The sequence below is a fragment of the Mus musculus genome, chromosome 10, assembly GCF_000001635.26.
Source record: "Mus musculus strain C57BL/6J chromosome 10, GRCm38.p6 C57BL/6J".
NCBI lineage: Eukaryota > Metazoa > Chordata > Mammalia > Rodentia > Muridae > Mus > Mus musculus.
This window is the reverse complement of record NC_000076.6, coordinates 44,573,143-44,717,321: the sequence shown is the minus strand read 5'-3', so window position 1 is coordinate 44,717,321 and position 144,179 is coordinate 44,573,143. Positions and strand designations below refer to the sequence as shown.

At 41.2% G+C, this 144,179-nt stretch overlaps 1 long non-coding RNA gene and 2 pseudogenes across 2 annotated transcripts; 1 reads left to right on the top strand and 2 right to left on the bottom strand.

Moving 5' to 3' along the window:
• Positions 1-28,207: 28,207 nt before the first annotated feature.
• On the bottom strand, positions 28,208-118,423 carry Gm35154. 2 transcript variants are annotated; one of them, XR_380292.3, is made up of 4 exons: positions 118,122-118,423; positions 117,297-117,356; positions 28,820-28,912; positions 28,208-28,699 (listed from the first exon to the last, which is right to left on the bottom strand). It is a non-coding gene; the product is annotated as a predicted gene, 35154 (long non-coding RNA). The 2 variants fall into 2 exon arrangements; XR_001779767.2 differs by lacking the exons at positions 28,208-28,699; positions 28,820-28,912 and adding an exon at positions 84,892-85,933.
• Positions 118,424-119,998: 1,575 nt separating this feature from the next.
• Positions 119,999-120,082, top strand: Gm22087 (annotated as a pseudogene).
• Positions 124,200-127,397, bottom strand: Gm5950 (predicted gene 5950; annotated as a pseudogene).

Genomic DNA, 144,179 nt, shown 5'->3' with positions numbered 1-144,179 from the left:
GACTGACTGAACATTTCACAGCAAAGCCTCACAATCACAGAACATACTTTCCTCAGATTTCCTGATGATTCAGACAGTGCTGCCCAGCTCCCGGTTTAGAAAGATGAACAACAGGTTTGTTGACATTAGGTTTCATAGAGTGTCAGTCACAGGGGTTCATGGAGGAGCAAGTTGTTTGGGTTTTCTTTTTTCTTTCTTTTTTCAATGACATATTTCCATGTTGTTAGGAAGGGGGTGTGCCCATTCAGATCTGAGTGTGGGTACCACCCTAGGAGGGCTGGCACTGGAGTGAAACCCATGGGGCAACGATTTTAAGCACAGGTGGTGGGCACGATGTCTATTATTAGATTCATGAGATATAGTCAGAAGTCCTGTTGCAAAATGGCAGGATGGAAGGCCAGTTTCCCTGACAAAGTGCAAAGGCATGCTATAAACACTTACATGAACAAACAGCCCTAGCAGCAGCCACAATCAGGAGGAAAAAAAAAAAAATCAGAGATTTTCCACAACAAAGGAAGTATTGTTCTCCTGCGGTCATCCTTAAATCCATCCTTTGTTGTACAAGACGCTTAGGCTCCACCATGGAACTGCGGTGTCCCACCCAGCATTCTCCCTGTGGGCCAAAGCAATGGAATAAATTGATTCACAGTGAATTGTTTCTTCTGACTGAAGAACCAACTTCTTCAGTTCTATAGCAACGATTCTCCAAAGAACATGAGGTGCCATAGACCACACTAGACCATAAGGTAGACAGGGGTGGATCTCATCCTTTCAAAGGCTGGCACTCTATCTTACCTAGCATGGGACAACCACCTTCAGGCTCCCATATTTTCATTTTAATGGTGGGGCTCCCTGTCCTGGGTCTTGTTGATGACTACCATATACAAACCTACAGCCCTTCCAAGAGACGGCTTGTTTGTTTACCTTCCATGTAAGGAAAGATAAAACCTGCTTGCTCAGAGAAATTAAAAGCTTGCCTGAAAATATATCTTGGTTGTGTAACAGACAAGGATGGTGCCAGACAACTGTCTGGTTTTGTGTAAAGTCAGAGGGGGAATTACATGAATAAGAGTAACAGGGAATTTGGGTAAGCCCTCCTGCAGGGGAGGGGAGGCTTCTACAAAAGCTCTCTCCACACCTACTTCCTCCCCCAGCTGACACATTACTCATCTCTGCCATGTCATCAAGGTGTGCCCAGACTGCTTTGTGCCTTCTTGGTATCAAAGTACATGTGATCTAAAAATATGTGTTAAGTCAGCAGAGATGACTTCCTTCAGCAGTGTAGTATGGACCACATCAACTTAAGGATGTAATAACTTAGCAAGCTCTAGCCAGTGCTAGACATGGAGGGTAGAAAGCCTGAATAGACATGGCTCCAGGCTTCAAGGGAATCAACACCTTGGTAGGAGCCTGCCAGAGAGATAGGCAACCCAAGTTCCACGGGACACTGGAAGAAAACAGAGTGAGGAGGAGGCACAAAATTTGCCTACAGCATTCCTCTTGCTTATTTTTGAGCAGAAATCCTCAAGAACAGCCTGTGGTTCCCTAGAGGGCAAGCCACACCCTACTCCTTACCTGCTCAGGTAAGAATGAAAAAAAAAAAAAAGTCGCAGGTGGGGTTCTGACGGATACGATTTAGTATTAAGTTCAGTTAAGCCCCTAAAGCCAGTTTCTGAAAGAACTTCCTGCAAAATAAGGTGTACGACTGTTTCAGCCCCTGGTGAATACCTGCGACAGTCAACAGACACACTGCGGAAGGAAAGTGGCTCACACAATGTCTTTTTGCTTTCCTGTTGTGGGGTGTGGTTAGGTGACTTTCCCTTGGTCAGGGCCTTTCTCGGGCTGACTAAATGATGCCGTAAAGTTTAAAGGAGCAAAGCAGGAATCATGTGCATTTTGATAAGGAAAAATATAACATTATGATGCTAACAGCAAAAACCATACTTTTTAAAACACGTGTGAAAACACCATCGGGTCAGAGGCTTGAATTTTAAGTGTTGTCATTTCTCAGCTTTCTTCAATCCTTTCTAATCAGCCGACCCTTTGTAAAACTAATCACACCCCACTTCGCGGCTCAGAATCCCATCTTTTACAGCACGCACGAAAAATGGTTTTCTTATTGTTCCTCTTTCTGTTTATAATATTTTCCTTGTATTTCAGGTTTTAATTATTTAGAAAATAAGTCTGGATACCCTGGGAACTGCAAAGGCCACTGCAGCCAGGGAAGCAGGTAGGCTAACTGCGGATCTTCACCCAGCCCTCCTCTGCTCCAAACCAATCCCCAGTCTCACTCCCAGCTGGGCAGCTGCCGCTGCCTCTCCTCACTCTCTGCCTTGAGTCCCATGGGAATCAGCAGATCCCTGTGGAACGCCCTGCTTCCCTCCTACCCTCAGATTCCTCCCATAGCCCATCCTCATTCCAAGTGTCAGCTCCCAATATCTCAAAACAAGTTTTACTGGGAACCCCCAGTGACCACACCTAGCAGGATACCCTAAGAATTCCTTCCCTACCAGGCAATACACAGTCACCACACCTAAGACTCAGAGAGGGCAACAGAAACCAAAGAACAAAATAAGCACCCAACAAAGACAACACCAGATATCAACACTTTGGATTATAATCTTCCCAAACCCAAATTCCTAAACACCAGTGTAAAAACATAATGACAGCCAGAACAGTATGGCTCCACTTGAGAGCAGCAACCCTACTACAGTATGGTCTGAGAACTGCAGCACTTAAAACACAGGACAACGCCTATAAAATAGCCATCATGAATAAAAGAGATGTCCTTTAAGAGTAAATTAAGGTTTCCATAAAGAAAGCTATGACATACAAACAGTAGAAGGAAATGAGTAAAACAGTTCAAGATCTGAAAATAGAAATAGAATTAAAATAAAGAAAACCCAAACTGACAGAAATGTGGAAGCAAAAAGCTTAGGAACTCGAACAGGAAGCTCAGAGGCAAGCCTCACCAACAGAACACAAGAGATGGAAGAGAGAATCTCAGGTATTGAAGACAAGACAGAAGAAATGGATGTCTCAGTCAAAGAAGATGTTAAATCTAAAAAGTCCCCAGCACAAAACATTCAGGAAATCTGGGAAAGGATAAAAAGACCAAAATCCAGGAATAATAGGAAAGGAAAAGAAACCTAAGTCAAAGGCACAGAAAATATTTTCAACAAAATCATAGAAGAAAATTTCCCTAACCTAATGAAGGAAATGCTTATCAAGTTACAAGAAATATACAGACTACCAAATACCATAGGCTAGAAAAGAAATTCTCCTCAAAACACTCAATAAACAGAACAAAGAAAAAATACTAAAAGCTACAAGGAATAAAAGACCAAGTAATAAAAAGGCAGATTAGACCCTGCTTCTCAATGGAGAGGCCAGAAGGGCCTAGGTAAGTGTTCTGAAGACTGTAGGAGACCACAAATGCCAGCCAAAATACTCTACCCAGCAAAGCTTCCAATCACAATAGATGGAGAAAATAAGATATTTCATGATAAAACCAAACTTAAGGAATATCCGTCTATAACTCTAGCCCTACAGAAGGTACTAAGAAGAAAATTCCAACCTAAAGATTCTTACCACACTCAAGAAAATACAGGGAATAAATAATCCTAGAACAGTAAATCAAAATGCACACACACTCACACACACACTCATACACACACACTCACACCACCACCACGACAACAAAATAACAAGAATCAACAAATAGTACTCATTGGTACTGATATATATCTCAACATCAGTGGTCTCAGTGAATAAAATAAACACAAAACCAGGATCCACCCTTCTTCTGCATCTAAGAAACACCTTAAATCAAGAACAGGTATTACCTCTGAGCAACAAGATGGAAATAGATATTTCAAGTAAATAACCTAAGAAGCAAGCTGGGTTGCTATTTTAATATCTGACAAACATCAAACCAAAACTAATCAGAAGAGATAGGGAAAGAGACTACCTACTCATCAAAGAAATTCACCAACTGCAAGTCTCAACATTTATGTTTCAAACAGAAGGGCACCCAAGTTTATAGTAGAAACACTACGGCTTAAATCACACATCGTTCCTCATACACTGATATTGGGAGACTTCGCCTCTCACCAATAGATAAATCATCCAGAGAAAACTAAACAGAAATGCTGGAGATAACTGCTGTTAGAAACCAAACAAACAAAAGAACATACCTTCTTCTCAGCACCTCATGGAACTTTCCCCAAAATTGACTACATACTGGGATACAAAGCAAATCTCAGCAGATATGAGAAATAGTACCTTGCATTCTTTCAGACCACCACAGACATAAGCTAGATATGTAGAACAACATAAATGACAGAAAGATTACAAATTCATTGAAACTGACAAATTTCTACTGAATGAACAATGAAACTAAGAAAGAAATTCAAGACTTTCGAGAACTGAATGAAAATAAAATACGGTATACGTAAACTTATGGGATACAATGAAGAGTGTTCCAAAAGCAAAACCATAGCACTAAATGCCTACATAAAAACAAACAAAGCAACAAAATGAACAGACCAACAAACAAAACCAGAAAGATCTTACACTAGCAGCTTAAATTCACACTGAAATCTCTAGAATAAAATGTATAATCATAGTCATTCAAAGACTCCTAACCCTCTCAGAGTCTAAACCACCAACCAAAGAACGTACGTGAGCTGGACCTAGGCCTCCTCGCATATATGTAGCAGATGTGCAGCTTTGGTCTTCACAATGGGTCCCAAACAACTGGAATGGGGACTATCACAAAAGCTGTTGCCTGTATGTGGAATATGTTCTTCTAGCTGGACTGCCTTGTCTGGTCTCAGTGGAAGAGGAAGCACCTAGCCTTGAAGTGCCAGATCAGGTGAAGTCCTGGGGGGCGGGGGGTGGGGGGGATCTGCTCAGAGAAGAAGGGGAGTGAAGAATGTCGGAAGGATGGTGGGAAGGGGTGAGTGGGAGGGGGGCAGTGAGCAGGACGTAAAGTGAATAAGTTAAAAAAAAAAGCCCAGGGCCCTATGTTTTAGTACACATTATGCCAGACTTCCAAAGAAGAGCTAATACCAATACTCCTTGAGTTATTCCACAAAAAATAAACAGAAGGAACACTGTCCAATTCATTTTATAAGGCCACAGTTACCCTGATACCCAAACTACATAAAGACAGCAAAAAAAAAAGGGGGGGGGGGAATTGCATGCTAATTTCCCTTCAAAACATAGATGTAAAAATAAGTACTTACATACTCAATCCAAGAACACATCAAAAAAGATCATTCACCACGATCAAGCATGCTTCATCCTCGAGATGCAGGGATGGTTTAACAAATCGATAAATGTAGTTCACCATATAAACAAACTGAAAGGAAAAAAAGGAAACCACACTATATCCTGGAGAGATCAGGGATACGAGAGACATACTGAAACATAATAAAGGTAGTCAAAATCAAGTTAAAATGGAGAGAAATTCAAAACAATTCTACTAAAACAAGACAGTTACGCACTGTTTCCATACATATTCAATATAGTACTTGACATCTTATATACAGCAATAAGGGAACTGAAGGGGATCAAGGACATACAAATTGGGGTGGGAGAGAGCCAAAGTGCCTTTATTTACAGATGATTTGATAGTATACATAAGGGACCTGAAATTTTCCATTGAGAATTTCCTACAGCTGGTAAGCACTTTCACCAAAGTAGATGGATACAAAAATCAGTCGAACCTCAGGAGCAGACACAGTTGCCAGCTCCTCCAAACAGGCAGAGCCTTCAGTCCTCAGGGAATAAATTCAGTGTTGCTCAGCGATAGTGGTGCATACCTTTAATCCCAGCACTTGGGAGGTAGAGGCAGATGGCTTTCTGTGAGTTTGAAGCAAGGCTGGTGGACAGCCAGGGCTACCCAGAGAGAAAAATATAAAAATAATAACTTCAGTACAAAACAGCAGTCTGTTTGGACATCCTTACTTATAGGTCTTACTACTTAATGCTGTAATTGGAATATCATCTAAATTTACAGCTTATTTACAAGTATCCTAAAACATACTCAGAAGACTTACATACAAAGAAAGAATGCCAGTTATACAAGTGATATCTTAACTACATGACATTTAAACATTTGTTCATTAGAAATACAGGCCTCAATTCACTTCCTGTTTTTATTAGGGTAACCATAGTTTATTGTATATAAGTTTAAAATAATGTTATTAGAATTATATGGTAATACATAAGGTTCTAGCACCAATTGTTAATTTCCTTATTTGGGATTAAATGAAATTCAAAGTTAGGCCAAAAGGAATTAGACTTTTTAAATATAGAAATCTCCTTGGAATTATAATAAGCTGTTTTCTCCTTTTAGGGGAAAAGACATTTTATTACCAAGAAAACCTCTAGCACAGGTAATATAAGTCACAACTACAAATGGTAATGCCATCTACTTTGTATTTATCTCATAACAAAACAAGGGGGGGAGTAGATTTTCTCATAATTACCAATTAGTGGAAACATAATGAAAATTGTGTCTGGAACAGATTTTACGATTATATTTTCTCAAAGTAAAACAAATAAGCAAGCAAGGATGACTATGCAGGAGCCATCCTATCCATAACCCAATGATAATTCCTGTGTAATACTTCCAATGTGACAGGAATGGTAGTCCTTCATACACACCATGTCAGCATTCATAAGAAACCTGTGAGACACAGTTACTATCACCATTTTCCAGATTAGGAAGCTGCCAGTGGAACTGGAGCCCAGGTCTGCTGAGGAAAGTCATGGCTCTTTGCATCAGAGCAGCCATATCATGGCCTGGTGTTAGACTTGTTCTAATTATAGGTATTAGGTTAGAAAAACCTTCTAGTGAGTTAATCTGTTACACCATTTTGATATGATAATTTCCTTTTTTCTCTTAGAAGAGTCTGTCCACATGGGGTTTCATATTCCTGTCCCTGGCCATGGGATAGAGAGAGAATTTTAGCTAAGAGTTTATCTCCTAATAAACTGACTACACTCCAGTGGAAGAGCACACACCCAGCAGTGTTAGGGTAACACAAATTAGTCTTCCCCTTTCCCTTCCTTACCCTCCTTCCTCCTCCTCCTCCTTCTTCTTCTTCTTCTTCTTCTTCTTCTTCTAGGACACAAAATTGGGTGGGTAGAAAAGGGGAGATAGCTTCAGGAAGGGAAGGCTAATATGATCAAAATACATTGTAAGAGCCTCCCAATTCTCAAAGACTTACCTTTTAAAAAACATCAATTATTCCCTAGATAACAAGAAATAAAATATTATTTAAATGACTAAAAAATAATTACAGAAAAATATTTACAAAGACATTTTTCTACATGTGATACATTACATAGCTTTTGCTTTGGGGGGTTTTATAAAATCCCTGTTTCTCTGTTGTATAAAGAAAAATATATAATAAGATAGCTACTTCCTAAACTGGATTTTATAACATTAATACTTAATATAGTGACTTTTCCCCCATTGGGTCTACAAGACTAAATTTCCTAAAGCTAGCAAGGGTTGAAAGAGGTGTTACCTAAGTTATGTGTCTTCACTGGAAAAATCAAATACAAGATCAGCCTTAGGCCATCTGGATCAAGGTACCTTCTCTGGCTGCCAAGAGTGCTGGAACTTTCTTTATGTTTGTAGGGAAGCACGTGGCGGGTGGGGTTGTTGTAAGAGGAGATTGCCAGAAAGAACCTTGGTGGGGATCAGTGGCCAGGCTGGCTACCTACAGATTCCAGTTCTTCCTGCATTCTTCCCTCCTTCTGCCTAAGGTTACCCTTTCTTCGCTTGGACATGTCTTCTCTTTCTCACACCAGGTTTCTCTAGATGAGGGTTTTATTTAGCTCCTATGCATTGAAACAGTGGGCTGTTCCTGAGAGTAAAGGGGCAGTATGGCTCTGCAATGAGTCTCAAGTTCCAAGCCTCCAGGGAAGGGCAGACATTCTGGTCACTGCAGTTCATCCTTCTATTTGAAATGAAGTAGAAAGAGAATAGTTGTCTCTGCACTTGGACATGTTACGGGAAGACCTTAGCAGCCACAGAGATGCTGGAAGCATTCAGGAAGTGAGTGCCTGCCCTGCAGTCAGCAGTGAAAAGGTGGTCTTCTGCCTGGCCCTGAAGCCACTACTGCTCAGGCTTTGCTGTGAGACTGTCTCTTTCTTTGTAGAAACTGGTCGAAAAACTGCTTGATAGCAATGTGTCTCTTTCTTGGGGTATATGAAAAACAAGAAAGGTCACCCACTAATTTCAAGAGTGAAACTTTTGCTCATGGAAGGGCAGACGTGCAGTGTGGTGGGGGGTGTACAGACAAGCAGGAAGCCACATGTTGTAGAATTACTTGCCGTCCACAAAGGCAAAGATAGATACACGGTCATTTGCCTTGATGATACAGTCTTCCCTCAACAAAAAATAATCATTGGCCATGTAAAGCAATGCCCAGGAGGGAAACTGTCTCTTGTATAGGACATATGTAGGCAGCTTAGTTTAGTTCACAGAGGAAGAAATAAGAGGCCAAAAGCAACCACTGATAGATAGCAAAATAAAGCATAGGCCCTCCAACATTGTGAGAACTACCTCATCCAATGGTCCCACACACATACATCAACCTGCATTTTGATGTTATGAATCAATATTGGGGTCAGAGTCTCAGGATTTTGTGAGTTAAACTCAGATGGTTGGAAAGGGCAGGAATGTTTAAGAGCCACTTGTGTGGTATGTTTGATCTCTTGAGCATCTTGTCAAAAGCTTCATGCCAAAGTATAGTGGTCTATCTCGATGAAAACAAGCTTGTTCTGAGTTCACACTCTCAAGACAGGAGATGATGTGGCTCACATCTATTGATGAAGCTTCTGCAGTTGTCAAGGAGCCTCATCCCTTACTGGGATGGACCACAGCAGAGTCACAAAGCATTGTCAGCCTGCTCAAGGGCTCAGGCCCTGGGCAAATTGCTTTCCTTCACTGGCCCCAACATCCTCACTTTAAGACAGCATTACCTTCACTGTACAGTCATAGAGCTCCATCAAGCTTTAAGTCTGTTTAAGTTTTGGGTATATTTATTCAGTACATCCGAATTCTTCAGTTAATACTGATCTGTAGTTTCCATTTATAAAGTAAAATAAAACACAATACCCAAAAGATCCCCTGTTTAAGTTTTTAGGGTGTAGATGCTAGAATATAATATAGGTCCATCTTGAATGTTGGAGCTGAAGCTTATCAAGTCTGGTTAGGGCATGCACTAGAGAAAGATGAAGGGAGGCCTGGCCCTATACAGACATGCCAAAGGATGATATATTCTAAAGAAGGGGCCATGGCCAAGGTACACTCGAAATCTCTGAAGACTTATTAACATGACCTCTGAAAAGCTCTGCTAAGTTCCTCCTGATGCAATTCCCTGATGAAAAACAGCTAAAGAATGTGCACTTCCAATGGTGCACTTCATAGCTGGGGTTTCCAGGTGTATCTGGTTCATATACAAATACAAACGCATCTGTCATCTGCCCGCAGACAGTGAAGGGACATGGTGAAGTGATGCTAAAAAGCCCCAGGGACTTAAAATTGGCAGAAACTACACTGGCAGGTCACCATCCTGTCTATGCATATCTATTTCCTTACTCTGATTAATTTCTTTTGTAGAAAGAGTAATTGATTTTACTACTAGCATTGTCTCTGTTATTATCTTTGGGCAAATAATTAATAGCTGACTCTATCCATTTATACTACTTATATACCTGAGTGTCTACTTCTTAAAATTTTCATGATAGATGATAGATAGATAGATAGATAGATAGATAGATAGATAGATAGATAGATGATAAGATAGGATGCATAGATGCATGCACACATGTATGTATGTATGTATGTATGTATGTATGTATGTATGTATGTATACTTATATAAAGTTTTAATGGGAGCCATTGTTGACATTAGCCAATTATTATATTGGGCTCCAATCACAATCTCTGGCCTCCATGAGCACATGCATTCTCTCTCTCTCTCTCTCTCTCTCTCTCTCTCTCTCTCTCTCTCTCTCACACACACACACACAGACACACACACATACACAACTTTAAAAAATGAAATCTTTTTTAAAGAGTTGGATGGCCTTATATAGCCAATTGTGATGGTCCTTAATGTGTAGTTCAAAGACCTCATGGTACCCTGAGGGTCTCTTGGATGTCTAAGCAAGAAGAATCTATGTCCATAAAGATGAGTTACAGAGTCCCAAATCTGAGTCATGCTGCCCAGAAAGTTCTTAGCCTTTCTTCACTCATTCCTGTGTGACCTATTTGGTCAGGACTAAAGGTCACCTCTTCCATTAGGCTGGCACTGATTTCGCTCCCCTTTTATCAAACCCATAGAAAGAGACTGTTTCAGGTACATGGTATGTGGCAAGTACTGCCCTAGAAGTTTATAAATATATGAATAATATATATTATAAATACATATACACATATATAATACTACCTCTTAATCATGGATCCACCAATTTTCCATTTCTTACAGAATATTTTTACTTTGAAATATTCCTCATAAATATAAGCCATGAATTCTATTAATATATAAATTCCTTGAAAAGTCTGAACTTGCCTTTTATGTCTCATAAGTTGATAAATGAGTGACTATGTGCTAAATGACAACACAGTTTAGACATAAACTATACAAGCCCTCAGAGGAAACATCAATACTAAAAGATAAATAAATGAAGAAGGTGAATATTTTATGTGTGCTTGTTTGTTTTGTTTTGTCTTTTTTTCTTTTTCTTTTTTTTTCTTTTTTTCTTTTTTTTTTTTCTTTTTTTTTTATTTTTATTTTTTTGAGATAGCTTCTCCTTATGCAGCCTAGGATGGCTGTGGAATTTATATCTTCCTCAGACCCTGGAGTGTTGGGATTGAAGGCTTCCACCACCATGCTCAGCTAAACAAACTAAGATTGGAGAAGATTCGCAGACATAAGAGTAAACAGAAGTAGACATAGCCTTAATTTAAATATAGGAATAACGTGACCAATGGCACACAACTTGGGATCCCCGAGGTTCAGTCACAAAACCAAAGAATAATCAGTGTTAAAGTGGGAATTAATAAGGCTTATAAGAGGAGGAAAAATGGAGAATAGAAATAGAAATGAAAGGAGATTGGCTATTGTGGGAGTTTTCTTTGTAGATCCAATGTTGAGAAATGAACATACTGGTGCTAGAGAAACGGTTCCGCATTTAAGAACAGAGGCTGCTCTTCCGGAGAACATGGGTTTGAGTCCCAGTCTCTACATGGTAACTCATAGCCATTTGTAACTCTAGTTTCAGAGGATCCAGTTCTAACTTCTGGCCTCCTTGAATACCAGGCAAGGGTGTAGTGCGCGCGCGCGCGCGCGCACACACACACACACACACACACACACACACACACACGAACACAGGCAAAGATCCACACATATAAAATAATAAAATTAGGAATTAACATATAAAGTTCAGGTTTCTTGACCACAAAGAAGACAAGAGTGATGACTTTCTGCAGCTCCTTTTCATCACAACATGACAGCCCTGACGGAAAAAACCACACCTCCCATGATGGCCAAGCCCACTCTGGCCTTGTGTTAAAAGAAACAATTTCCCGAAAACACCGTAACTTCACACATTGAGATGCTCGTGGCATTTGAAAAAATTGTTTCCACTTCATAATACTGAATTTTCGAAAGTCACTGGATCCCACAGCACCTAATTGCTTTAGAAAAAAAAAGATATGACCTCACAAAAAGTATTTGAGATAGATACTTTAGTGAGCTTAAAGGAATTTTTATGTCAAATGAGTATTTTTCCTTTATTAACAAGACTACTATTTTCTTAAGAAATAAGCCACAGTCTCCAATAACACAAAAAGTTCTTCAGAAGTATCCTCATATTTAACTGTATAACCAATTCTGTAAGACAGTCAATAGCATGTTTCTAAGTGCCCCCTCTCCCCCAGGGCCCAGCCAATCACACACACTGAAAAGTGCCAGAAAGTAAATAAGGCAGCCCCCAAACCCTGACTCCTGGAGTAGAGTCAGGAACGAAAGAGGAAAACCAGTGTCCGAGAAAGGGTTGAGGCAAGGGGTTCCCTTGGGAACCTACTTTGCATGCTTTCCTTTGACAAGGTAGCAAGGACAAGAACCCGAGAAGGAGAGGTGGGATAGTTTAGGTGACATGGGAGGGTTTGAGGGACGTATACATATTTTCTATCTGCAGCTGAATGATAATATCATGAGATTAGACGTTTTCTACGGCACATTTTAGATACAGAGGATGGTCACGGCACATGTAACAGCTAGGGAAAGCATCTCCTGCAGAGTGTCACCCATTACAGATGTCCTCTCTAGCTCATCACAGCTCTCTGTTGGGAGGCCATGACTCCATAAAGGAAGCCGTAAAAGAAACTCAGCTCATTTGTATTGTGACTCCCGTGATCTGAGTGTTAAAAAAAACCTGAAAATGGTCTTCATGGTGCTTTTCTGTTTTTCTTAAGAGCCATACACATTCTAAAAGACATTTGCCACTCTCCCTAGCAAGCACTTTAAAAGTATGTAGGTTAAAAAAGAAAAACCTTCACCTCTCTCGACTGGCAGCCATTGTTTTGGAATATGAACATCTACAGGAATCCACACACCATGACAGGGAAGCAGGGGACACAGACTGGAAAGTCTCTGTCTCCCTAACTATAAGATGTGAACAAAATCACTCCATTTTCCCTAGTCCCCATTTCCCTTTCTTATAAATTATTTTCAATAAGGACACCTCCACCTGCCTCAGAGAGTCACGGAGATAACTCAAGAAGAGCTTTAGGAAAATATTTTGTACAAAGATACAATTTTCATGACATATTTTAATACATGCCTTATGCTTGCAAGGACTGTTTCAGTAAGTGTCTTTGTTAGGCAAAAGTCGAGTTATGAAACTAAAAGTACAACTTTCCATATGATGTGGCATTTCCTGCCCTGTTTTACAAGGCCATGTCCCAGATGGGTGCTTATTTATTACCATATGACCAGCCCAAGTGTTGATTGCTGTTATTAGGGCATGAAAATATTAGCCAAGCCAAGATCCCTGTTGTGAAATGCTAAGGACCATGCAGATGCAAGAAACTAAGTCACTGTGCTTCATTCACGGTTCTAATACCTGAGGAATATAAGGACCATTTCCACAAAACGACTAGAGTTGTGAATATACGACTGATATTACTTTACTGACAAATATTTCTACTGGTATTAGGAGATCACGTAAGATGGCCTCAGGTCCTCCACCCTAGGGCACCACCCTTTCATCCTGCTGAGCTCAGTTCCAGGTGCCTACCTGCCCACTGCCCTGACTTTGAACCACCCTGAGCCTAAGGTGGGAGGTCCTTCCATAGTCTCTGCTTTATTCCCAAGGAGTCTGCCTCAGTGAAGTTGTTGTTTCTAGATGCCAATGTCCTTTGCCTGGTACAAGCGACACCACTCGGCTCATCAAAGTCACTGAAGAGCCCTGTTGAAGTGACCAAAGGAGCCAGGCCAACAAAGTAAACTGTAAAACAGGCCAGGCAGGTCTATCTTCCTGACTACCTAAACTATGACATGGGGGCAGTGACCTCTGAGGTTCTCCTGCTTGGACTTAGAGAAACATACATCCAAACATGGTTGGAAATGTTAGAAAGAATGAGAGAGAGAGAGAGAGAGAGAGAGAGAGAGAGAGAGAGAGAGAGAGAGAGAAAGAGAGAGAGAGAGAGAGAGAGGGAGGAAGGAAGGGAGGAAGGAAGGAAGGAAGGAAGGAAGGAAGGAAGGAAGGAAGGAAGGAAGGAAGGAAAGAGAGCTTGGAACTGGGATTTTTATTTGGAATCTTACCTTTATACGTATTAACAAGTAAATCAAAGTTATCTTCTAAGTTTTTTTAAAGTGGTTGTTTCTAATTCTTAGATGTCATTAGCAAACACAAGTAGGCCACACTCAGAGAAAAAGGCAGCACCTCTTCTCTGTTAGCCTACGAGCAAGGGCTATATGTCAGGACCAGTCTGTTCATCAGTCTATTGTTCTGCAGTACAAGAGAACACTCTATCTATGCCGAATATTTCAGAAGACACTGGCAGGTGACCCAAGGCACAGAGGAAGAAAAATGGCTGGGAAGCGGGTCCTTGTGGCTCCCTTTACCTGTTCCACTGACAGGCCTTGAGCATCCTTAAGAACAGAAGACAGTATGTATTATGCTCTATCCAGTGCTCTGTGGCTCCTCCTCTAGGCATTCTGACAGTTGAGTGTCTGGATGAGAAAAACGCACACCAGAGGGCAGGAAGGCAGCACACATCACTGTGCCCAGATCAGGAAGGCACAGGCAGAGCATGAGGTAGGTTTTATCATTTCCAGTTGAGTCAGAAGATTGAATCTAACTCAGAGTATCACATCCTAGAAGGGCCTTTGAGAGCATCTTGTTCTGCCTTTCCATCTCACAGGGGAAAAGGTCAATCAATATACAGAGGGTATCACTTGCATGGCCTACTGACCAGGGCAGATAAATGCCTTAAGAGAAAATATATACTCCTTCCTGATGCCCATCTCCTGCATGAGGGTTACAGACTTCACTTTGTGCTGGTCAAACAATTCTCAGAAATGGTGAGGGCCAAGAGATTTTATCAATGCTCGAGATAGTACTCTGTCACATGTGATATTACCAGCACCCAATGTCTGCCTCCATTTCAACCCGGAACTGGTCACATGTGTGTTTGTTTCTCAAATCATCTCTGGAAAGCTTTGCTCTACTGTTTGTAACTTAAAAACAAACTCAAAGCGTGACTCCGATGAATTTGACTTAACAACCTTAAAGAAACCACTTTGAAACCAGTGAGCCTGTAAATTGCAGATGGAAACTCTACAGTCTGGAAGGAGGCCATAGTAGGCTTTAACTTAAAGAGAGCCAGTCTGGCCTCAGCTGTGGAGAAAGCAAGGTCTAAAGTTCATAGGGCAGTCTGTGCAAGCTGTCTGGCAGCCTGGCCACAGCCAGGGAAGAAGCCAGTCCTCTTATGAAATAGGAAACGATCTTGCAACACTGGCAAGAGCGGTTCTCAGTGAAAGCGCCCGTGCTGTTCAGCCCTCTACAGGAACTGGTTTCACAGTGTCCTGTGGTATTAGCATCACATTTCACTAGGAGGGTTTTGTAGATACTTCACTGCCCCTCTGGGAGAAACAAAACGGCTATTGATTGGATTCCCCAACTCAACTGTGGAGTAATTAGACCAGGTACTCTTTAAGAGGGGCATCATATATTTGGAGACATCATATCTAGGGTGGTGCAGTCCAGACCCCACACTCCCCCAGCCATTGTGGCCCCTAACATGTATCAGAAGTAAAGGAAAGACTTGGGTAACATTTTGATAAGGGTATTTTTATTGTTACTGTTGTATGTTATAATCAGGGTGGCTTCTACCATTTCAAAAATGTAGGTTTTGACTTTAAATAGTTTCACTCTTAAGTTGTTGGTTTTACTGTTGTTCTGTAAGTGTTATAGGACTGCACAGTAAAGAGTCTCGAGAGTGACTCCAACTAGAAACTGTATTAGCCCCATTCAGGCAAATGCTTTTTCCCCCATAGTAAACAGGGTGCTTGTGGAGTGCCCTGTGTCTAATGCACACACCAGGGAGCCAGACTATGTCCTGTTATCACATACTCAAAAAAAAAGAGAGAGAGAGAGAGAGAGAAAGAGTGTCAACAAACAGCAAAGCTTCCCAGAGACCCAGAGATGCTTTAAGTAACTAGGACATATGCAACCAGTTCCTGGTTGAAATGGAGATAATCACGGCTGCTAATAGCATGTGTGCTAGAGTAATGTCTGGGGGAGGTGACAGTGTACCTTATCCCAAGATAATGTACATCTATAAAATAAAAATTTAACATTTTCATATACCCTATGTATAATAATAGGAATGATACTAAAATATTGATATTAATTAAAGGGAAATACTTGTTTAACACCAAGAAGCATTTTCCTGTGTCACCCTCAAAATCACCCTTGTGTTTAGATGAAGTGCAGAGAGGTAGTAGTAACCAAGTTATCCTTTCTAAACTATTCCTGCCAGAGCCTGAGTACACTCAGTATCCATTAATGCTCGAGACACAGTTTCCTTTCTTCCCAGCTCTGGTAAAAGGGAGCCAGAATATCTCTAATCGGCACTCTTCTCTAATCTGAGACAAATGTCTCTATCAAGATCATGCATTTATCTAAACTTCTGGTAAAATCATAACTCACCACTTTCTCCTCAAATCCACTATGATACCTGCGTTTTGTCACAATCTACATTTGGGGAAGAAGGAGAGGTGGGGGAGGAGAGGAAGGGAGGGAGAGAGGGAGGGAGGAACAGAAAGGGAAAGGGGAAGAAAAGAAAGAGGGAGGAAGGAAAGAAGAAAGAAAAGAATGAAGGAAGGAAAGAAGGAAGGAACAAAAGGAAGGAAGGAAGGAAGGAAGGAAGGAAGGAAGGAAGGAAGGAAGGAAGGAAGGAAGGAAAGAGAAGAAGGAGGAAGAGAGAGAAATGGTGGACAGTTGGGCCCTATACATTTACCTTCTCTCACTAATGAGTCAGCTCTAAGTGTGGACATACCCATGCTCTGTACCAAAGAGAAGTGCCCACCAGGGACCCTACCATGGAGAAAAGGACAGTGTAGCAAAAGAGAACAAAATGTCCCAGGCAGAGGAGCTGGTGTGGTGTGCAGTTACAGAGTGAGTTTACAAGCAGTAAGCCAAGGAAAGTCCTGTGGAGCAAAGGGGTTTGTGGACCCCAAATTACCCAGGTCCTGATTATGGGACAGGAGAGAGTGTGCGTGCCAGGAATTCAGGCTGACACAGAGATTTGATTCCTCCTGTGTTACGAGTTGTACGTGCCCTACGTGAAAACCTCAGAAGGTGACGCTGGCCACTCTGTGGGCATGTGTGATTCCATGAGTCATTGCTAGAATATCAAAGGGATTCTTAGTCAGGAAATGGTCTTCTTCGCCTTGGTGTTTATGATCAACAACTTAGGCAAACACAGTCTAAAGAGCAAATAACCCAGTAGAGAGCCGTAGGTCCTTTCGATTCAGAGGCCATGACCCATTTACTGTAAATGCCCTTGGCTGCCCCAGACCTTTCAGCCTTGCAGTGGAGCATGCGCAGTGTTGATAGACAGCCCCATTCTACTCTTTGCTCAGCATTTCAGTCAAAAAGGGACTGGCTAGCGTTCACCCAGAACACAAGCAGTATATACACAATGAAACACCTTAGAAATTGATCATTTGTAGCATGGATTTGCCGTTTCCATAAAAAACTGCTGCAAAAAAAAAATTTTTTTTTCAAACTAAAGTCACTGTGACTGGACAAACCACACAGCTTGAGATTTGCAATTGCATTCTTCATTGGACAAAAGGATGTTTTTATTGATTTAAATGGAAATGGCTTGTGAAGCTAAGGTTTCTCTCCTGATGGACACACCTGTAACCTGGACTGAATCACATTTTATTTTTAGCCTCAGCTTTGTTATGAATAGACAACACTTAAGCAGAGGGAGGGACCATCTCTCTGAGCTCCCTTTATACCTCTGAGAGTAATCAAACCTGAACTGTGTGTCCACAAGGCAGAAAACAACTTTAAGATGCTTGTGGTCTTGGGTCAGCTTGTAAGGACAATTCAGGTTCCTGGATATTTGAATGGTCAATGAAACAGCATCATTAAGCTCCTCAAAAAACTATTCACAACCTCTTCCAGAAGATTTGGAGATGGAGAGGGGCGGTTGTTTCAGTAATGTTTACTTTCCTGGCATGCTATCAAGTCCTTTAATTTTTTACATGTGTTTGTTTATTGGGGGCACTAGTACCACAGGACTTGTGTAAATCAAGGGACAATTTACAAGATTTAGTTGTGTTCTTCCACCTATGGGATCCACCTCAGCTCATCAGGCTTGGTGATAGGGCCCTTGACCTGTAAGCCATCTCACCAGCCATAAGTCATTTTGCCCTAAAACCATCATCAAGTAATTTTAGAGCCAAATATTCAAGGCATTGGTAAAGAGAAAGAAGCAGAGAAAGGGGAGGGGAAGAGGATCAAGTCAGGAAAAGGGACAGAGCTGGGCGAGAGAAGCAGACACTGAAGTAAGATGTGATGTTAAGCTTATGCCTTAGCAGTCTATGATGCTCCCCAGTTCTCACGTCACAGGAAGAGGAGAAGGCATGCTTTCAGCATCCAGCTCACAGGGAAGGGAAGATACCCCCCCCCATCAATGTCTAACTCACAGGCTTGCCTGATGGAGGCAGGAGCCATGGAAACGTACTTAGTAAAACCTAATGTTCACTACAATGAAATGAATCCCCCCCTTTTCTTTTAGTGTGAACCATTGTTCTTGAGACTAGAGTAAACTAGGTTTCTAAGCAGACCAACAGCCTAAACCTTTCATAAGCTTAAGTGGAAAGCTAATGCCTCTAGAAGAGGAAGCACTACTTTATTATTATCATGCTTACTGGGATGACAAAGAGGAGCTGATGTTAACATTCTGAGGGCAACTCATCCAAAGGGGTTCCACCCTATACAGGTCATTAAATCTTGTGACAGCTCGGTAACCAGGCAACTGAAGAGCCTCCCACTTTGAAGCAAGGCGGGTGATAGTGGCATAAGTCACCCTTTCCTTAGTATCGGGTGCAACTGCCACCAGAACAACGCCCATGCCCAGGTGACAACTGTGCCAACCTAGGTCAACATCTCACCTCAGGGGAAACAATCAGTCCTTAAGAGAGTCATGTTGAAATGTCTAGCGAAGTGTCTTAGTTGACCAAATAAGAATAGCAGATGGCCTGGACTCCAGTAGATGATGGTTCTTCTACTCAGAACGGAGCTTATGTGCCCCAAACGGGACGCCTAACTTACCTGTGTTGAGACAATCGTGACAAGAGTCTGGAGAGCCATCAGACAAAAACAGTGATTAGGCTGGGCTATTCTTAACTTTCTGCACAGATTGCAGGGCAGAGCTTTTCCTGAAAATCCTAACTTCAGATGTTTACAATTACAGGCAATGAGGCTCAAAGAGACAGCCTCATGGATCACTTGTGTTTTATTTTTGGTTTTGTTTTCATTAGATGCAACAGTGAGCTGAGCCGAGAGCCTTCCAGGGAGTTGCACAACTTCAGCTTTTAGAGATTGTGTTTCATGGTCACGGAAAAAAAAATATAATTGGATTTAATAGGTTTTCACAATCATATCTACTTAACCTTCCAAGATCATTACTCATTTAATTGCAAGCCCCAAGGAAAGATCATAGGGTAAGAGCTACACTAGGCAGCCATAACAATAAATGAAGGAGGTTCTTCACAAATGATGTAAAATCTGTAGGATTTCAAATGTTGTGAAAGAAGCTCCTAGATTTAACATAATTGTGTGCCTTTGGTAATTGCTTCTATCTGTGACGGAGAACCAAGGGGTAAAATGCAATTTATTGATATAGAAATCTCCTTACAAGCATATAATACAGGCAAAAAAGGATAAAGTGCAAGCCAGAAGCTGTGAGTGAGAGGCATTTGTTGTTATTCAGGCTTGGTTGCAAAGACTCTCATCCTTTATAGAAGAGTAACTACAACTAGAGATAGCTAGGTCAGTGGAACAGCATGTCCCTGTATGGGGGAGTTAGTACGCAGAATGCATCACATAGATGGGGCAAGGATCCTCTAGTCCTGTGGGTTTAAGGTCTTTGCTTAGCTTTTAGAGTTCCAGAGATGTAACTCAGGTTATAAGCTTTAATTAGCTCTTCTACAAATTACACCGTTCTTCAAGCTCCAAAGGATCTTTTCCATCTTGATGCCCTCGAAAGAAAAATCGTGAATGAAAGGCTGACTCTCAACCTGGTTTTTATTCTCTCATTTATTTCCATGGGATTAAAGCAAAACAAATGCACTTACCAAAGAAACAAACCTGTCCGCAGAGAAGTATAATTGGATTCCTTGTTCTGGCTCAAAGCCAAGACACTTAGATACATGTTGCTTCTGTCAGGTTTTTCTCTTCTTCAAGCTGCAATGTCCTTGTTTGTGTTCAGTCCCAGTGTTCCAGGTTACTCTGTCAGCCCAGGCTCGGATTGTCCCACATCCTCCCACAGAGGTCATATTTTACTATTGAGAAAGGCTCAGCAGGAGGATGAAGGTCTCTGCATCCACAAAGCAACCAAAACACAAAACACTGCCCCTGGGAAGATGAAGGCACGTGGGAAGATGACAACAGAGCTTCAGCTGAGCAGGAGGCTGGCTGACTGGATGTTGACAGACAGTCACAACAAAGTCTAACAAACAAGCAGGCCCTCTAGGCTCCCAACAGACCTATTAACCAGGGCTGAGAAGGACTTTCCCAATCAAGGCCTGGGCTGGAGCTTGAAAGTGAACAGAGTCACAGGCTAGGGTCCTCTACATCAACTTACTTGCTAAAGCAGGTCAATAAAGAAAAGAAAACACCCCCACTCCTTGGTAGATTCATCAGTTGGAAAAAAGGAAAAGAATTTGTTCCTGACCAGCCAGATATTTCAAGAGTAGCAAAGGAAGGAAACGGGACTATAATAAAATTAAAACAGGATATACTTTGTGAAACATTAAGAATCCATGTTATATTAGGTAACTCTTTAGCAAATGGCCAACACAAATAAGATTTGGTTAAATTGTTATTCTAATTTATCAAAAAATACGTTTTCAGTGAAAAGACTTTATGAACACAAATGAAGGTGGTTTGGTTATTCAGTGGGTAAAACCGAAAGAGCACACCAGAAAATTCTGTGCATTCCAAATCCGTGGTCACTTCAAAGACACAGGAAGTTAGACTTTGTTCCCGTATCATCCACTTCCTACCCCACCGTTCTTTCTCCTACTGTGGTCAATGGAAGTCCGCCTCATTTCCTTGTCTCTTGTCCAGCCACTCAACCTTCCAAAGTGGGACTCTCAGAGCATCAGTCTGAGTGTTGAAAGCTTTCTGTATAGTATCTGGGCATGAGCATCCCAGGAATAGAGCAACAATACAGAGCTGTAATCAGGACTACCTGCCTCATTGGTTATGCAAACTGCACTGGGCAGGCCAGTGTTCAGAATCCCAGAAGCTTCTAGAAGCACCCCACCCTCCAGAAACCCCTAGCATGAAGAACATACTCCATCTAGTGACTCCCTTTCTTCATCCAGATCCACATACACATGAAATGCTCAGCAACCATCTACTTTCCACTCCTCAAGAAAGCACCTAAATAAAATGGAAACTGACTTTATTGGTATTCACTGGAAAAGCAAAAGGCTATTGAGACCTCACCTGTACACCTCTGTGCTAGGTGCTAAGGGTATAAAGATCAGAGGCCTAGCAGACCACAGGTGGGCGTTAACAATAGTCATTAGGCCATCCTGCTTCCTTTGTTCTGACTCCATGATCATTATTAAACTCTTCATTTTATATAGGCTTTAAAACACATTGGCATCTTGATCTCATTTGATCATCTCACTAATCATGTCGGATAAGGACTGTTCATGTTAAAGATGAAGAAACGAAGATTGAGGGGTAATGAGTGACTTGATACCCAGTCATAGAGCAAGAGGTAGACTCGGGAATCAAATGAAAAGCTTTTGTGCACAAATCCACTGCTTGCTGAGTAGATGCACCAGCCTCTGGAGGATAAGATGCAGAGTATCTTTTTTCCAAGTAACATTCTCAGTGGTAACATAGTAACAAAGAAGTCTCCTCCGCCTACCATATGCAAAACCTGTCCTGGCCTCTGAGAAGATGTAGCAATACAAGTGTGGACACAATACTGTCCTCCTGACTCAAAAAAGGTTCACAACAGAAAAGAAGAGTCACCAGATGTAAGCAACCAATCAAGGAAAGTTAATAATGAAAGGAAAGGGAAAAAGGAAAGCACTGAGTGAGAGCTCAGGCTTAGAGTATCCAGACTGATCTTATAGATTATATGTGGGAAGTTCTATGTTTATATTCCACCAGTTACTCTTAGGATAAGAAGTAGAGGGGAGTGATCATGGAGATTTTTCTATGGCTCTTGAGTTGTTCCTTGGATAACACAAGTATTCTTACCCCTAAGATTTAATAAGTTAGAAGACTTCGTTTCAGCATCAAAAGCCTTTTGGAGTTTGGTAAGTGTGTATAATCCTCAAAAAACTGAAAAGTCTTTAGAGAATTTGTTTTCAAAGTTCACTATGGGAAAAGGGACAAACAGGTCAAATGAACATTGCCATCCCGGATGGCTGGGGATGTGCTGCACGCTGCCAATAGCTGTAAGTAGTAATAGAGGCTAGCGAGGAAGTCAAGTGCTCCTTAACACAGTAATATCAGGATCAGGATAGCTAGTGTGCAAGAAAAGATGTCAAAATGTATTCCCTGGATAGAGGGCTTCACTGCGCTACCTCTGCTGATACCCAGTAATTCCTTTGAGTACAGGTACTGTACTGAAAATGCTGATGTTCTGTTCTGCCACCTGTTTGAGAGACCACATGGGAACTGGAATGCTCCAAGAATCCCATTTACTTGCTCAGACTCTCTCCTGGCCTAGCTCCAGATGAAGAAGGGCCTTGTCAGCATGTGGCACTTTCTGACCAGGTGCCTAGAGACAGATGTTCCACTTCCTGAGGAAGAAGGCTAGAACACAGCTGCTGGGAAGCTTTCGACAATGAACAGTGGGAGGACAGCAAGTAAGTGACCAACAGGAGAAGATGTGTGACTCCCACTTTATGGAGATGTCTCACCTTTGTACAGTGGAAAAATCAGGAAATTCTTGACCCCATCATGCTATTGTTCTCTGAGAGACAGGCTAGATCTTCAAGTAAACTTCATTTACCTGTTTCTCTGTCCAAAGAACTGAGCTAGAGCCAAGCCCCCTTAGACATCAGGAGGATTATCACTCACTAATAGTGGGTTTTCTTTGTTTTATTATTATTATTATTATTAGGTATTTATTTCATTTACATTTCCAATGCTATCCCAAAAGTCCCACACACACTCCCCCCACCCACTCCCCCACCCTCCCACTCCCCCACCCTCCCACTCCCACTTCTTGTTCCTGTACTGAGGCATATAAAGTTTGTACGACCAATGGGCCTCTCTTTCCACTGATGGCCGACTACGCCATCTTCTGATATATATGCAGCTAGAAACACGAGCTCCGGGGGGTACTGGTTAGTTCATAGGGTTGTGGATCCCTTTAGCTCCTTGGTTACTTTCTCTAGCTCCTCCTTTCTTTGTTTTTAAGGTACCATAATTCATCCAACCCATTATTCGTTTCTTAACTTAACTATAAATATCATCTATTGTTTGCAACTAAAGAATTAATGCTATTCCTTCCTTCTCTTTTCAGTACTACAGATCTGGTATGTCTGATCAATAGCCACACTCATAAAACCCTCTGAATATGGTGAAAGATGCATCCCTTATATTGAAAGGCAATTCCACCTGTGAACTCTAGAATTATCCTTGTTTAGGGACCCTCCTTGTAGTATCTCCTTTTTCTATATCACTCGTGTCTCCCTGCCTTCTGAATCATTCATGTAAAGCTATGGACAGACTCTATAATCAACTACCTTGACTGCTGGCCCTTTGTACCCCTAATTATCATTCCTTTCCTGTTCATCTCCAGCTCCTCCACTGTAGAGTCATCTAGATTTTGGTGTTTCTATTTCCTCACATCCCAATTCTCTCTTCAATCCACTCTTGGCTGGGTTCTGTTCCCAACATATAACATACAACATACAATGTTTCTGGTGATTTTCAGGCTCCTAAGTCCCTTAGACATTCTCTTGTTCCTGCCTTAGCAACATTTTTGGTAATGTTGGACAAGCTGTTCACCTCTGAAGTAGAGGCCAGGCACCTTCCTTGGCTACTCTCTACTTTATTGAGGCAGGATCTTTTACTGAACCTAGATTTGTAAACATAATAGCAGTACTGCCAAGTATGTCTCAGTCTTGTTAGTACAAACACACACATATCACTAGACACTCATGGGAAAAAAATGGTTTTCTATAAGCAAGATGGCTGGGTCAAGGGTGAGGGTCTTCAACACAATAGCAGTAACAAGAGAGTTTTTAAAAGGCTTTTCTTACTTGTAGCTATAGTATATAGCAGGCTGTGGTGAGACTCAAGATGGATAGCCTTTTTCTAGATGGACAACATTTGACAAAGCTATCCAGCAAGTTAATGTAGCCAAAGACTCATCTGGATTTTATCAATGTGGTGTGGCTAGGAAAATAAAAGTGATTTTAAGAACAAAGTACAAAGTCACACACCAACTCCCTTCTTAAATAAAAATAGATTTTTTAAAAAACGTTTTTTTAAGCCTCTCTTTTCCTTCTTAAGTTAATTTGCTGAGTTATTTTATCTTCTTCCAACATCTTCTCCCCAACATCTGGTATAACTGACTTGAAATATTCTTCCTTGTGTCCTTTCTCTGAAGAAAGGGTGTATATAAGAGCCTGGCCAAGCATAGTCTAAAACAAGGCCTAGAAACTTCTCCGACACTGTCATTGCACATAAAAATTTACCTTGGAGTCACTTGAACTTGGACTTAGTGATTTTCTAGTTCACAGAAGTCACAAAGAGTCAGTAATAGTTTTTAAAAGTCCATCAAAAAGTGAACCAATAAGAATTCAGTAAAAACTCCCTGGAGTTCATCAATTATTCCAACACCATAAATTTACAGCTGAATCCCCCAGGGGCAGGGTTTCTACCGACATTGGCAAGCTGAGGAGGAAAGTTGCAACAGCAAACTTGCTTTATCTCTTTCCTCTGATCAATTACTGGTACCCTCATCCTAGGAAAGCTCTCTCACCGAGCCTTCAGCTGAGCAGCGTTCAGAATTACATAATCTAAGACTTGGGTTTTTTTTTTGGTCTTGCTGTTCTATACCTGGTCCATGTAGCACTGGTAAGTTTCTCATTTGTCCCCATTTATTGTGTTATTTAGACACTAATCTAGTTTTCTAACCTGAGTGGTAGAGGTTTCTCCTTTGATTTCTGCAACAATTGTATCTTTTGAAGATAGAATTTAGCATGGTATTCAGTATCTTTTGGGACCCAAAGAATAATTATTTGCTTTATAGTCTGCAATCGAGAAAGAACAATGAATAACGTAGGAGGACCAAGAGTTGGGTACAGGGAAGCAGTGTGAAACGTTGTTTCAGAGAACCGTGGAGTAATGTGTGAGATCAGGCTGACAGACGGGAAGTACAGTCAGAGAGGCTGGCTAGAAGGCATTGTAAATGATCAAGAAAGAAAGAACCTCGAGAAAGTAAGGGAAGTTTGGGGGAAACAAGTCAGTAGAACTGAATTTTCAGACATGATAGGGAATTTCAGGTGAGCAAAGGTAAGGATGAGAGAGACACGGTTGAGATGGATTCCTTGTTTTCAGCAGGAATGACCGTGAGACTGGACTGTGGGGCAGAAACGAGGAACTAGGAAAGGGAAGTGTTTTTGTGGGGGAGAGGGCAAGCTCAGCTAGCTAGCTGTTGTTGAATTTGAGACTCTGGGAAGAATTTCAAGTGAAAATGACCAATGGTCAGTCAGAGAGATGGGAATAAACCGTGAGCAAGGAACAGGACATGAGCTGTAAATCTGTGAGTCACCGTCCCCACATGCTTGCAGCCATGAGAACAGGGATAGTCTCTGCACACTGTAGTGGCCTGTGAGAAGTGGAAGACGTAGGTGGAAACCTCGGGTAGGAGGGCGTTGAAGACTGAAGCAAAGGCGTCTGGGAAACATCGGAACAGACAGGACGTTAGCAGGAAATAGAGGAGTACATGCCAGAGGTGTAAGAAGTGAGACGGTTTCCGGAGCAAGAAGAAAAATAATGATGAGAGACAGTGGGGATGGGTTGAAAGAAAGCACACTAGAGGCTGAAGTGGCAAGCAGTGATTTCTAGGAGCCAATTTGAATAAAGGGTTAAAGAGCTGGAATGGAGATTGGGTCCAAGGAGTTACAGAGATAGGATATGAACCATAGACTTAAAAACTTAGCAGTGAAAATGGAAGCAAAATGACTCTAGACATTTTGTAAACAAAAACCTACACTTAATATTTCTTAGGACTTTTTTTTTTTGGTAGTGGTGGTTGTTTTATGAGACAGATCTTCATAAGTAGTCCTACACAGTCTAGAAGCCACTAGGTACCCCAGGCTGGCCTTGCACCTGTAGTGACCATTCTGATGACCTCTTCAGTGCTCAGGTTATAAATGTATACTTCAATTATAGATGTGCACTACCATGCATGGATTTTATATGTGAGGGAGTCTTTATAAATATTTTGTCATATTGTTAAATGAGTTATTGAATTCATATACTCTTTGCTGACATAGCAAATGGAAATTCAGATGGACTTTTATTACCCTTGAAGTAGAGGTTAATATTCTTACCCTCTTCTATTCATGCACAGGAAAACATGTACACACACACACACACACACACACACACACACACACTTTTAAAAAGCTCGTAGACCTCTCCCCATGTTCCTAAGGTTATAGTCCTTAGAATTCTAGCTTTGAGATCAAATCAAATGGGTACTGTGTGACGCTGAGGATATCAGTGCTGGGTAGCACCAAATGCCTAGAGTTGCCTGCCCATCACAACAATGCTGTTGTTTGAGTATTTGAACTTTTTGATCCACTTTACAATGCCCCTCTTATATAAATAGGACTTCATGTCCAATGTGACTCTTTATCTATTAACTAATCTAGCCATATTAGGAGTTTTTAAGAAAATGACTAATTCCATCATTCTTGAACAGTCAGTCTTGTGGTGGCTTCCACATAGTCCTGCAGAAAACCATGAAGTCCAAAGAACAGACTTCTAAGTCTGCTCTGAAAAACATCAAGAACATTTGACCAAGGTCAGCATGTCTAACATGGTTTCCCATTGTTGCCTGTCATCCTGACCTTATCTTGCCCAAAAACTTAAATGTCCCATTCATTCCCAGTGTTAAGGAAAATGTGATGTGTGAACCTAAGATATGGGTAATAGTATAAATATTCAATATCACTTCAAGGCTGGTAATTACCAAGTCATTTGATGCTAAATTAAATTAAATTTAAATTTTGTTATAGAAAGTAAACTTCTATATATTTAGATTGGGAAAGAAAAGTATTTTCTCTAATTCTGAGAATAGTCAAAATCAAATGCTTTGGGACATAGAAATAAACTATATCCATAGTGATTTTCCCCCTTTGGACTTCATGGTTTTTTTGCAGGACTGTGTGGAAACCACCACAAGAACAACTGTTCAAGAACGGTGGAATTAGTCATTCCATAAGCAGGAAGACTGCTTGTGGGTTATTATCTGTAGATAGACAAGCACACAAATGCCAGTTTGGAGCTCAGAGAATTTTCACAAAAGATACCAGTGTGCCAGGGCCCAGCTCAGGCAATACAGAGCAAAAACTCTTCAAATGGACTTTGGAGGAAGCAAAGAGAAGGGGCTCCTCTAGACAGGGTAGTAGGAAACAGGTACTGTGAAAGCAGAAAAGGAAAAAACAAAATCTGAGGCAGTTTTACTGAGAGAGAGTAATACAGGGAGAGTGAAGCAGGAGGAACAAATCATGGTAAGGATGTTTGAAAAAGTCAGAGGGAAACACTACAACAAGCTTACTTAAAAATAGATATACATTGTGTGTGTGTATGTGTATGAGGGGGCAAGCCTAGCCTGCTGCTACTGAGTGTCTTCTAGACACAAAGTGGAAACTCTCCACTTATAAAATCTTAACTGTATAGTTACCGAAACAAGACCCACATAATGGTAACTTCAACTGATGTACCAGCATGGAGAGGGGACATTTTCTAAGGTCTCACCCCTAAACAAAGAGCTTCAGTGGCTGTCGAAAGAGGAAAGATTGGTTCCTCCCTACCACCACCAGGGATAAGCTCCCTGATTGGTTAACAATAGGTAACAGTAATTAAAGAAAAGGGGGTCATGAATTTAAGAGGGGGTGAGGAACTTGGAGGACAGATAATGGAGGAGTAGAAATGACACAAATAAAACATAAATAAAATTCTGCATGAAACTCTGAAAAGTATATATTAAAAAAAAACTTTAAAAGAAAAGCTCTTACATGGTCTTTTTAAGCACACTACATCCCTCCAAGGCGAACATTACTATAGCAGCTAATACCACATGATAATTTTGCCCAGCAGAAGATTTTCAGAAACAAAACTACATGATAATTTTGCCCAGCAGAAGATTTTCAGAAATAAAACTTTAATTTATGTGTGTGTGTGTGTGTGTGTGTGTGTCCAGGTTCAGTATTTGGCTTGTGAGATTCAGATTCTTCTATAGTGTAGTTTGTCACAATTTACTCATTATGACCTACACTGCAATCTTTATCCAGTCTTCCAATAATAGACATTTGAGCAGTCTCTAGTTGGGAACCATTACAGATAGTGCTGCTTGGAGCACTCTTGCATGCATCAGGAACACACATGTGTTCATTTCCCTTGGGTTTGAGGTAGGAGAGAAACTGTTGGGTGATGGGGTATTCATTTGTTTAGGTTCAGCAGAAAGTACCAAACAGTCCTCCAGGGTGCTGCACCTGCTTAGCCTTCCATTAGTAGATACTTGAGCCCTGGCTGGTCCACGTCATCACCAGAACTGTCAGGTGGTGGGGTTTTTGTTGTTTGCCTCTTCCTCTTCCAATGGCTTTGGTGTGCCCGGTATTTTAAAGTCTTCAGATACTCTGGCGTGGGAAACAACAGCATGATCAGTCTTGGTCTTAAGCAAACATTACTAATATTGAGAGCTAGCCATTTAAAAAGTTATGATTATGAAAATTTTCATTTTTAGTGTCTTAACTTACTTTGCATTGACATTGAAGGGGGATTTTTCCTGACTCTTCAGTTCATAGAGACAAGTTGACATGCTAGATTCACTCAACTCTGCTTCTATATGCCTTCAAAAATAAATAAGGAAAAGATAGGCAGGAAGAAAGAAGAAAGGATAGAGGAAGAGGGAAATAAGGGGTGAGAAGAAAGGAACAGAGGAAAAAATGGAGGGGAGGGAGAAAGTCAGCCACATTTGCTTGTCTCTAGCCACAGTGATTTCATGAGTATAACCTCTTTCAACATCAAAATGATAGATTCCGTAGGAAAAATTTTAATTGACTTTAATGATCTTGCAAGTATATATGCTTTTGGAGGGATAACAGGCATTCCTTCAATGATTCATTCAAATATACATAAAATTGTATACATAAAATATATTTTGTGCATGTAAAATAAGGTATAGATATAAACAAACATAAATGAAATAAAAGATTGACATCAACACATACATATCTACAGTCAGTACTAAATATGTCTCCAATATTTTCAAGACTTTTTGGACTTGGGTTTCTTGGAATGCCCCTGAAAGGTCTTCAGTCTTTAGCTATCATGTGAATTATCTATGTATAATTCCTCAGAAAGTCTCCCAAAAGCTTCAGGAAGCAAAGGTAAATGGATAAGATACAAGCCACTCATTACCTAGCCCTTCATTTGGCTCTACCTTCAGTGTAGACACTCCTTAAAAACCCATTCTAAAGTCAACCCAAGAGGACTCTAAGTGGTGTTATGCCACCTCCTCAACTTCTAAAAATACACAGACAGTCTAGATCTCTCAGCAAGTCATGACCCTCTTCAATCCTCCAAGGCAGAGATGCTTAAGTTCATCTGAAAAGGCTGTGAGATTCAAAAAGTAGCGACCAACTTCTCCTCATTCTTTGTCCAGACACAAGCCTTTTGGAGACATAAGAGCAGTGTCTCTAGAGTTTATTAAACTGAACTCATCCTCAGGCCAATGCGATACTGAGTGGTAGGTTGTCTAAAGTTTAAGGATAATAGGTGCTGTTCTGCACAATGTAGAAATTTCGAAGCACTTAGATCCTGTTTCTAACATTTTAGATACTTCTCCCCTCTCACTGTATAGCACGCAAACACATGCAAACATGCGCATGCGCGCGTACACACACACAGAGCCATTTTCCCTCTCTAACAAAATATTCATACGCATTGGAACAAATCACTGCTTCACATTAATTAATCACAACCTGGCTAGCTTCACCCCATTAGGAAGGAGAAGCCTGGCAGGAAGTGAGAGCAAGGCTAAAACTCTGCTCCTGTCCAGTTGCTAAGCAGTTGTGTGGCCTTGCCTGGGGGCTCTGCTCATGTAATAGATGCTCTTAGTTTTCTTGGTGATTACAAAGGTTCACGCATCCCCAATTCCTCACCAGGAGGAAGTGTCCATCATTTTTCCCCCAGTCTCCACAGGTATGCTATCTAAACCAGAAGGAGATCTGATCTTCTCTTTACTTAGAAGTCTGTTACAAACAAGATCATTTTGTTAAGTAAGGATGTGAGAAGTAAGTTTGAGGTTACAAAGAGACAGCCATCCCCACTAAAGGGTCTGCACAAGTCATGCTTTACTCTTGGTCAAGAGGAAGTGCTTGGGACCCAACCACACAGACAGGAAGTGCATTCAGATTTTTTACTTACTATGATGATGTCTGTGTTTTTTCTCCCATTGGCTGTGGTCTGACCTCACAGACCTAATTCAATTGGCTAGCCTGAAAAGAATTGGTGCACAGGAAATGAAAAAAGGCGGCAAAGTGTCACTGCTCCAAGGAGAAAAGGGTCACTGCTCCAGGCCATTAAATTCCTAGACTGGAGGATCGGACCTTTGAATAAACAAAGGTTTTAGTGGGTTGAGGGAAATTAAAACATTTGCATAAAAGTCTTACAAGATCTATGTGTGTGGTGGGGGGGGGGTGGATAAGAATATTTGAATTCCTTGTCCTTAACACAAGTTTAACAATATTTTATAGAAAAAAGTCATATTTGACATTTTTACAAGAGCTTGACAGGAGTGCTTCCTGTCAGTTCTAGCCACAAGACACTTGGAAACAAGAATCTAGCCTCTGGATTTTACAGCACTCGGTTCTCACTATCTGTTACCAACCTGAGCCTGCTTTGATAAGGGGAAAGAGAGGCCATGTCAAGCAAGATGGAAACCAAGCACAGCAGGAACCTAACAGAGAAAAGGGAAGGAGCGCACTCATTCTCAATCCTCCCTAGGCTGGAGAACCACAGCTTCCAGAGGACCTTTTATCAGCTTGCTGCCTGCAAGGGCTGCTGGGGGTGTGACTTTCCCCTACTCTTAACTCAGAGAAGCGAAACCGTTCCCCTCTTCCTCACTGCCTGACCCATGGGGAGGTCTGAACCAGCCCCACTTGATCCTGTTTGTTCTTTTCCTAAAAAGACAAGACAAAAAAGTGTGACAGTGAGTTAGCAGCAAACACCCTACTGGTTTAATTTTCCATGCAAAGTAAAAATTTGAATACAGGACTGAAAGGATATTGGCTAAACAACAAAATTGGTGAACTTGGTTCCATTCCCAGAAGAATCCATTGAAAGGTATGCCTTAAAGTTTTAATGAGAAATCAAGGGAGAATGTCAATGTGCTTCCTCTCTCAGAAGAATAAAGGACAAAAGTCTGGCTCTCCTCTCTGTTGTCTTCTTCCCTCTCTCCTCTCCCAAACTCAACATTGCCAAGCACCATGTGTTTAAATTGGTGGAGTTCTCTGAAAGATCCATCTGTCCATTGCACTTGGGTGGGAGTTATTTCTATTCTTCTAATGACCTCTCCTCAACAAACACACGGGGGTGGGGGGGAGGGGAGAGAGAGAGAGAGAGAGAGAGAGAGAGAGAGAGAGAAAGAGAGAGAGAGAAGAGCATAAAACTGTTGTTCTAATGTTCAAGCTAAGATCCATCTAAAGCTCTTTAACAAAGTGGGAGTCAGTGTCTGACCACAGAACAGAAGGAGGTGGGAGGGAGACTTTCTCTGTAGTTGTACGTCCTAGATCTGAAATGAGTACCTTCTGAGGACTCAAAAGCAGATCACATTTGCAAGCCTAAGTGCTGACTCATGTCCTCCCTCTAGGGCCACAGAAAGGAAGGGTGGGGTTGGAGAATCTGACCCTGAAGAGAGAGAGGGGTCAGAAGAGAGAGGGAGCAGGCACACGAGCAAGATTCCCTTGTCTTCTGATTTTCAAGATTCACGAACCCTGATGGGAGAGTCTGCAAACACTGCCAGAGGTCCTTCAGCATCTTTCTCAAGCTGTTCCTCGTTTATTTTCCTTTGGGACCTCCGAGGCCCATGTAGTCAATGAAAGAGAAGAGAAAATGCCAAAAGTCTCTCTCTGTTATGCCTACAAGGATGGGTGAAGTGAGTCAAACAAATTGAGGGAAAGAGAAAGAGAGAGGAAGGAGAGACAGGGAGAGCACAATAACTCAAGAGTAATCCAAGAAAGGATGACTTGTGCATCATGTCTCCCATGTCCTCCCGTTGTCTCACACAATTATCTCTCCACAGCCTCTTGGACTAGTTTGATACTGTATGTAACTAGTCAGCAGTCTGGCAGTGTCCTAGATCTAGCGACTGAGAAGACCGCACACTCTGTTGTAGGCTTGAGTACTGTCCCATTAGTTATATCAGGAGTGCGTTCTGTGGTGAGCCCAGTCACAACTCACTTTGGTGGCCACAGACAGTACTAAAGCCAGCATTTTATATTTGTGGTAGATATAAAATCTTCCATGGAATTTATGATTACTACATTTGGGTGCCCCTGCTAGATGAGATAACTATGCTATGACCACTGATTTATTTGCTCTATAAATATTATTTGTTTATGAAGTGTTGGGTGCATTTTTGGGAACTCAAGATACATGTACAGCTTGTATCCACAGGAAAGTCTGCAGGTAAGCACTTCTATTCATATGCATCCTACATGCATTAAATAGACACAGTCAAAGCCTTCTGATGCTAAATGACTGAAATGTATAATAAGGTAAGTCCTGTATAAAAGAATGGCATTGGGTAAGAGAGGATGAGACGTCTACCTCAGTGAGTTTGTTTTGGACAAGGATCACCATATCAAAGTTGAGTATTTTCTCCTGGGAGCTATGTCCTGCATTCTTCCATCTGTGTGTGCTAAGCCAGACAAACAATAAAGTTCACTTCAACTGGAGAAGCCTAGAGAAGATTAGGGAAGGATTTATTTAATTGTCCTTTTCCACTTTTAATATTTGTATTTGTCCACTTTCAATCACTAGTAACAAAATACTTGAGCATATCAACTGAAAAGACTAAAGACTTATTTTGATTTACAGCTTCAGAATTTTCAGTCCATGGTCACTTTGTCCTATAGTGAGTCTTTGGCAAGGCAAAAGATCATGGTACAGAGGTTATGGTCAAGCAAGGGGCTCCCATCATTCTATCCAGAGAGCAGAGAGGAATTATTGTGAAGATACAGTAGCCAATACTGAAATCTCAAGAATACTCCCTTAAACTAAGTCCCCCACTCCTAACTCTTAAACACTTTTTAGTAGTTCATCAAATTGTTGACTAGGGAGTATTAAATTGTTGACAACAGCAGGGTCCTCATGATCTCATTTCTGGATTGCACATCAACAGGCCTTCAGTGTATGAGATCTGGAAGACCTTTCCTATCCACAGCAACAATACAAAGTATATTTACAATGATATGAATGTATCCTTGAGGTCAGGGGCTCAAGATAGAATCTAGAGTAGATTTTCAAATATCTTTTAAAAATAATTAGTAAATCATAAAGAACTGAATCACAGTTTTCCGTTCGTTGACTGTTTTTGTTAACATTCTTTTCAGAACTAGAGAGATGGCTCAGCAGTTAAGAACACTGATTGCTCTTACAGAGGATCAGGGTTCAGTTACCAGCGCCTAAATGGCAGCTCACAACTCTCTGCAACTCCAGTTCCAGGTGATCCAACACACAGAGATGCATGCAGGCAAAACACCAATGCACATACAAAACAAAAATAAGTAAATCATAAAAATAAAAGCTCTTTTCATTCTCTGTCATTGTCAATATTTCTCCCTCCCCCTCCTCCTCTCCCTCTTCTTCCTCTTCCTGTTCTTTTTTTTTTTTTTTTTTTTTTTTTGCCAAAGCCTTTCGAACTCCTTTGGACTCCAGGGGCTTTTGGGACATAGGACTCCTATTTCTGTTCTGCTGCCTTGCCTACTTTACCATGGCCTATGTCTCTTCTTTTGTGTAGATTTAGCTAAAACCCATTCTCAGAGGAAATAGAACCACAGCAAACCTTTGGGTTTGATCATGACATGAGTTCTTCCTCATGGTATGTTTTTCTTTTCTTTTCTTTTTTTTTTTCTCCAAAATGTAACACATCAATAGGATTCAGTGTGATATTGTCATACACATGCAGACAGCACGCCTGGATCATCTCTAACCATCCTTACCCTTCTCATCTCTTCTACTACCATCTTTCCAGAGTCTTATCTATATTCTACATTTAGATGTCCTTTCTCTACATTTCTACATTCAAGGGAGAATGTGCTGTCATCTGCCTTTCTATGGCCAGCTTATTTCATGTATGCATTCCAGTGTAAGCAGTTTTGCTGCAAATGACAGTTTCCTTTGTATTTATAGCTAAATAATGTTCCGTTATATATAGTATATAAACCGTATTTTCTTTATCCAGTCATCTGTTGATGGAAACCTAAGCTGATTCTATATCTTGGTTATTGTGAAAAGTGTCTCAGAAAACACAGGTATGCAGCACTCTCAAATGAGATGACAAAAATCATTTTCTTTGTGCCTATATATGGAAATATGATCATCTGGTAGTACTGAAAGCATCGTTCTTATCACACATGGATGCACAAGAAAGAAAAAAAAAAACTTGTCTTCACTTATAACTCTTGAGTTGTAGAGCAGCCACCGAGAGCCCATAATCTAAAAGTAACTTTAAATGGAGCTGAGAGCAAATTGTCTTGGAGTGAGAAGCCACCTGAGGAAACCTATTTGCTCCATCGAGAGCTGAGAATAATCAACTATCTGTGTGCTTTAATAACACTTGTTTTGGATACCTTAGTCCCGTTTTTTTCCTTACTGTCTACCCTGCCTTCTACCCCCTAATAGAATTTCCCAATTCAGTTACTTAAGTTTATTTCAATTCCACCCAGATAATTGAGCACAAGAAGAATGGGGTGGGGAGGACACCTTGTAAAATGTAAGACATTTTACAAATATAAGTTACAACTAAGCACTAATTATATAGTGCTATCCTCTCTACTGATGTAGAGGTGGGAGTGAAAAATCCAAGATGAAAAGCCCTGACCCCGGTGTTCCAGGGACTCTGTGCTAAAAGAAGAGGTACCATGAAAATGACTGATCAGTAATGACAGGCTAGAATCATAAAAGGGGTCCTCCTAATGATGGAGGAACAAGGCACTTTTGAGTGAAATCAGAGAGACACGGGATTCTTCTGCTGTCAGAAACGGTAAAGATGCTGAACAGCATGGGAAAGATGGTGAACGTCTCACGTGGGAGGTAATCTGACATTACAGAGAAGATGCCTTCCAAAGAGGAAACTATCCCATCAGATCAATGCTGATCCTGGGATAGAAGGAGATGGATGAGGACCGTGGTCATTCAGTCAGACCCTCAGTTGTCCACATTAAGTAAGAGTTTATTTCTTGGAAAAAAGAAACAGTTGCAGTGAATTTTAAGTATTTCAATTGCTGCAGGCATCAGGTTAGCCTCAGAGATGCCCGGTTTTATTTTCACATTAGTTTTTTTGTCATGTTTTTTTTTTTTTTTTAAGGGCAGCAATAAACATATACAAGTTATCTTTGACTCTAGAAGGTTGGTGGGCACAGGTATAATCGTGGCTCCAATTCACCATTGTAAATAAAAGTACACAAGTCTCATCATCCCATGTCTGACCCCAGAACAATGTCTGAGGTCTGCACACAGCTCTACACTTTGTAATGTGCAGGGTGAACTCTGCTGGTAACATATAGAACATGTGCTAAAAGTGAGTCCACCACTTCAGTGTCATTATACAGAAATATATCTGATTAAAACTTGGGACATATAATATTTTAATGAAGTTTCTGTATTTGACTTTTTAAAAAAGTAATTAAATGTTCAAGATGCAACCACTTAAAATAAAAAATGTTGTTACATATAGGGACCTTGAATACCATGACCAAAAAAATAAATCACCTATACACAGGGAAGGTGTCAGGCTCCTTCAGTTTAGTTAAAGACTTGAAGAATCTATTTTTAAGGTTTTCTTTTAAGCACAGAGAGTAGCCTGAGAGAGGGGGTACAGGTGGCATTCTTTTCCAGCCAAGGGTGCAAACACTCAATTAAAATGAAAGGTGCATTTAGAAGGAATGTGTTGCCATATATCACCTGTGATTAGATGTGTGACAACTTTTACGGACAGGAAGGCTTCCATTCAAGAGCAGACAATTCTTCCAGTTACTCGTGGGTCTAAGGTCATGCCCTGACAGTGGGAACAATGACTGTCAACCCTATGGAGGAAACTCCATCACCCAGCTCAGGTGTGCAGCGAAGCATTTGAAGAGGAGCTGACTCTGCTGTTTACTCTCGTGAGGCCCTTTGTCTTTTTCTGGATGGAGACAGATAACATGATGCCTTTTACTAGAACCCATATGGGACATTTTTGTTTTTCTGTTTGGGGCTTTTACCAGTTCTGCATTCCGAGGTCAACATAAAACCCCTGTTTACTTTCTGTCCTGGAAAATGCTGTCAGCTCCACGATGAACTCTTCCTGGAAGAGCCTCCCTCTCCTCCCAGCCCAGCAAGTCCCTTTTGATTGGCTACAGGAGGATGATAAACTCGGATGTTTAACATCAAGTCATATCTGGGGAACCCTTTGCCAGCCCTGAACTCTTGAAAGCACACTCCTGGAAAAGCTCACTGGCTCTCTGGGATGCATTGCACTGAGCTTCCCCCTTACCCTGTACATCTGGGAAATTCCAGATAACCAGAACTTATGGTTGTTTGGAAACAATTTTGTCAGCTGTTATTTTCCTATATCACGAATCTATATTCAAATATGAGAACAGGGGGAAATTTTAGCCTAGAAACTAAAGAAAAAAAGTGAGGAGTGAACAGGCTGGACCATACAATAACGCTATAGTCTCTCCAAGGTCTGTATAAGGATAGATTCCAATGGATCAGATTCCCGTGCTGAATTCTGAGTAAGCCCACTGTTTTTCCCCCTTTGACACTTATCCAACATCACTATTTTTAAAATGAACTTCAAACTCCAAATATTTCTGATATATACTCCCAGTGAGTGATGGGAGGAGAAAAAAAAATACTCTAATTTATGCTCAGAACAAAAGTACCCAAAATATATATGGAAAAATAACAATAACAACTAATGAAATAATTGTTTAGAAGATTTCCAAGTGAGGGAGAGATGGACAGTTTTTAAACTTCTCTTCAGTTGTGCAGTGTGCCAGGTCTGTTAGTGACTACAGACATCAAACCACAATAGACAGACAGACTCAAGCAAACAGCTAGATCAGAAAGTGCAGACAGCATTTTTGCACCAGAGACTTTGATGATAGAAAATGTTTGCCGCAGTTCTCAAGTGAAAGTCAAAGAAGGGAAGGAGAAAAAGATACGCTCTTCTGTTGTCTACCCACAGTTAAAATATTTGTACTTCTTACCATGGAAACACTGACTTAGAGAAAGGGAACAAACCTTTGGGGACTTCCATCCCTAGCATGTTGAGAGGGAAATGCCCAGAAGTACATCCAAAAAGGAAGAAAGGGCAAATGGATTTGTGCAGATATGCCATCAGGAGCAGGACATTAGATGCAACTGTGTAAGACGAACTAGCTACTCAGCCAAGAGTTCCCATAAACCAAAGCCCACAGTGGGTGGAAACAACTGTTGCTGTATTACTCCTATTCAGAATGCTTAAATACCCTCCCAGGTCCTTTGTAAACCATCTTACTTCCAACATTTAGAATCCTCTCCAATTCCATGGGAACCAGGAATAAGTACTAGACCACCTGGAGAACCAGGTATTCCAAGGTCAAACCTTTTATCACAGATTAAATCTCCAATTTGCAGTTTCTAAAGGTCCTGAAACAGCTCCCATTTGATAGGTTACCTCCAAAGACTGCTAGTGAATTTTACATGTGTAATTTCTCCATACTGCAATTTCCTTAAGAGATCATTCATAAAGAATTTATAAAGGGTCACATAGAAAGTAACAAATCTTTACCCATACCTTTTGAACATGAATGTTGTTTTATTGTGTGTTGATGACTGGAGTGATCTTGGGAAGCCTTGCTGCTTCTGTACCTTTTTTTCTTTAAGTCACGTATGCCTAGAGAAGACACCAAGTTCCTTTCATGTTCACTGCATCCATAGCCCTACCAAATGCTCAACCTCAATGAACTCCTGGCCTCTAGTCATCTTCTTTCATTTTCAGTTGATTATACTTCTTTTTCATGTTAATACAGATGATCCAGAGCTAACTCTCTAGTTGATTCAGCCAAAAATCACCTGGCAGCAGTACCTCCTAAGTGGTAAACCACACATAACAATGCCACCAAAGAACTCTCAAACCAATCAAGATGAGAGGCCTCCAAAGTCTCACAGGAGTTTACAAGAGCCAAAAGGATGCTCAGTAAAGTAGATCATCTGCTTTTATTTATTTTGTCATGTCCCTTCAAAACTTGTTTTTAGGGTCATGTTTTATAGTGCAAATAATGTAGCAGAACATTGTAGATATGCCATTTATAAGTTATCGTCTATTCATTAAAGCATTGTGCTAAAATATTTGATGTTATTACTTCTAGGAGTATGTGATCAAAACCAAACAAAAAGTTCATGTGAGATGTCCTAGCTAGCAGTTCAATCATCAAAGAAAACTGACAATAAAATAAAGATAAATAAATAAAACACTAATTACTCATGACTTAGTACTGGATCTGACTACCACCTGGTTTTATAAATAAAGTTTCATTAGGACACAGTCACACTCATTCATTTACATAGTGTCTAGGGCTAGTTCAGAAGATGTCTTGGAGATAGAACGACCCACAAGTCCTAAACTATTTTCCGTCTCTGGCCTTATAGAGAAAATAAAATGACTGACCCTTGATCTAAACCAGTGTTTCTCAACCTGCTGCTACCATTTAATACATTTCCTTATGTTTTACCAAGAAGCTCCCAACCATAAAATTATTTTGTTATTAATTCATAACTAATTTTGCTATGGTTATGAATTGTAATGTAAAATCTGATATGTAGAATATCTAACATGTGACCTCCTTCATGACCCATATTTGAAAACCGAAATCTGGAGGAGATTGTGAAAACAGAACAAAAACCATGCATGCTCCTCAAAGCACTCTTCAGCCACTGCTCTGTGGATAGCAAACCCTGCCATCTACATACCTGTGTTCTTTCAAAAAGTTGACGTGTAAACTAAAATTCAATTTCATCCATAAGCAGCTGCTTTTACCTAAGTCTGTCTGATTTCCTTGTGCTCCATTACTCCCTGGCTAGCTTGTAGCACCTTACTTTGGACAACAGTGGGTGCCCTGCCCCTGCCAAAACATGTTGTGCTCCAGTTAATATACTATATTTTTTAAAAGATCCAGAGACGCAATAGCCAATAACATGATTACTTACTCACAACATGCCAATGAAATATTAGTATTTGTCTAATCATGAACATTATCCACAAACTTGTAACAGTGGGATCATCAAGGGCTCTCCCTCTGCTCACCCACACTTCTTCAACCACTATACCTATAGACTCACAAAGACATTTGGGTATTGGCAAATGAACCCCTCCTTGTTTGGGGAGATGAGCCTGGGCCTGAATTTTGTACTAGAATTACTTTAAGTGGTTTCAGTAAGCGTGGTTCAACACCTGTGCCATCAGCATCATCTGAGAACTTGCTAGAAGTGTAAATTCTCAGGTTGTATCCCTGAATTATTGAATTGGAAATTATAGGGGTGGAGCATAGACATCTGTTGTTATTTATAGTGTTCCCATTGAAGAAAGAAGGAAAGAAATGCTGATTTAAGGACCTGGCATCATTCCTGAAGATGGAACCAGAAGAAAAGAACATTATGCTCCCCATTACTGCCTGTCCATGAAGTCTTTCTCCGGCCAACATTTGCTTTACATGTGCAAATCCCTAGGGAGAAGTATTTCTTCTTTGACTTTACTGGAGCAAATACTGAATAGAAAAACACATTACAATGCACCCAGTGATCAAATATCTGACCTCAATTATGCTCACTGTATTTTGTTTGATGCTTATCAGAGTTCTAGCAATATATGAGTCAGTGTAAAAAATGGATCCTATATATCTACTCCAGTGAACACCTAACCAATACTATGTCATAGTCTGATAAAAGAATTTTTCAGCTAAAAAAGACTGCCAACAAGCATCTCTTATTAAGATGCAAATCAAGCACTTTGAATGAAAAAGTTGGTATCTGGAACTTGGGAACTTTCACTGATGGAAAAGTTGAGAACATTTAGTTGGGGAATGGGCATTTGAGCTAATCCAGCTGCAAATTACATTTTTAGAATTGGACAAATGCACTGTCCAATTAGAGAAGGGTGTATGGGACAGGGCAGTAGCAGAGGAATGACATCCTGAAGAACTAAGGACTAGAGCACAGAGCTGGAGTGAGTGTGACGTAAGAGGAAGTAGAGGGAACAAGATGCACACAGTGGTGCTTTCCTTCATTATTTTAACAGATCACCACAACTTCTGTTTGAGACTAGAAGGAAGCCGGAAGTGAGTCACCACTGAGGTAGTTCAGCAGGACATAAAGGTAGTTAAAGCAGGGGAAGATAGAGAGAAACAGACAGATTTCGGAGCATATAGATTTTCTGATACAGAGTGGAGGAAGCAGGAGTCCAGGCTGACTCCTGAGTTTCAGCTGCAGGGAACTCATTAGCACAAACCCATAACTCAAGGTCTTCCTCTAGAAGAAGACCAAAAGGAAGCAGGCTGAGAAAAACCAGAAGGAAAGACTGTTGCAATGGTAATGGAAGACAATGGAAGAATGAGAGGTTCTGATTCCTACTCATAGAGAAGAACTCAGAAAGAATTGCCATTTTATAGGACACATATTACAACTAGGCATCCTGGCAGAGAATGTGTCCCAGGTTCTTCCTCAGGGAAAAATTTACTCTATCCTTTCAAACCTTATCTCTAATTATAGAGATTTTCATTTTGTCATAAGGATAGATGAAGTCATTAAAGTCTAGTCAAACAAAAAGCTATTTGACCAAATTAATTGTGTCTATAAAATATATGACAGAAGTCTCAGCTGCCCAAGATTCTGTCCCATAATTCTGACTTTTTGATAGCATTGAAAATATCTTAGTCCTAAGACAACTTGCCTCAGAACTTCCCGTGAAGTCTATCAAATATTACCTCAGGTAAAAAACTTCTTCAATCAGTGATGGCCCAGCACTTGGGAGGCAGAAGCAGGAAGATTTCTACAAGTTTGAGGCCAGTGTGGTCTTTAGAGCGAGTTCCAGGATAGCCAAGGGTATACATCAAAACCCTGTCTTGGAAAAATTAATGTTAAACAACAACAACAACAAAAACCTACTTCATACTCAAGGATCCACACAGGCAGGTATAACAAGTTGGCCATCACACAAAAGTCAGCCTAAAGGTTAAAGGCTAGCTGCCAGGACCAGAACCTCAGTCTTCTCATGTCCCCCAGCAATGCAAGTGAAATATAAAATGGGCATCCAGGGCAGCTATGGACTGGGAAGCAACAGAGAAGCATGCACATATGAAACCTAAAGATTCTGTGCACTTGGGAGCTTATACTTTCCTCCAGATACAGGTTATCCTTCACCAAAAATAAAATAAACATCAACAGAAATGTTGTTTGCTTTTGAGTTGTTTACCCTGGGTTACAGGGCCTGATGCTGGTACAATTTCTGTCAAGCTGTTAGTTTCACTTTAACTTTTATTCCAAATGATTCTTTGGCAAGAATGGGACAAGGCTGAAGCAGGTGGCCTCCGAGCATGCATCTATAACTCCCACGTACTGCACTAGGCACTGAAGCTACATCAACTACACTTGATCATCACAGAAATCCAATGGGCTGGTGACTAACCGTTTCATTTCACAGATGAGGAAACTGAGACTTGAAAGCATTAGATAACTTATTACACATGTCTAAGTCAAATACCAGTGAGCTTTTTAGCAAGCCCAATGTTAAAAGAAGCAACACTGTCCAAGGAGAAGTATGACCACATATCAAGCTCTGCCATTAGACAAAGTCAAAATGAGAAGACAGCCAAAGGGGATGGAAGTAAAAGGGAGAGGGCTCAGGTTACCGAAGCAGAGCTGGCAGTGGGTGGAAGGCTTGGCAAAAGCTGATGCCTACATGGCATCTAGTAGAACTAACGCTTATGGAAAGAAGATGCAAATTGGTTAAAGATTAGAAGTTGGCATACTGTTTAGACATTTTTGTTTTTATTTTGCTTCAGTTTGCTGTTTGAGAACTCAGTGGGTATATATTACCAGATTTGTTCAAATCCACTCCCACCACCGTCTCTCCAGTCCCTCGCCTATTTTCCTACCAATTTCCTTTCTAAATTCTTAATTTTATTGTTAAGGTCAGTGAGTTCACTCATGTTATCCATATAATACATTTGTAGCTTCTCTGGGATCGCCTCCCTGATGAAGTGGACTCTTGTTCTGCAAGCATCCACCAACTGCCAATAGCTCCTCAGCTAGGGGTGGGGCTTCATGAGGCCTTCCTGCTCCAGTTGTTGGACTTTTGGGTGCTTTGATCTTGCAAAGGTCTTAAGCACATAGTTACAGCCGCTGTGAGTTTATGTCATATAACAGTGTTGTCAGAGCCAGACAATACCGTTTCATTACAGATAACCATTGCCTCTGACTCTTACAATCTCTCTGTCCCCAAGCCTTGAGGGGAAGGAGTGTGATATAGATGCCCCATTTGCAATTATACTCTCTACAGTCTTTTATTCACTTCATGTTAACCAGTCACAGGTCTCTGCATTAATCATTACTCTCTTACAAAAGAATGGTCTCTCTGATGGAGGATGAAAAATGCCCTAACCAGTGGGCCCAAGGGTAAGGACTTAAAGTTCAGTTTGTTATTATGTTTATTTAACTAATTAGTGGTCATAGGTTATCTCCTAGGTAAGAAGCCATGGGTCTTTGTTTCAATTGATGGTATCAAGCATTCACTCTGTCTTGTGGAGTGCGCCTCAAACTCAATCAGAAAGTAGCTACTTCCATAGTATGTCACTATTACAAAGGTGAACATATCTTGCCATGATAGGCATTATTGTAGATCTCTATGTGCACAGCGGAGTATAAAGTACATGACCTTTTTATGCTCTGAAACCTTATACACACACATAGTGTATCTTGATCACATCCATCCCTCGCTCCACCACCACAACTTCTCCCAGGACCTCCCCACCACAGCTACCCTGGCTCACCTCATGTCTCCTCTTAGAACTGTTTATGTAAATCCACTAAGTCTAACGACTGCGGCCTCATGCATATGCGACCATCCATGGGTTTTATTCACCCGGTGATGACAACCAGAATAAAAAGCCTCACATCTAAAGAAATTTTCTCCAGCTGTTTTATTAATACATAATTATATTTAAATGAGTATGCCATGTCTTTTTCCTTATATTTTCTAAACCTGTGTGCTTGGGTCTGTGCACTGTTGGACTCTCATTAGCTCAAATAGTTGAATGTTTTCCATTCATATGGTAGATACCTCTATATGGTAGATACTCAGATAATTCACAAATAAGGATATTTCTCCCCTTTTGGTTCCTAATCATTGTGAGACTTGCTTATATTCCTTTGCTTATTGTATTGGGTAGTTTTTCAATGTGGAATACTAGTGGGAATAGAAATATGCTTCTCTTTCATGGGGATGTTCCAACTTTAGATGTGTATTTTCTTTGTCTGTATGTCCCACTCTTACAATCTCCTCTGTACCTTTGCTATATACATTATTTCCATTGGAGGATAATCCCAGGAGGAAAATAGTCAACAGAGTTTTAGATTCTTCTTCTTTAGGCCTAGGAAGTGGACGTAGGAGGGTTGCAGGCCTGAAGCACCTGAGTCCAAGGAATTTCCAGAGAGCTGTGAGAGGAGACAGAACCTCTTCCCATGTCCATTCCACCAGAGTTTAAGAGTCAAAGCCCACCCTCAGGGCAGGAGCCTAGGAGACCCCTGTGATGCACTACCCATGTGTTAAAGAGGCAGTGCCTCTGGCATCAGAGCCATAAGCCAGCACTGATGAGATGCAGAGACCCAGAACATCTTTGCTTAGATGGACCTTGCCAACTATGGGAAATCAGAGAGGAAACTTTCACTGGCTACTGGGACCAGTCCTTAACCTCTTAGATTGGTAAAAAGAAATAAGAGGGAGAGAAATCAAGGTTTGCCTCTGAGACAAAGACCACAAGAATAATAGCAGGAGGAAATGAAATGTTTCATACAGAACTGCCCAAGGAGACCTGGCTGTAAACTTCCCTTTCATACAGACCTGCCAAAGGAGACCTGGCCGCAAGCTTCCCTGAGTTACTTACTACATGGCTAGTGAGTGGTGGTTGCTCCCTAAGCATGTGATAAATTAAAGGTGCAAATCTAAGGGATTTCTAACAGAAAGCACGCTCCCTTGTAGCTCCTTACAACTAATGGTTTCTTTTTGTGTCATAGTTTGTGCTTATAGAAATATTCACAGACAAAATATTTTAGATTAGCATTTGAAGAATAAACCTCACACACACCCCCATACCACTTCATCTTTCAGAACATTTTGACACCTAAAACATCAAAAGTTGAATTTCATTCTGCTTTTCTTATGTGGAAGTAAAATGTGCACATTTCATACGGCATAGGTAGCCTGAAGAATTTGTACAAAATAAACATTTTGTTTTAACTAGCAACTTCTTTTTAAAAACAGAGACACTTCCTCTACCTCCACCTGCTTTTTCCCAGGAAACAATTCAAAGGTAGCCATTCTGTCCTTTCCAATCTTAAGCAGCCTTATCTGCTTTTGTCCTTAACAAAAGAAATTAAGCTGGGCATGGTGGAGCATGCCATTGAAACCAGTGCCAGGGGAGCAAAGGTGGGGGCATCTCCTGATTCAAGACAACCCCAGCCTACATGATATGGTCCGCTCCAGCAAGCCAGGGATACATCCGGAGATCCCATCTCTAAAGGGGAAATAAAAAGCTGTAACGTGTATTCTTTTTTTTCTCACTTGTTTCTCAGCAGTGTTGCTTGTGAGGTATTCTCCTGCATCCGTGTGTCATAGCGGGTCCTTCATTTTCTCCCGCATTACATTCTATCGTGTGTGTGTGTGTGTGTGTGTGTCACATCTGAGTTTTTAATGCTGTTTATGAGCATTTGTGCTGTCTGTAGTTTGGGCTCTGACAAACAGCGCTGTTATAAACGTTCTCAAGCAAGCCATTATGGTGTATTTTATTTCAGCCTTTAAAATTAAGTATTTGTGATGAAAAGTGAAAAACAGTGTATCATATTTCAAAACATGTTCAAATGTAATTAATACATAAATCAACAGCCTTATGATAGTTTTGAATATCATCATGAAACAATACTCTAAAGTTTTTAATCCTATGATAAAATAATACTTTTTTGGGTTTTTTTGTTTGTTTGTTTGTTTGTTTGTTTGTTTGGGTTTTTTTGAGACAGGGTTTCTCTGTATAGCCCTGGCTGTCCTGGAACTCACTTTGTAGACCAGGCTGGCCTCGAACTCAGAAATCTGCCTGCCTCTGCCTCCTGAGTGCTGGGATTAAAGGCGTGCACCACCACCGCGCAGCAAAATAATACTTTTACTAAAAAGAAAAAAAATCAACAGCTTCTTTTATGAGGTTGTTTTGAGGCAGGGTGGGGTCCATAGGCCTTTAATCTCAGTACTCAGAAGGCAGAGGCAGGCAGATTTCTGAGTTTGAGACTATCCTGGTCTACATTGTGAGTTCAAGGACAGCCAAAGCTACATAATGCCACCCTGTATACTAAATATAAAAATAATCAAATAAATGAATGACTGTTTTATGTGTATACATGTCTTTTGTGGTAATAATTAATCTCAATCTGGGGTTTCTACCCTACCTTTGATCATTCCATTCTCAGATAAAGGGCACAAAACTTTTATATTTATAATAACCCTTAATCAGCACTAGAGCGGGACAGATATTTTACCCTCTAAGCTATTAGTATCTACTTTCCTATCAATAACCTTGAGTTATAACATGCCATGTTCCATCTGGGCCATCTTAACTCCAATTGGCCAGCCCTTGTGGCCCTGTTTTTATGATTCCTATGCCATAGTGTCTTCTCCTCTCTCTGCCTTCTCTCTCCTCCCACTTGTGGTCCTAACTCTGACCCAAGCTCAGGAACCGAAACTCTGCCTATCTCTCTTCTACTCAATTACAGGGAGTAGGCATCTTTATTCAACCAATAGTTTTAAATTAAAGAGCAAGGTTACATAGCATCACTTGGTGGTGTACATAAGGATTTCCTAGTCCTTGTGGGCAACCAGATCTTGGGGGCACATATTTAGCATTAACAATATATAGCAACAGACCAAAAACCTCAACACAGTCTGGGTGAGTGTTGGTACAAATATACCATGGCTGGTGTGAACTTTGGAGAACGACTTTGGGAGTCAGTTCTCACCTTGTACCTTTGTTGACACAGGGTCTCTCCTTGGTTGTTCATTGCATACCTCTCAGGCTACCTGCCCTGAGAGCTTCTTACGATTCTTTTGTGTCTGCCTCTTGTCTTGCTATAGAAGCTGTGGGATTGCAGACATGCACAATCCACTTGATATAGGCTCTGTAGGTCCAGGTCTCCCACTTGAATGGCATCTTCCCAGCAAAGCTTCTTCTCTAAAAATGGCTAGTGCACATATACTTCTTAACCTCAGATTCTTTTCATTCATTTCTACTGAAAAACAGAAGTACTATATAGCCTACCATTAGGTTGGCTATATCAGCTATCAGGCATCTATTGAAATGAGTCAGTCTGTCAAAGAGACATCAACATCATCCATGTTATTACAGCATTATTTATAATAATCAAGATACAGAAGCAACTGTATCCATCAAAGATAGATAGATAAATAAATAAAATGAGGCACTTACATACTATAGAATTTTACTTGGTTCAATAAAGAAGGAAGGTTTATGACTCATGACAATGTAGATAAATAGAAAGACATTAAGTAAAATAACACAGCCACAGAAAAACAAACACTTCCTGATTTCCTTATAAACGAATTTGAGAATGTGAATTTGTAGAAGCAGAGAAATCAATGATGATTTGGGGACAAGTGAAAGTGATGAGATTACTAAGGCAGGTAAATATGAGGTATAAGTTGAAGAGATCGTTTGTACAACATGGTAACATAATTGGTAGCAATCCATTTGTACACTTGAGTGTTACTAAGGAATCAGATTGCTAAGTTTTAACAGTAGGCTGAACTTGTATGTGACTCTTAACTATGTATATTCTGGGCTACGCACTGAGCTGTTCATAAAAAAAAAAAAAAAAAGATTCCATGACTGGGAGTAAATTTTATCTCTAAGCTGCTCACATTGGTTCCTCACCAAACACAAACATTCAAACTACAACCATAAATGATATTTAGAGAATTTATGAACTTGAGCAAGCTTCTTTATAGATGAAACACATGTGACATTTTATCCCTGCCCTCTCCTGAGCTCAGATCTTTTACTATTTCATGATATAGAGGGACAGAGTCATGCCCCACAGGCCACACCCACTTCATGCTCCAGTTTTATATAGCCCACAAATTATGAATGCTGTCACATATGTAAATGCATAGGGGGAAAATCAGAATACTTCACAACATATAATATATATTTATATATAATATAAAATTGTGACACAATTTATATAAAATTCAGTTGTCAGTATCATTAAATAAACTTTATTGACACACTTACCTCCTCATTTTCTGAACCTGCTTTCATGCAAAAGTAGACAAGCTAAGTATTTCTGATAGAGACAATACACTGCCTAAAACACATATTCTCACAAGAGAGAGCTATATCAAGGTCCTGTCAGCAAAATCTTTCTGGCATATGCAATATAGTGTTTGGGTTTGGTGGTTGTATATGGGATGGATCCCCTGGTGGGGCAGTCTCTGGATGGTCCTTGCTTCTGTCTCAGCTCTGAACTTTGTCTCTGTAACTCCTCCCATGGGTATTTTGTTCCCCATTCTAAGAAGGAGTGAAGTATCCACACTTTGGTCTTCCTTCTTCTTCAGTTTCATGTGTTTTGCAAATTAAATCTATGGTAGTCTAAGTTTCTGAGCTAGTATCCCCTTGTCAGTGAGCATATATCATGTCTCTATTATGAGACTATGCCAGTGCCTGGCAAATACAGAAGTAGATGCTCACAGTCATCTATTGGATGGAACACAGGGTCCCTAATGAAGGAGCTAGAGAAAGTACCCAAGGAGCTAAAGGGGTCTGTAACCCTATAGGAGGAACAACAATATGAACAAACCAGTAAACCCCGCCTCCACCCCCATCCCCCAAGCTGTGTCTCTTGTTGCATCTGTAGCAGAGGATGGCCTAGTCAGCAATCAAGGGGAAGAGAGGCCCTTGGTCTTGCGAAGATCATAAGCCCCAGTACAGGGGAATGCCAGGAAGCAGGAGTGAGTGGTTGGGAGCAGGGCAGGAGGGGGGCAAGGAGTATAGGGGGCTTTGGAGCTAGCCAAATGTAAATGTAAATGTAAACGAAGAGAATATCTAATAAAAAATATATTCTCTGGCCTTTTGCAGAAAAAAAAATGCCATATCTTACACTATATCAAGTCTGGCCATTGCCTCAAATTTGAAAGCTTTGTATAATTTATAAAGGTAAAATCAACCTTTATACTGAGTTTTGTGGACAAGTTCTCATTTCTACCATGTTTCCCACATGTAATACCCTCCTATGCAACCTAGCTTAGCATCTGAGATCAGATGAGTTCAGGGTGGCATCTATAGATCCACACATAGTATGCCTATATTAACAGCAATATTTAAATCTTTGAGCAACATGTGCAGATTGAGACAAAGATCCTCTATCAGAGGCTGTTTGTCTGATCTGGAGCTGGCAATTTTGGTCCTGAAGCTCTGGTGCTCCTAATGCTGGTAATAAGTCTAATAGGAAAGATGTCTACTGAGATAAATGGATGCAAAAGCACTCACTGAAGACTTTGCCCAATTGCATCTTTCTTTTTGTATGCATGGAAATAACAGCCTAATTTACTCAGTTTCTTATACCACCAAACCATCATGTACCTGTGAATGCTTTGTATCTAATTTCCTGCTCACTGGGCTACTCCATTCACTGATATTAAAATGTAGCTGTCCAGAACTCAAGAAGGTGGACTCCAGAAAATCAAATAACCCCATTAAAAAATGGGGCTCAGAACTGAACAAAGAATTCTCACCTAAGGAATACCGAATGGCAGAGAAACACCTGAAAAATGTTCAGCATCCTTAATCATCAGGGAAATGCAAATCAAAACAACCCTGAGATTCCACCTCACACCAGTCAGAATGGCTAAGATCAAAAATTCAGGTGACAGTAGATGCAGGCGAGGATGTGGAGAAAGAGGAACAATCCTCCATTGTTGGTGGGATTGCAAGCTTATACAACCACTCTGGAAATCAGTCTGGCGGTTCCTCAGAAAATTGGACATAGTACTACCAGAGGATCCAGCAATACCTTTCCTGGGCATATATCCAGAAGATGTTCCAACTGGTAAGAAGGACACATGCTCCACTATGTTCATAGCAGCCTTATTTATAATAGCCAGAAGCTGGAAAGAACCCAGATGCCCCTCAACAGAGGAATGGATACAGAAAATGTGGTACATTTACACAATGGAGTACTACTCAGCTATTAAAAAGAATGAATTTATGAAATTCCTAGGCAAATGGTTGGACCTGGAGGGCATCATCCTGAGTGTGGCAACACAATCACAAAGGAACTCTCACAATATGTACTCACTGATAAGTGGATATTAGCCCAGAAACTTAGGATACCCAAGATATAAGATACAATTTGCTAAACACATGAAACTCAAGAAGAACGAAGACCAAAGTGTGGACACTTTGCCCCTTCTTTCCATCAGAAATTAGCATTCCCAAGTGAAACTATCATGGGAAACTTCAGGAAATGAAACAAAACAAACAAGCAAACAAACAAACAGGAGAATTGAAAATATGCAGTTGAGGGGAACCCTGATGTATTTTTCCTAGTAGGTTCTCAGTTCTTTTCCTATTGAGGAGATTGCTGAGTAGATAATGAAGCCATCACTGTATTTTCTCAGCTGCAGAAAAGATACCTAAAGGAGGACGTTCTGTAATTTGGACAGAAATGAAATCTACTGATACCCTACCAATACAAATTGGTGCATCACCAATGGTGTCTTAGACAATTGAGTATATGTGTAGAAAGACTATTTCAGATCTGTAGGGAGGTGGCACCTATCAATAAAAAATCTTTGGCCGATAGCTTTGGCAGGAAATAGATGGGACACCCTGGAGACAGAAAGGATTCTAGGATAGCATCAGGTGAGAGATTTGCTGGGATGATGTGAGGAGACAGACGCATGGTACCTGAGTACAGGTAACCAGACACATGGCAGAATGTAGATTAGAATAAAAGGGTTATTTTAAGTTATATCTAGTCAGAGCGGAGCCTAACTATATGGCCAAGGTATTTATAAATATATTTTGAGTCTGAGTCTTATTTCTGGGAGCACCAGGCTAGGAGGAAGAATCGCACCAACCTTCAACATATAGGGAAGACTCAGTCAGTCACAACAATAGGATGAGTAAAAGACCTTCACAAGAAACTGAGCACATCTGGAGAGAGAGTGAAATGGGCAGACGTCTCTGGAAATACACCCACAGTATTGACAGACAGCTCTGACCGAGGGTTCCATAGCCACCTTTACTATGGCCAAAGGGATAGTGTAAGGGAAAACGCCAGAGTGAGAAGAGAATACGCATGATTGTGTGTCTGTGGAATCTCTTGTGTCTATACATTGTAAGAGTCTTGTCTGTGTGGGAGCCAAGGGCTCCTCTAGGCCAGCACCTGGCCTTTCCTACATGGATCTTCCCTCTCAATGACATTTATTTGTGTCTTGGGATGCAGCTCAATAGTAGAACACTTGCCCAGTATATGGAAGACCCTAGATTTTTTTTTAAATCACCCATTTAAGTAAGAGTTTCTCAAAGTCTTTTAGAAACTTAAGGGAGAACACCAAAAGGAAGAGATACTTGGGCCTGTCAGGCAGGCTCTTCCATCTGAGCAAAGCTTGTATCCAACCATTCCAGGCTGGGTCCACCTACTCACTCGCCTAGGTCACAGAAGGTGACGAGGCAAGCAAGCTCTGTTCTTTCCTTATACCACACACTTTCCCCATGGCTCAGGGGAAGTATTTCTCAACGTACCATTGGCCCTTTGACAATTCCCTTTTAAAGACACACTTCTGAGCTCCTATGTAACTTACGGGTTCATGCACTTAATAATCCTGTTTTCTAAAGCTAATTGCCTCTGTAGCTATTTTATACCCTTAGGTGCCAAGGCAGGCTGTAAGAAATGCCAGCACTTAGTCAAATCCACTTCAGAGCTATAATCTATGAAAGACACTGAGTCACTGATCTCAGCTGGCTCCCTTTGTCATGGGACACTTCCTTCTTTCTACAGGGGTTTTCACTGAAGAGGGGGAAACTCACTTTTAGATTTCTTGTTATAGAAAAATTAAAAGGGAATTTTCCTGGGAAATTATGTGAAGCCAACATTGAAGTTCTCTGAGAGAGTGAGAAAGTGAGGGGGGGGAAAGAGAGACAGAGACAGAGAGATAGAGACACACAAAGACAGAGAAAGAGAGACACAGAGAGAGACAGAGAAAGAGAGACAGAGAGAGACAGAGAGAGACAGAGATCTATTCTTCACAGGTTGTGAATGCTTACAAAGAGCTAGAGAAAACATCTATGTGCTTTAAGAACACTGTTACCAGCAAAATCTGACTCTGTAAAAGTTGGAGTGGCTGCCATCCAGATCTCACTGTTTAACCTCCACAGGCCTCACCAGCCTCTTATCATGAAATAAATTAGAAAACATAATGGTAACATTGTGTACAAGAAACATAAAGTGAAAATTATTTTAGTTGTAACACAAATGTGGTGGTAAGATCAAACCCTGGTTTACAAGCCTTTATGGAAAGGTAACTGCTAAGGATGGCATGCACCTTTAATCCCAGCCCGGTCTACAGAGCGAGTTCTGGGATGGCCAGGGCTACCCAGAGAAATCCTGTCTTGAAAAACCAGACAAAAAGAAAGAGGTAAATACAATTGTCATAAGATCATAAGGTAAGGAGTAAAAGGGATCATTTTCATATTCAATTCACAGAAAGTGTCTGAACAAACCATTCTGGCCCTTAAAAATGTTTGAATATAATGCCTGCAGCATGCACGAAGCAGGTGGCTACCATCTAACAAACACACAGATTTCTGGAAATGTCACAGAAAATATAAAACTCAGTCTTCAGCAACCTGAAATTTAGACATGAGGAAAATGAGAGTTGGCACCATAAGCTCTGCTTACAGAGTATGGGAGTGAGCTGGTCCTAGGGTTTAAAGTGCATAGCTGATACCGCCGCTAGAACTCTGCAAGGGCCTGTGTGAAATTAAAGAAACACTTGTATTTTTTTCTTTGTTGTTTATTTAGTTTTTGCTTTATAGAATTCTTTTCTGAACAAATCTTGATTTTACCACAAGAAGAGATCTAGTTAAGTATAATCACTCCTTAAAGTCCATAGACACCTGCCCAGTGGTGTCCATTGGTGCTGTATTTACAATAACCAGAAAATAGTAGCAGCCTAGGTGCATGACACAGGGGTTCGGGGCAAGGAGGGACTTTAGAGAGGGGGATAGTTAGGACACAGGTGCTATGAAAGGGGAAAAGGAAACCAAGGCTGGGGAACTTAAAGGAGAAGGAGAGAAGAAGGGTAATACAGAGAGGAAAAGGAGTTCTCAATGGCACCAAGGCTGTTTGAAAAAGTCATAGAAAAACATTATTTATGAGCTTATTTAAAATGCATATGTAATAGAAACAGATACATTTGCATAGACTTTAATGAGCTTCTGCTACATGGAATTATAATGCTGTGCCACTTCTACCCCAGCAAAAGATCCGTTGACTAAGTAAAACCAGAGTGTCGAGCAAGTAAAACCTCCATCCCAGCAGTTTGTCAGGGGATTCCCAAGAGACTCCCAAAACAACACAGCTTTGCCCAACCTCCCAGATGGTGAAGGTAAATCCCTGAGGAGCCCACGTACTCCTGACACAGTACTTGGAGAGATAAGCTGGGACTGATCGGGAGACCTCCTCCCTATGAAGTCGCTCTCACAGTATTGAAAGATGCTGCATAGGATGCCAAGAGAGAAGAGCCATCAGTAGTCCTTCCGACCGATAAATCCTGCAAATCAGCAATGACTGGCCCAGCAAGCCCCACTAGTGCAATACTGGCACGGATACCTTGGGGGCAACCAACAGTTGTCTAATTGGACTTTCTAAAGTCAGTAGGAAGTAATCCATGCCTGAATGTAAAAATAGCCTGTGGCAGGAGTAATCATAGACTCTAAAGATGACCTTACCGTGATTTTCCTAAATCAATATAGTTTCTAGCTGTATTCTAAATAATTATCCTTCTATCTTCAGTTAAGTGTAGCTCTTCACCTCTCATCAAAAAAGTTTCTTTTGGAAGCAGATAGAGGTCATTACAGATACCCACAATTGATCTGATACAGTGAGTACGTGACTTTAGGGTACCCACTCCCAGTTGGTACCTCTACAACACAGCCGCTACGCTCAGGAAACTTCACAGAAGCCGAGGTGAGAAAATTTGTAAAAGCCACAGCGTGAAAAGCCTGCTTCAAGGTAATGTCTTCTAGACATGACAGAGACAACGCTTCACCTGTGAAATCACAACAACGTGGTTGTCCAAACAAGACCTGCATAAGGGCTATACAAACTGACATGCCAGCATGGAGGGGACATTTCTCGCATGGCCTCAGTCGTACAGGAAAAGCTACAGCCAGTCAGACTGGAGAGAGATGGAGAATCGGTTTTCTCTAAGGATAAGCCCCCTGATAGGTTACACAGTCAAAAGTGCTCAGCCCTAAACAAGTGTATCTACTGTTAGCAACACCAAACCAAGTAGGTAGGTTGTGTGTGCTCACATATGTAACAATATTTATAAGAGGTCAAGAAGTCAAGGGGAGTTGGAAGGACATGGGAAGAGTTAGAGGGGGGAAGGGAAAAGAAAATGAAGTAAATACAGGACTCATCTATGAAATTCTCAGCATAAATTTTTATATGGAAAGAAAAGGAGTTGTTAATTCTTTTCTGCTCCTCATCCCCAGAACTCTCGATGTAAATGGTTTTCTGTGGTCATTGTTCTCTCTGCTAGGCTCGATTTAGGCTTCTTAGAGAACTGGTTTTTGTTTGTTTGTTTGTTTGTTTGTATTTTTCTTTTGGTCTTGGTGGTGGTTTGGTTGGTTGGTTTTTGTTGTTTGTTGGTTGGTTGGTCAAACTGGAGTGTCGGAGAGCAGTCCTATTTGATGATGGACAGCTCTTGAGGAAGAGGAGGTCCACTCCAGCAGGTGCTGAGCGGTACTTTCTCATATACGTGTGAGACAAGCTATGACGCCACACTGTACTCTTTTGTTAAATAAGCGTTTGTAGATGTCATTTTCATTTTCCAGTAAACGGCAAGGTCTCTGTCTCTATTTCCTTTCACTTGAAGCACTATTTAAGAGATTCTGTGCCATCCTATAGAAGCCAAGAATCCAAATGGTTGTTCCCCAATTTCCATTTTTCTCTGTTCTAAGTCCACCAGCAATCTTTAACCTGCTAAGCACGGGCCTTTAACATGTTCTTCCTGCAGAGTAACTCCTGGCACGAGGCCTCAGCTTGGGAACAAATAACACACAACAGTAAAGCCTTGAGCTATCACTCCCAAGCCTTCCCAAACTTTCTTCCCAACCCACTGCACATACAAGAACTTTTGAGGGTCTCTGTTATAAATCAGATTTTTACATGGAGGAGAAACTGACACGGAGTGATTCATTTAAAGGGCATTTATTTGAAGCTGATTTTTTTTCCCTCCTATTGAAAGTTTAGACTTCTGATTGGCTCTCATCATGTCTTGGAAACAAAGGCAAGCATGCCTTCCTTATGTTTCAAAGTTTTTCAACACTAGCAGTTGTGTTTTTCTTCTACAAATTGCTGTGTTCCTTCATCAGCCTGTATAACCGAACTCTTTGTCCTCTGATGGTTTATTCGTATGGGTACAAATTGTCTTGACTACATTTTGTTTTGTCATGGTGAAAAAGCATCTGCTTCAAAAGTTACTTCATTGACGTAAACAGATCTCCACCTGGCCCAGCAGGAAACAGAAGAAAGGACTTTTCAGAAATTGTCTTTTCTCTGCCCCTAGAGAAAGCAGAGGACAAACCCAGAGGTTTGAAACAGGCACCATTTTGTAAAGTTAGGCCTTGGCGCACGGGGAAAATCCACAATATATTGGGGAACAGGTGTGATGTAAAAAAAAATAGCTTGTTTTCATTTCTACAACACTCAAGTCAACAAAACTCATTTATATGCATTATTTCATTTTGCTTTGGCAATAATCCCATAAAGGAGGCAGGGCTGAAACCACCATTAGGGTCGTTAGTATAAAGGAACGGACATTCAAATAAACCAGAATTTGCAAAGCCAAGTTCAATTCATGACACCTCCAAAGCAGTTAGATAAATACAACTTTTAAATAAAATACTACTGGCCAACTGTGAATAGGATATTCCTGCACGGTGTGCTTAACTGTATACTATTTCAATTCTACAGACATATCACAACAGGGAAGCAAGACAAATGCACTCTATTTCAGACGGTTAAAGGTAAACTGTGTTCATATTTCTCCCCTCAGTGACTGTCCTGGTGGGTGACTTCACAGAGTGCTTGTGTGCCATGGTCTGTTTGTTTGCTCTACCTCCACCCACTCCTTCCCTCCCACTCTCACCCAAACTCACCATCAAGCTTCTACACAGCTGTGGAGGATAACTCAAGCAGATATATTTTTATTGATAATTTGAATAAAGGCAACATAAATAACATCACTGAACTTTTGGAAAATAGCAAAATAACATGACATCCCATGATCTCAATCTCTGTTATTAGGTCAAGTTTCCTCTACCCCACCCACCACCCACCCACCTTCTGTACATCTGCTTGCTCCTACCTGAGATCATATGGCAGATTTGTACACATTTTAATTTCACATTTGCAGTTGACTCTGTCCTAAGCCCTTTCTTTACCTTAAGTGTAAGGCTATGTTTCAATAATTCAGAAGGCCTTTTCTGTGGTGCTTTTCTGACAGACCATGATCAGAGGTCGATTCATGAACATGAATGCAGAAAACACAGAAACCATGCCTGTGTCCATAAATGATCCCCAGCTAACACATGTTCACTTTCCTTAAGCTTCACTGCTATTCTTGCTAATTATCAGAGAACGAATAAAGGTGTTTTAGGATCAAACCCCAACCCTACCTAGCACCTGAATGAACTCATTCTGGTAAATTAGATAAATGGTCTTCATTACAAAACTAAATACTACTACTAACCCCCGTGCAAAATTGTTGGGAAGACCCAATCTGTACTAAGAGTCAATAGATGGTAACTTTAGCTTAGTTTTTGAGACACAACTCAAGAAGTCAATCGTCAGCAGGAAAGTAACTCCTGCCAATAGACATGCCAGCGGGGGACACCACCTTCTTGATTTGTCATCACTGAAGATGCATAGCTCAGAGAAATGAACACTAGACCAATATTATTAGGGAAACATAAAATCCTCCTTCCCCTGTAGAAATAATCTAGCTGAAAACTACAGGCACTGTACGACTGGTTTCAAATTGTAGATGTTGCTTTTTGACTCAAGATCCCCACAGGAGCAGAAATGGTTGCATCTACTGCTACATCTCCAAGGCCATTTGCAATGGGTGTTCAATGAATATATTTGAACTGAGTATGGAAACTCTATTAGAATTACTAGACCAAGCCTAAGATAAGAACCCATATGATGGGGAATAGGAGTTAGACAACATAACTGCTGGACCAAAATAAATCCACAAACTTAAATAACAATGCATGGAGTTTGCTTCACAATAGTATTAAATGCTCTCCCTCCCAGGTCCTCCAAAATGTATTAGCAAGAAATAGGAGAGATAGACATGAGCTTCAGCATCACAGTATCTTCCTCTTTCAAGAAGGAAATCCACTGAGCTTTGTTAGAAAAGCCAGATTTCTACTTAAGGTCTAAGAATGGGAGACAGTGAAAGGAGCTGGTTTACTAACATGCTTGGACACCGTGCAGGGAGCTAGTATTTCAAGCACATGGCAAACAATGGGAAAGAGGGTGTAATGAGTTACAGAGTAAGTACTGTTTACTCCTGAGTGGCCCCTGTGCTGCTCTATACCTCCTGGAAATTGTTTATGGGCACAGATCCTGTGATCATGGGGCTATGATTAGCAGATGCTGACAGTGTGACAGTGGAAAAGGCATGAATCACCATTGCTCCATATAGGAGAAAACCAAACAACATCAACCGTCCTTAGAAGTTAACTTCTCTTTCCATCGTCTAAGCTGTGGAGACTGACTTGGTACTGTGCAACAGGGCAGAGAAGGAGAAGGAGAAGGAGAGAGAAGGGGAAGGACTATATTTTCTATTTGGAAATTCCACTTACGAAAAAACTCATGATTTGTGAAAATATAAATCCTTAATTTGTAAGAAACAGCTAATGACATCATAAATGTATTTAACTACTGAGTTTCCAAAGGACCCAAAGCTGCATTTCCTAAGTGGTCATATCAATAGAAACACATTCACTACACTTCAGTCTAAACAACTGAGAACTAGAAATACGAAGGGTACATAAGAAGGCAAAGAAAATTGATGACTTCTTCATATTTCTAAGAATTGTCTATCAATGAGTTTGGCTTGATGATTGAGACTTTCAATAATATGCCAAAAGACTAGAAGTAATGTGTTTTCATCTAGAAATAGCAAGGGAAAGGGCCAGAAAAAATACCTTTTCTGAACACAGACGAAGACCTTTGTTAAGGTCTGCACAACATGGCTTAGCTAAGATGCTTTACCTGTCTTCAGACTTAACAAAAAACAAAACAAACAAAAGAAATACTGATCTCAACTGAAGTGATACACAGAGAACAAGGCATCTCTGTGCAAGCCTGCCTGGATAAGTAAGAGAGACTAATATGCATTAACTAAGGGCAGTGTTTGAGAAAAACTTAATAACTTGGAAGGTTTGAATGTTCTGAACTTGTGGCATCTGCCCCTTTGAATGGGATTCAGTCATCCCATATCTTGAGTGTCCCTTTCAAAAACAGCTCTCAAGTAAAAGTGCATACACCCCCTGTCACAGAAGCAAGTCAGAAAATAGCTTCCTTTCATCTTTGTGTGGGCCCTCTCTACTCTGGATCTGAGCGCTGACCCTTAATAACTAATGGAAAGTAGGCCAGGAAAATCAACTAACTACAGGCAACCAAGGAGAAGAAATGTTCTCAAAATTCTACATAAGGTAGACTATGTTAAGACAACTGAGCTTATGTGCTGGTTTGTTTGTTTGTTTGTTTGTTTGTTTGTTTGTTAATCTCTCCATGATGACCCACAGAGGAGCACAGGAAATACCCCAGGGTTAGACAAGGCCTTCCTTCATCCACAGCTGAGTCTGATGAGGTTCTCCTGGCAGCACCCCAAAGCCAAAAAAGACTTTGTTTCTGTCTTCTCAAAGTCCTGACCTCCAGGATTTAAGGAACCAATAACAGTTTCTCATTTCTTGAGTTATTTTTCTCATGCAACCCATGGCAGCTGTTTGCCAGCTCAGCATTCAGACTAATTTGTTGCAGAAAATGGGGTAAACACATGTTTACCAAGATCTCAGGATTACCATGAGGCCTAAGTGCGTATTATACGTGACCAAGTAAGACATGTGAGACTTTCATTAGCTTTCTGTATTACAAAATCAGAACTTGAGGTCCAGAACACTTCTTTTTGAGATATCTTGGTTTCCCACATTTGTTATTTTATTTTGGTTTGGTTTGGAAAGACAGATGACATGTTATTCTGAAACACTGAAGACTGTACTTCTGTATTAGTTACAGTACATTTAAAAAACAGTTTTTGCCTATATGTACAGGAACTGTGGGATTTAAGGGTAGACAGGTAATCCTGCATGCTTACTTTGTAGACTAAAAATTCTGTGCAGTTAATGAAGGGAGAGTATATGCTGCTTGAGTTGTTTCACACATTAAATCCTATTAATGTTCAAGTTCATATATTTTTATCATGCTACTATTTGCCTTCAGTTGGGAAAAAAAAAAGTAACATTAATTTCAGAAAGACAAACTGCCCTTTGGTTGTCCTGTCTGTAGCTGACAGCTCTTAGCAGCCACATGCATTTACTTCCTTAAAAATAGTTTCCAGGAACTCTTCAGTGAGCCAGAGCTTCCCAAGACAAAGCCAGCATGCTGCCCCTCTGCCTTCCCTGGAATTCTGAGCAACAGTTGGTGAGGAAAAGGCATAGTGTTGAGGGAACATTTTCCTCAAGTTTAAAGCCTGCTCAAACATCAGAGTTGCAATCCAACTGAAGTATTTTGGTGCATGATTGTATGCATCTATCCATGTCCAAATGCAACTTCCGGTTGCTAAGATGAGAGCGCAGTCAAAATATTTGATGCAATAGTGAAAAGGCTTCTTAGATATCAAAGAGTGTCAAAACCACACTACTATGAGTTAAGTGTAAATGAATCAAAAACTTGTGACTCGTATTTCCCTAAGAACACACATGGATTTTTTGTTAAGAAGAAATGAATGAAGAAAAAAAAAGTCCCAACACAATAAAGTTGGCATATTGTTCACTAATGCTTAAAAGAAAATAATTAAGTACTTACAAAACACACGAAAGGGATTTGACTAACCAGATCTGAGAGTACAGGCATGTTTCTCAGCTGTTCCCAGCCCAGTGCATCTATCTTCAGGGACCTATCTCCTATGACTCAACCCAACTGAAGCACAAAAGCACATACTCTTAGTCAAGTTATAATGAAAAACAGACTCAGGCACGGTGATACATGCCTTTAATTCCAGCACGCGGGAGGCAGACACAGACAGATCTTTGTGAGTTTGAGGCTAGCCTTGTTCACAGAGCAAGTTCTAAGGCAGTAGGGCTTACATAGAGAGACCCAGTTTCTAGGAAAATTTTTAAGTAAAAAGGAAAACAACAGTTTATTTTCTTTTTAAAATATAATACATTATTCCCTATTTTTAACAAAGAAACACTCGTTTGTTCAACATTTATCAAACACCTATATATTCCCTGTTCTAGGCTCAGGGATTTCAGTGGTAAATGAGACAGAAACAGATCAATATTTATGAAGTATATCATAAGAGAAAACTTTCCTGTTATGGTAGTATGGGAAAATGCCTCAGTTATTGTCAAACATTTTGATTTAGTCATATGAACAATGGATTTTGTGAGGCTCCTAAACATCTGAGGAATAAGGCAGAATAAAACATATCAGAGAGCATCAACTATGTGAGGTAGGCCTCAAGCTTAATTGGGTTCTATTTTTAGCAAAGGGGGTATGGAAAAGTGTGTAAATTGATTTGATCTTCAAGCAGCAGCTGTTATAAGAGAAAATTATGGCTACCTATAAGCATCTCATTTCAATCAGCCACAAGTGACACAGTCACACCCCACTTTTAATAAAATACAAATCAACACGGTAGTAATTCAGATATAGTTTCATACAGTGCCAGCTCAAGGGAGGCAGTGTAAGGGACAGCTCTTGATTCTAAGGAACAAACTTAGGCCCAGCATTTAAATGCCCTGAGCCGCCTGTGTTCCATGTAAGTAAGAAGACATTGGGATGAAGCTCCATAAAATGTACCTTAGATAACACAGTGCAATTGGGTAACCTGCTATTCTAAGCTCTGGCCTCCAAACCCCATCTCCCTCATTGTACAGCTTTTCCTGTGGCTTCAGAACTCCCTGCCCAAGTAGGAGCTTTACTCCTTCATTCTCCACATCTTCCTCACAACCTCTCATATGTTTTCCCACTGTGATATTCCCAGTGTCTATCCCCAAAGCCTTGACCATAATGATAAGACTTATGATGGACAGATGGGTGGGTAGCTTGATGGGTAGATGTGTGGGTGGGTGGGTGGAAGGATGGATGGGAAGATGGATAGATAGATGAGTGAGTGAGAGGTTGAGAAGATGGATAGATGGATGGATGGATGGATGGATGGATGGATGGATGGATAAATGGCTAAGTGGTTGGAAAGATGGTAGATGGATGAATGGATAGATGCATGGGTAGATGAAAGGATGGATGGGAAGATGGATAGATAGATGGGTAGGTGGGAGGTTGAGGATGCATGGATGATGGATGGATGGATGGATGGATGGATGGATGGATGGATGGATAGATGGATGGATGATTGATGGGTGAGTGGCTTGATGGTTAGATGTGTGGGTAGGTGGAAGGATAGATGAGAGTATAGATAGATGAGTAGGTGGGAGGTTGAGAGGATGGATGGATGGATGGATGGATGGATGGATAGATAGATAGATAGATGGATGTATGGGAGGGTGAGAGGATAGGTGGGTGGCTGGACAAATGGATTAATGAATGGGTAGATTAATGGATGCGTAGGAGAATGAATGGGTGGATGGATGGATGGATGGATGGATGGATGGATGGATGGATGGACAGGTGGGTGAGTGGGTGGATGTTATGGGCAGTATGGATAGGCAAATTTCCCTGGAACAACTTCTGGTCTGAAAGTCTGGTTTCACAGACATTCCTACTTCCATGCTTCTAATCCATATATCCTGGTACAAGGTAACACAGACAGAGTTTGTTATTTAAAAGGACCAGTATTCCCATTTCTGATCTGTTTATTACCTGTATTTCATTATCCATCCTTGTAACACTTCTGAGCTTCAAGTAAGGACTCATCAGGTTTGAAGATGATGTGGTATTATATGAGTTCCAAAAAGCATCAGACATAACCCTAAATACCCATCAACTTTCTAAGATAAAATCAAACCAGGTAAGCTGAGAACAAAATGATCACTTACACACAACTAGAAGAGGATAGCTACCTTTTCTTGAGAACATCTATGCCTGAGAACTGTCACCAAGGAGACTACTAACAGCTCCCTGTTAACAGCTGGAGCAAGGATAGAATGTTCTAAAAGATGCTGAACCCAGACAGAATAATATATCAAAAAGCAGCTGTAAGGTCAATGGTCTTCAAAATGCATGAAATATCTTCCTGAGGTTTGGAAAGAAACTACTAGAATATCTAACCTTAACTAACTAACTAACTAAATAAATAAATAATTAAAATAATTTTAAAAAGACTTTGGCATGAAAAGAAATCTTTTTATAAATCCAGCTCCACTAGAACTGCTATGTGGGATGTCACTGGTCTCTGCATCCTATCTCTAAGCCAGAAGTCTGTAGCCTCAGTCATAACTCAGAACTCTTCAAGCAGTCAGACCAGGCACTGGCAACATAATACAGCCCACAGACAAGGTTTTGTGGTGGCTTATAGTTCATACCACCTAATTTTTTAACTAAACTATCCCTTCCAGAATAAGTAATCTAAAACACTTCCTTAGGGGGGAAAAACACTGGAATAAAAAAGTATGCAAAAATTAACAAACAGCAAGAAACTGTGAAAATTAATACATATTACAAGTAAAAACTCTTCCTTTACCTATATTATAATATGAAAGTATGGTAATCTTTTATAAATAACAAACTAATCAAACATCTCCCTCCATTAAAAAATATCACCAATAACATGTATTTCTGGGAGGGAGGAAAACCAGGAAAGGGGATAACATTTGAAATGTAAATAAAGAAAATATCCAATGAAAAAATATCATCAATAACATGTCAGTGAAAGAAACAGTCATTCGTTACATTTAATCTTTTAGAAATTGTGCTTAAAGCATCATTTATTACCACCTTGGTTCATAACTTTAAAGGTTTTATTACATATGTTTTATCAAATGTATCATATCCTGATGGCTTTTAATAACAAGTGCTCAGAAGTGAAAGCACATGTCCTTTAACTGACATGAGTTTTCCCTGGTGAGTTTGGAGACCTGCCCTAGAAAGCAATCTGTACACATACGTATACAGGCAGTTAGCTGCCTTAAATCAGCAGAGCTCTGCAAGTAGGACTGAGTGAGCCAAGTTCTGTCTGGGTTCCTGGAGACCACCAACAGTCAGCCAGGAGACAAGATGCGCGCTGGCAAACATCCCAGAGCCTTTCAGTTTTCATCTCGCAAAAGCCACCTCATGGTCAGCAGTCAGAACTAAGACCCAGGCAGGAAGATCAGCCCACACACATCCACTAACATTAGTGGACATCCGTGGCCCTGTTTATACCCTTTACTCAAGGACAATATCCACTGAAGGCTTTGAAGGGGTTTTGAAGAGGAAGTTGAAAGACAAATGGAATTTGACTTTTTTTAGATGGAAAGGAGAAAGACTTTGAATGTTTGTAAGCAGTCAGGAGGAATATAACAAGGCAAGATTTAAAGATAAGAATACGTGGACCATGAGATGATTCAGTCAGGGAGATGAAGGGTGAAATGAGCTACAATTTTTGCAAGTGAAAGCAAGCAAAGAAGTGAGCTATATGCCAGGATCTCACAAGAGTTAATAATGTGCTTGACAATGGAAGCAAAGAGATCCATCACTGCTTGGGAAACTCAAAACAGGCATGCCTATGGAAACTGTCTAAGCCTTCAATGAAGCATCTTTCACCAGCAGTGGTTGTGGCCAGAATGTAGTAGAAAGAGGATAGTTAGTGTCGTTCCCCCCCCCCCCAATAGGCAGGAACATTTTCACTATTGGGTTGACAGTGCCAGTTTAAAGAAGAATGCAAAGGACTGTAGCCATCTTTATTCAGGCGATGAAAGAGGAAATCCCATTATGAGGATGAGACAAGTTGAGCCACAGAAGTCATAACAAAACTACACAAGCACAGTAAAAGCAAACAAAAATTGATGAGGGAAAATAAAACTACTGAGACTAAATAGAATTACATGTAAGGAAATATGAATTAAAATGTAAATGGATCCTACCTTGGAGAAAAGAAGCTGTCCGCTTTACCATGAGTTCCAGTTCTTAGAGCAAACACAACATTCTACTTGAAATCTGGCAAGTTCTATTTGGAATTATGTATACATACTTCTTGGGGAATTCTTTAGTCCGAAAAGGGATTCCATAATAAGTTTGACAGTACTATCATCACTGTGATGAACTGGATTTTATATCCCGAGGGGTGAGGGAAGGTATCACACAGCTTCACTGTCCAATTATTTTATTTTAAACATTACTGAATAGCAAGCTAACCATATTATTGACTTGCAAAGGCAGTAGGGAAATATTATTTTGAAAGCCAAGAAAGAGAGTCACTTTGGCTTGGATGATCTTAATGGGGATAGATGTAGATCAGTTAACTGCTCAGCTATTGAGGTACAGGGTTTTTTTGTTTTTGGTTTTTTTTTCTTTCCTCCTCCTCCTCCTCCTCCTTCTCCTCCTCCTCCTCCTCCTCCTCCTCCTCCTCCTCCTCCTCCTTCTTCTTCTTCTTCTTCAAGATAGGGTTTCTCTGTCCTGGATCTCACTTTGTAGACCAGGCTGGCCTCGAACTCAGAAATCTGCCTGCCTCTGCCTCCAGAGTGCTGGGATTAAAGGACTGTGCCACCACGCCTGGCTTGAGGTACAATTTTGAATAAATCTTATTTCTTCTGTATGGTTATTGGGAAATAGCATAAAGTAAAGAAATACCTTATTAACTCATCCTTTGTATATATATTGAGAATAATTCATTTATACACAATCTTCTTTTTGAATTAAATTACAAGATGAGGAATCAGTCAGAACATTTTAAAGTGTAACTGAAAACATGGAATAAGCAGGACCCTTTGCCCGATTTTTCTGACCCTCCCCTACTCCCAACAAAGGCAACTAAACTCTTACTGTAACATTTTTGGATGCAGCCACACATCAAGTGTTTCACATGTAAGTCATCTATGGCAATTATGAACCTCTCCCTGAGTGAGAAACTTCAATTTTTGTAAAGACAGATAATATCCAAAAGCAATCAAACAACTGTTTTCTCTTCAGATGATTTTTTTTTTAATTTTTTTTGCTCCAGACTGGAGGCTGAGTGACGTGACAGCCAATTGTTTAATGTTGCTCATCATTTCTTTGATGTTTTATACTTTCGTTCCAAAACCTCCCTGTTACCTAACATGAGAGTTTTTTGCCTACAATGTTTCCTTGTGTTCTCTTATTTACTTTAATCTTGACAAAAAGCCTATGAGATTCACTGGGACTGGAGACTTTTATCAAAATTATATATAGTCGCCGTGCTTCAAGGTCACATGGAAATGATTAAGGTCCCAGTCACAGGACGGGCAGTGCTAAAACTGCTGGTGATGATCACAGCTTCCATCTGCCCATGGAACAGATGTTCTGGGGATCACAGAGGAAAGACCCACCTGACTGCCCCAGCGAAACTCTTTCCTCATTGGTCACTGTTTGACTTAGGCTAAGCAGTTAAGAAGTAAAGATGCAGAAGTCTTTCTGGTGCAAGTTTCACTAGAATTGTCTACATTGTTGGAGACTTCTTGGGTAAGAACACTCTGAAGACTGTGGTGACTCAATACACAGGATGAGCAGAGGCAGTTCGGGAGTCACAGTGCTAATGATCCAATGTCCAGTACAGTGAGCCTCGGTTAACTCCTCTCAATGCCCAACCCTTTGTGGAAGGTTCTTAAGTCAATACTGTGACCCATAAGGCATAAAAGGATCTATACTTTGGTCATTCTGTGCTTCCTCTTCCTCATCTAAGAGCTCCTGTAAACAGTTATATCCAGTTCAAATGGTGGCTGCCATGACTGAACAAGATGCTCTGAAGCACCCAATAGGGTTCAGTGAATTCAGTCTCCTCCCAGGAAAGCTGGATACTCTGTGAGTTGCAGGACACAGTATAGGGATCATACAGAAGACAAGGGTGGGGTTTGCTTTGACTTTTCTTACCTTCTGTGTTATCTCTCTTTTCCAGCCCAGACCCAGCCTTCTCATCCTATACTGGCTGCTCTTAAAAATTGGACATTCTACTGAAAGTAGTGAGGGTCTTCACTGACCAAAGTTAAAGAGAAGCACATAAGGGGGCAGGAGCTAGGGTGGTGGTGGCAAAGAAAACTGCATCCCACTTGTCCAGGAGAAGTGCACTTATAACCCAGCACCCATGGAGCTTAGGCCTTTCCTTGCTGTACTCTTTGCCTTTTGGACAGAGGCCCCTATTATGGCACACCACAGGTAGTTTTGAAATGTGCATCAAGTGAGATGCAGAGACCACAGTCATGTCCACACATGAGCTAACTTTTGTGTTCAACCCAGCATCTTCAGAGGAGAAAGAATATTGCATCAAGCCGAGTATGTGCTGGAACCTAACCCTTTAATTACAGCTTCACCATCCTGAAGGAGGCAGTCACTAATTTAAAATCATGTGGCTACTGCCACACAAGCAAGAGAACAGGACGATCCCAAACTGGGTCGGTCATAATGACCAAGTCCTGTGCCACTTAATTCTACCAAGTAACTTACCAAGACATGAATCACCTTGATGCCATCTCAAGGCCTTATGACATCTACAACATAAGGCTTTCTGATGAAGACTCCAGGCTTCTCACAAGACATCCTAGTAACTAGCTACCTACTGGTTACTTCTAGTCTAATTGCATTTATAAATTATTGATTTCAAGTAAAGTCTTATAGAGCACAATTCATTCTGAAATTCTAGCAAGAACCACATGATAGTAAAGCCTTTATTTTAACAAGCAACTGTGTATTGTTCATATTTACTGAACTTAAAAAAAAAATTTGGTGTCCCTGGCAACTTTGAGGTAACTTAAAAAGTCATGACTTATTTCTGTTACTACAGAGTTCAGTGGTAGAGGACTTGCCTCTGATTGTACACAGTCCTAGGTTTGAGTCCCAGCCCAACAAAAATTTAATAAAGAGCAATAAAGACCAGTAAATAGCCCAATGGCACAAAATAAACACTCAAATGATAATGCTTTGCCACTGCATAGCATGTGGATTGAAAATCCACAATCCCAGAACTCAGTTATTGTGACAGGTTAGTGTGTTTTCCTATGTTTATACATGCTGACAAAAATAGTAAGTTAACCAGCACACAATGCTGTACACTGATTCTTATAGTTTATAGATATTAGCAGCACTGATGATCATTAACAATCATCTAGTCTACTGGAAAGTATCACCTTTCTTGGCGGGGGTTGGGGGGTACTGTGCTACCATTTACTAATTTTAAATGACAATGGATATTTAAGCTCATCTTCATTTTTTGGTGTTTTCCTTTTACTACTATAAACAATGGTATGTTGAATGTTTTATGTATACATTTCTGTTGGTGTTTTAAATTTTTTTCATCAAACAAATACCCGATACTAAATTGATCATACTAGGAACACCTAATGAACATTTGCATGTAACATACATATAGCTTTATACTTGTTTTAGGTTGTAGTTGATAAATTATATTTGCCTGCTCTTAGCATAAAAGTATATACATTTAAAATTAAATTCTAATTCCATATGAGATAAAGAAATAAGCACATAAATGATTTTAGATGTTTCTCCAGCAACAAAGACTAGTATATTTAATTAATATAGGTGATAATTAAAGACCTATCTGATGATGAGTCTGGAACTGTGGTGGAATTAAAAGGTGAAGCAGATCAGGACTGGGATGAGAGCAAGAGGCAACAAGGCACAGTGACATGGTTGTCAACGCTCCCATCACAGGTAACCCACTTCTTTCCAAGCAGAACTAGTACACAACTTGGCAAACCATGTTTTCACACTCTAGATATGTGCATATCTTGTTTGTGTTTTCTATTATTACCTTAGCATATGTGTCTCTCTATATAGTATTCTGGTATCCATACTGGTGAACCAGTTTCTACCCACCCTGTTTCTGGTGTGTTAAATGTCTTCACAGATGAGCAGGAGAGAAAAATACAAGTTAATTCTCTCTACACAGAAGGAGGCCTCTAGCTGGGAAAGCATGGGGGTTTCCCACCGACTTGCCTCTATGACATTCTGAAAATATTCCCACCTCTTCTGCTAGTGGAAGGAAAGAATCTTCTAGTTTTTAATACCACACACCCATCTCAGGAACACTCCTGCAACTCTCGCCTCTGTCCACACAAACCCCCACTCTTCTTATATTTGATATGCAATGAGATAATCATGTGGATGTTTTTAAACACTGGTTCAAGTTCTGTGCAAGGTCAGCAGCTATATTAAGGAGAAGCAATGATCTTTCTCATTGCGATTTCCTAACCCCACCTCTTCAGGATGCTTATAAACGAGGGACTAGCTCATCCATTCCTTTCTTTACTCCACGCATTTATTTCTCAGATTTTTCTTTTTCTGTGTTTATAGAGTAGCTGCTAACATCAGACACTATCTACCACTAGGCCAATCATGAAACCCGTCAGTAGAGAGGATGGAGAAGGCGAAGAATAAAGCAAGCAATGGCTTCACAAGGCAAATGAAGGGCCATGTGTTTAGCATAGACTCTAGACAGAACTGAAATAATCAAGTAGAAGTGGAGACAGCAGGGTGTCAAAGTCAGGAAGAAAAAGGCTGGGTAATCAGAGACGAAGTATGTTCTAGAGGGTTGATGATCAGTCCTGGTGGGGTCCTCGTGGGAAAAAATTACATAATCTGTTTTGATAATTCCTTCCACTGGAAGAGGTAAATAATGTCTACCCCTTCCGTCCTCTAGGGTCCCAACATCAAACCAAAGTATGCTTCAAAGAAAAGTCAGCCTGAGGAACCAATGAGTTTATGGGGCAAACTTACATAGAGAGCATAGGTAAGATGCTGCCTTCGTGAGCATGAACAGCAACATGGGAGGTCTTCAGTCAACATGGAGGATGGCTTCTCAATAGCAGCATAGATGGGATGCCCCTTCAGGTAACCTCCTCCATCCTATATACTCTCCCTAACGCTGTCAACAGGCAAGAAGGGCACAAATGCATGCAAATTGTATTGAAGAGCAGCTAGAATCTCAGCTGAGGGTCCTACACGATTCCCTCTTTCTATAAGGGAACAACAACCCCATAGTGATAGACTCTTACAAATAGACATGACTGCTATGATCAAAAACAAAACAAACAAACCCTGCCCCTGTGTTATAGATAATACTAATATAGACAAAATTATAATTGCAATGGTAACCTTTGAGTTTAAAGAGAAAGGGTTGACTTCATTAGCTGCTGTTAGTATGTTAGGCTGAAGTTTGCTCTTGGAACTGCACAGAGATCAAGGCAAGAAGGAAGGAAGCTGCTGTTTTCATGGCTCTGCCTCAAAGCTATACTTCCTAGAGAATCATTTTAACGCTGGCTGGCAAGTCCCACTACTTGTGAGCATTGTGTGAATATGTGTGCAAAGACAGTGAACTGAGCAAATTATAGTGAAAAACAATTTGTTACTATTAAGTAGCGACAAGCTGAGGCCCTCGGCAGGAATGGGGAAATCTCCAAATGAGAAGTCAAAATAAAGATGATACATAAAGTGATTATTCCTTTATTATAGTACCTTAACTCTCCAGAGACTTCAAGATGCCCCTCCTTTGCATCTTGTTCTCCATCCTGCTAACTGAGGCATGTTAATGGATGTCAGAACAGCCCTTGAGTTTTTTCCTATCAAGTCTGCTAAGAGGGGAGAAGGTTCCTGTTGTTAATTGCGGGGGATCTCCCACTCTTTGTTTTAAGGAAAGTTTAAACAAAATGATCACCCACTCTGGGGCTTTAAACAAAGTTCAAACAGAACAAAGTTCTCTTGCCAAGGTTTAAGGCGAATTTCCTCTGTCCAGATGGCTTCCTCAGGCAGGCCAATGCAAGAACCAAGACCTCGCCCTGCTGCCTTTTAATGCTGCTCCTTGATTGTTGCTAACGATCCCCAGCTGTCCTGCATTGCCGGCTCCTTAACCTCTCTCTGCTGGCCACATCTGCAGGCAACTCCAAGAAGCAGGGAAAAGATGCTTTGGCTGGCCCCAAAGCAACACAGGTTGGATCCTGAGGGATGGGACATGCACTGGGGATGTGGTTAGAAACTAATTTATAAAAGAACCTTCATGGGAAAACTCAGGGTGTGTGTGTGTGTGTGTGTGTGTGTGTGTGTGTGTAAATAAGTGTGATAATGGGAAAATCTACTAGCTATTGCAAACCCATCAAGAACAGAGAAATGTAGCCATTGTCTTTTAGGCCGTATTCCTTATTGACTAGTGTACCCATTTCTGGGCAGCAGCCTGGATTAGGGTGATAGCCTTGATGATTATGACGTTCCAGTGACACGTGCCTACTTTTTTCATTGTTCTCCACAGCTGTGCACTGTACTCAAGCCCGTCATCCATCAGGCACATTCACTTTTGATCTGTACCAGAAATAAGTGGGTCATGTCCATGGCCTGTATTAATTTAATGTTTCCTCCTCTGTTCTCCGTGTGTGCTACAATCATCTAGCTATGTCATCCAGTGTGCCCAGAGGCAAGGACAGCATCTTAATTAATATGCAAGCCTGCCAGAAGTCCATTGGCATCTGCACTAAGAAGTACATTTTCATGATAGTACCCTACAAAGCTCAGTGCAGTTGGACATCAAGTCTACTTCATTTCTGTCCATTTGTATTCCCGGTCTGTGCAGTGTGTCCTGCTTTCTTCTCATCCTTTTGTAGAAATGAAAGTTTAATTTTTATTTTCTACTCATGAATGTTTGGCTTTCATGTATGCCCATCTCTTAGATTCTCGGTGTCTGTGGAAGCCAGAAGAGAGAGCTGGAATCTCCAGAACTGGAGTTATGTGTAGTTGTGCGCCTCCCTGTTGTGTTCTGGGAACCAGAACCATGTCCTCTATGAGAGTATCAAGTACTTCTGAGCAATCTCTCCAGCACACCACTTCCTCTAAAGATCAAGCCCAGGGCTTCCCATACACCACCACTGACAACATTCTGGGGTCCCCCAGATTCTATTTCTTTTGTTTTGTTTTACTTTGATTGGATGATTTGATTGATTGATTTGTTGGGTGTGGGGGGGTGTATGCTACAGTGTACTGAATTGCATGGTTCAGCCAATCAAACTCAGGCCATCAAGCTGCCCTCCCTCTGAAGCCTCTACCCACTGAAGCCATCTTGCTGGCTGAGACACTGTGTCTTGGAAGAAGCAAACACAATTGTGTTTAACTTTACATCCAAACACTTATCTGTCTTAACAAGGATTTGCTCATTTGTTTGCACCTTCGGTTTAGCTCATATTAAGATGGTTTGGCTCCTCTCTTATTTTAGAATATTGGAAAAGAAGTTGAGCTTCCTGGCTCAGCTGTTAAAATCAGTATGAGGACAAGAACTGTATAATATCAAGAAGATGCCAAGTTTTATCTTCAGACCTAGATGAGGTTCTGTTCCTGGGATGTCCATCAAGATGTGCTGTGAGCCTACCCACAGGTGAGTATATCTGAACTCTGCCTTACTCTGAGATGGACAGAGGGCATATTTTCGCTTTAGGGTTTGTTGTGGGAATTAAAGATAATATATGGAACATCACCCAGCATCTGGCATATGATTGATACTGCTTATCAAAACTCTTTTACATTTAATCAAAATGTGATCTGGGTTTTTTTTTTTTCCAGTAAGGGACAATTTCGTCCTTGAAGAGATAATATAGAGAGTAGTGACTGTTTCTATTTAAAAATATACCACACATAGATGTGAAGTCACTGGTGACTGGATCTGTTATACATAGTGACCCCACATTCCCTCCAACCTTCAGGATTTTTGTGATTAGAACCAGCCATCCACCCAACCTCAAATCCACACCTATGTATAATTAAAGTGTCCACTATTGGCTGGCTTAGCAAATATGAAACAGCCCCTTTCCAACTTCAGCATGGCTTTGACTGCAAACTCACAGTCCAAACCTAGATGCCAGTTGACTACAAGTGCAGCATTCAAATAACTCCACCAGAAAAGGAAACCCTGAAATGAGGCTCCTCAATAGACCTCCAGTTTCATATTGATATTTCAATTCCTGTGTTGTCTATTGCTTTCTAATAGAAGCTCCCTGTCAATTATGTAACTATGTAAATGTTTACCCCCCCCCCAACATAGTAACACCCCTAACTGTATCAGTCCTTTACATACACTCTAACGTCTAAGAAGTGTACTAGGGGCCTTTAAATAATCACAGATTTTAAAGGGAGATTTGACAAAAGTGAAGACACTATGAAAGCAAAATACTTTTCCCCATTGTCCTTAGAAACATATGAGAAGCTCTTTTGGGCTGTCTCTCTAATCAGTGTTATATTAGTGAGCACTGTTGTAAAGTAATAAGGGCAAGCCTGAAAGAAACATTGTTTTCATTTTTTTTATTATTTTTTGCTAAAGAGTTTGCTGAACAGTCCCTTCCAGGGTGCCATCAAGTCCAAAGAAAGGAACAGACAGTATAACATACCCTTTCTATGGAGCACTCTCAAATGCATTCTGAGGTTCTCTTACATACATTTTCCCGATGTCCTTCAATTTCTCAATATAACTTACCTATAAAGAATCTAACAATAAACCTGGAAACAGCCATTCCACTCACACTGAAACTTCCCTTCTTACAGGTCAAGATGAATAATTACTGCTCCCTTACCCTAACTCCGAATATCCCTCTCCAGGACAGCAGCCCACTAATTTGCCATCTATTCAACAGAACAACAACATGATATTATGTTTTTGTATATATAAATAAAACATATGTAATGATGAATCAACAATAGTAATAAGTCCTATAATAAAACAAAACAAAACAATAGCAGCTGCAGCCTGGAACAGATGCTGAGGAACCATGCCCAGAAATCAGAAACAGCCTTTGTGCTAAATCAAGGAAACAGAGGCACACTGGGCACTCCATGAGAAAGCCTGCTGGCCTGTGGCTCAGCCAGTAGGAGGTCTGTTCTCTATACAGCAAACAAATAATCAAAGAGACACGATGTTGGTTTGAGACTTTGCCTGCATCAATTTTCCATTCCCGTTTGGCCAGCTGTACTGAGGGACATTTCCTCAGACCAACCTGTTTGTAGATTCTGTCACCATCAAAGAGGCTAGCCAGTGCTATAGGACACAGAGTTGTGCACACCCGCAGGCCTTAGCTGAGGCATTTCCAGACATCCAGGTAGGTGTAGAATTCCCAGGACCTGTGCTGGTAGAATGTATATGGCATGATATTCTATCCAAGGTTATCAATGGCAGAAAGCCACAACTCTAGTTCCTTTCTACCAGTGGACCTAAGACAACAAAGAAATTGATCTTCTCTTTGGATATTTATATGAGTGGGGAATCCTTGGGTGACCTATTACAGATAAGCTCAATCAGATCTGAAAGGATTGAAGACTAGAGATTCTCTGCCATTCCTAGTGAGTTATCTGCCATAAAAGAATCTAGCCACAGGATGTGGCTAGCACAGATGCAGTTACAAAGGATCTTATTTTCTTCATTTGATTTACTTTAAAAAAATGTTTAAGAATAACAGAGACAGATTTATTATAGATGAATTTAATATTATCAAAAACAAACTTTTGTGGCTGGCCATGGTGGCACATGGCTTTAATTCTAGCACTTAGGAGGAAGAATCAGGTAGATCGGTGAGTTTGAGGCCAGCCTGAGGTACATAGTTCCAGGGCAGCTTAGGCTACAGAGTGGGACCATGACTCAAAACAATACTTCAAAAAGGAAAAGAATTGATTATGAAACACTTAATTAATATGACAAAAGCCTTTATTGACATCTTAAAGACATTCATATTTTATATGCTGAGATACTAAATCAGCATTACTCAACAATTGTAGTAACTTTTAAAAGATTGTATTAATGCATAGACAGCCAAGAAAATAGCATTCTTAATAGGAATGTCAAAAACTCTTTTGTTTTTTGTTTTTTTTTTTGCCTACAAACTAATAATCACAGGATAAGAGTAAAGACTTAGACTGACTTCAGAGGGCAGAAGGAGCAGAGGGCACTGGGCAATCCATGTTCGGGTATCAGGGCTGGGACATGAAAGCAGAGAAAGACAGCCTCTGACCCCAACAAGGAGAAAAATATTTTCCACCAATAGTAGACCGGGGAGTTCCTAACACAGCCAGTTTCTTTCCTCCTTCCCCTACTCAAAGCTTCTCTTGGTCATTTGAGTCATGTGAATGATTATACAAACAGTACCTGGGTCTTCAGGCTTAAAAAAGATTCTTCTCCTATTAAGGAAAATGGGTGTGGCCACATAGTCATCGTACCTGTCAGCATCACTTACAGTGATAAGTTAACAGGAACTACAGACGGCTTCCATCTGTTAACAAATATCAGAATACACTTGAAGGTGGAAAGGGAAGGGGGGAGAGATAGGCTATACCAAACCAGTGTTCTATTTGGTCTTAACAAAAACTAAACAAACAAACCAATCAACCCAGAAAAGTCTCCTTTAAATGAGATTTTCAAATTCATTGCAATTTCCCCTCCCTCCTTCCTTTTCCTTCTTTCTGTTTTCTAGGCTCATTTTGTTTTGCTTCATTTGAGCTAAAGTCTTCCTATGAAGGCAAGGATGGTCTGACCCTAGCTCTGCAGCCAAGGGTGGCCCCAAACTCACTTTACTCCTCCTCATGCATTAAAAAAAAATAATAATAATTTTGAAACAATGAGGGTGACATGAAAAATCCAAGAACAGTAGCATCTTATTATGACCCAGATGGAACAGAAGAGGCTGTGGATAACTGACAGGAACCATCAGACCTTGACAATGGAGGCCACCTATTCTGAGTGACAGGGTTTTCACTGATACAACATTGCCTTCAAAAGGACCCAGTCAAGTGACTTTCTGTTTGGAAGATTTTGGTTTTCAGAACACTCCTATAGAATGATAATGGAAGAGTTTAATTTTAATAAAGAAAAAAATGTAGATCACATAAACCTAGACAATTCAAAAATGATAAAGATGAGAAGTTGAAGGGAAGTGAGAGAGAGCGTGATGCTTGTGATTCCTCAAGAGGTTCATATTCTAGAATGTGACAAAACAGGACAATGTTTTAGTGTGAATTTCTGGGAAAAAAATACAGTTTTTTTTTAAATCAAAATGTCCACATGAGAACACACCTGTCTTTTTTTCCTACAGTTCAACAGGACATATTTCAAAAGGTTTCTGGAGGTGGGTGGAGAAGTGACTAATAGACCAGACTAAAATGCACCCTGATCTACAATCAGTGAGGAGGAGCCAGAGCACCACAGGTGGGCAGCATCATAAGAGACTGAGATGAGGAAGTGGCCTAACAGGAGGTGTTAGGCCAGAAGGTCTGGAAGACTCACTCATTCCTCTTTTACATCGCAGGCTCTACCCCTGCTCCTAGGCTGACAAGTAACCGTGCATTCCTTCTAAGCTCCCCACAACAAAACCATGGGGTCTTTTGCTAAAGAAATCAAATCAAGTCTCTGAAGAGAACCAGGAAGATAATGTGGCAGCTGCCTCATTTGGATACTGAAGAAATGTCTGTGGAAAACGCAGCACCCTCTCACCACAACCAATACCAATTTTATAAACTAAGCAAGTTCCTTAATACACAGAACCAGCAAACAGCCATTCTCTACTAACCTATGTAGGTAAGAGAAAGATCAAACTGACATGGAAACTTGATCCCAGGGGAAACAGATTATTGAAGCAACCATTTATGACTTTAATGGTGTCTGTAACAAGTAGTTTCTGATTTTAATGTTTTGTTGAAACAAAAGCATGCAAAGAGAAAAACTATAAACACATAGCTCGATGTAACAGCACCAAGTACCACCTACATCACCTGGATTAAAAAGAAGACATAGCTCACACCTCAATTCTTACACGCATTCTCACGACTGGCCAGGAAGAACACAACAAACCAGAATCTTCTGCGGCAAAACTTTATTGCTTACATCTTCAGGAGCAAGAGTGCAAGCCTCAAACCCAAAAACGAAAGCGAAACCCCTTCCCTCTTAAGGAGAGTTATCCTTCGCCTAGGACGTATCACTCCCTGATTGGCTGCAGACCATGGCCGAGTTGTAGTCACGGGGAAGGCAGAGTACATGGGGTGGAGAACTACCTTTGGCACATGCGCAGATTATTTGTTTACCACTTAGAACACAGCTGTCAGCGCCATCTTGTAACGGCGAATGTGGGGGCGGCTTCCCACACTCAATCCCTCTCAACACATTTCCAGCCACTACTCCCTATGTTCTACCCATAGAAACCTGATTCCAACACCACAGATTTGTTCATCCGGCCTTGACTTTTACAGGAACGGCAGCACGTGATCATTGTGCATGTTTCTGGCTGCTTTCCACTCCACAATATTCTCTTCTGGTATGTGTAACAAAGGCTCACTAATTATTGTCACAGCATTGTAGGAATCCTCTGCAGTTTATTCATTCACCATTGCTGCTCATTTGATTGTTTTTACTTTTTGTCTTTTACAGGAAGTGCTACTATAAGAAGTAAAGTTTAGCAACTGTTTAGACGCACATACAACAAATTTATGTTCGATTTAGAAATAGAAATTTTTAAGTCATATGATATGTTGAATTCAAGTTTAGTAGACAGTAGTAAATAATACCCCAAAATAGTTTTACTAATGTATATGCACACCAGCAAAATATAGTGTTCTAGTTGCTCTTACGTCTTTCCTTACCTTTGGTGAAAAATATTTTCATTATTTCACCTGGCATAGAGATGCATGCCTATAATCACAGCACTTGGGAGGCAGAAGCAGACAGATATCTAGGATTCAGGCCAGCCTGGTCTACACAGTGAATTCCAGAAACCCTAGAGCTACATAGGGAGACCTTGTCTCAAAAATAATTTTTTCATTATTTCAAACATTCTGATATTGTGTCACACACACACATACACACACATTATATAATGGTCTGTATTCCTCAATGACTAAGGAAGGTAAACATGTTTTATATTCATATAGAAATATAAATATGTATGTATAAATAAAAGCATTTCTTTAGATAAATATATATATTTCTTCCTTTTTGCAAGGTCCTAACATGGGACCTCAAATATCTTCCCTTTGACTAGACAGCTTCTCCCCAACATGTCTGGCTCCTTGTCACTTTCTCAAAGGGATTTTCTGACTGCACAGGAAACGCATTGGTCCCCTCTATGACACACTCAACTCTGTTGGTATTTCAGTCCTAGTGAGGACAGTATCTTCTTCACCACAGTAAGTATCTGTAAGTGAAGAAATTAATATTCATGGTTGTCCACAGGAGATCCCTAGGGGAAGGATACCTATAGAAATGTAATGCTTGGTATGAGGGGCTAATTTTATATAGTATTTCAATCACATTAAATTAAAGGTGTCTCCTTTTGGTTTCTTAACTCCTTGCTAGTTTTTAAATGTTCATGGTAGCATAAATAGCTTTCTTTTTCTAGACAAGAATGAATCTAGACAAGAAGTTGGGTTTACCTAGTTACTGTTGGAAACTTCTAACAACTCTGCTTAGGAGAACACTCATGGACCTTTAAATTCAGGCAACCTAAGGAGTCGAGAAGGGTGTCCCACAAGACACGCTTAGCTCTTAATTTTTATTATTTGCTTTTGTTCAAAGCAGTATTAGACACATTAAGGATTAGGGTAAGTTCAAAGAAATAAGCACCCCAGGAAGGATACCCTGGGAGTAGACTTAAATGAAGATTAACTGTTAAATAGAGACATTATCTGATGGCTCATTGATTAAGGATAGTTGTATAATTTACATATATATATACATATATATGTATATTTCCAATAAAAAATATTTATCTATATAATACATTTTATTATATGCCAGCCAGTATGTTAACGCTTACCTGGTAAAGAGAATAAGTTTATCTTATTAGGGAAATGAAACTGACTATTCTCCTCTTGTTCCTGCTAACATTCCATTGCCATGAAAATGACTACTGTGGGTTTGTAGAATAATGATATCCTCAAGAATCCCAGGAGATACAAATTGAATACAAAATATAATGCCTGCCTCTGAAGTGTTTGCCTTCCCATGTGAGGAAAACAAATAGACAAATTCAGACCAGAATTCCAAGTTAAATAGGAAGCAGTATGGAATAATTGCCATACCCAGAGAAATGATGTTTAAACTGAGTCCTTGAAGGGCTAAGAGTTGTGTTCTTACACGGAGGAAGACTAGCACATGGCAACAAGTAACTGTGGGAAAGAATGGGGTTCATTAGGGGAACTGAAAGTAATTCAGCATTGGCCAGAGCAGAAAGTGGATTCGAATATTGCAAGACATGTTGTCAACAAGTAGCCATGGCATCTGTAAGCCACACAGAGCAGTTCAGGCATAGGGTGTCCCTGAAAAATGTAATTATGGTCATATTGATGCTTATAAAAATAACCTTTTGTGGGTATGGTTGAAGGTAGGTATGGGTATTGGGTAAACAGAAACCATGGTGTCAAAAGTCAAATTAGAGACACTAGGAAAGAGTGGAGGACAGTGCTACCCTAGTTGGAGATAATGATTCTCTAAGAAGCCACTGAATGTCATATAAGAAACCTGTCTCCAGTTAAGATCTTCCTCCTTTTGAGCTGTTGGTTAAGAGTATCTCAGGGACTGCTCCCCTGGCCTGAGCCCACAATAAAATCTACTGCCACTGTTCTTGCTTACCTACCAGGACTTTATGGTAAGACCCTACTGCTGAAGACAGAACACACGTTGGCCACAGGAAATGGAGAAATCAAGTTGGTTTTGACCAGGAAAGTTCCTTTCTGTTGACAAGCTTTCTCAGTAGCAGTACATGTTGTGCAGGCTACTGGTAGGGTAGAGTCAGATTCTCAATAGCCTTGCCCCACTGTGAACCTTGAAAGCTACAATAACTACCACTATGACAAGATGTACTCATGGGTGCAATGGTAGCATGAGTGTTACAGAAGTAGCCAGCTTCTAAACACATGTCTGGTACTGAAAATTTGACCACAAAAGGGTTTTACCAGATGGATCCCAACAAACTGCCTTCTAAGTCTGTATTTCTATACTGTAGATTAGTGCAGCTCTCAGACCACATCAGAGAAGGTTATTTTGTGTAGGGGACATCAAATAATGCAGAAACTCACATTTGGTCTAAGTGCAGAATCTGTGGAGTGCTCAGACAAAGATGGGACATCTATATCACCCCTTGTCTCTTCAGGGGTCAGAGACCATCTCAGGGGTGGGGTAGTGTAAGAGTCAGAGATCAGGGAGGATCAGAAGAAAATAGTGTCTTCTAGACAGGACAGGACTGCTCATTCAGGAACTCACATTATTAACTTACTGTGTTTGTGCTTGCCTGCCCAATGACGTACACAATACCAAGTCAGGCAACATTCCAGCATGGAGACCAGGGAGGGACTCTTGAAGTCCCGATTGCAGAGGAGCTAGTGAGAGTTGCTGGCTTCTGGGGAGATGGTGTCAGTTTTCTTTAAGGCTGTGGCCCCTGGTAGGTTGAGCATGCTCCAGTGGGTGGATGCATATCCATATATATATGTGCACCACAATTCAGAATCAAACACACACACACACACACACACACACACGCATACACACATACAATTGAGAAGGGTATAGGTGAGCATGATCAAAACACATTTTATGCATGCAGAAAGTCAATAAAAATATTGTATTTAGGAAGAGTAGAAGAGAATGAGAACTAAAAGATGGCTCTGGTTTCCAGATGAGTATTCAAAATGAATACTGAAATTCATGGTGTATGATAAGAATACTTCTAAGTCAAGAGAGACATGTTCATTTGTTTCTTGGGAGCCTGAACTTTGCTGGCCACAACTACAATGCTACTAGTACTGGCAGAGCAGTGGATCTGTTTCTTGTAGTGAGGGGAAGTCATCTCATCTGAGTAGAAAGAGTACTTACCAGAAAGTCAGTTAGACTCAGCAGCTCATTAGACTCCAAGAAGAGGATTCTAGAGAGAAAACTTAGATATTGGTCAAGTTAAGAAATAGAGCCTCCTGGCTGTCCAGAAAGCTAAGAGAAATTGAATAAAACTGAATGGTTAGTGCTACTGTCTATCACTGCGTGGGTCGGTAGTAGTCTGCCTCAGAGATATCTTACTGTGATCACAACTGCTTCCTGTTGATTGTCAGGCTGAGACCTGGAGAGTCTAGATCCTCTTCAGCCAACTGAAAACTCACTGCGACCTCCAGGAAGCTAATCCCCTTACACCAGCTCAATGTGACCAGGCCTGTGAACTAAGCATTATGAACCAGGATGACCTTACAAGAAGTTAACTAGGTGATGGTATGGAGAAAACCACTACCCAATAAACACCACCATCCATAGCCTTCTAATGCCTTTTCCTGGTAAAGTATGCTGTGAAGGAAAAAAGCCTCAGAGTGGCACCCTGAGCTCTAACAACTCCCCTGCTGGGGTCTGAAGACTATTCTTCAAAGTCTTCAAGTTGTCCACAAGAGTTTTAATATCATGTCTCTATGTCAATAATACCATGAAGTCAATTCAAACCTACTTGGAATTGTCTTCCTGATTCCTCTAAGTCCAGCCCCGCCCTATAAAGTCAGTGCTGCCTTCATTTCCATTTGTGGCAAGTAAGACTTTGTTGTTATGGTCTAATGAAATATCCTTCAAAAGTAAGGTTAGCAGGAATGTACTCCAGTAATTCCAGAGTACACTGAGTGGCTGAGCATTTGATACTTCAGATACTAAAGGAGGTCTAAAGTAATACTAAGGTGACAGTCAGGAAGAAACAAAACACATCCTGCTTCAGTAAGAGACAGAAACATCTTCTGGGTTGGTTAGAAAAGCCCCAGGGGGATAGCTTGGGTCACACAAGCAAGGCAAGCAGGTGGAAAGGTTGAGAGACCAACAAAGGCACTGCTGGGCCATGGCTGAAAGATCAGAGGCTTGCATATGCCACAAACAGTGTCAAAAACCATCTTCCTGTGAATGCTTTAAGGATGGTAAGATGGACAGATGGACCTTGGCTCTCCATCCCCTCCACCTCTTCAACCATAGTATTTGGTTCTGATATACTTTCAACACTGGCAGGGCTTGAGTTACGGCTCCTACTGTGACTTCCTAAGGCCAGTATAAGCTTTCTTCCATTTGTCTGATGAGAAAAGGCATAGGGCGAAATGATATCCCAGGTCGATATTAAATGCAGACTCAACAAAAGCTGACTGAGAATGTCTCATGTGCGTGTCACTCGGGTACGTGAAAGAACAGAACTGGTCCAGTCCCTGCCCACCAGAAGTTCTCTACAGTCTACGTGCAGAACGGCCCAGTTGTTGGACCATGCTGAAACCATAAAGGATTCTTCCTACCCTGCTCCTGCACTCATTTTTTTTTAATAAAATAGACAGCAGTGCCTAAAGCCTTGGGAAGAAGTCATCATGTTCTCTGGACCTCTCTGCCAAGGGTGTGGCTCACGTTCTAGCAGGGACAGCTAAGCCTTTCACCCAGTTTAAGAAATGCAGAGTCCAGGCCCCAGATTTTCATCTGACCACATACCACTGGCATTTGAGAAGCCTCGTTTTCTCAGGAAAAAAAGAAAAAGAAAAACTAAAAAGAGAAATAGGTATATTCTACACATGCGCACAAACACACAAATATATCGTATGTGTTAATTGTAGGAAATAATTTGGATTTGATCAGTTTCTCTGGATGAGCGCATATTTCAAGAGCTGGCCAAGAGAAGTGTGCCTGGCTAATAACCTAAAAATAAGTTCTCAAGTTCCCTTTATAACTTCTGCATTTCTCATACTTCGTTTTTAACTTTTACTTCCAAATGGTCTATTGAAAAGGGAAAAGGCTTTGACTGCTTTGGCTTTTCTTAGGAATGCTGAGAAACCTTCCACTGTGCAAATCACTTATTCGGGATATTTAAGATATTTTAAAATAAAATCACAAATCTAATCATTCACCAATAAAATGTCAGCTTCCCTCAAATAAAGCAACTATCACAAAACTTTTCCACCCTTTAGAATAAAAAAAAAAATATGTAGTTCCTACTGCTAGCTACAAATAGACAGAAGAGAATTTGAGGTTCTAGACTTGCTTGTGCATGCATGCATGTAGGACACAAGGACACACGGGCAGGGCTGTGCGTAGGAAGGGATGGAACATTGGATGTTCCGTTACAGAATTTCATGGTTCTTGTTGGACACGTCACAAGCGAGGTGAGGACTGTTTGGGAAGCACTATCGGCTCTAATCCTCTCACAACTTCCTCTCTGCACTCTGCGCCCTCAGGGCTCTGCCCTGTACTTCCATCACCTGTCAGGCCTTCTCTGTCCTTGCTGTCCACTCAGTCCCCAGCTATCCCAGCTGTGCTATCTGGCTTTCCTTGACAACTGTTACCAGGATGCACACAGAGCATCCCTTTATCGCTTCTTTGACGCATACACTCCATACATTACCTTAAGCTCTGGAAAGAGAACTTACTTACACTGTGTATCTATAAGAAAGTTCTGACTGCAGAGTAGCTACTCAGTAAATCCTTGTTAATTGATCTACTATTGAAAACCATTCTCTTTCAAGTTGAATAACAAGGATTTTTAAAAAAAAAAGTCCTCCTTACTTAATTTAAATAAGGCTAAAAATGATTAGAATTGATAAGGCTTACCAGACACCTGGTCTAAGCGCAGCAGTGTGGGGGTTTCACAATATTTGGTTACACTTTTTTCGTTGTTCAGTTTCCCCCTTCCAATTAGCTGAAGGGCTAAAAACACATGAAAGGTTCTTCGCGGGGTGTTTCTGAACCCACAGAATTTATCATTATTAGTAACAATCTACTGAGCACAATCAAATGGGAGCTATAAATAAAGACCACATGGTCTAATAAGAATTCACAGGCACATGCCTGTCCTCTAAGAAGATATAGCTCACTTTGAAACCGAGCCTACCCATGGCTCAGTGCCTGACCCCTCAGGAAGCCCAAAATGAACTGTAAAATTTCCCACCTTCAGTTGCTATCTTGATATTTTCTACATTTTATCCTGCTTTCAAAATCCACTACAAATTCCTCCTTTCTTCTCCATCTACAGAGAACTATGTCTCTCCCCTCTTCTATAAACTGCAATTAAAGTGACACTTGTAAACACAACCGAGAATATCTGTTCTCATCACAACTCTGTCCCTTATCTTCTCCGCTAGGTCAAACTTATTGCTATACTGCTCCCAAGCTAATACAGGCAGGGAAAGCCTGCCAATCAAGTGCAATGAGTCTAGTTACCACAAAAGATGATTCTATTGTTCAATGTTAGCAGAAGTGAATTCATGTCCTTCACGAGAAAGGTGAATGGTTGAGAAGCATTAAATTAAAAATATCAAATAATCGAACCAAAAATATTTCGGCCCACAGATTTTTCTTAAACTAGTTTTATTTCATTTTAGTGTCTGTGTGTGTGTGTGTGTGTGTGTGTGTGTGTGTTTACCACAGCATGTGTGCAGAGGTTAGTGTCACATCTCTCTCTCTCTCTCTCTCTCTCTCTCTCTCTCTCTCTCTCTCTCTCTCTTTCTCTCTCTCTCTTTCTCTCTCTCTCTCCACTGTGGGGTCATGAAGAACCAACTCAGGTCATAAAGATTTGATGGAGAGACAATTTGCCCACCAATCCATCCCATTATCCCTGAAAACACTGTAATTTAAGATGTAAATGTTTGTGACCATGTCGTCAGCTACACTGAACCATCAACTCAAAGAAACATGTTATCTCTGCTTACAAATCAGCCTCAGAGGCTCTAATAAGTTCAGCTCAGTTATGGTTTTCCAAAACAAAATGCCAAATCTTTTAACACTGGCCAGTTCTCATAAACCATAAACTAGCTGCTGGTCTCTCAAATATAATGGCAGAATTTTAAAAGTTACTGGAATAAATGTCATCCTGGATACATTTTTTTTCTTGCCCTATAGGAAAATAATAGAAACCTCAATTTTATTAGAAAACTTTAACATTCCAAATGGCGTCAGAGTCGACTCACCCACAGATCCCAGGTCCAGTCCATATGTTGCAGACATTCCCACCCCCATAGCCCAGTTCCCAGAGATAGGAGGAAAAAAAAAAAAAGAACTTCACACAAGATCTGCTGACGTCAACAGAGTGTTTGCGTGCAAAGACAGTCTTGTGGATGTTAAAGACAGTGTGTTGTAACTTTTCTTAAGGCCTCAATTATTCAACAAAACCTCACTTCTAAAAAGGGGAGAGGGAATGTATCACTCTTTTTCAAGGAAGAAAGAAATACAAGTAAATCATGAACACTGCTTCAAAGTGTGCGCTTCAGCTAGAAGTCTGCATTACGATCTCGTCACTGCCTTAAACTTCACACAGCCATCTACGTGAACACAAACAGTGCCACACATCCCTAGGAGAAAAAATAATGACGAGGAAGCAAGGCAGGAAGTAGAGAATGACAAGGATCTACAATTTATGAAATTTACAGCCTTTTTCCCCCTTAGCTTCTTCCACATTTTTACTGATGCCAAATATCACCAAGGAATCTAAGTTCTTAGTTTTCTGGTTATCTGATGGATGTTACAGAGCATACAGCAAGCTACTGGTCCCAAATATAAAGAAATACTAAGTGTATTGTGTGTGTGTGTGTGTGTGTGTGTGTGTGTGTGTGTGTGTGTGTGCGCGCGCGCGTGCACTCGTAGAGAACAGTGAGAAAGCATTAAATACATAAATAAATAACTCTAAATCAAAGAGAGCCTGCCTGCCTCTTGAACGTCTATAATGAAGGCAGGGTAATTGGTTGTAGTGCACCCTTCTTATTAATGAAACCAAGGTTGCTCATGACTTGATTTATACATGAAGCAATTTAATAAAGCTTTAAGCAACACTCATGAAAGATAGTAGGATTTCTGTGTCCTGTTTAAGTAGCAGATATCTAAGTGCATCCGAAGAACTAAAACGGAGAGTAGTGCGTATCTAGGGTCAGGGTGAGTTGCCTGTAAGGAAACTATTTGTTTGTGTAGTGGTCAAGATTGTCCATTTCCTGCAGTATGCCTCTTCCTCCCAGACAGCAGACTGGGAAAACATCTCCCTGGTGAGAGTTGTTCTTGTTTGTAAAGCCGTACCAATTTTAAGTTCAAAATGAGGGCAGACATCTTCTTCCATATCTATATGAAAAGTAATCTTTTCATCCCAGGAAAGTGTATCACCCAAAGGAATCACAACACTGTGCTTTTGACACTGTTAAAAACAATGTCTGAACGACAGACGACTCTGTCTAACTGTCCAGAAGCTGATTGTCCTGCGCCGTTTACAACGTGATGAGGACAGGTCAGCTGACAAGTTATTTTGATCTGTTTCAGTTCCATAAACTGTGTATATAGTTCTGTTCTCAGGGCTGAAGCGATTAAAAAAATTGAAGAGGACAAACCCTCTGCCTCACTTCCCTAGTAGACTTTCACAAAGTTCCTTTAATACCCCCAAAGCAGTCGGGCCAGAAACAACACGGGATCTGCTCATCTTAGCTCTTATCACTTGTTTTGGTTTGGGTTGTTTGGGCTTGGGGTGGGGGCTGCAGGGGGAGGTATGTATGATATTGTTATTACGCGAGGGAAGAATTGTATTCTCCGATTTGAATTTTGCTCCTCTTGTCTTCCTGGCAGGTTTCATCTTTTCTCTGAACTCCCGGAAGACTTAATCCAGATCTTCCATAGGGCACATACATTGTCTTCCCTCTTGAAAAGTGTTTTCAGGTAAAGGACACACCTGTATGTTCATAATTACCATAGAATTAGATGCATACAAAGAGATTTTTTAAAAAAATGACCAACTCTTTTTTAGAACAGGAAGAGAGAAGAAATAACATGTTTGCCTACACATACATGTGGGTTTATACAGGCACATATATACACATGCAGACATGTATATGTGCAAATACACGCATTCATATTTGGCTTGTGAATATATTTAAAGACATGACCCCCCCCCCCAACACACATGCATATGCTCTCTCTCTCTCTCTCTCTCTCTCTCTCTCTCTCTCTCTCTCTCACACACACACACACACACACACACACAGAAGCAGTCTGGGAACCCCATGCGCCTCTCATACACTGTTTTACTTGTCTGGTTTCCCACTTTGCCCAGAGCACTAGGTAGGATTCTAAGGGAATGCGGCCTCTTCCTTTGTTCTGGTTACAGCTGTGTCTGTCTGAATGAGCTTTCCGAGGGCCTAGGGTAACGGTCTTGACCATAACTGCTCACAAGAAGCCATGAAAGGGTATGCAGGCAGCCACATGAACGCGATGCTCTTTAATTATGAGGTCCTATCGTGGAAGGAAGGCTGGCAGACAGGCAGACGCATTCCAATTACGCTAATACACCTTGTAAACATCAAATATTTTTAATCTGAGATTAAAGAGAGCCTGTATCCTCACAACACTCCTGAGACTGCGTCTCGGGGCCACTGCCCGTGCTGCTGGCGAAACAGGATTTCCTTTGGTCAAAATAGACTTTCAGAAGAATAACAGCCTCGAGTCGGGAGGCGGTCCCCACACAACTTCCACTGCAAGCTGTCCAAAACTTCAGATGCAGTTCTTAAAAAGCTTCAGAAAAGACAGTTCAAATTTTCCGGGGAAATTGATTAATGTCCTTGCTTTCCTCCAGAGACTGGTGGTGAGTTCTGTGCCCTTGGTTAGGGCTGGGCAGTTGTAGGACTTGATCTTACATTTGGTTCCTTCGTGAGTTACCTGCTTTTACTTGGTACCAGCCCCTGGGCTATAGACTGAGAAGGAAGTGTCCCAGCCACTTTCAGTCAGAGCTAGGGAGAGTGAGGCCAAGCCAATCTCAGGAAACAGTGATTAAACTGAATAAAACCATGTATGTGTAGGCCTCTGGTAGGCTATCATGACATGGAATACACACATACATACATACACACACATAAACGCACACATGCACATAAATACATATATGCACACATGTGCACACATACATGCATACACACATATATAATTCTGGTATTATATCACACGCTAGAGTTGCTATTAACTTTCACAGGGATAGAAATTTTCATTTAAATCACAAAATGTTTGAAACTCCTTCTGGTTTACTACCTGAAGGCTGAGATATCAAACTGCCACCAACTGGGTAGCTTACAAACAATAGAAGTATATCATCACAACTCCAGCAGTGAGGAGATTTAACATAACGGTATGTATGCTGATATAGAACGATTCTGTCTGTGAGAGCCACTTTCAAAGCACAGACAGCGCCTTTACATCTTAGCTCCGCAGAAAGGGTAAGATTGTCTCTCTGGCCTCTTAGCAGAATACCAATCCCATGTGTGAAGGCTCCACCCTCATGACCAGTTTAGCTTCTAATACCATCACCTTGGGAATTGGGATTTCAACCTAAGAATTTGGGAGGAGGATTAACTCTGTTGTTAAGAGCACTCACTGCTTTTGCAAAGGACCTGGGTTCAGTTCCCAACACCCACACAATGGCTCACAACCATTCATAATTCCAGTTCTAGGGGGATCCCCATGGGCACTAAACAAAACACTTACTCACATAAAATAAAATAAAATGAATCTAAAGTCAAATAAACTCCAGGGTAGTCAGAGCAAACCTGAAGAAAAAAAAAAGATTAGACCATAACACCTTCTTACACTAATCAACTGCCCGTGTTAGCAGTAATTCTTTGTAGATGAACTGAGGAAGAGTTGCCAAGGCAAAATAATTTTTATGCAAGCATAACAACTTTGGAATTCAAAATGTAGAAAAAGCAGGTGAGTTCTCGAAAACTATCCTGTATGAGTATGGACTTCTAATTCTTCAGCCATGTGAATCTAAACTTTTGTGTATCATTCCCTGAAAGTGAATGGTGTGTGTGTGTGTGTGTGTGTGTGTGTGTGTGTGTGTGTGTGTGTGTGTGTGTGTGTGTGAAAGGGGGAGAGGGGGAAAAAGAAGAAGAGAAGGAGGAGGAAAAGGAAGAAGAGGAAGAAAAGGGGAGAAAATGCAGTTGCATGTGGAAGGTAGAAGACAACTTCAAGTTCAGATTCCACCCACCCTCTGACTCCCTACACCCCACTCCCACCCCTACCCTGCCCCACAGGAAGGAGTTCCCCCAAGCCTAGAATGTGCCAATTTGACTAGGGTGAGTTACCAGGCAGCCTTACGAATGGACCCATTTCTGCCTCCCTCAGACTGGGATTGCAAGCAAGCATCCCCACACCAGCCTTGTCCTGGTTCTGAAGGACACAATGCAGATCCTTGCACTGCAAGGCAAGCTTTATTGACTGAGCTTCCTCCCTAGCCTTCAGAGGAGCAAGCTTTATGAGTGTCTTTACAGAGACCACTAACTGGTATAGTTATATGATAAATACCCCAACAACTATGCTTACTAACTTAAAGGGACCGTGATAAGTTCGTGGGATGGAAACACAAACTAGACAAATCCCCCAAGTTCAGACTGCTGATAGTTCAGTAGAGGAGAGTGATCAGAAAACATAAAATAAACATGCAAAAAACAATAAAACATAAAAATGATAGGTGATAATCACAGCATGAGCAGAGACCACAATACGGAAAACACACACAAAAGGGGAAACAGTTATCTTTACCCAGGCAGAAGTTTTAGCAGGCAGGGATGAGGGGATCAGGTTGTCTTGGCTTCAGTGACATTAGCCAGGGCTTTAAGAAATACAAAGAGAGCTGAGGAGTCTCTCATAATTAAAGCACTTCCCATGCAAGTAAGAGAATGCTTGCCTGTAATTCCAGAATCAGAGGCAGAGGTAGGGCATCTCTACTAGCTAATGACACTAACTACATTGGTAAGGTGGGCTCTGGATTTGATTGAAAGACTTTGCCTCAGAGGATAAATGGAAGGAATGATGGTGGAGAAAAATCACAGATATCAACCTCAGGCCTGAACATATATGCATACATGTGTGCACTAAATATGCCCACATGTATACAAACACACATACATGAAAAGAAGAACAATTAAGTTAAAAAGACATTCGTCAGGAAAAGTGAAAATCTATTCTAAGCAGCTATATTGATCAATAGAAAGCCAAATAGTGAGAAATGGCATAGATGAATAGGTAAAACTAGATGTCTTAAGACAAGAAAAGAACAGGGGGCCTTAAACACCATGCTAAAGAATCTCTACTCCATCCCATGCTTTTGTGGAATCACAGGAACTTAGAACACAACAGAGTCACTTAATCCGAAATGTGGTTCGGAGAGATGGGTCTGGGAAGAACAAGGCTGATTATAATGAAGCCCAGCAGAAAGCAGAGAGAGTAAATAGAAGACTATTGCCCAAGAACAGGGTAAGACCTAGGGCAATGAGCATGAAAATGGAGGAGACCAGAGCTGGAGCCAAACTTGTAAGGTTGGATCACAATCATGGTACGTCAGAAGAGGCCCTGGCTTGGGTGGTTCCTTGGTTCTTAGGTGCTGGGAGATGACTTGGGGGAATAACTTTTGGGTTGGTCTGTGGTGATGAGCTGAGGTTTGGACAGCTGCCATATATTCAGGTTTAAGATACAGGAAAGAGCTTGCTGGGGAATAAGTATATATCAGAGTCATCAATGTACAATACGGTGTGAAGGAATAAAGCCAGCTAGAAAGAACACATGGACAGAGAAGAGTCAAGAGTCAGGACTGTGGGTGGTGAGAGGAAGAGAGTCATCTCTTCTCACCGGGTACAGCCTCATCCCTGAGCCACACTTGATACGTTTTTTTTTTCCTTTTTTTTTTAAATTAGGTATTTTCCTCATTTACATTTCCAATGCTATCCCAAAAGTCCCCCATACCCTCCCCCCCCCCCCACTCCCCTACCCACCCACTCCCACCTTTTGGCCATGGCATTCCCCTGTACTGGGCCATATAAAGTTTGCGTGTCCAATGGGCCTCTCTTTCCAGTGATGGCCGACTAGGCCATCTTTTGATACATATGCAGCTAGAGTCAAGAGCTCCAGGGTACTGGTTAGTTCATAATGTTGTTCCACCTATAGGGTTGCAGATCCCTTCAGCTCCTTGGGTACTTTCTCTAGCTCCTCCATTGGGGGCCCTGTGATCCATCCAATAGCTGACTGTGAGCATCCACTTATGTGTTTGCTAGGCCCCAGTGTACTCTCACAAGAGACAGCTATATCAGGGTCCTTTCAGCAAAATCTTTCTAGTGTATGCAATGGTGTCAGCGTTTGGAGGCTGATTATGGGATGAATCCCCGGATATGGCAATCTCTAGATGGTCCACCCTTTCCTCTCAGCTCCAAACTTTGTCTCTGTAACTTCTTCCATGGGTGTTTTCTTCCCAGTTCTAAGAAGGAGCAAAGTGTCCACACTTTGGTCTTCGTTCTTCTTCAGTTTCATGTGTTTTGCAAATTGTATCTTATATCTTGGGTATCCTAAGTTTCTGGGCTAATATCCACTTATCCGTGAGTACATGTTGTGTGATTTCCTTTGTGATTGTGTTACCTCACTCAGGATGATGCCCTCCAGGTCCAACCATTTGCCTAGGAATTTCATAAATTCATTCTTTTTAATAGCTAAGTAGTACTCCATTGTGTAAATGTACCACATTTTTTGTATCCATTCCTCTGTTGAGGGGCATCTGGGTTCTTTCCAGCTTCTGGCTATCATAAATAAGGCTGCTACGAACATAGTGGAGCATGCTTCTTTCTTCCTAGTTGGAACATCTTCTGGATATATGCTCAGGAGAGGTATTGTGGGATCCTCCTGTAGTACTATGTCCAGTTTCCTTGGGAACCGCTTGATACGATTTTTAGTTTTAAAAACTAGTCTAGTGAGAATTAGGAATAAGAATATTAAAGGAATAGTTCACCGAAATTACATTGGGATAAGCATAGTAAAATTTAGCTAACACATACTGTATTTGACTATAAATAACCAAATCCCCTTAGCTCATAAAGTGAGTGAATCTCTTCTGGTTTAACCCTTTTCCTGAAACTTTATGTGAGAATTGCTGCATCATGAGTGACCTCATTGCCAACTCCTAAATCGTTTTACTCTTCCTAAGATGTGAAAGTGATGTATTGAAGCAGAAATGGGTGGTTTTAAAGATCATGATCGTTTAAGGAAATCAAGTCCCTATTAAAGTTTTTTTTTCACTAGAATTACTAATGCATTACCAAAAAAAAAAAAATCACATTTCTTTAAATAGAAAGGAAAAGCCCACTTTCCCATAACTTAGATCAGAAAGTCCGCTTCTCGTTCGCTAGGGACTTTTTATAGTTGCAGCTTAAATTCAGGATGATTTTTACAAAGCCAAGATGTAAATCCTTCTACAAAAGAGGAACTTTCACAATTATTGAAAACCAAGAGCACTGACAGGAGGACTGGGGGGTGGGGGATGGGGGTAAGGATCTTACAGCAGCTCCTGATGGAGAGAAGCAGAGTTCCTTAAAGCCTCCCTGCCAGGCTGGATGCTCTCATGCCCTGGGCTTACTAATGCTCCTCATGTGATAAATCTGTTTGACTCCTAAGCCAGGGACCGCACAAAAGAGCAGAATCTAGTATTGAAGCCAGCAGTGTTTCCCTTTTCTGCCTATCTCTGCCTCTGCCTCCCAGGGGTACTTTTTATGCACAAAATGTTTCTAGGCCAAACGGGCAAGCTTTCTTTCAACTTCATGGTGCGTGTGACTTATTAGCAAAAGTCCTTTTGCAGGCTTGTTTTGACAGACCGCAAGGACCTGGTATGAACCGGGGTGATATATAAAAGGACACCCTTGTCTTAGAAGGGGAACTTCAAAGCAATCCCTGCCGACATCCCAAAATTCAGTGCACTTCTAATAAATATGATCTGTTTGGACCAGAGAATTTTTTTATTATGTATTTTCCTCAATTACATTTCCCAATGCTATCCCAAAAGTCCCCCACACCCTCTCCCCACCCCCACCCCCCGCTCCCCTACCCACCCATTCCCATTTTTCGGCCCTGGCGTTCCCCTGTACTGGGGCATATAAAGTTTGCCTGACCAATGGGCCTCTCTTTCCAGTGATGGCCGACCAGGCCATCTTTTGATACATATGCAGCTAGAGTCAAGAGCTCCGGGGTACTGGTTAGTTCATAATGCTGTTGCACCTACAGGGTTGCAGATCCCTTTAGCTCCTTGGATACTTTCTCTAGCTCCTCCATTGGGGGCCCTGTGATCCATCCAATAGCTGACTGTGAGCATCCACTTCTGTGTTTGCTAGGCCCCAGCCTAGTCTCACAAGAGACAGCTATATCACGGTCCTTGCAACAAAGGCTTGCTAGTGTATGCAATGGTGTCATTGTTTGGAGGCTGATTATGGGATGGATCCCTGGATATGGCGGTCTCTAGATGGTCCATCCTTTCGTCTCAGCTCCAAACTTTGTCTCTGTAACTCCTTCCATGGGTGATTGTTTCCAATTCTAAGAAGGAGCAAAGTGTCCACACTTTGGTCTTCGTTCTTCTTCAGTTTCATGTGTTTTGCAAATTGTATCTTATATCTCGCTATACTAAGTTTCTGGGCTAATATCCACTTATCAGTGAGTACACATTGTGTGAGTTCTTTTGTTATTGGGTTACCTCACTCAGGACGATGCCCTCCAGGTCCATCCATTTGCCTAGGAATTTCATAAATTCATTCTTTTTAATAGCTGAGTAGTACTCCATTGTGTAAATGTACCACATTTTTTGTATCCATTCCTCTGTTGAGGGGCATCTGGGTTCTTTCCAGCTTCTGGCTATTATAAATAAGGCTGCTATGAACATAGTGGAGCATGTGTCCTTCTTACCGGTTGGGACATCTTCTGGATATATGCCCAGGAGATGGACCAGAGAATTTTAAGGCTTTGGCAGAATTTGGAGATGAAGAAGCTGTGTTCAGTCCAGAGTATCTTTGTTGTCATTGTTGTTGTCGTTGTTGTTGTTGTTGTTGCTGCTGCTGTTCCTCTGAGGCAGAAAACATTGTCAACTATATAGGGTTGATGTCACAAGCTGATTGCTTGGGGCCAGGGGGGAGGAGGGACACAACATGATACCAATGGATGGACAGATGGACAGACGGATGGACAAGCAGATGGACACTGGAGTTCACTTTAGCTTTCTTTTTCTGGTGCATGGGCAAGATCTAGTAGTAGGTGCTGTAGCGATGAACATGGAGTCGTAGCTAGGAGAGAATTTGACCATGAGGAATGTCCTCTGCGAATTAACAAGTAGTGTAAAGCAACTCCCACGATGATTATACAGAATTTATATGAGGCTGTTAGAAACTTGCCAAGGTTTCTAGTCTGGAGAGGGTGGTATAACTTAAGTCCTCCATCATCGTTCATAAAGCGCTCTTCCAGTGCCTGTCTCCCTCGAACATGTGCCACACCTTCCCTCCTACTTCAGAGCTAACTTGGACCATTAATGTTTCTGCTGCTACAAAGCACCTTCCATCTACAGACAATCCAACCAAAGCAAAGCTTGTGAACATTTTTGGCATGTACAAAAAGGCTAATTGGCTTTCACTGGAAGCTGCCAACCTGAGATCTCTGGCTCTCTAAACATCTTTGGACAACAAGGGCAGTGTGGAGAGTCACTATCACATGATCAATAAAATCTCAACATCTTTAGGAACTCATAAGCCAACCAAAACCAATCCAGGAAAAAAAGGTATTATCTTTTGTTTTTTTGTTTTGTTTTGTTTTGTTTTGTTTTGTTATAGTTAGTCTCTTGGTTTTACAAGCCTCAATAGGTGAGTATGTTAAAGAGATCAACAAAGACTCAGAGTGGGTTCAGCCTCTAACACTGAAGACAGCCATGTTAATGGGAAAACTCACCCAATGAGCCAGGCATGGGGTCAAGACTTGAAACTGTCTATAACTGAGGTGCAGGTAAAAGATACTGACACTTAATCAAACTGAGCAGAGGATGAAAAATCAGAAACAAAGCCTACCCAACTCTTGCCACTGACTCCCAAGGACACAGAGGTCCATCTCCCCTTTGTAGTAATCAACACTATACAGTCTTAGCCATCTACCCAACTACCTGGAATATAGTCACTTGCTTTGTTAATTCAAATACATATTTATGGAGTTTCATATTTGTTTGAAAAGCTACATTTTTAAATATTTACTCCTTAGGAGAAAAAAGTCTCCAACCTCTGAGTTGCTGAGGAACAGAGTCACCTAACAGTTAGCAGTACATTCAGGATCTCTTGCCTAATACTAAAGGTCCTGTGCCGGGGGAACGAATTTTTTTTCTAGCTGTGAAAGCCTGGGTTCTAGGTCCAGCCCTGAAAACATGTATATACAAACATTATATATTTTATATATTATACAGACTGAGCAAGTTATATTTATGTGTCCAAAATTAATATAGAATATAATACCAACAATTAAGGAAAAAGAAGCCATAAACTTGAGAAGGTATGTGGAAGGGTTTGAAAGATGGAAAGACGGGGCAAAGTGTCCACACTTTGGTCTTCGTTCTTATTGAGTTTCATGTGTTTTGCAAATTGTATCTTATATCTTGGGTATTCTAAGTTTCTGGACTAATATCCACTTGTCAGTGAGTACATATCACGTGAGTTCTTTTGTGATTGGGTTACCTCACTCAGGATGATGCCCTCTAGGTCCAACCATTTGCCTAGGAATTTCATAAATTCATTCTTTTTAATAGCTGAGTAGTACTCCATTGTGTAAATGTACCACATTTTCTGTATCCATTCCTCTGTTGAGGGGCATTTGGGTTCTTTCCAGCTTCTGGCTATTATAAATAAGGCTGCTATGAACATAGTGGAGCATGTGTTCTTCTTACCGTTTGGAACATCTTCTGGATATATGCCCAGGAGAGGTATTGTGGGATCCTCCGGTAGAACTATGTCCAATTTTCTGAGGAACCGCCAGACTGATTTCCAGAGTGGTTGTATAAGCTTGCAATCCCACCAACAATGGAGGAGTATTCCTCTTTCTCCACATCCTCGCCTGCATCTGCTGTCACCTGAATTTTTGAACTTAGCCATTCTGACTGGTGTGAGGTGGAATCTCAGGGTTGTTTTGATTTGCATTTCCCTGATGATTAAGGATGTTGAACTTTTTTCAGGTACTTCTCAGCCATTTGGTATTCCTCAGGTGAAAATTCTTTGTTTAGCTCTGAGCCCCATTTTTTAATGGGGTTATTTGATTTTCTGGAGTCTACCTTCTTGAGTACAGAGACACAATTTAGAGCTGAGATGAAAGGATGGACCATCTAGAGACTGCCATATCCGGGGATCCATCCCATAATCAGCTTCCAAATGCCGACACCATTGCATACACTAGCAAGATTTTGCTGAAAGGACCCTGATATAGCTGTCTCTTATGAGACTATGCCGGGGCCTAGGAAACACAGAAGTGGATGCTCACAGTCAGCTATTGGATGGATCACAGGACCCCCAATGGAGGAGCTAGAGAAAGTACCCAAGGAGCTAAAGGGATCTGCAACCCTATAGGTGGAACAACAATATGAACTAACCAGTACCCCTTGGAGCTGGTGTCTCTAGCTGCATATGTATCAGAAGATGGCCTAGTCGGCCATCATTGGGAAGAGGGGCCCCTTGGTTTTTCAAACTTTATATGCCTCAGTACAGAGGAATGCCAGGGCCAAGAAGTGGGAGTGGGTGGGTAGGGGAGTGGGGGGGGGGAGGTATGGGAGACTTTTGGGATAGCATTGGAAATGTAAATGAAATAAATACCTAATTAAAAAAAAAGAAAGATGGAAAGAGAATGGGGAAATGATATATATTGTAATCTTAAAAAAATTAAGCAATGATTTACTGTATAGTTCCTGAAGAACTATTCTATGAACCACTTGATTCTAATTCAATGACATTGTTAATATTATATTTCTTGATCCCCCACAACAAACTCACAAACTAAAATTGCTTTTTTTTTTTACTTTTCAAGGGAGAATATCAATTCTGCCATCACTTAGGGTCGGTGGTGGTTTGAGTGAGAATGTTATAAAAATAATATGCTTTTCTCAGTAAGAAATCACTTTACACACCGAGGATGAAGCAAAGGTCTTTACTAACCTGCCTGGCCAACTAGGGCTAAAGCCAAAATAAAAGGTGGTATTAAGCAGGAGATTTTACTAATGTATAGCTACTTTGTGTTTGTAAACACAGTCCTCCTTAAATCTCTTTTGGGTTCCAGCCCTAGGTTATACTTTGAACAATGTAAAGAAAGACAGGAGATTTCAAGTCTGACCACTTGGGCAGATAGGAGATTTACACAGCAAAGATATTACATATTGTCAGATTTATTTTATGTACATTAGTATGGTTCATTTAATGAATGTTACCCACGCTCATCTTGCCTACTCAGGTGAGTTACAAATTACATCTTTACTGATAAGACCACAGGGAACCTAATGGCAGACCTGGACTTAATGATGGTTGGACCCTATGCCCCCATCACAGAATTACCCGTTAGAGCAGTGGTTCTCAGCCTTCCTAATGCTGTGACCTTTAAATACACTTCCTCAGGTTGTGGTGACCTCCAACCATAAAATTATTTTTGTTGCTACTTCATAACTGTAATATTGCTACTGTTATGAACTGTAGTGTAAATGTCTGTGTTTTCTGATGCTTTTGGGCAACCTCTGTAAAAGGGTTGCTTGACCCTCAAAGGGGTCATGACCCACAGGTTGAGAACCATTGCATTGCGTGGAGGTATGCCATTGGGGTTGGGTTTAATGATTGGTTAATCCTAATGAATAAACATTTGCAGACTAACATCCTGAATTTTGCTTATCTCTCACAGGCCTGGCTAGCAGAGTTTATCTTTAGGGTGTTTAGGGACAATGCTCCTTTAGGTAAATTTTACTTTGTGTGATTTAATGTCTCTTAAGCAAATCTAATTAACACTTTTTTAGCAATGCCAATTCTATTACTTTGACTATCTTCTATATTAACAATAGTCTCTATAAGCTCATATATTTGAATGTTTGGTCCCCAGTTGGTAGAGCTTTTTTGAAAGGATTATGAGATGTGGCCTTGGTGGAGGAAATGTGTCATGTGTTACTGAGAGAAGGCTCTGAGGTTTCAAAAGTCTCTTTTCCCATCTCATTCTAGTGGGTCAGATGTAAGTTCTCAGCTACTGCTCTAAGACAATGCCTACCTGCCTGCACCATGCTTTTCACATGATAGTTGTAGTTGTTTGAAAAAGATGACCCCCATAGGCTCATATACTTAACTGTGTGCTCATTATAGGGTAGCAAGGCACTTCTTGATAGGGATGAGGAGGTGTGTCCTTGTCGGAGTGGGTGTGGCCTTATTAGAAAAAATGTGTCACTGGGAGTGGGCTTTGGGGTTCCAGAAGCTCAAGCCAGGTCCAGTGCCTTTCTCCTCCTCCTATCTGCACATCCAGATATATAACCTCAAATACATGTCTGCATACTGTCATGATTCTTTGACCTATCAATAAAGCCATATGCATGTTTCTTGCTTGGCTTCTTTGTTTCCTTTACCCAATAAGTAAAGACCAAATCTACACCAGCATGTCCTTTAGGGAATACAGAAAAGAAACATCAAACTGTCCATGTAACAAACTGCTAGGCTTGTTCTTGAAGAACAAATTGGTAGGCACAAAGGACATGGGGGTGGGGGTGCGGAAAAAACAAAGGAGTGAGACAGCAGGTACCAGGGGAATGTGATAGTCTTTAGGGGTGGATTAAGAAACTCTCTAACACTCTCGAGTTCTAGAGAAGAGGAGATTTCTGTGAATTGTATCTGTAGAAGTCTCAAATGTTAGCAGGTCTGAGGGAAAGAGGGAAACCACTGTCGGGGTTGTGCTCCCTTAGGCACAGTGCTTTATGATTGAACTACACTGTTCCAGCTGCTAAGCTGCTGAAGTTAGCAGGAGTGCCCAGCAGGGTATACAGTGTAGCTCTTGCAAGGTTTCCCTCAATAGCATATGTAGACAGCAAGAGCTGAATATGCTGAAGAGGAGAGCTAGAGTAACCAAGGAAAGCAGCTACAGCCTCTGGAAAGGCTGTCCAGACAAACCTGCCCAACCCTAGTCTACTCAAAGTGCTTAGCACATCCAACCCAACTGCACATTTCCCTAGTCCCTTCCCCCCACAAAACATCTTCCTGTTCTCCACCCAATAAGGGTCTACATCCACCCAGAGTGTTAGCTATTCTAGAAGTATTGGTATTCTTACATATCAGCCCCAGCTTGCCCCAGCCCTTCTGGTTTCTTTTGTCCTGCCCATAGCTCCCAACTCTCCTTCACTTAAAAGTTCATGTCGCATTCATCCCATGCCAACTGTACTGGTACATAACTGTAATTTGTGACACTGTGGTGGGAAGATCATAAGATTGAGGCCAGCCTAGACTTTACAATGAGACTCTGTCTCAAAACCTACCAAAAAGATATTGCCTTCCCAGAAACCCAAGGAGACTGGGAGATGGCTCTCCCCAACAGGTCAGGATCCCAAAAAAGATAATTCTGCCTAATCAAAATTTCAGAAAGATGATTTAAAAAAAAAAAAAACTAAAGACCTTTAAGCAGTAGGAAACAAAAAAAGGAGTGAACTACATCAAAAAGCCAGACAGTTGATCTGGTGTGTAAAAGGAGAAAGTTGCAGATACAAGAGTCCTGTGCTTGGGCTCTCAATTGGAGTTCACACACCATTTTTGAGACAATTAGAGTGATTTTATGCAACAGAGGCATTGTTCATTTTCTACAGCGTAGCAGAACAGTCCAAATTCTCAATATAGAAAGTTGGAGTTGAAGAAACAGCTGTGAAGGACAAAGGAGACTAGAGTTGAAAAAAATCAAACAATTATTGAGTACATAGCAAATGATTATAATAACTCTAGGCAACACAGTCTCTGCTGTAGACTCTAAGACAACTGATGCTTGATCTCTTATAACTTGTAGCTAAATCATGGCTGGTCTTAGAGAGACACTTGCATATCTAATGCTAAAACCTGGGCTTGCTCCCACAGCATTAGTGATCATGAAACAGATACCAAACAGAGAACAGTATCAAAATTGTCCCATACTTAAAACCAAATAGTATATGGGACGCATATCAAAAGAATCTGGGGGGTGTGGGGAGGTAAAATGATTCGGGGGACAGGTAAACCAAGATTGCACAAGTATTCAGAAAGGATGAGGCTGGAGAAATGCTGAGTCCAGGGTTCCAAGATCATAGGCTCCACATGTGTTATGCTTGTGACTTCCCATATGACAAAGTGTATGCCTTTCAATGAGCCCATGTGAATGCTCAAAGAATCACACTCCGTCTGTTGATTTTACCAGTCACACAAAGATGCTCTTAGCTTCTGCAATTTTGGTTATTGTCTTAATCAGGGTCACTATTTCAGTGTTGAAATGCCATGACCAAAAGCAACTTGGGGAGGAAACGGTTTAATGATTTATTATACACACACACACACACACACACACACACACACACACACAAACATCAAAAGCAGTATGGACAGGAATTCAAATAGTGCAGGGGCTTAGAGGCAGGAGTTGATGCAGAGGCCATGGAGGAGTGCTACTTACTGGCTTGCTTCCCCTAGCTTGCTCAGCCTGCTTTCCACCATCCCAGGGACAGCCCCACCCACAATGGGCCCTCCCCTATTGATTGCTAATTGAGAAAATGCCTTATAGCTGGATCTCATGGTAGCATTTTACCAATTAGGGATTCCTCCTTTCAGTTAACTCTAGTTTGTGTCAAGGTGACATAAAGCTAGCCAACACAGTTATAAAACTGAATATTTAGCAATAACATCTTACATTTTTCTAGGCATTGGATTTTGTGTTGGGTAAACTCGTATATTAGACTTAGTTTTATCAAAGAGAACATATTTAAAATTTTCTTATTAATAAACTAAGAATCCTAAAAACAATTGATTTCATATTACAATGATATGTGAAGAGCACAAGACATAGAGCCATAGCCTTGGATGGGCACTGGCCGTGCTTCATGGGATGAAGTTTGTTTAATCCATGTATCAGAGGATGAAACGCTAACGGGAGACCCAAGTCTCCAGCTTTACAACTTGACCCTGAACGTGTATTCGTCTTAAGAGAAGAAATTCCACCATTAAGAAACCTTTCTTAGTGAAAGGAGGAAGGGCTGGATTAATAAAAGTCGGCTCTAAAACACTTTATCATCATTGATCTCGGTGCTCTGCAGATCTTGGCTGTCGGTGATCTCAGGCTCTCTGTATCTTTGCCATCGTTGATCTCCGTGCTCTCTCTCTCTGGGTCTTTGCCATCGCTGGTCTCGGTGCTCTCTCTCTGGGTCTTTGCCGTCGTTGATCTCAGTGCTGTCTGGATCTTTGCCATCTTTGATCAATGCTTCTTATGTGTTCTCGACAGATATCCAGCATGTGCCAGTCAGTGTGTAGGCTATGTCCAACACAGCACATTGACTTTTTAATTCTTATTTTATTGGTGACATACTGAAGCTCCGAGGACTTAATGAACTTGATCATGGCACAGCGACTTCTAATTCATTTGCCAACTCCATCTGCTCTTCAGCATTGACTTTCCAGAGTAGAGAAAAGGCACCAAGTGCAGATGCCTGGAAAAAGTCAACTGGGATTTTGCATCTCTGACTATGTCCTGGGTTTCTATGTACTATCCTCACTAATACGGCTCAGATTTCTGGGCTTGACCAAGGTAGAAAGGATTATCATCACGATTAATTAACTTGTTCTTCCTTCCCTGAGCTACCAAACCAAAACCCTAGTACCCGCTGTTGTGTTGGTTGCCTCTGACTATTCTTTCATAGTATCCTCACACAACAATCAGTGGTGTTGTCATGGACTTTGGAAGAGAACAGCCTTCCTAGAAACCACTGTTTCAAATTATAGAAAATGAGCCCAGATAGCCAGTCCTTTTCTTTGAAACCACTCTAGTAATAATCCTGGTAATCCTAAATGTGAAGTGCAGGAATCTCAAAGGAGTTTGGAGTCTTCAAGGAGATAAACCAAGGAAAAGTCAGAACCTATGCCAGTGGGTAAGAAGTTTCTAGACAATCAGCTGGATAGGACACTGGTGCTGACAGCCCTTTAAGTGCACAGGTTGGTCAGTTTGTGAGTCTCCACAAAGTATGCCCCAATCAGCAAACCTGAAGTCAACAGGCCCCAGAGAGTTCTGAATGGCTGCACAAACTAAAGCAGACACAATGTCTCGTCCCACTGCTGAGATCTGGAGCCAGGGCTCCTGGTACAAATCTCTTGTTCTGTGAAGTGTGTTGAACAACTCAGTAAGGAGTATTCTATAGAAAGCTCTATTTTACAACAAATTTCCCCTGCCCAGAAAGAGCCAAATCATTTCCCATGGTGACTAATGTTGCCCACCACATACCAATTCCCCCATGGTAGGTTAACCACTGTGGTGACACAGCTGTGTACAAGTCCTGTGGCTTCCACTCCCAAAGAGAGCCCTGTGGGGGTACTCAGTTCAATTCATGTTCTACACAGTTAGAGTCTGGGCTGTTGATCAATGATGAATACTACCTACACTGGTCTCCTCTTCATTTATATAAATCACAACCCAAGTCCTTCCCCTGAGCCTGTAATTTTCAGATCTTGCTGACTGGGTCATATTTAGTAGTCAGTTATGCATTGGTCAACACTTCCTAGCCTCCATAGATAAACAAAGGATAGATAAGAATTGAAATTGGAAAGGAAGAAGTCAAAATATCACTATTTGCAGATTATATGATAGTATATATAAGTGACCCTAAAATTTCCACCAGAGAACTCCTAAACCTGATAAACAGCTTCAGTGAAGTAGCTAGATATAAAATTAACTCAAACAAGTCAATGGCCTTTCTCTACACAAAGAATAAACAGGCTGAAAAGAAATTAGGGAAACAACACCCTTCTCAATAGTCACATATAATATAAAATACCTTGGCATAACTCTAACTAAGGAAGTGAAAGATCTGTATGATAAGAACTCCAAGTCTCTGAAGAAAGAAATTAAAGAAGATCTCAGAAGATGGAAAGATCTCCCATGCTCATGGATTGGCAGGATCAATATAGTAAAAAATGGCTATCTTGCCAAAAGCAATATACAGATTCAAAGCAGTCCCCATCAAAATCCCAACTCAACTTTTCAATGAATTAGAAAGGGCAATCTGCAAATTCATCTGGAATAACAAAAAAAACCTAGGATAGCAAAAACTCTGCTCAAGGATTAAAAAAAAAAAAAAAAAAAACCTCAGGTGGAATCACCATGCCTGACCTAAAGCTTTACTACAGAGCAATTTTGATAAAAACTGCATGGTACTGGTGTAGCGACAGACAAGTAGACCAATGGAATAGAATTGAAGACCCAGAAATGAACCCACATGCCTATGGTCACTTGATCTTTGACAAGGGAGCAAAAGCCATCCAGTGGAAAAAAGACAGCATTTTCAACAAATGGTGCTGGCACAACTGGCGGTTATCATGTAGAAGAATGTGAATTGATCCATTTCTATCTCCTTGTACTAAGGTCAAATCTAAGTGGATTAAGGAACTCCACATAAAACCAGAGACACTGAAACTTATAGAGGAGAAAGTAGGGAAAAGCCTCAAAGATATGGGTACAGGGGGAAAATTCCTGAATAGAATAGCAATGGCTTATGCTACAAGATCGAGAATCGACAAATGGGACCTCATAAAATTGCAAAGCTTCTGCAAGCCAAAAGACACCGTCAATAAAACAAAAAGGCCACCAACAGATTGGGAAAGGATCTTTACCTATCCTAAATCAGATAGGGGCCTAATATCCAATATAAATATATATATATTTATATATATTTTTATATATTATATATATAAAGAAGGTGGACTCCAGAAAAATCAAATAACCCCATTAAAAATGGGGCTCAGAGCTAAACAAAGAATTTTCACCTGAGGAATACCAAATGGCTGAGAAGTACCTGAAAAAATGTTCAACATCCTTAATCATCAGGGAAATGCAAATCAAAACAACCCTGAGATTCCACCTCACACCAGTCAGAATGGCTAAGTTCAAAAATTCAGGTGACAGCAGATGCAGGCGAGGATGTGGAGAAAGAGGAACACTCCTCCATTGTTGGTGGGATTGCAAGCTTATACAACCACTCTGGAAATCACTCTAGCGGTTCCTCAGAAAATTGGACATAGTTCTACCGGAGGATCCCACAATACCTCTCCTGGGCATATATCCAGAAGATGTTCCAACCGGTAAGAAGGACACATGCTCCACTATGTTCATAGCTGCCTTATTTATAATAGCCAGAAGCTGGAAAGAACCCAAATGCCCCTCAACAGAGGAATGGATACAGAAAATGTGGTACATTTACACAATGGAGTACTACTCAGCTATTAAAAATAATAAATTTATGAAATTCCTAGGCAAATGAATGGACCTGGAGGGCATCATCCTGAGTGAGGTAACCCAATTACAAAAGAACTCACGTGATATGTACTCACTGATAAGTGGATATTAGTCCAGAAACTTAGAATACCCAAGATATAAGATACAATTTGCAAAACACAGGAAACTCAAGAAGAACGAAGACCAAAGTGTGGACACTTTGCCCCTTCTTAGAATTGGGAACCAAACACCCGTGGAAGGAGTTACAGAGACAAAGTTTGGAGCTGAGACAAAAGGATGGACCATCTAGAGACTGCCATATCCAGGGATCCATCCCATAATCAGCTTCCAAAAGCTGACACCATTGCATACACTAGCAAGATTTTGCTGAAAGGACCCAGATGTAGCTGTCTCTTGTGAGACTATGCCGGGGCCTAGCAAACACAGAAGTGGATGCTCACAGTCAGCTATTGGATGGATCACAGGGCCCCCAATGGAGGAGCTAGAGAAAGTACCCAAGGAGCTAAAGGGATCTGCAACCCTATAAGTGGAACAACAATATGAACTAACCAGTACCCCTCGGAGCTCGTGTATCTAGCTGCATATGTATCAAAATATGGCGTAGTTGGCCATCACTGGAAAGAGAGGCCCATTGGTCTTGCAAACTTTATATGCCCCAGTACAGGGGAACGCCAGGGCCAAGAAGTGGGAGTGGGTGAGTGGGTGAGTGGGTGGGGGAGCGTGTAGGGGACTTTTGGGATAGCATTGGAAATGTAAATGAAATAAATACCTAATTAAAAAAAGAAGAATTAAAAAACAAAAAGAATTGAAATTCAAAGGTGGGCGGGGACAACCAGGAAAATGTCTGCAATCATTTTCTTAATAAAAGTGATGTACAAGCGGAAGAGTCTCTTCAAGAAACAAATCGTCTACCTTTGCTAAACAAGAATAAACCAGGCCTGTTGAAGATATAAATAATTCTTAAGACAGTCCATTCTGAAGAAAGTACAAGCAGATTATCTGATAGTGGTCAAGTGTGAAAACCTCAGCAAAAGATAACAGCAACTCAGCAGCGATCCTTGCTGAATAGCACTGTTGGCTTCTTAGACCATAGTCATTCAACCTGTGATTGCAGTGCGAAATTATGTCTGTCTGTCCACATTCACAGGGTTCCCAAGTACCAAAGACTTCCGTTCACTTTGGGCTGATTCGATTTGGTCTCTGCACTCCAGCTTTGGCTGCAGTCACAAACACTAATACTGAAATCTACATTGCCTACAGAAATTTAAAAAGATAGAAAAAGTCATTTTGAACTTTGGGGATTTTTAGAGAACTACTTCTTTCATATATTTCTGACTAAATAACTCATTGGTTTTTTTGTTTTTTGTTTTTTTTGGGGTTTTTTTGCTACATTAAATATCTAGGGAATTTCATGGGAAAAGCTTAAATTACTTAACAAATTATATCTCAGTTAGTGGTTCACTTGTGTCTGCACATATGTATGTGTGTATATGTATATTAATAATGTATATGTCTGTTGTGTGTATAATGTGTGTAGGTGGTATGTGTGTATTCAATGTGTGACATGTGTGTGTATACATTGTGTGCTCTGTGTGTATATGTGGTATGTCTGTGGTGTGTATGTATGTAGGTATAGCATGTGTGATGTGTGTATACGTGTAGCGTGTGTGCAGTATGTGTGTGATATGTGTGTGTACAGTGTGTATTGTTTTGTATGTGGTATGTTTTTGCAGTGTGATGTGTGTATGTACAGTGTATGTGGTCTGTGTGTGGACTATGTGTTGTATGTGTATATGTGTGTTGTATGTATGCATGTGGCATATGTGTGCTTATGTGTGTCCAGTGTGGTGTGTGTACATTGTGTGTAAGATGAGAGATATGCTGGAGTCATTTCTTTACCACATAGTTTCCAGGGATTACACTTAAGTCAAGTTTGGCAGCAAGTGCTTTTACCCACTGAACCATCTGGCTTGCCAGATTTTATGTTGTATTAATGACTACAAAATTAGTAACTCTATATAAATGAACTTACGCCTAAAAGCACCTGGTCTTTGACTATATGTGGCCTGGGATATGTGTGGTGGGGGTTGGTTTGGGTTTTCAGTTGGTATTTTTGTTGCTGTTGTTCTTTCTTAGTATAAATGGAAAATGGTTGGAGGAACACATAATGCGTTTTATCAGAGACCGCTGGCACAGCTGCAGCTGGGTTCACTGAAGCCTGGTTAAAACAGAAGTAATACACGGTCTGCCCAGAAGTGCTGACATCCCTGAGCAGGGACTATGCCTATTCTCCCTGTGCCGTATGACTAATGACAACTGGCAGGACACTGTCATAAGTGGGAGAAGCAACAGAACTATTTCAAGGTGTAAAAAGTCTACAGGTTTTTCAGACCCCCAAAATCAATAAGGGAGCCAGGCTTAATAACAGGAAAAAATTCAGAAACAAGCAAATAAACATGAAACTCCTAAATTACTATAACTCAACCGTTAAGTTAACTCAACCTTCTGCCCTTTCTCTAGCAGGCTTCATGAACTCTAACTGGAGTGACCAAGTAAAACAAAATGAACAGGGAAAATATCATAAGAAGATAATTATATATATATACATATATATATATGTATATATGTATATATATACACATATATGTGTATATATATATATATATATATATATATATATATATATATATATATAATGTTCCAGTTTACTGGCATTAATCTCCTAGCAATAAAAATAGACATCACATTCATATTGCTTGGCACAATAGCACATCCTACAACCCGAGCTCTTGGGAAGACTCAAGAAGGATCAAGAAGTGAAGATCAGTCTGGGCTTCACAGCAACTACAAGGCCACTAAGGTTACATAATGCCATTCTGCCTCAAAAGACCAAACAAGAGCACCACCAAAAAGACTTTGGCTCTTCCCTAGAAGTAATAGATAACACAGAAAGGTATTCACTACATCCACACAGCAGTCTCATACTTCACATATGCGGATTGTAAATCCTTAAATAATATACCAGGATTGTGTTACTCTTCCTGCTTTACAGATGAGGCATCTGGAAAAATAGTCTTACATCCACTATTGTTCAGCTATGAGTTGAGGGAACCAGGATTTAAATCCAGAGGATCAGGCTTTAGATACTTGGTCAATTAAGGTGTTGACCATTTTGATACAAAATAACTACACTAGGCTTAGGCTGTATCTTGGTTGGTAGAATGCCTAACATGCACGGAGTCTTGGGTTCTATTGCCAGGACCGCATAATGGCAGACATCTGTAATCCTGGGCTGGGGGAGTTGAGACAAAAGGCTTCAAAGCTCAAGGTCATCCTCAGCTACATAGGGAGTTCAAGGCTGACCCAGGATAACTGAAGCCCTGTCTCAAAAAATAATGTTACAGTAAAGAAAAAGGAGCAACATGTAAACACTATACTCTACATTGCTTCGTTTTTTTCTCATGAGCCTACAGGTAAATAGCTCTGAAACTGCTTTAACTTTGTAAAAGGGTGTACTAAATAGCTAAATAATAGATAGTGTGTATCAACTGTCTTACTATTAGAAAGAGAAATTACAAATGGACAAGAATGCTTACAATAACATCTGTGGAGTTAGAGTTCAATACAAAAGGAATAAACTCAATGTTTTGCTTAGCAGACACACACACATATATATATATTCAAATAGAATATATGTATTCAAATAGAGATTGTATGAAAATAATTATAAGATGCATCACAATGACAACACACATAGAGTTGTAACTCCTACTGATCAAGCTCAGAGAAAATAAACTCCTTAAAGCAATAGGCACACATCCCACCTGGATCTTGTTGTCTAGATATTTGGTTACGAAATACCTTGAGAAGGTAATTGATCTAGGACTGGGGCAAGAAAGGTGAAAGATACAGGTGAACAATTGTATAGTACCAGAAAATAAAGAGGTACTTAGAAAAAAAAAAAAAGGATGAGGGCATGTCAAAAAATATAGAATTCAATCTGAAAGAACTGCGAATGATCAAGACTCAACAATTTAAGCAACAAAATAAACAATAGGAACCTATTAGCCAAAGTATAATATAATCATACATAAGTCCATACTAATATAAAGAAATAAATACAGAAGCAAATAAAGAGCAATCTTCCCTATAGCATAATCCTAAATTATATGGCACACATTGTACATTATACAGTTACATTATATATGTGCATAGATGTGTGTCTCACTTTAGGAGTTAGACCTCGTCTTTTCCTTCACTTTGTTCAGGAATGGGTTAAACTTAGTGACTCACTTTCAAAGAACACAACAGGGAACTGAGAAGATGGTGGCTTTACAGTTGTGAAGACTGCCTGACAAAGGCGACCTCAACTGAATGATAAGGTTACTGCCAGTGACAGTAGATGACTGTCATCTGATATGGCAAGAAGCACGTTCCAATTCTGTGGGTTTTCCCCAAAAGCCCGCAACTGTGGTCTGTTCATAAGAAAACAGCAGATAAACCCAGATTGTGGGACATTTTACAGGATATTTACTCAGTCCTGATCAAGACTGACACGGGGTCAACGTGAACAGATATTTTATGAAATTGTCACAGGCTGAAGAAAATTGGAAAGACCTGATAACCAAATACAATTTGGCCCAATGTTTCCAAAGCAGAAAAAATGGTGGAGGAAAAATACAATTTGTACTTTATTAGGCAGTAACATACCTTTGCGAATTTCTTTGTCTTTAGACTAGACTACAGGGATACAAGATGTTGGCATTGGGGACCTGGCATACAGCAGCTTCCTGCACTATCTCTGCAACTTTTCAATAAAGATAAACTTGTTCCAAAATTTAAAGTTTGTGCAAGAAATCATTATATTCAAGAATAGGCCATCTCTACAAGATACATACAAGAGCAACTATCACCATGTCATTGAAAACTAGATGTAAGGCATAAACTATTGTACATTTTCTGAAATGATTATTATTTTTAATTTTATTTTATTTCTGTCTGGCTTTTTGGGAGGGTCGGTGTGTGTGTGTGTGTGTGTGTGTGTGTGTGTGCGCGCGCGCGCATTCCATACACTACATGTGGAGGCTAGAGGACCAATATTGGGAGTCATTTTTCTTCTGTCACTTTCTTGAGGAAGGGTGTCTCTTGTTTCTGCCACACTGTATGGTCTTAGTTCGCTGATCCACAAGATTGCAGGAGGGTCTCGGATCTCTAACGCCCATCTCATTGTGGGTGTGCTGGGACAACATACACCTGACTTTTCGCATGGGTTCTAGGGAATGAACTAAGGCTGTCAGCTTTGCATTTTTAGGCACTGAGCTACCTCACCACACACACACACACACACACACACCCATGGTTAATTCTTCTTAAGGCCCTGAACTCAAGAGATTGACTGTAGACTCTTACCGGATGTGTGTCATGTGCCAGGAACTGTTCAAGGGACTATGGATGCACTGGGAAACAAGATATGGTTCCTGTCTCCAAAAACCTTCCAATATGCTTGGAAAAAGAAACAGTAACACAAAATAAAACATGGAGTGATATGTGCTGTGTAAGAAGTCATTTCGAGATCACAGGTATGTACCTAAGAGACAAATCCATGTGAGACAGGGATAGCCCCGGGAAAGAAAGAGTGCCTCGATGTGTCTTACGGCATCCAAGGACTGCAGAGAAAAAGTAACACCAAACACCGTCTAACAGTGTCAAGTACATTTGAGAAACACGGGTCTAATCACATCACTCTGAACAGCCTGCAGAATTTCCCGTTACTCTCAGGATCAAGACTAATTGGTTACATGTGTGATAGTTAATTTTCTGTGTCACTTTTCTAGGCTACGGCACCAAGTTACTTAATCAAACACTAATCTAGATCGCTCTCCCTTCCTTCCGTTCCTGCTTAACACCTACTTAACCCAGAGCTCTTAGCTTGGCTTGCTTCCTCAGGGAACCTTCTCAGGCTCCCAGCTTAAACTCACTCAGCAGAACCTTTCAAGAGACCTCACAGTTCTGCATAAGCGGTGAGGGTTTCAGCATGGAAGCCCCATGAAGGAAGGCAGGAGCTGTTTCTTGTTTGGCTTTTTTTTTTTTTTTAATTCTGTTCCTTAGCATAGTACTTGGAGCATGAAAGTCTCCCAGTATTTGTTTAATGGACGTCAGCCAGATGAGATAAGGCCAGAAAACAGCCACAGCTTCAGAAGTTCTTGCCAGGTAGAAATCGGTGACCCAGTCCTTTTGATGACTCATCAAGTTGAAACTCGAGGTTAAAAAAGGGGAACCTGGGGAGGCAGTCAAAGCAAGTGGAGAGAGGGGATGTATTTACTGGAGACAGAAATGTCCCTGCAGATGGGCTGGAGGCGGTCACTGTGGCTACATCCTCATGTTGACACTGACTTCAAAAATACCACCTGTCTCTTACCCCAAACTGGGGTTTATGTAATAACATTTCCCACATATTACCAGCTGCCAAGTGCTGGAACTCTATAAAGTACCTTTCTGGGGTCTAAACACCAATGTGAGGCTATTTCAACAGGGGAGATATAGACATATCCTTACCACATGTATTTATTTTTCTGAGTTAATTTCCTACTTATTCTTTGAGAACCTCATACATGCATATAGTATACTTCAGCCATATTCACCCATACTCCCCAGTCTACCTTGTCCAGATCTGTCCTCCATAACCCCCTCCCAACTTCACATCTGTTTTTTTTTTACAACCCATTGAGTCCAATTAGTACTACATATATATGCATATGTCTATATGGATGGATGCATGCATTAGCATGGGCAACCAACCAGGGACCACTCCCCTGGGGAAAACTACTTCTCCCTACCCTAGCAGCCATCAACTACTAATAGTCTCTCAGTTGGGCTGGGGGCTCACAGACCCCTCCCATCCGTGCTGGGAGGTTGACCAGCTCAGTCTTCTGTAGATCTTGTGCAGCTGACTACAGCTGCTCCGAGCTCGTGAGTCATGTCCAGAAGTTAATAACAGTCCTGCCATGTCTAGAAGATGCTGTTCTGCTCCAGTCCTCCCTGGCCTCTGGCTATTATAATCATTCTACTCCCTTTTCCAGGATGTTCCTTAAGCTTCAGATTATAGGGGACTATGGTCTAGATGTCCTATATGTGACAGAAACTTATCACTTAATACATTGACAGGCTATAAGTCTCAACATTAACCATCATCTACTGAACAATGTGCTTCTCTGTTTAGATCCAAGACTTGTACTGATCTGCAAGTATAGAGATATGTACTTAGAAGTCAGTTTGAAACAATGTCTAATTAGTAAAATCATAGTACTAGGCTCTCTCCTATAGCCTATAAGCTCCCCAGGCACAAATTTTGACCATATTAATAATATCACATGTGTTTTCTTCAGGAGAGTGGACCTTAAGTCCAATCAGAAGCAGTTGGTTGCCCTGTTAGTGTGCTACTATTGCACCCATGGGCTTATCTGGCCGGGCTGGTCATTGTTGTAACTTCAGAAGACTAATTGGATATCTCTATGTGGTGTATTCAAGGGAGAATGAATAGAAGGAAGAGAGGCCATTAAGCACTTCAGAAATGTTATCAATCGTATGACAATAAAAATGTGCATTTCTAAATTCACTCACCAGTGTGAGGGGGGAGAAAGGAGCCAGACAACTTGCCACATCATCTTTCAGGCTTGAGCAGCAGACTGAGTATCAAGAGCAGGAGGAAAGGAAGATGTGAGAACTCTTGAGAAAGTGGTCAGGACAATTTAGAGATGCAACAAAAATGGGAGACGCAATTTGTTTAGGAAAGGAAAAATAAATGTTCAAAGGGAAAATGCAAGCATGGAGATAATAGTATCCCGATGTCAACTACAACATGCCAGCAGATGACTGGAGACCCTGGGTTACACTTTAGGAAGGAAAATGGGCTGAGGGAAGAGGATTGAAGGTCATCAGCCTAGGGGGACACCTGGAGACATGAGTACATCCTGTGTGCTCCCACGTTACCATAATTGTCCAGGCTGCTTTCAGGACAGCTCTTAAAAATATACTAAATCATTTTCATGTATTGAGCTGACTGGTCAATAGTGCCATGACGTATCCATTTTACTGGCAGTTATGATAATTAAAAATGAAACAGAAATCGCCAGCATTAGATATTTTTATTTGGGCTCTCACTATATATTGTTAAATGTTGATCCCACTCACACCAATGAACAAAACTGGCCACAGAATTGTAGAATCACCTTTAACGCCTTTAGATAGTATCCTAGGTGGACCACTGTCTCTAAATGAATTTTCAAAGCACCAAGAACGTTTGTAGAGACAAAGACAGCCAAAGACTGTGCAGCTGGGGAGGTCAGCTGTGCATCAAAGTAACTCCCTAGAGTCTCCCTGGAGAGAGAAAGAGAAAAGGAAAGACAAGGAAGTTAGCTGTGACTAAAGAGACAATCTAGATACAATATGCCATCACAGCTGGGGCCAGGGGAGGTCCAAAGTGTACAGCTGTCCCTAACTAGACCTAAAACAAGCTGGGCCAGAGGCAGAGGGAAATGGAAAGAGATAAAGAAAGAATGGGAAGGCACCGGTGGGTTCTGCCCAGAAAGCGACAGCAAGCTGGACATGGAGTATGGAATCGGGGAGGGTTCTCCCTGAGTAAACCATAACTTAGCAAACATGTGTCTCCGAAGAGATATAACCTGAAAAGGGACTGTTTGGAAGAGGGTCAGAGGTTGTTAGCAGTTGAGAGGGGGATACTGTGTGACTCCCCCTCATGACCTGGCCTGACTTCCTTCAGGCACAGAACTGTGATTACCACCAGAGTCACTTCCAGAGGTAGTGAAACTTGCTTCCTTTGGCCTCCATGCTGTCTGGCACATTCCATATGCAGACTTTTCTCCTCCCGGCCACCCACCCACCCGCCAGTGGATTGCACAGGTTCCCTTCCTCTGCTGTTTTCATCTACAGGAACATCTCTGGGTTCCCAGAGCTTCTCTCAAACACTCTCTCCGGGCGACCTCTGATGTGCTTTGACTTCTTCACGTGTTCGGGGCTGTGAAAGATTTACTGTCTCATCAACCTCTGCCCTGAGCTCAGACATGCATGTCTATTACATCACCTCTTAGGTGATTTACTAACCCGACTTACGTAAGAACGAACTCTTCTTTTCTCCTGCAGACTCACGCCTCTAACATTGACTATCAATGAGTTCACCTCCACTCAGCCCTGGATTTGTTAGCCAATCTTTCCATTAGGTACTCTCTCCAAGTACCCTGGATTCTCCCAACACCGAGTTACACCCTATTGCTAAATCTTATTTAGAATTCTCATTTTATCTTCCACTAGGCCTTAAACTCCGTAATAGAAAGCATTGTCTGTTTTGTTGGTAAACCTATTTCTAATACCCAGCCTGGTATTGCTATATGCTGAATAAATGACTAATAGTAATGAGGTGTAGTTCTGTACTAATCAGCAAAACTCATCAAATCCTATCCCTGTCAAGGACATCTCCTTGGAGAATTAGAAAGGCTTCCAAATGGACCTTTGGGTCCATCATTTTAGGTAACCATGACAGCTGCAGCATCTCAGCAATGTGCATTTCCTGAGAATGGTACTCCCAACAAGAAGCATAAAGAATTAATGAATGATGGCCAAAGAGGTTGCTCAGTGGTTAAGAACACTTGCTGTTCTTGCAGATTATCTGGGTTCGATTCCCAGCACCCACACTGTGGCTTACAGCTGTCTGTAACTGTTTCCAGGAAATTTGAGGCCCCCTTCTGGCCTCTGGGGACACCAAACACCGGTGCACATCATGCATGCAGGCAAATACTCATACACATAAAAATAAAAATAAATTTTTAGAAAAAAAGGAAGAATTAATGAGCCCTCTTTTGGTGTCTAAGCACGTGGGGAAGCAGAATATAAAGTTTTAAAGTTAAGAATCCATGAAATAGACCATATCAGACTACTCCCTGAATCGCTATTTTCAAAACTTGATCATATATGGGAATCATCTGGACTGCCTTGGAAGCACAGATGTCTAGCCTGACCCCAGGGTTTTCTGACTCAGTCTGTCTGGGACAAGACTGCAGAATTTGCATTTCTAGCAAGCTTCCAGGTGCTGCTGCTAACAACGATGATCAAGGCATCACAACCATGAGAACCACCGTACTGAACATCTGACTCATTACTCAAGCAAACAGAATGGATGCTGGGGTAGGGGCAGCTCTCTGAAGCTGGCAGACAAAGGTCTCAGCAGTGAGCAGAAAATTCACATCCGCGAAACTTGCACAGGGATCAAAGAACCTCCTTGAAACAAGGCAGAACACTGTTAGCAGAGCCCTTGTGTGGAAGCTGAAGACTACCAGAACAATTGGATCAGTAGGAGCATCCAATTAGTGCAAAAAGGACACCATGGGTCCACAGCGTTTTCATACTTTCATCAATAGCTCCTCACTTTACCACTGGGTACCAAGATGCTGCTCCCAACCCTTACCCAAACTTAGATCTGCTCAATAAGCGTGTGCTACATTCAGGCCACAATGGTTGGTGCAGAACTGACACGTGACGTAAACTAACTCAATGAGAATCTATGCTAGATGCTACTGAGCTAGTTGTGACTAGACTGCCCCTTCTGCTAGGATCCACAGTGATTGATGCAGAACTGACATGTGATCCACACTAACTCAGTGAGAATCAGCCCCAGATGCTATTGAGCCCATTGAGACTAGAACTAGCCCTTTCCTCTGGGATTGCCAAAGCAAAGAGATTAAAAGCTGGGAGTTTTAGCTGCCATTGTCATTACAAGATGTGTGTGTGTGTGTGTGTGTGTGTGTCAGAGAATGACACCAATACTGGAGAAACTACCATCACCCATAGTCAGCAGGGTCTCTGAAGTTAGACCCAAAACCTTCAGATGGGTTTGTGTCTCACCACTGAAATATCTTGACTGAAATAAGAGAGAATTCTGCTATCCAAAGCATGCATGGCTCTAGTCTAAGATGACTAAGTAACTAACTCTTCTAGAAATTTCTCTCCAGATAGGCAAACCATCAAGGTGCATCGCAATTCCAGCAATGAAAATTGTTGCTAATGTCATTGATTTACTTATTCTGACACCTTGTACTGTACCTCTTGCCTGCTGCTTGCCTTCTTTCCCTCCTGTGTGATTTCCCTGAATGGAGGAACTGTCCTCTTTGTAACAGTCTCCCTCCAGGCATGTGCAGTAGCTAGCTGCTCATAAGTGACTCTATGTAAACACCATTTTTTAAAATGTGTCAAAAATTAACCTCATTAGTATGTACCCTAAACAAGAGAGTTTTAAAAGAAAGACTGGGGGGCGGGGGGGGGAGGCACACAGGAACTAACACTAAACCAGTAGTCGCCTTTAGAGTCAAGTAAACCACACAGCTCTAGAATGAGTACTTCTGACCAGATCCTAATTTCCACAAGAAGTTTTGCCATTTCTCTTTTTCTTTGAGAAATCATCACGAAGCAGGGGGGTACCAAAGAATGACGGCTGAGGCGATGACTCCCACATCAGTCAGTTTCCTCTTCCCCAAATTAATTTCCAGAAACTCTGCCACATCATGCAATGAGAACCCCCTGGTTCTAACTCAAAGGACAGTCCAGAAGGCTTGGGCAAAGACATGAGCAGCCTCTCGTTGACAGCTCTCAGTGACAAAGAGCTTCCTGCTAGAGGACTCGCAAATGCTTAATTCATGGGAAAGAATTTGGGAAACCAATCCCAGAAAGGACTTGTAAATTGGGTCTAACACGGTTGATCACTCCAGTCTTTGTTGCGCTGCTTCCTCCAGAGTATCAGACTCACAAGGTGCGGCTGCAGCCACTGGATGTCCATCTAACGACTGGACCTGAGAAGGTCCATCTCTTTGACATCAAGGGGCCTGCCCTGGGAGAGAAACAGATGGCGCTGCCTTTTCCAGTCCTTGCGGATGTCAGAAGATTAGCGGCGTGCCTCTGAGTCTGCCTCAGAGACTCTCTTTACCACGGTTCATATGCTAGCTCACGGGATAGGCGGTGAAGTTCACCAAAACAAAACCTAACCTCAACCATCCAAAGCAGCTGGCGGAAACTGTGAGTGTTTCTAAGGGGCTGACTTATCTAGCTGAGGCAAATACGTGTGAGTGCTTCAAACAGGCATGATAGCAGAAACAAAACTGGGTGTTTATTGAGTGCTGTCTCTCTTGATTCCTTTTCTCCTTTGCTGGGCATGAGTCTCCCTCTTAGCTTTATCTTAACAAGGGATGAAGCCACCAGTGATAGAAATCTGACTCTCTGGGAACTCCATTATAAACTAAGTTTATTTTCCTAAATAGAAAACTCATATATGTGTTTCCCAAGACATTTAGAAAAAAATGACAAATCATTAAAGTGCTTATAATCTCAGCACTATTGCCTCTATGATGTTCTTCACATACACACTCACACATATGCACATGCACACGCATGCACACACACACAGACACACATGCACACACACACATTCACATATACACATGCACACACACACTAACACACACAGACACACACATGTACACTCACACACACACACATACTAATACACACACACACACACACACACACACAAAGAAACACATATACTCTTGCACACTTGAAGCCTATCAGATCTAGGTCTAGAAGAATAGATGGATATGCAAAGATATCTCTATTAACAATGGTTATATTGTCCCATTTTCTACCTATCACATTCTTATAGCTATTTTCCTACATCAATATATTCAACATTGTCGAGACTACCTAAGATTGTACTAATGGACACCATAAAATATTTAGTCACTGTGGGATTTCTAAATTTCTGCTATTATCAAAAATATGAGTGAAGATTCTTGTTGATAAATCTTGGTGCACGATAGGAATTTTTTTCACACACTTCTGCTTTCTCATACACTTCTGGCTAGTTAGGCAGCACCTGAAGGAACACAGGCCTTCCTAGGTTTGTAGAAGCTGCTTTCCATCACCATAACTGTTTCTTCAATTCACAGAAGAGAAACATTAAAACGACTATTTAAAATGTATGACAAGAAATGAGGTCTAGTAAAATAACCGAGTAAAGATTAAGAACCTGTTTTTGAAGAAGGGAAAAGCTCGACCAATTTGGATGCTCAAACTATCTTCCAGGAAATTCATCAATTTGAGTCATGTGTAGCAGGTTCCATAATTATAGAGGACTCGTGAAAACATTTCTACTCTTTCCTATTTTTTAATTTTAAGAATGAAACGATCCAAGAGGACACTTAAAAGATATTATTACCTCTCATTGTGATTTTATTGCCCCATCAGAAAACAGTCGCTTCTGAACTGGCATGAAATCTAGCTATTGATGAATCATGCCCCCCAGATCACTCTGGAATACGGCTAACAGGGAAGCTTGCCTCCCGCCAAACTCGAGAAACGGTGGTGAGGTTGAGGAAAATCATTGTCCTGAGGGCCTGCAGTGATTTTAGAGAGTGTCCCTTAGTAGTTACTGCACTCTGTGACCTCTGGAAAAAGTGTAAGCAGCTCTTTGCATACACTCCACCCTGCCAGTTTCCCTTACAAGGCTCATTCTCTCCATCACCACTGAATTGAAAACAGTTGGGCAAGCTCTGCTAATCGGCAGCTGCTTGCAATTAGATGAAGCATTTAAAGCCAGTCTGCAAACTACCTTCCCAACTGCTCAGCCTTCTGCACGAGCTGTACACCGTGACAACTTGCCAGGATGTTTAGCTTATCTCCATCTCTGGTGGTTTCCATACCTTCCTTCTTTTCTCCAATCTTCCCACACAGGGTCTGACTCGTCCAGGTCCTCTTGTTGACTTAGAGGAACACAAAAAAAGGGAGATGGGGCGTTAGTCAAAACCAGGTTGAGCTGCTTTGGGCTAAGATGGAAATTTCTATCCAGGCGATTATTAGAGGCAGAGATATCTTGATGGGTCCCGGAGAGAAACAGGGAGGTAACCTTTCCCTTTCGGTTCCTTCCCTTTTTCAGTTTCTAAACAGCAAGCTGGAAGGTTCACAGAGATTGTCTCTTTTAGGGTGATAGAGCAAAACAAGAGGTACTGGGGTTTTTGTTTTTTGTTTTTTGTTTTTTTTTTGTCAGTGATTTCCAGTTTCCCTAACCTAAAACAGTCACTTTCTCTAGCAGAATAAGTGGCAGGGTGTTTCCTTCACCAGGGAAGAAACTGAGGGTCGAGAATCTAACCCAAAGGACGCACAGATGGCGGGTGAGCATGAACTGAAGTCATCTCTCCTGCCTCTCAGTCCTGACCACTTCCTGGATGCCAATTGTCTCCTCTAGAGGGGGGAAAATAAATCCTCAGACAGCTCCACACAATGGAGGCATTCTCCCCCAGCCTCTCCTCACTGTGGAAGAAAACGCGTGTAGACCCTCAGCCCTGCCCATCATGGGGCTTAAAGTAAAACTGACCCATAAAACAAAACGAGACAAACAGGTAGCATTTCCTTCGCGCAGTTGCCTTTCCACGACCCCACCTTAGGCCACCTACGAGAGATGCTTCGTGCACATAACCATCTCTGCTGCTCTATTCTTCTCTAGTGGGCCCTCCATATTGATCACTCACTTGGTCTCTCTGGTTGCAGGAGGCACAGACGGAGAAGCAGAAAGGGAAACCGTGAGAGAGGTAGAAAGGTGGGCTGGAAGGGAGGGAGCAGTTGGGCCGCCTCAGAATCGAAGCAGAATGAGCTGAGACAGGGACGTCAGCCCCCTGCCTCAGCTCTCTCCCCGACGCCCGACATACACACACCCAGAGCAGGTCTGTTCCCCAGCAGGCTACCTCCGAAAACCATTTCTGTTTCCTCTTAACCCCAATGGCTCTCTCCATAGAATTAGAAGTACATTTCAGTATTTCATATGAAAGCAGAAGAGGAAAGAAGACCAGGGAGAAGAAAGAGAAGCTGCATAAGAGCAAAGAGCAGTTACATATGTATGCCTGTGTCATAGCGAAACTCACTATGGTGAGGGCTAAATTTAAAAACATGTTAAAATGACATTTTGGCTGAGGATCCTCTTAGATCTTTAATGTGGAATTCCCTTCACCCCCTCATTTTTCTACATTCTACCGATTATTAAATAATCACCTTTTTTCTATGTTTTTTTTTTCTTCCTGAACAGGGTCCCACTATGTAGCTCTGGCTGGACTCATAGAAATATGCCTACTTCTGTCTCCCACGTGCTGGAATTAAAGGCATGTGTCGCTCTGCCCGGCTAACACCCATTTCTTAAAGTGGGTTTCTTAGCTATCACGTTCATCTTCCTTCCCCCTTGACATTCCTACATTTTCTCTATATCCTACCTACAGATTTTGTTATTTCTCTCCTCTTAATATAGTATGCATACTATCCTTTTCCTACTGCTGAAGGTGGCCTTTCATATGTGCTATAGCCCTGGTACATCTAGAAAACACTGTTCCTCTACTACCTCTGGCTCTTACACACTTTCAACTGCTCTTCCACACATAATTGCTGAACAATATCGTGTTACAAATGAATTCATAATGGCTGTGACTGCATGCACAAAACCGGATGGAGATCAAGCCAGCTAAAACCCTAACATGGATGGGAAGGGGGCTCTCAAAGCCATGCCCTAGATGAGGAGCTATTGGTGGCTGCTGGAAGACGGAGAGTGCCAGTTTTCATCAGTGATGTGTGCCTTGATAAACTGCCCCTGCTGCCATCGAGGTTCCTGGACCCATGCACATATTGGCAGCAATAAATAGACATGGTGCCTTGGTTTTGGGGAAAGGTAGTAGGTAGAAATGAGAGGAGTTAGGGAGAAGGCAATAGGGTGGGTTTGATCAAAACACGATGTATAAGAAATGTTTATGAAATTCTCAAACAATAAAATAAAACAGGAAAAATTCTAATCTTGCTAGGAAGAATCCATATCTGATTCATTCTCATATCTTTCTTGGTTTTCAATATATAATTTCATATAATGTTTCCTTAGCAAAGTAGATTCATTTCAAGAATGAATATGGCTGTTTGATTTATAATTCAGTGAAAAATACTTCAAATGTGTAATTAAGAAAGAGAGGGCGAGTAAGAGATGGGTAACTATACAGGCAAAATGCCTGTGACAGAAAAGTGTAGGGCACATACATTCAGGGTATGTTCCATTGGTATCATGGGTTTGGATGACAGACAGGCTGGAAGTGACCTGGGCTTTATATTACTGAGAAAGAAGAACCATACCACCACGATAGACTTAAAGAATCACTGGTTTTCTGTTTTGTAGAAGTCTATCACTGGGCTGGAGAGGTAGCTCTGTGGTAAAGAGACAGGTACCGCTCTTGCAAAAAAAAATCAAGTTAGGTTTCCCGCACTCACATTAGATGTCTCACCTGTAACTCCAGGTCCTCTGGCTTCTGTGGGAACCTGTGCTCATGTGCGTGTGCCTGTGTGCCTGTGTGTGTGTGTGTGTGTGTGTGTGTGTGTGTGTGTGTGTGTGTATACACACTTGGAATGATACAGGGAGGATTAGTATGGCCCCTGCACACAAATTCATGAAGTGCTCCATATTTTATACAACACAATTCCTGCACCTTAAATTTGGAAAAGAGGGCACTAGACATGCTAACAGGGAAAAGTGGAAGCTCGTGGGCCTCAGCTATAGACAGAGCACCCACAGGCAGTGAAGGAATGCTGGAAGCAGGAGAAATGCTCTTCCCTGGGATCAGTCCCAGAATGGTTATCCAATAACAAGTGGTTAGGCCAGAAAACAGATCAGATACGTACGAGTAACACTAAAAAAACTAAGGAGGGTGTGTGTGTGTATATGTGTGTGTGTTAATCATAAAGAAAGAGAGACCATGATTTTAAGAAAAAGTAAAGAGGCACATGGGAAGGACTGGAAGGGGGAAAGGGAAGGGGAAATTATGTTATTATATTTAACTATTACCTGTAACTTAACTCCATGGGGTCCTTCTGGCCTCCAAGGGCATGTGCTCGCACATGTACTTATGACACACAGATATTCACACAGACACAAAATTAAAAATAAAAGTAATATTTTTAAATGTGTGTCATCATCTCGAGGGTGCAGCTCATTGGTAGAGCGCTTGCTTAGTCTGTGAAAATTCAAGAAGGAGTTCAAGTTCAAGCACTGAATAACAAAGTGTTTATATCCCTGATGACAAGACAAGAGAATGCAATGCTATGAAAACACAGCACCCAGCTTTCCACTGTGGGTACCATTCTAAAGAGCTGCATGCTGTAGTCTAGGGTTTATATGTTCTCACCCAGAGTGAATGTATTACAATCTATGACCCCAGGTGATGACATTAGTGGGAAGTGATAGAACTTAATAGAACTAAGAAGCACCTAGGCATAAACATCTTCCCAACAAGGACTTACTAAGGCATGAAGGCCTGCCCTGGATGTGAGTGCCTGTGGCTTCAGTTGGAATAAAGGAAGGGATGTCAACCAATGTAGACATTCTCTCTCCCATCTCCCATCCCATGGTCTCTTTCCCCCTCCTCAGCAATGGAGGGCTCTACCACACACTACCTGTGTAACACACTGGATCCTCTGGAAACACAAGCTCAGTAAAACTCATCTCTCTTAAGTCCAATGTGACAGAAAGTGAGCAACACAAATGGATGAGACCCAGGACTTCCTCTATCATGCTTGCTAGTCACCATTAGATGAGCAGTTTCCTCTTTCACGTGCTTCTACAAGATGTACGGTCTCCCCACAGTCCTAAAGGCAACAGAGGCAGACAAAAGACTGAAGACTATTAAACCATGAACCAAAATAAGTAGTTCATCACAGCAACATGAAGCAAACCAGCACAACTCCCAGCTGCTGCTCTGTGAATTCATCACTGTGCAGAGGTTACATGCCCCCAGCTGCCCCCATCAATGACATCAATAATAGCACCAGCCCATCCCGTGCAACCAGGAATTCCTCCAACTTTGATTCAAAGACTTCTACCAGCCTACCTACAGTCTGACCAAAATCATGCTTAAATCTAAGGCTGCCTATGCAGACCTCTTACTTTTCTCTGGCTTGATCTTCAATACACTATAAAGACTTTCCTAACTACTCCTGTTTCTCATCTTGTCCTCCACAGGGATTTCCCCTTTCCTAATACATTCTTTCTTGGACTTCTCATTTATCATGGGATCAGCTTCTCTGAGGACAGAACTAACTGTAAAGTGGGAGAGTCGATCAGGAGGAGGCAAGGGTAAGGTAAGATGAGCACGTCTGATCAAAGGGCACATAATTCTTCCCTCAAAAATTAAAACCAGAATTACCATATAACCCGGCAACTTCACATCAAACAATGTTCATAGTAACATCATTCACAGAAAGGACACAAGTGGCCATCATCAGATGAACATTTAAATAACAAAATGCATCATGCACACACACAGAGAGACAGACACACACACAGAGAGAGAGAGAGAGAGAGAGAGAGAGAGAGAGAGAATGAGAATGGGATACTATTCTACAGAAGAATTTTTTAATGTCTTTTGTGTAGCATCTCTATTTTTTAATTAATGTTTTATTTTTTTATACTCCATATTTTATTCCCCTCCCACCCAACCTCCATCCCACCTGACCTCTAAACTCCTTGGGGCCTCCAGTCTCTTGAGGGTTAGGTGCATCATCTCTGAATGAACACAGACCCGGAAGTCCTCTACTGTATGTGTGTTGGGGGCCTCATATCAGCTGGTTTATGCTGCCTGTTTGGTGGTTCAGTGTTTGAGAGATCTCAGGGGTCCAGATTAACTGAGACTGCTGGTCCTCCTACAGAACTGCCCTTCTCCTCGGCTTCTTTCAGTCTTCCCTAATTCAACAATAGGGGTCTGCTGCTTCTGTCCATTGCTTGGGTGCAAATATCTGCATCTGACTCTTTCAACTGCTTGTTGGGTCTTTTGGGGGGCAGTCATGATCGGTCCCTTTTTGTGAGCACTCCATAGCCTCAGTAATAGTGTCAGGCCTCAGGACCTTCCCTTGAGCTGGATCCCACTTTTAGCCTATTGCTGGACCTTCTTTTCCTCAGACTCCTCTCCATTTCCATCCCTGTAATTCTTTCAGACAGGAAGAATTATGGGTCAGAGATGTGACTGTGGGATGGTCCCCCTCTCCTTCTTTTGATGCCCTGTCTCCCTGCTGGAGATGGGCTGTATAAGTTCCCTCTCCCTACTGTCGGGCATTTCATCTAAGGTCCCTTCCTTTGAGTCCTGAGAGTCTCTTACCTCCCAGGTCTCTGGTGCATTCTGGAGGGTCCTCTCAACCTCCTATCTCCTGAAGTTGACTGTTTCCATTCTTTCTGCTGGCCCTCAGGCCTTCCATCCTTTTCCCTCATCCAATACCAGATCAAGTTCTCCTCTCCCCTCCCTCCTTACCCACCCCACTTGTGATTGCTTTCTTCTGTAGAGGAATTTTAATCCAGCAACATGGCTGCTTTGGCAAGCAATCACATCCGAAGACTTTCTAGGTCTGTGCAACGCAGATGGAATGACATATGATTAATCCCTCTGGCTGGATTACAGACATGCCCTTCATACACACCTTTAATCCCAAATAATGAAGGTAAGGTTAGTTTGTAGAAGTTAGCAGCCATGTTTGAAAGTGACATCTAATTCAGGGCAGACAAATTGACAAATCAGAGAAAAATTTAGCGGAATAAGTCAGAGACAGAATACAACCAACTCTCACAAGAACAGACAGAAAACAGAGGCTACTAAAGCTCAGCACAGAGTGAGTCAGTGAGGAGAAGAGGACAGTTCAGTGAGCACAGGTCAATGGACTTCAGTTGAGTTTGTGCACAGTCATGGTGCGATTCTGTCTCAAAAGTTGAAGAAAGAAGGAGGAAGAGGAGGAAGAGGAGAAAGAAAAGGGGAGGAGGGGAGGAAAGGGGAAAAGAAGGAAGGAAAAGAACATGACATTCTGATTTGGATATGGATAAAAATTGAAAACATGCTAAATGAAATAAATCGCTCACCAAATGACAGATGCTGCATGATCACAACAGGCAATGCCAAAAGAGGAGAAACCTCACAAGGCCCCACTCCTAGATGAAGAACTCCACGTAACCAACGGCTGCTGAGAAAGAAAGAATCAGTCTCTCTCCAGGAGGAACCCTCTGATAGGTTATCTGATCCCAAATGATCATCCCTAAACACATACATAAAAGCAACACAAACTGGACTTAGTAAGTTTTACATATATGTATATGTATGTTTTATGTGTATATATACATATATGTATGTATATTGCATGTGTATATATGTATCTATCTATCTATATATCTATAGATATATAGATATCACAATTGTAATTCAAGTAGAGGACATGAACTTGAGAGGGAGTGAATGGAGGAGAGAGGTGGGTAAAACTATGTAAATATTGTACTCATATATGAAACTCTCAAAACAATCAATCAACTGAAATTTCAAAGACAGATGCTATTTGACTCCACTTATGCAGGGTGACAAGTAAAAACTTAAAGAGACAGATGCAAAATAGTGAATCTAGGGCCTGCAGGCAGGACTAATAGAAAACTGCTTAGGAGACATGAGGTTTGTTTTGCAAGCTAAGAAGTGTACTTAAAATGTAAATATACTTAACATTAATGAATTATGATTAAAATAGATAAAATGGTAAGCTTTGTTTGCTTGTTTGTTTGTTTTAGGCCCAGGTGTTTATTTCCCTTACATGTTAGGATGGTTCACAAACACAATACTAGGGCTTCGGCACTGTGGGGGAGGGGCGTATCCCAGGCCTCTCAGAGTAAGAGGATGTCGGCACTCATGTATACTGAAATTCAGACATCCAGTAGGGCTTGGGAGTGAAGCTAGAACCAAAGCCATCTAAGTGACAGGCCAAAGTGACACGAAGCCCACTTCCTGTGTTCCAACGATGAGTTTCCATCCCAAACCAATGGAAGGCAATTTTACTTGTTAGGGCCTAAAGGGACAGTCAGTTCTACTCCTTCCACTCCCCCAGGAAGCCACCTTGGTGACATATTTGTTCCTACCCATTGTAAGTGATAGGGATTAGCCTGGTCCCAACCATTATGGAAAACTGTAAAAGGCTCCAGAAGGTACAGTGTGGATTAGGCCACAAGATGGGGCAGATGATGTCCTCAGAAGCATGTGACTAGTGAGAGCAGTTACTAAACTTCTGGGCAACCTAGTCCATGCTATGCAGGCAGGTAGAGGGATGGGCATTGTCCATAGTTTGACATTGATGATGTCCACAGATTCAGGCTTGAGAAATGCACCACCCATGAGGAAGCCGTCCACGTCAGGCTGGTTTGCCAGCTCTTTGCAGGTTGCTCCAGTCACAGCACCTCCATAAACTATCAGGGTGCACTGAGCCACTGTACTGACTAGTTTTGTGTCAACTTGACACAGCTGGAGTTATCATAGAGAAAGGAGCTTCAGTTGAGGAAATGCCTCCATGAGATCCAACTGTAAGGCATTTTCTCAATTAGTGATCAAGGGGGAAAGGCCCCTTGTGCGTGGGACCATCTCTGGGCTGGTAGTCTTGGGTTCTATAAGAGAGCAGGCTGAGCAAGCCAGGTGAGGCAAGCCAGTAAAGAACATCCCTCCATGGCCTCTGCATCGGCTCCTGCTTTCTGACCTGCTTGAGTTCCAGTCCTGACTTCCTTGGTGATGAACAGCAGTATGGAAGTGTAAGCCGAATAAACCCTTTCCTCCCCAACTTGCTTCTTGGTCATGATGTTGGTGCAGGAATAGAAACCCTGACTAAGAGAAATTGGTACCAGCAGAGTGGGGTATTCCTGTGACAACCTGACCATGTTTTGGGGAGGTCTGTGGAAGGACTTTGGAACTTTGGGCTTGAAGATCCATTCCTTGTTAAGAGCTCTGTCAGATGTTTTGTAGGAGCTTGGAAGATAATGTTGAGAACAGTGCAGAAGATGGAGCCCTGGCTTGTGAAATTTCAGAGGGAAAATTAAAGACACTTTTCATGGCCATTCCTGTTTTGATTGTGAAGATTCTGTAGTTCTGGTTAGCTGGGGCTGAAGAATCAGCTGTGATTAACAAGATACCAGAACTACTAAAGCAAAAACTTTGCATTACTGGGACTATTGATGCTCTTTAGCTGGAGCTAAGAAATTAGCAGTGATTGAGACCAGCATCATTGAGGTGACATCTTCTGGGAAGTGTTTTCTGAGAGCACAGTGGCTGTGTTCCAGATATAGCCAAAGTTGTACATTGTGCTGTGGCTGGACTTGGTAATGTGTAAGGGTCACCCAGGTGGTACTGGTTTTGAAGGCATGAAGGAGTTGAGCAGAGCAGCTGAGGCTTGGCACTGTGAGAGGCCATGGAAGGCCATTGGTGAAAGTGCAGCCTCAGTTGCAATTGATGGCCCAGGACTGAAGGGGTCATGCAGTGTTTTGGAGATGCCAGTACCATGAGATGACCACCAAGAACAGCAGCAACAGTGGAGTACAGGCATCTGGAGCCTAGAGGATGACGCGTGTGCTACAAAGGGCATGGCTGGAGAAGTGACCCAAGCCCTTGGAGGAGCCCAGAAGATCGTGAGTTGGATCCCAGACATTGGACGGTTGGAGATTGACTTTTGCTTTTGATTGTGACTGTGCCCTGATATTTTCCCTCTTGAAGGAAGAAACTGTCTTAGTGGAGCCCACAGTTAAGAGACTTTTGATTGTAAAAAGACTTTGGATTTTAAAAGAGATGGATATTTTAAAGAGATTGAAATTTTAAGAATATGTAAAGACTGTGGGACTTTTAAAGTTATTTAGATCTTGGGGATGAATAAGATTGTAAGGGCTTACTAGTGATGTTTTTGTGTGTCAAGTTGACAAGGGGTCAATTGTACTGGCTAGTTTTTTGTCAACTTGACACAGCTGGAGTTATCATAGAGAAAGGAGCTTCAGTTGAGGAAATGCCTCCATGAGATCCAACTGTAAGGCATTTTCTCAATTAGTGATCAAGGGGGAAAGGCCCCTTGTGCGTGGGACCATCTCTGGGCTGGTAGTCTTGGGTTCTATAAGAGAGCAGGCTGAGCAAGCCAGGTGAGGCAAGCCAGTAAAGAACATCCCTCCATGGCCTCTGCATCGGCTCCTGCTTTCTGACCTGCTTGAGTTCCAGTCCTGACTTCCTTGGTGATGAACAGCAGTATGGAAGTGTAAGCCGAATAAACCCTTTCCTCCCAACTTGCTTCTTGGTCATGATTTTTGTGCAGGAATAGAAACCCTGACTAAGGCAGCCACCCCATCAGAGACATTGGATTTCAGCCAACCTGGAGCTTCTCATGTACTTCCGGTTGAGGGGTTGCAGTCTTGCTAGTCCCAATGGCCCATACAGGTTCATGGGCCAGGACCACCTTGCTTCTGTCCTTCACATTATCTGCGATGACCTTGGTTTGCTCAAAAACAACTTCCTCCGTGATGCCAGCTTCCCTTTCGTCTAGCTTCTCCCCAATGCAGGGGATCACTGCAAGTCCCTCTGCTAGGGCATGGTTTACTTTCTGCCCAATCAACTCATCTGATTCCCAAAGACACACCTTCTTTCCCGAGTGCCCCAGCACCACTCTGGTGGCTCCTAAGTCTCTGATCATGTCAGGGCTGATTTCTCCAGTGAAGGCCCCATTGGTCACTTTGTAGCAGTTCTGTGCAGCCACAGCAATCTTGGGATCCAGCTTCTGCCTAGCGAAGTCGATGTAAGAGGTTGTCAGTGCACAACCCACCTCAGTGTCTGCCAGCACACTGGCTGCCTTCGGGGTGCAGCTGAGTTCTCCCAGGCACTGCTTCCTCCCGTTCATCTTCCAGTTGCCCCCCACGAAGAGCTTCCTGGAAGGCACCATCATACTAAGCTCAAGTCTCTGAAAGTCAGTACCGTAAGTTTTATTTTACATGCATTTTGTCAAAGTTTAAACAAGTAGCTGAAAATATGCATATGTTTATATATAATCAGGATTAAATATATTATATATCAATATTAAATACACAAAGACTCACGATTATTGCAATTAGTAAAATTTAAAATGATATTCCTCAAAAGAGCCATTATTCAGGAAAAGATGTAGATCTTTTATCAAGCTGTATCTCTTCATGGACATAATTCCAAACAAAATGAGGTAACAGCAGACAATCTTCTACACAATGTAAGCTAGCTAGTTGGCCAGAGCACTTTCACCAAGTCATGTGCTGCCAGAGAAGTTGGGGCTACAGAATACAAGCAGATGTCAACACTTTCACCTTCCACTTTCTCAAGAGTGCTGATCAGGCCAAGTTTCATTTCACTTATTAGGCCACTTTCCAAGTTGGAGGAGGAGAGTTGAGAGAGGGCTGAAGAAAGTATTAGGATCTAAGTTTCATATCTGCAAAAGTAAGCTGATGTTGCTTACCACTGGGTTTCAAAACCAAAGCTTCCCTAAATTGGCCAAGAGCTTTGAAGAGGTCTGTACAAACCCAGGGGTCAGCAAATGTTTTCTGCAAAGGGATAGAGAGCCAAAATTTTAGGTTTTGCAGGCACACACTCCCCATTGCAATTCCTTATCTCTGCTGTGATAGCTCAAAAAAGAGCTCTCAGCAACACAGGGTAGGTGTGCATGGCATGTCTCAATTGAGCTTCATTTACCACACTGTAGTGAGTTGAATTTTACTGTCTCCTGATAAAGAGTCCTAAGAATTCTCCCTTCTGATTTGAGCATGGATACTTGCTTAGGTTAACAACAACAACAACAACAACAACAACAACAAAACATATACACACACACGTGTATGCTGATGCTACTGTTAGAGCTGATTCTGATAAGCTGCCTATGCCTCAAACTCTCCAGCAGCCATGTAGGAATCCTGAAGTCACTCAGTCAATTTAAAACTTTTAATGTGTTCCAAGTACGTGGAACATGCCTTTAGTCCCAACACTCAAGAGACAGAGGTAGGTTAATCTTTGTCAGTCTCAGGCCAGCGTGGTCTTCATCGTGAGTTGTAGGATACCCAAAGACACACAGTGAGACCTTCTCTCAAAAGACTGTTAATGCCTCAGTTGAAATACACACTTGTGATCCTACCTCTGATAAGATAGAGAAGGCAGAATCCCTGGGGTTTTCCAAGCTGCATGCACTCACGCACGCACGCACACACACACATACACCTGCATGGGCACACATCCCACACACACACATGGGCATGCACACACACCCACATGGGCAAGAACACATGTCCACATTAGCATGCACAGACCCCCACATGAGCATGCACACATACCCACCTAGGGAAGCACACACACCCACATGGGCACGCACACATATACACACCGGCATACAGATACACAGTTCAAAGCAGTTTCCTTCCTTCTTTGCTACACAAGACCTTATGTATGCGAGGAATGCCTGGACCTAGCACCAAGGAGTTTAAAATCGTGTCTGCTTTGACCCAAGAACCCTTCAAGTAGGAAAATGAAGCTGCTCCTTCTGAGACAAATCTGCTTTAAAATATTCCCCAAATCCTTGTCATCAGCAGGCCAGATTCTTAACTCATACATTTCTGGGAAATGATAGCTCAAATTGGCTGTATGCCCTTTGGCCCTAAACCAATTAGTTTTTCTAAATTTACTGGGACCAATAAGGGAAAAGGATATTACTTTGATATTACTACAACACAGGGCTCAATGAGTTCACTGGGAAGACAGTTCTGTTGAGAAGTTGCCAAAGTCACCTTTAGTGCCCCTGCAAATGTCTCTAATGGTAACCTAGGACTCACAGAGCTGAGCTAGAAACTTTCAGCTCAAATGCTTGTTCCCAACAAAGAGAAATGTTTGAAATAGATCAGCTACTTAAATAATCAAAAGCAAACAATACTCTATTTCTCAGTTTCAAGTATGGCTATGGTATATTTAATATAATATAAAATATAAACACCATCTTTATAATGTCTTTTTTTTTTTTTTTTTTTGCTAAATACAGCTATAAATGTAATATGATCCCACAAAATTCCATCTACTGTTTATTTGGATTTTTTTGTTGATTTTGTTTTTGTTTTATTGACCTGAAACTTTAAAAAATGAATCATAAATTATTGGATCTTCTAGGTCAGGAGTTCACCTTCCCTCCCTGCTCCTCTTTGGTATTAGAAAGTGAGACAGCTGGAGCTCTGGCAGCCATTTTGGAGCAGGACGAGCCTCATAGATGAATACCACAGCTTGGGGTAATGAATCAGAAAGAACGAAAGAAGGAAGGAAGGAAGGAAAAAGAAAGAAAGAGAGAGAGAGAGAGAAGGAAGGAAGGAGAGAGAGAGTGAGAGAGAGAGAGAGAGAGAGAGCACTTAAACCATGGGTTGGGCTAACACCTACCTTCAATGTTCTTTTAGCAGAGATGTTTAAACATTCTTTAAACACACTCAAGTTTGAAAGAGACCAGCACATGACATAGCTGTGCTTACCATGTTTGAAGTCTTGGTTTCAATCACCAACCCTCCCACAAACAACAATACCTAATATTTTTTTTAAAATCACATTAAAGATAAAATTTGTTGTTAAGCTGCCATGGAATCTAATTCCACTTGAAAAGTCCCACCATTGGCTAGATGGCCTGTGGTAACATCATGATTTGACAAAAACTCATTACTTCTGCTAGCTGTAACTTTGAAATACACCCAAAAATGGTAAGATTGATAAAGCAACAGGAATATGAATATAGGGGCTTAAATATGCTAGATAGTAAATATAGCAAAATGCTAATTATATAGTGGAGATGATAAGTACAAGGTTATTTCATATTCAGTCCTCCAACTTTTCATGATAACATGCCTAAAATACTGTTGTCAAGCCACTGATATAACCGTATGTTTGGGACAGGGTCTCATTTAGCCCAGGCTGGTTTTAAACTTGGTGTATAGTCACAAAACAGCCTTGAACTCTAAATCTCCACACCTCCACCTTCCAAGTACAGGAGTCCCGGGCTTGTGCCACCATGCCTGGCCCCAACAGGACTGCTTACCATACTTCCAAACAAACTCTTTGAAGTAACAAGAGGTTTTGTAGCTTCTTTTGCTCCCTAAAAGGGTCACTTCTCTTCCTGTTCCATAAACAGTATTGAGGGCTTCAAGTCTTGAAAAATAGAACTCAAAGTACTGCCAGTGGGACAAGCTGTATGCAAGTAAAATTTTTAAAGGCTGTGTAAACAGAAACCCATCTGGAAGAATGTTTTTATTTTATGTCAGCACACTAAAAACTAGAATAGAATTTCCTGATAGAGATGTTCTGTTTGACTCTGAAAATCCCACCAGGTGGGAAAAAAAAAAAAAAGGCATCTTAGTCATTGAAAGTAACTTTCACCTTTAAAAAATGCAATTTAACTGAACTCAGCTTGAGGGACATCACCAGGAACCTTGCTATTGAGGTTTTCTTCTCCTTCCTTATAAGCACATGAATATGTCTAAGGCAATAGCATTTCAGTTTGCTGCCTAGATCAACATTAGTCACGAGTGTTGAGATAGTCATGGTAGTGATGTTGGGTCCTCTTTTGGGGATCTGTATTCTAAGAAAAGCAAAATTGGAAAAGACCACTGAACAACTGCAGGCAAGAATACTAGCTCAGAGCCTTGGCAGCCATTGCCATTGACAAAGGTTCTTTCCTGTTCTCAAAGATGCCGTAAGATAAAAACTAAGTCTCCCTAAGATGATATCAAAACTGATTTAGAATACTATGAAAAAATTGACTTGTTGGGACTAACACACTTTCAGACATAGAGCAGCTTTAATTCCTGAGAATGTCACTTTGAGCTAACCCAGAAGCATGGCTTTATTGCATTGAACCACTGCAGGAGCAGACACTAGACCATGTGAAGAACATGGATCCATGTTATAATCCTGCAGCTCCACTTGCCTATGACTTACTAAAAGGTTCTGCCTCTGTGTTAACATTTTACAAACTTGATTTCATCTAAGAAAGAATGTTTTTAACAAAAGCCTACAGAAAAGCATCAACTCTATTTGAATTATTCAAAGAAGAAGAAAACAATTTACACACACACACAAGAAAATGGCCCGCTGTGTATATCTATCTATAGATAGCTCCTCATTCTGAAAGACAAATTTAAAAATGGGTACAGAAATTGTTAATATTACAAGCAAGTGAAAGACCTGTGTGACAAGAAATTCAAGTCCCTGAAGAAAAAAACTGAAGAGGATTATCAGAAGATGGAAAGATCTCTCCTGCTCATGGATCAGTAGGATTAACATAGTAAAAATAGCTTACCAAAAGCCATCTACAGTCAATGTAATCCCCATCAAAATTTTACTACAATTCTTTACAGACCTTGAAAGAACAATTCTCAACTTCATATGGGAAAAAAAAAAACCCAACAACAACAAAATTGCTAAAATAATCTTGTACAATAAGAGAACTTCTGGAGGTATCACCATCCCTGACCTCAAGCTGTACTACAGAGCAATGGTAATAAAGACTGCATGGGATCTGTATAGGAACAAACAAGCTGATCAATGGAATCAAATCCAAGACCCAGAAACAAACCCACAAACCTACGACACTTGAGTTTTGACAAAGAAGCCAAAACTAAGCAATGGAAAAAGGAGAGTGTCTTCAACAAATGGGGCTGATCTAACTGGATACCTGCATGCAGAAGAATGAAAATAAGTCCATATTTATCACTCTGGACAAAACTCAAATCCAAGTGGCTCAAAGATCTCGAGGTAAACCAGATACACTAAATCTAATAGAAGAGAAAGTGGGGAAATAGCCTTGATCTCTTTGGTACGGGTGACACTTCCTGATCAGAGCACCAATGACTCAGGAACTAAGATCAACAATTTATTTTTTTTAATTGGGTATTTATTTCATTTACATTTCCAATGCTATCCCAAAAGTCCCCCACACGCCCCCCACCCACTCCCCTACCCACTCCCTTACCCACCCACTCCCACTTCTTGGCCTTGGCATTCCCCTGTACTGAGGAATATAACGTTTGCACGACCAATGGGCCTCTCTTTCCACTGATGGCCGACTAGGCCATCTTCTGATTCATATGCAGCTAGAGACACGAGCTGGGGGGGGGGGTGGCGGGTAATTGGTTAGTTCATATTGTTGTTCCACCTATAGGATTGCAGATCCCTTTAGCTCCTTGGGTACTTTCTCTAGCTCCTCCATTGGGGGCCCTGTGATCTATCCAGTAGCTGACTGTGAGCATCCACTTCTGTGTTTGCCAGGCCCCGGCATAGTCTCACAAGAGACAGCCAGCCATATCTGGGTCCTTTCAGCAAAATCTTGCTAGTGTATGCAATGGTGTCAGCGTTTGGAAGCTGATTATGGGATGGATCCCCGGATATGGCAGTCTCTAGATGGCCCATCTTTTCGTCTCAGCTCCAAACTTTGTCTCTATAACTCCTTCCATGGGTGTTTGGTTCCCAATTCTAAGAAGGGGCAAAGTGTCCACACTTTGGTCTTCGTTCTTCTTGAGTTTCATGCGTTTAGCAAATTGTATCTTATATCTTGGGTCTTCTAAGTTTCTGGTAAAAGGGTCCTGATGACACTGAGAGGCTTCTGTAAGGCAAAGGACAGTGTCAATAGGACAAAACAGCAGCCTACAGACTGGGGAAAGAGTATCACTAACTTTACATCTGACAGAGGACTAATATAAAAATATATAAAGAACTCAAGAAGTTAAACATCAACAACCCAAATAACCCAATTTAAAAATGGGGTACAAAGCTAAAAAAGAACTCTCAACATAGGAATCTCTAATGGCTGAGAAATACTTAAGAAAATGTTTGACATCCTTAGTCACCATAGAAATGCAAATGAAAACCACTCTGAGATTCCACTTTACACCCATCAGAATGGGTAAGATTAAAAACTCAAGAAGTGGCGCGTGCTCGCAAGGATGTAAGGCAAGAGGAACATTCCTCCATTGCTGGTGGAAATATATCTTCATAAAGATATAAATATTTGCCCCTTTATTAGAAATAAAACAGCAAGGAAACAAAGGGAAACAGCACAGCAGGTCCCGCTAGTCCCATCCCGATGGCACTGAAGCATCTCATGCCTGGAACTTCTACCTGCTACTTTTTCTTTTCTTTTCTTTTCTTTTTTTGGTTTTACGACACAGGGTTTCTCTGTGTAGCCCTGGCTGTTCTGGAACTCACTTTGTAAACCAGGCTGGCCTTGAACTCAGAAATCCACCTGCCTCTGCCTCCCAAGTGCTGGGATTAAAGGCATGTTTTTAAAGTACTTCTTGGAATATCTCTTCTAGTTGGGCTGCCTTGGCTGGCCTCAGTGGGAGCAGATGAACCTAGCCTCACAAAAATTTAATTTGCCACAGTGGGGGAGACCCTGGGAGGCATCCACCCACTCAGAGAAGAAGAGGAGGGGGCATGGGAGAGAAGTTGTGGAAGGGGGTGACCAAGAGAGGGCAGTGAGCAGAATGTAAAGTGAATAAGTAAAAAAAACAAAACAAAACAAAACAAAACAAAACAAAACAAAACAAAACAAAAAAAGTAATACTTTTGAACATCAATTGTGTGCCAGACCCTGGTCATTTAAACATCATATCTCTGTTATAAATTAAGTTAATTCGCTTTTATTGATTAAAAGAAAAGTATCTAACTATTAACACATAGCAAGATAGTGAAACACTGAACCAAACGGCAACAGATAAACTGGCATAGTATTAAAAATGTGGACTTGAAAGCACCAGAGACAGCAGTGCCTTTTCCCAGGCTTTGCCGCCACCCAGGTCACTGAGGCTCCAGGTTGGGAAGTGAAGCAAAAGGATGCCAGCCTGAGCCAGCATCCCAGTCACTCCCCATTCACCTCATCGTGGCCTCTTGGTTTTACACTTATCAGAAAAAGTTGAAACAGTGTTTATCTTTGGACACAGACCTGGGCACTCTGCCTGTGCATTCTAGATACTCAATAAAAAAAAAAAAAGAAAAAACACAATAGATTTGACAAATGGGGGGACTGGGTGTATTTCTTTGTTATACTATACAAAGGTATGGCCATCTATCAAATAAAAATCAGCTGTCTGCATCTAATGTATCTGTATCTAGACATCTTTGACATCTTCAAAACTCTATGACCAATCTTTATTAAGCAACCATAATAAACCCTACAGTCATCGATACCGCTAATAGAAGATACAGTCATGGAGAGGAAACTCAGGAAGGAAGGAAGGCAGGCAGGACAGATTACTCAGGGCCTTGCTTCCAAGTATGTTCAGTTTCATAGAGAGTGGGACTCTCAAGATTTGTCACACCTAGAAGGAAGTCTTCCTTTCAGAATGAGCACCTTGTTCACTTCAGTCAAATGACACTGACCACTGCCTTCAAGAATCCTGAACCAAAAAAAAAAAAAAAATGGCTGAAATGTGGGGAACTCTTGTTCATTTCAAGGTGCAAGACACTGAGTCCCTAAACAGTAGTCACTGATAGTTAGACTACTCAAGGACAAGAAGGACAAACAACCTGCCCAGTGTCCTCCGTAATGCCTTGCTTCTCTATTACAATTGAAAGCAGTGTGATGTAATACAGGCACAGAAATGGGGTGGGGTGTTGGATCATGTCAAAATGACATTGTATTTTAGTAGTCATATTTATTAAAGACATTTGCATCTCTCAGGTGTGCCTGCCCCTTGTCTTAATAGCAGTCTCGGAAGCCAATGGCAGCAATTGCCCTGGAGCCACTCTGTTCTCAAGTGGAGAGAAGCCAAGTCTTGACACGGAGGAGCAGGAGTCAGTGTTAAGTCCTAGAACATCTGAAGAGGCCAGAGTGGAAGGATCTGGCAGGGAACATAGAGCCCTGGGAGCAGTGAGATGGAGCCTAAATAAGTTATAATGACTGTGAGTCTTAATGTGATCCTAATAGGGAACAGTGGTATTCAGACCAAAGTATGGAGAAGGCAGCATAGAGAGAGGGGAGGCAGAGATGAACAGAGTTGTTAGGGTGCTCTAAACATGGATGGCAGAGATGTGGCTGGAGCTCAGCCACAGGAAGTCAAGGAAGGGCCAAAGGGAAGATTTGCTAAACCGTGTTCTCCACACCTTTCACACCCAGCCAATTCACAACATACTTATTTGTTCATGTATGTACTTATTGCGAGGGCATGTGCATGGTACATCACACATATGGAGGAGGTCAGAATAATACATCTTTTGGGAGTCAGTTCTCTTCTTCCACCATGAGAGTTCCCAGAATCGAACTCGAGGCATCAGACTTGGAGGCAGGTACATTTACCTAACCCTGAGCTCCCTCGCAAGCCCACAGCACATTCTTAGATGAAAAGTAAAAGAAAAATAAAACCAAGAATTAAAGAGGAGGGTGAGTAAGCATACTATGTTACTATTCCCATTTTACAGACAGTGAAACTAAGGCTTACAGGTTTCTTCTAGTTTGCCTTTTATTGCTGTGATAAAGACCATGAACAAAACCAACTCAGGGTAGAAAAGTGATTATCTCATCTTACAGCCTATAGCCCATCATTAAGGGAAACCCAGGCAAGAACCTGAAGACGGGACCACGCAAAGACCATGGAGGGATACTGGATACTGGTTTGCTCTCAGGCTTGCTTTTAGTTACCATCTAGGACCACCTGGCCAAGGTAGCTGCAAACAAAGGGCTGAGCCCTCCTACATTCAGCCATTAATCAAGAAATTGCCCCCATAAACTTGCCTAAAGGCCAATCTGATGAAGCCATTTTCCCAACTGATGTCTCCACTTCCAAATGCACAAGGTCCCCCTCACAGAACTGACACCGAGTTAGGATCCCAACACAGGCAGGCTGCTTCTGAAACCTAGGATCCAACCAGCTTCAACCTGAAAGCAGGCCAAACCAATGAGTGGAAAAGCTAGTGCTTAAGAGAGCAGTTTTAAAAACAGCACCAACAGAGCCCTTCCATAATCCAGTAAAATGTTCTTATTTCCCTTTAAATCTTCATAGTCACCCTCCTGTAGCTGGGAGTTGGGGACTGTTTTATATGCCATTTTGTGCTCTAAACAAAACATCTCCTCAGCCTCGAATTTTGCTCTCTCCATGCCCTGTAAGGTTCCCAAGTCCACTCTCTTCCATAAAGCCCTTTCATCTTCGCTTGATAAAGTACTGACAGCAATGCCCAAGGCCACACAACATTTATTCTGTAATTTCTTGGGTTAACAAAGAAAAAAAATTATGCTTGCACACTGCAGTTTTACCTACGGCTTCATTTTCCTTGTGATCTTTCAGGTATGCAGCAGTGACTAGGAAGAACGTTCCCCGGGATGCTCTACTTACAAATCTCATCCTCCAGATACTGCAACGGCGGATTTCACAGAAGGGTAATTTACAAAATTTAAATTCCAAAGCGAGTTAAAAATAAGTTATCTCACCTAGTCGTTTCCTGTCCTTCAGAACATTGGTATATCAAACTCAAATAATGGCCACCAGCCAATTCCTCTGACGGCTGCTTTGGTTTTAAAGCAATAAATCCACTGAGGTTGTTGTTGTTGTTGTTGTTGTTGTTGTGGTTGTTGTTGTTGTTGTTGTTGTTGTTAGAGGCATTATTACATTGCTTTCTATCTGTTCACCTTCAGCCTTTTAAGAAGCTTATGTCCTAATTCATTTTTCTCCAACTCTGACAGTTTGCTTATCAGCAGTGTAGTAGTTAGCACTGCTGTATAGAGGTGACACCACAGGGACTAACTCTCTCGATTCTGAGTCTATAATTCCAAGATCAAGGTGTCTGCAAGGCTGAGTCCTTCCAGTGGAACCTGGTCTAGAGCACTGCTGCCTTCTCCCCTACTGCTTCTCACACAAGCTTTGGTCTGTGTCTCTCTCCAAATCTCCTCTTCTTATAACAACATCAGCTGTATTGTGTTAGGAGCTGCCCTGAGGACAGAATGTTAACTTAGCTCTTAAAAGATGCTGTCCCCAACTAAAATCACATTCTTAGGACAGGGGGTTAAGATTTAAACACATGGATCATGAAAAACACACACACAATTTAATTGAAAATAATATTTGACCCAAAGTCAGAATAGAATGTATCAACTATCAACCTATTGAGATATAAAGTAGAAAATTAAGTTATATAATCTGTAAGTCCCTAATGTTTCAATAACAAGAGTTACCACAACCACAAATTTACCAATGAAGCCTTTTAAAATTCATTTTGCTTTGCTTTCAAAATGACAGAGGGGAGGCAAAGAGATGGACTGACTTCTTGAAAAGGCTGCGAGCTAAGGTAGCACACCTGACAGCCCTAAACTCCAAACCTCACAGAGTCCTGCCAGGTGTGATGGGGCTGCGGTTCATACTTGAGGCAGAGGGATAAGCAGAGCTTTGAGTGCAGCCTGGGCTATACAGGGAAACTGGAGAGCAGCTGGGATACAGAGTGAACCCCTACCTCAAGAAAATAAAATAAAACCACACCAAACCAACTCCTATTCGCAAGCCCTCATCTTACCACTTAAGGCTTTCTCTGGTTCTCCTGCCTTTGCGGGAGGGTTTGTTTGTTAGAGATTTTATTTATTATTTTATGTATATGATGAGTACACTGTCTCTATCTTCAGACACACCAGAAAAGGGCATCAGGTCCCATTACAGATAGTTGTGAGCCACCATGTGGTTGCTGGGAATTGAACTCAGGACCTCTGGAAGAACAGTCAGTGCTCTTAACCACTGAGCCATCTCTCCAGCCCCGGGTTTGTTTGATTTTGTCTGTTCTTATTTTATCCATAATGTATATATGCGTACCTGGTACTCAGAGGTCCAGAAGAGGACTTGGATACCCTAGAACTAGAGTTACAGATAGTTTGTGACTCACTGTGTGCTGGTATCTGAACTCAGGTCTTCTTACAAGAGCAACAAGTATTCTTAATTGCTGAGGCTCCTCTTCAGCTCTTGATTTTCGCTCTTTAGAATAAATTTTATTATGTTTTGTTTGTTTGATTGGTTTTCGAGATGGAGTTTCACTATGTAGCCTTGGCTTTCCTGGAACTCACTCTGTAGACCAGGCTGGCCTCAAACTCAGAGATCTACCTGACTCTGCCTCCTGAGTCCTAGGATCAAAGGCATGCGCCACCATAGTCTGGCTCATGGTTTTGTTTTTAATATTCCCCATTGTGAATTTTCCCAGTTTGGTCTTCCTCCCATTATTATCTTCCCCATAGCTTTGGATGCTGCCCGTGTGGGCAGATCTAGTTGGAAGTGCAACACAAAGTCAGTACGTTTGCCATACACCAGCAATAGCAAATGGTTAAGAGAAGTGGAGAGAGCGAAAGCAGAGCCATTTATTTGGGTCCTATCTACTTCCTCCTCTCTATAACTATTCTAACTACTACCAAATACAAATTACAACATTTGACCAAAGTGAGGCTCAGGGTGTGCACACAAAATAATCGCTTCAACTATGGATTACATTGTATGGAACTAACTGACTACTGACTCAAAAATGAATTTACTGATTCAACCACTATTTTTTGTGACCATATAGAAGTCATTCAATATATATGGCTTAGATTCCTCATCTATAAAACATGAATATCATTAAAATACCCATTTTATAGATTTTGTGAGAAAAACAGAAAGGATATATTTGGGGGGGGGATTAGCTGTTTGCAACTTATAAATGGGCTGTATTTCAAAAGTTATCTGACAAGTCAATTTCCAAAACCTGGAGCATGTTTTCCTGGAGAAGCAATGGTCACAAACAGTGGCTGGGTATGCTGGCACTAAGGTCAACTACAAAGCTAATGATGGCCTAGAACACAGGTAGTTCCCATGGGCTAGAACAGGGAGATTCATCTATGTTACAGTGTGGATAGGAGAGAATAAGAATTCTCTGTTTCTAGAGCAAGGGCACCTTTAGTACAAGCCTCTTTATAACAGGCATGACTTTGCATCTCTTAGGGCAGTCTGAGGTGAAGAGAGCCCAAGGCCCTGTGGCAGGGGCTTCTTTTCTTGAAGGGAGTAAAAGACTCAGCAACAGGAGAGAGGAGTAGAATAATGAACATCAGGAGAAAAGGGCTACAAAAGGAGATCTTAGAATTCTTTGCCCAGGGAATATGATGAAGACTGAAAGCTATTACTGTGTAGAGCTGCCAGCCTACAGCATTTTCCCTAACTCGGGCTCATAGCCAAATATTTCTCTTGTCCTAATTTAACAGATACTTTATATGCTCAAAGTACCCTTGAATCAATACTCTGTCATATATAAACGGACAACATGAACACTTCTTGGTATGGTTAAGGGGGAGGTTTTCTTGTACATAAAAAGAGAGAGCAGCCATAGACATCTGGAAAGGTCTAGAGCAGAGAGGGAAAGTGGTTGACTGAACATGGTCAGCAGGTTGAACTTGGCCAGGAGAAAGGCAGGAACCGAGCAGAGAGATGGGGGTGGGGGTGCAGAGAGAGGAAGACAGGGAAAAGAGGGAGCACAGGGGAAATAATAGGGCTGCGAGGAGAATGAGTAGCTTGGAGGAGGGAAACCCATGAGCTGTGGGGAGTTTCGGGTAGGAGAGGAGCTAAGAGCCAGGGCTTACAAGTGTCTATCTGGTAAACTTTGGTAAGCTAGCAGCTATCACAGGTAGCCTTTTGTCCCGCATACAGTGATAAGGGAAATGACTCCATTGGGGAATGGGAAACCAGCTTCACAAGTTCCTAAGGAATGCTGGCTTTTGTCTAGCTGCCAGGATCTGGGAGAATGGAGTTTCCTTTGGACCTGACATGTTGTCCTTGCTATCAAACTCCATGTTGTACCAGAAGAGAACTGTTTACTTAGGACTCTCCAGGATTATCATCAATCTGACAGTGAAACCACATCAAACATTCTATGAATGAATGAATAATTCTACAGAGACAGTGAAATTAGACATCATAAAAAGAACAAAGTATGTTCATTTTGACTGAAACACAGCATCTTATCTGGTAAGAGAAGCCAATGTCCATCTTTAGGAGACAGTGATATAAAGAAAATACTTTTTGCACATACATGTGTATCTGTTCAAGTATGTTGAGTAAGAAAGGCAAGATGAACTTCAAGAAATGTAACATAGCCCTGTGTGAGCATCTTCTCGGGGTGTGAGTGGCAGCAGAGGGACAAATCATTTACCTGTGATCCACAGGCCTTCATTCGTGTCAATCTCCAGTACCAAATTAAATGAATGTATTTTCATACATATATGCATGTGTGTGCCCTTGATATGTAAGAAAGTATAAGAAGATGTTAGCTATCGTCACCTCTAAGGCCCTGGAAGATGAATTGACAAGAAGTCAGATGAAAGGCTTTACAGTTTTTTCTTTTATCATTTTATTTAGCAAAAATGACTTCTTTCTTCAAATTTTAAACCTACCATTTCAGCCATTTTGAGGTGTAGAGTTTAGTGGCATTAAAGGCATTTATATTGCAGCCAACACTGAGACCCAACTCCAGAACTTTGTTCATCTTTCCAGAGCGAAACTTCATACTCATCAAATATTTGACTCCCCAAATTCTCCCTGCCTCAAAACAATGACTTTTTTAAACCTTTTAACTCTCAGCTTTATTTTAAAAATACAAATACTTTCATGTTTTTGGATTTTTGGAGCATCATACAACAAAGAAATCTACGTCAGATTAGTAACTCAAAGACATCTACTACTCTACTAATCTATTTATGTACTAATTTAATACTATAATATTTAGGATGAATTAAAAATTTTCATATCATTAACACAAGAAAAATTATTTTGAACATGTTTCTATAATTAAAACTAAAACAGTTTTCTCCTCTTCTTCCTCCTCCTTCTCCTCCTCCTCCTCCTCCTTTTTCTTCTTCTTTTTTTGTTGTTGTTGTTCCTGTTGTTGTTTAAGACAGGCTTTCCCTGGCTGTCCTAGAACTCACTCTGTAGACCAGGCTGGCCCCAACTCAGAGATCCACCTGCCTTTGCTGTCTGAGTTCTGGGATTAAGGGCAAGTGCCAATACTGCCCAGCAAAGCAACCATTTTCAACGGCAAACTTAGCACTTGCTTAAAACAAATACAAACTGATGGCAAGTTGGTATAAACATTCCACATCTGAAAAAAATGCACTTCTTTTGAATTATAACACTTTGCAAAATACAATCTTAGTTTTTCAAAGGAACACTGCTGGCACTGTGCTGGAGCCAGGATTTCAGGGTTTGTATTAGGTGGCAAGGTTTCAAAGTGGCAAGCTCCTGAAAGGAGAACAGAATAGGATAGAATAACAAGATAATTTGTCAAGTTCCAGAGACAATGAGACCAGCTTTTCATTAATAGTTATATATTAGAACAGGAATAAAAAGCCAATATTTTGAAATTTGTATGTCTCATGGAGTTGAAGGTCAAGTCTGAAAAATACACTTAAACATGTCAGTCTTACAGAGTACATTTGGTATATATACACATGCCAGTCTTGAAGAGTGCATTTGATATGTACTTCACATTTTCTTCAGGCTTGCAAGTTAGACTGTAGGAATCTTAGAAATACTAGTTTCTTTTAAAACAAGAATAGGTGATTTTATAAAATTAAGAAAATAACAGAGAAACTATTCCTGCACAAGATGTCCACACTAGATTAACCAGTAACAGAACTATTTTTAGAAATGAAAAATATATTTCATCATTTTAGGTATATACAGTTTGATAACAAAGTCCTACTGTGATAGTCAGATGAACAAACAGGTTTTGTAGGTTCTGTGGAAATAGTATCAGACTGTTTCTGAAACCGGAAATTCCATAACACAGTATCAGACTGAGTATTCTTCTTGCTGCCATTAGTTTATGCAATTTATTAATCATTGTCGATGAGTTTTTTCCCTACATCCTAATTGTCCTCACACCCAATAATTGCTATGTTGATACACAGGGACTGGGAAAGCACCCCAGAACTGAAGTGTCAGTATGCTAACATGCCCTGAATTCCTTACTCACTCTTCCAGATCCTTCCCTCCTTCCCTCTTCCTAATTCCAAGCCACCAATGAGTACTGAGAGGGAGAGCAATCTTACGTACACAGATGTGTATTAGTTTGCTCACTATACACACTATAAATGTCTAGGTCCTTGTTGACAGTGAAGAACAAGCCAGAGGCCGGAGAGTCAGGCTAGATAAGTGTGAGGTAGGCAGGAGTGCTGAAAAAGAAGAGATCAAGATACACCAATAACAGAAGTGTTGCCATGAGTAACCAGGACACCAACTTAAGGGCAATGGTGCTAGTTGGCAAGAGGAGTCTAGGTGCATCTGACAACCAGAGATGGGGGAAAATACCATCTAGTGCCCAGCACTCTGCCATAGAACAAAGACTGGGTGTGGAGCCACTCTCACAGCTGAGAATGCAATATAAATCTTCTCAGGATGCTTTGGGCTTTACTTATGTTCCTGAAATGAAGCTAGACTTAGGATGTCTCAGTCTGAGAATTCAAAGCTGTCTGCATGAGAACGTTCACCTAGGAATTCCCCTGAGAAAGCAAGAAGAAAATAAGAATGGACAGTGTGTTGTAAGAACAGAGGCTGCAGACATGTGTAACAAGCAATAAATGCATGATTAAGAAATTCTGAGATACATGTGCAAGGGGATTACATCATCTCAGAGAAATATGTCCAGAATGAGAATACAATGAAGACATTGGAAACCTAAATAATTGTATGGAGAGAGCCTCCAGAAAGAAGAAAATTGTCTGTATAATCGGGGAAAACGACAGAAACAGTAACTCTCACTTGACGGTTCATGATGCAGCAGGCATTATTCCAGCCACTTGGCATATATAAACACACTAACCTTAATTTATTCATGCTCTGTAAATGTTTTGTAAGTATACAATATATTTTGATCATATCAACATTTTCCAACTCCTCCTAGCCCCCCATTATCATGTCCTCCTCCCAACTTCCTAATATCTCTTTTTATTTCAATAACACATTGTGTAAAATTAATGATGTCCTTATGTGCAGGGCTATAGGGTATCCCATTATAGCATGGACAACCTGCCAGGGACCACATCCCTGAAGAAAACTGACTCTTCTATCCCAGCAGCCATCAACATCCAAAGCTCCTTCCCTTAGAGTGGGACTTCATAAGCCACTCCCAAATCTATGCTGGAATTTTGACAGGCTTACTCTTATGCAAACCTTGTGTGGGCAGGCACAACCAATGAGAGTTTATGAGTTCAGGAGAAATTGTTCTGAGGTAGTCTGTCCCAACCTTTAGCTCTTACAATCTTTCTGTCTCTTCTTCCACAATGTTCTCTGAGCCATGTGGGACAGAGGTGTGATATGTAGGGCTCAGCTCTCTGCTGTTCCACATTCTCTTCACTCTGGTCAGCTAAAAGTCTCTGCATTGTTCCTACCAAAAGAAGTTTCTCTCATGAGAGTGGAGAGCTATATTCATTTGTATAGAGAAAGACATATATTTAGAAGCCACTTTGGTATCAAGCCTATTTACCAAAATTGTAGTAGTAGATTTCTCTATTGGGTCTATGAGTTCTTGGCCAAGTTTTCACTACTAGGCATGAGTCTCCTCCTATGAAGTAGGCCTTAAATCTAACCAGAAAACACATGATTATCCCTGTAACATTCATGCCCCTAGTTCACCAATAGCCACATCTTGCAAAGTTGCAGCTTGCAGGATTCACAGCTGAGGAAGATTGTTAATCACTTTTCTCCCTCAGCAGACTACACAGCACCT